General features: G+C 34.2%; 1 protein-coding gene and 1 pseudogene across 1 annotated transcript; one reads left to right on the top strand and one right to left on the bottom strand.

Annotated features, from left to right (window-relative positions):
• Positions 1 to 58,754: 58,754 nt before the first annotated feature.
• LOC149576666 (dynein beta chain, ciliary protein) lies at positions 58,755 to 120,998 on the bottom strand. The gene is made up of 3 exons (XM_089818866.1): positions 120,507 to 120,998; positions 64,982 to 65,103; positions 58,755 to 59,297 (listed from the first exon to the last, which is right to left on the bottom strand). The coding sequence occupies exons 1-3, from the start codon at positions 120,667 to 120,669 to the stop codon at positions 59,013 to 59,015; spliced, it is 570 nt and encodes a 189-aa protein (XP_089674992.1). The 5' UTR covers positions 120,670 to 120,998; the 3' UTR covers positions 58,755 to 59,012.
• LOC149576667 (protein ELF4-LIKE 3 pseudogene) lies at positions 73,703 to 74,396 on the top strand (annotated as a pseudogene).
• Positions 120,999 to 144,179: the final 23,181 nt, after the last annotated feature.

The raw sequence follows: 144,179 nt of genomic DNA, 5'->3' as shown, positions 1-144,179 counted from the left end.
GATCTTTTCCTCTCAAGTTGTTATGCTTCTTGACAAGAGAACTAGCTTTGATACCAATTATTAGAATAAGTATATGGGAAATAAGATACTTAGAGGGGGGTGAATCAAGATCTTAAACTTTTATCATTAAAACAATTCCTTTAATTCATATCCAAATCATCTCATGGATTTATCAATAAAACTATAATGTTGAAACATAAATGCAATACATCACATCTATAAAAGTTCAACACATAACACAATGATTTGTTACCCAAAAATACTTCAAGATGAAGGTAAAACTAGGGTCGGGATGAAACCTATTGGAATTACAATAGGAAAGGTAAACTTCTCGGGGGGGTGTTGAATCAGTATTTTAAACTTTGACCCATAAAAAGTTTCACCACATCCATCTCATACATTCAATAAGTAAACTGAAATATCATGTAAAGCATATACATCTAAATCATGTAAACATATAAGCATTCACACATATGACACCAGATATGATTACACAAAAACCCTCCAATGAGAAGGTAAAACTAGGGTGGGGATGATACCCACAAATCTTCACTACTACAATAATAAAGTGTATCTAATGAAGGTTACAATGTTTGATCATGAGACATGATCCACCCTATGAAAGGTGTGCCATGTTAAAGGCTTACAAAGATTGTTAGGTCTCACCCTATTAAAGGATTTCAACACCTCATTAAAAGTGTGCATTGCTAAAGGATATCAACTCACAATTAAATAAGTGACTTGTTAGAGAATTTCAATACAGCTTGTTAGGACTACTTTGTTAAGAGATTTAGTTGATTCACTCTCTTGATTGCTTGATGATAGATCACCTCTAAACTAATGTATTCTTGATCCTTCTTGATCAGATGTCTCACTATCGTATTCTCTTCTCTTCCTCTGTTCTCCTTTAACTAATTTTCCAAAGTAATCTCAGGTCATAACTCCTTAGTCATCATGAATGCTCTATTTGCACATGAAAACTTCTCTTTTCACTCCTTCATACACCTTTTAAAATTTAGGGTTTGTCCTCTTTAAGAAGACATAGGTGACTTAGGGTTAGGTATGAATCAACAGCTATGATTCATCCATTTTTCCACTTAAACCTTCCCTTTACCTGATTGGTTGCATGTAATATCATTGTGAATCCACCTTAAGATTCGTCCTTATCTCCAAAATATCATAATTCGATCTTTGAGTCAGCTCAAAAATGGTTTACATAGTTGTTTGTGCCACTACAAAAACCCCTGACAAAACTATCTCACTTGACATCTGAAGTCTCTAATGCTTGGCATATACTAATTTCTTTACTATGACTCGGCACATGAGTGGCTCAGCACTTGCTGTGGACTGAGCATGCACTATTATATACATGTTGTTCTTGGCATGTACTACTTGTTCAACATGAACTAAGTAAATGACTTAGGTCTGTAGACATCACTTGTCAAAACCAATCTAAGATCAACAAAACCCACAAATCTTCATCATTGCAACAATAAAGTTAACTAGATAAGGTTACAATATTTGACCATAAGATATGATCTACCCTATGAGGGGTCTACCCTATTAAAATCTTAAGAGACTATTAGGTCTCACTTTATTAAAGGATTTTAGAGCACAATAAAGTAAGGACTCTATTAGGAGATTTACACATGCCTGATAAGATCACTTTGTTAAGAGATTTACCTTGTCTCAATTACAAAATAACTAATTTAGTACCCGACCCTCAATTTTCTCTACAAGATGATCTTGGGTCTCCTCTTTCCTTTATCTCTAATCTAATTCTCCTATTCTAGTAAATATGTTCAGTGCTTCATTTCTCTGATTGCTCTCCACTAGATTTGTCTCTAAAACTTTGTTTAAATCCTTCACATGTGCATATCCTTTACACATTCCATTGTTATTTATCCTTCTTCTCCTTATCAATTCTACGATTAGCATCCTCCTTAAATAGATGTCATGTGAAGTTTATTGATCTTAATCGATGACTTAAAATTCATCATCTTTTTTTGTTTACATCTCTTTTTCTAATTGGTTGAACCACTCACATAGGGATCACTACTTTATGTAATGATGCGTAATCAACATCTATTCTAGCTTTACAAATATTAGATCTCATAGAAATATCGGCCAAAATGGTTCATTTATGAGAATGTACCATTACAAACTCATATCAAAATAAAATTACTTGACATTTGAATGCTCTGACGCTTTATCATGATAAAATTTCATGTTGTTACTCAACTTCTATATGTCTATTTTATCAAATCTTGATAACATTTCAATATGTTTGATCTTCATTATATTGCTCAGCTCATACTATATTCCTCAGCTTGCATGTTTTCTTAGTCTCTACTGAATTTTTGGCAATCACTATCTCACTCAGTATTAGTGTTGTATGCTTGACCTTTACTAGATAACTAGGTCACAGTGATGACCTTGTAATATCTTCTATTAAATGACTTGAAAATGACCAAGTATTGGGATACTAGTCAGCAACATAGACTTAGAGATCGACACTTACTAATCCAAAGAATTGAGATTTCCCCCTAGGATGTCATCTCTCTATGACATGCTTCATCTTGATTGACATATATGTTCTAAAAACCACAATTTGAAGAGTTCAAAATAGAGAGTGACCTAATCCCTTCAACTTAAGATGACAAGATCTACACACTCACAATACTTACCTTGAGAGGGACTTTAAATAGTTGGTGTGTCATCACTAAAAGATGCCCTCCCTTTTGGTGCCCATGCCAAAAATTTGGTAAATCTAAAAACAAGATATTTGTAAGTGTGTGATGCCTCAAGTGTGTCCTTCTCCAAATGTGTTGTCTGCTACTTAGTGATTTGGAGAAAATAGGGTACAACTTACTAAATTAAATGTTATCAATTTGTACATGTGAGATTGATATACAAGTGAGTAGATTAGATGAGTCCTAAGTTTTAATGATTATAGTATATGTTAAAGTATTAATTTTATCCCTAACTCACCTTGAATTTAGGTTTAAGTAAATGGTTACATAGTTTAGTTAATCTATGAGCTTGCTAAAAGTGAAGCCAAAGATTTGACAATTTTAAAATTATTTTTTTCTAAGTAGTTAAGATATAAAACTCCCTAAGAATTTCATGGCTGGCCTAATAATGCAAAGATGAAGATTAATCAATATTATTAATAGTGAAATTTTGTCCATCAGCTCCAGAGCTTTCTAAAGAATATTCTATTTTATTGTCTTCCCTATATATGTGTTGAAACCTAATTTCTTCAAATTTTCCCACAAGACTTAGTGTTATTTTGAGTTTAGAATTTAATGTCCAATTTGGCTTACTTCTTTTTCAGAGTGCATTAAGAATGATTTTTGAATCTCCTTCTACTATAAGTTTTTTAATTCCCAAATCCAAGCTCTGTTGAAGCCTTTCTATGAGAGCTTCTAATTCTACCAAGTTATTAGTTATCATTCCTAACTATTTAGCCTGTTTAACGGTCCACTTTTCAGAGTCGAAGAAATAAAATCCTAACCAAGCTATTCTTGGGTTTCCCTTAGAAGCACAATCAAAATTTACCTATGTCCAACCTAAAGGTGGGGGGTTCCCATTTAAAGTTCTCCTTGGCTAGCTTATTAGTTTTGGAGTAAACCATAGGGGGGTTGATTAGTTTATTCTAATTCTTTTTCATTAGGGCCTCCCATTTTGAGAAAGCTCCTTCTTCTTTGGTGCGATTCCTCAGATAATTATTAATAACTTCAATGATACTAGTTTCTACTTTGTTTATGAAGGAGTTAGTTTGCATTTCCTCATTGTTAAAAACTATCCTATTTCTTTAATTCCAAATCTCCCATAGGAGGATGGATGGTGATATTTTCTAGAGGTTTTTATAGATTTTGGACTGACCATCTTTAGGCCATCTTTTAAAATATTCCCAAAGGTTAAAATGGAGAGCTGAAGACCCATTTAGTTTATTACATAGTCAAAACTAGCATGTTTTTGTAAAGCTACATTAGAAGAGGAGATGGTCTACTGTATCTAATTCATTTTTTCATAAGGGGTATCTCGAAGGTCCTTCAAAACCCATTTTGGTGAATCAATTTGTTGTGAGGATTCTATTTTGGACTGTTGCCCACCAAAAAATCCCCACTTTGGGAAGGCAAGATGGGTCCCAACAAAGACCAAGGGGGATTTCAATCTGCTCCTATCTTTGTGAACTTATGATAATATCATAGCCTATCTTAACTTTGAAGGTTCCCTCTTTCAAAGCCCCCCATATTAGTTTATCACATTGATTGATGTATTTGGTCGACCTTTGATTAATGAATTGCTTGTACCAGAGTTTTTCTTGTTCCTAGAGGTTAGTGTTTTTCACTATCTTCCATTTCCTTTTTTTTTTTTAAAAAATTGTATTTGTATTTGTAATATTTGACAAATATTTGATTATTTATTTCTAATTTTTTCTCATTTACTTTTTGTCGTGATGCTCTCATATAAGTGGAGATGATTTCTTTAAAGTTTCTAGCTTCATTTAAATTACTAATACCTACTATTATTGTATCATCTGTCAATTTTTGGTGTGTGATATTGTAGACCTCTTTTGTGACTGATACTCCTTTAATCTCATTTTCTACCTAGGCCTTTTTTATGGCTCTTCCAAAGGTTTTTTCCATAATGATAAAAATAAAGGGCAAGATTGGATTCCCTTGTCTAATTCCTCTAGATGAGTTGAAGAATCCCTCCAGTGTTCCATTGATAAGAATATAAAATTTAGATGTTGAGATACAATTATAGATTAGGTTAATCTATTGTCACAAAAAGCCAAGGACTTCTAATGTTTTGCAAAGGAATCTCCAGTCCACTTTATCATAGGCTTTCTGAATATCTAATTTCATAAGCATGCATGCTAATTTATGAGTTTGTATTGAGTGTATTAATTCTTGGATAATAATTATTCCATCCAAAATAGACCTATTGGGTACAAAACCAATTTTCTCCTCACTAGTTAATTTAGGGAGGACTAGCTTAATCCTATTAATTATCACCTTAGACAAAATTTTATATATGGTGTTTCATAATGTTATTGGGCGAAAGTCACCTAGATCCTTGTGTTCATTTTTCTTTGGAATTAGTGAAATGAAGGTGTTCTTTATTTCTGATAAAAGAGTACCTAATTTCTGGTAGCTTCTATGACTTCCCATAAATCCTCACCTAGTATCTAAAAGCATTTCAAAAAGAATAATGCTTGAAAGTCATCAGGCCCTAGTGATTTATCAACATTCATACTAAATAAGGCATCTTTAGTTTCTTCTTTCATAAATGCTTTATTTAACATCTTATTGTCTTGTTCTATGATTAGCCTTGGTATTGACTCTAGCATCATTTTTTGAGCTATGAGGTTTGAGTGTTCATGGTTGTTTAAAATGTCTATGTAGTAATTTACAAAAAAATCCTCTATTGTGTTAGACTTTGTTATAGTGCCTTCGCTACTGTTTATTTTTTTTATTATGTTGACATTTCTATTCTCGATCGTGTTGTTATAAGAAGAAATTAGTATTTCGATCTCCTTTGTGAAGCCACATTTCTCATAATTTTTGTCTCCAAAATATTTCTTCTTTGTTCATAATGTCTTCGTATTTGTATATAAGTTCTTTTTCTTTTTCAAATTTGTCATTGTTTGTTCCTTGTTGAATAATCATTATATTTAGATTATTTAGTCCTTCTTCTATCTCTAATTTTTCTTTAAAAATATTTTTAAAGTGTTGTTTATTCCATTTTAGGATGTTTTATTTTAGTAATTTAAATTTGGAAATGAAACAATAAATTTTAGACCCTTCCACTTCTCCTTCTATCCACCATTTGCTAATGTTTTCCATCAAGATTTCATCCATAAATCATATTTCTCACATTTGAATGGATTTCTAGATGGTGTATTTGGTTCAAAAATTTCTAGGCTAACTAGGAAGTGGTCAAAACCAACATAGGAAAGTATGGATGATTGAATTGTAAAGTCGAATGTCTGCATATTCTCTTTCAAGATAAACCTATCCAGTCTTACATCTATCTAGAAAAAGTCCCTTCACCTATTTAATCAGGAATATCTATTAGATTGTCTAGTTGGAAGCATTCTTTAAAATCCAACATAGTTTGTGTTATGGCTTGTCTACACCCCCCCCCCCCCCACCTTTTTATTTTAAATAAAGTATGACAATAAATTCTCCTCTTTCTCCTATGTTGTCATCTTGGACAGATTTTATGAAGTTACTAATTTCATTCCAAAGCATTTTCTTTTCTTCTATCTGAATTGGGCCATATGCATTTATGATTATGAACTGAATGTCTGCTTTATAGCTTTTAACTCTTCCCCCATCCAATTTTTATTTATTGTCACTCCGTAGAAATCTATTTTCTGCATAACCCAAATTAGACCGATTCCCCCTGAAGTTCCCTCTAATTCCTTCAATAAAGTTTTCCAAAAAACAAATTTTTTAGTTAATTTCTCACCTTCTTGTTTACTTAGTTTAGTTTCTTGGATCATTATTAGTTATGAATTAAATAAGGTTAAATTACGCTTAAGTAAGCACTTCTTGTTAGAAGTCCCCTAACATTCCAAGATGTTAGCTTCATTTCCTAATGGGAAGGGCCTTCCCCTTCCCGCCTTTCAAAATATCCTAGATTTTCCTCTGATTTTATGCTTTACCAGTTGCCCCTCAGTTATGCTAGATATTTTATGCCTCTCTACATTGTTCTGGTTCCCCACATCTTGGTGCAGAGATCCCTTCTAGATTGTCTGATATTCCTATTTTTTCCTTATTGGCTTGTGCTTGTTGGTTTATATATCCACCTATTTCTTTATTGTTTTCCATTTCTTCCAATTTGGCTTCTTCCAATAATCTTTCTTGAATCTCTGTCTCCTTGTCTTCCATTATTATTCCATCCTCAACCATTCCTCTACTTATTTTTTGTTTTCAATCTTTTGTCCTTCCTCCAGTAGATCCACTACTCTGAATTTTTCCCAAAATTCCTTTCAGAGCCTCTCTTCATTGTCTAATTTTTCTATATTCCCAAGGTTGTTTGTCCATATTTCAATAATAAGGGTTGCTATTTCCTTGGGTATTTCATTGTGTCTATTTGAGTATTCCCTTTTCTAATCAGTTGTGTCAAATGGATCCTTGCCATTAGCTGGGGTTTGCCAGAAATTATGCATCTTCTTCTTTCCTTTTTCCTAATGGTTATCAGCTCTATATTTCATATTATTGTAGGGATGAAAGATGTGTCTACCAAACCTAATGGAAAACTTCTAATAGTTTTTGATCCTTTGACACTCATACTAGGGGATGTTTCTCCAAATACTTCTTTGTGAATAGGTATTTGTAATGTGAGCTTATTAATTCCTTCATTTGCACTTTTTGGGCCTAATGCTCCCCTATCAATGGCTCTATATACCTTTTATATTTTCCTCTATTTGGTTCTTCCTTTCCCTCCTCTTGATTTGAGGCTACTAGTGTGATTACTTAACTTATAATACCATGTGTCATTGTTCTTGATCCATCCTTCCTTTCTATATTTTTTTCTTTGATTGATTGATTCATGTTATCTGAAGGTTTGCATTCATTTTTGTTTCAATTCAAAGCTATATCAAAACCTTGTTTTCCTATTAAATTTTTTGTTGTGCAAGTTCCATGCTCCCCATGTTCCACCTTCCATAAGGATATATGGTCTTCAATATCACTTTTTTTTAGTAAGATTTCATGGGCCAATCTATTCATATTTTTCATGTTACTTCTTATTTATTTTTTGAACAAATGTTTCTTTTTACATTAATCACATCTTTATAGTTGATTCATAGTTTCTTCAATTATTGATCTTTCTTGTGTGATTGTTTCAATTACTCCCATGGACTCGCTATTTCCTTTTGGTTTTGCCTCTTTTCCTATTCTCCCCTAACTTTGTTTGTGTATGTTTGAGGTTTCCCCATTTCTAATTATCTCTCATTTCTCCTCTTTTTTGTTTTTTATTACTTTCCTCTATTTCCTCTCCTTGTTTGCTCCTTTTTTTTTACTTGTTCTTATGAATTCCATCCCTTTATCATTATTTATATTTGATAATGGAAAAAAATTTCTATGAGAAGAATTCCAATTGATAAATGTATGCTTCTGATCTTTGAGAGATTCAATGTCTATTATCTCTTTAATTTTCCCTTAAAACCTTGAAATTCCAAGTTCATAATTTGATTTGTTAGTGATGAGCTTGATGTTTTTAATCTCCATTTTACCTATCTTCGTCTTGATAAGAAATTTGATATTGTGTGATTGATTATAATTGCATTCTATTCCTTTTAGTTCTCCTAAGTTTGAACCTGTCCTATGGAGAATATGCGGGTGTATAAGTTCAGAAGGAAGCAATTTAATGATTACCCATGTTGGTACTAAGAATTCTTGTAAGTATTCTACATTGAAGTTAGATTCCCACTTTAAAAAACTAATTGAGTAACCTTTAAAAACACAATGTGTTACTGCAAGAAATTCATTCCTAATATGATGATTTTGACAATGAATAAAAAAATATGCTCTAAGAAGTTAGAGATACTTACCTAGTTCTTAAAGTAATTCTTTAACAAGTTTATGAGCTTGGGGTTTTAATCTTTGGGGTCATTTTAGTAAGCATATAGTTCCAACGCTTGACATACTTTCCACCTAATTTTGCTATGTTGATTACTAATTATTAAGGTTTGATCTGTAGATACTCTATCTCAGGTGTTATTCTTTCTTATTTTTCCTAATGATTGGTCAAGAGTCATATGTTCATTGTAGTGCCTGCCCTCGTTCGCATCTTTCTAGACATATTGTTGCTATCATTATCAGACTATGATAGACTAGTTCTATGTTGATGGATTAGTGGTATTTTTTTGAGACTATCAGACATTATGTTATGGATTCAGTTGGTATATGATGAGATCATTTAGACTTTACATTTCATGTATGCATGATGATCATTACATTGCTTTCAGTTATTGTTGATGATTAGTTAGATGGTTTATTATCTCATGTGTTTTATTATGGATACTCACCCCATACTTGCATGTGTATGGTGTGCGTGTTTGCTCATATTGTATGGCATTTTTGATATGGTTAAGGAAGGGAGTCGTAGTCACCTTCTTAGTCGAGATCTACACGATGCACCACTTCCTGCCATTGCCTATTTAGCTTAGCATTATATATATATTGTATGTACATGCATGGTTTTTCTGCAAGTTGCAGGTACTGGGTATCGACTTCTCTGAATTGCCACGATGAGCGTACCCTATTACACTATCTCAATGATAAGAGAAAGGAGATAAATTCTCAAGTACAAATCCCAAACCCTTAAACCAACTATCCTAGTGAGGTAGGACAAGTATCTGGATATTTTACCCACCGAATGTGTCGGATGACATATTTTGTGATTTTAACCCTTCAGACTAATTTTGTGTGAATTGCTCTATGATGGGTTTTCATATTTTATCTTGGAGGTCTATGGTGAATTTTCTATTAATTATGTCTTAATAAATAGATTTAATTAATAAATCAATTATTTGAGAAAATTAATATAAAATATCATGATCTTTGATATTTTGATTATAATTAATTAAATAAGAATTAATTGAGGAAAAAGAATTAAATAAAAGAAAATTAGAAATTAAAATTAATAATAATTATAAAATAATAATAAAGTAATAAATAAATAATAATAATAAAAGTTATAAAAATTAAAATGAAAGTTATAAAAATTTAAATAGAAATTATATAAAAAGTAAATTAGAGTTATAAGCTTGCCTAGGAGTTAACTCACCTTTTCATTTCTCATGTGTCAACAACACGGGGGTTAGTGCATCAATTAAGCACATGGTGTCTACAACCTTATGACTCATCTAGAAGGTTGGAAAAGACACATGCTTAGTTGGTGACACCTTCTAGCTGTTTCTAGAGACATTCTAGGTGTTTCCTGAGAGCTCTTTATATTCAGGCATTCCTAGAAGCTTAGACATATCGTTTGGAGAGCATTTGGAGTGTTAGAGGACTCGAGAACTCTAAAGAAGGGAGGAGCTTGCTCTGCAAGTTTTCTGAGGAAGAGCGATTTAGCATCAGAATTCAGGTAGATTCTTGTGATTTTATTTATGCTATTTTCGCATCTTGCATTCCCTGTCTTCTTCGTGTCTTCCATACGTCTTCTGAGGTTTTTCCTATTTTAATTGTATGCATTCTCAATATGGGTAGTTAGAATCTATTTGATAATCTTATTTGCATAAATCTGAAGAGAACATGGGGCTAGGGTTTAAATTGTAGCCAAATCCATTAGAAAACTAATGGGTAAATTTAGAGATCAAATAGCTTATAGGAAAAATTTTGAAAATTAGAATTTTTAAATAAACTGTGTATATACATGTTTATATTTTTGAATCTACACACACACACACACACACACACACACACACACACACACACACACACATATATATACATGTTTATATGCTGTGATATTTGATAAACTTTGTGTGTATATATATACACACACACACACACACACATATATATACATACCTTTATATATATATATATACATACATATGTATATATACATATATAATTATTTAATCGAATGATATCATACCATTGATTGAATACGTTTTAAAAATGTTATTCAAGAAAAACTTTGTTAAAATTGAAATTGCATATATTAAACGGCGAATGAGATCACTTATGCGATTTAAAAAGAAGAAATATGTAATAGTGGGGGGGGACAAGACCCGCACCCCCATACCCACTGTGGTCGTAGTGTACCTACTATCGCAGGTACTGCAACGGCAGGGGTACACAGTACCCACTGACATCACAGGCCCTATGACTGCAATGTCTTGCGTACCACTGGTGGAACACATTTAAATATATGTGTTTGTATAACAGTAGATTCATGTTATAAATGAAATCAAATTTTTATTGTTAATAAATTTTCATATGTTATATTGTATCAATCAAAATTATTGTAATTCAATTTTATAAAATGCAATAATAATAATTATTTATATATTTATATATGTATGTATGTATATATATATATATATATATATATATATATATATATATATATATATATATATATATATGTATGTATATATATATATATGTATATATGTAGTATGTAAATATGTTATTAATAAATTGGAATTATTATACAATTGATGAATGAGTTATATCAAAGGTTCATTTTTATAATGGTGAACTTTTCTATAATATTCAACTATTAAGATTTAATTAATTGTTTTAAATAATTAAATAAAGTATATGTAATTTAATTAGTATTTTGGTGGGGGACGTTTTCGAACAAATATTATAATTGGAAGATGGATTTTAGACCTATTAGGAAAACTTTTATCCATCCAAAACAATACATGTGTTAGGAAGAACGTACAAAATGGTCTTCCATTCATTCTCTGAACTTGGAAATGTAAACTGAGAACTCTATATTTAAATTCAACTATGTAAATTTAGCAAAACCAAAACATGTGTTTGCATTGTGTATTCTTTATGCTATTGTTTTGAGTTTTGGGTTGACTAGTGTTGACCAGTTATAGGACATCTACCAGAGGCTTGGGGGTTATATGATTGTGATGTCTTGATGATGTTTTAATCTCGATCTTTATAAACCCAACCATGGTTATGTGATGGAATTCTCTATGTAATGTTTGTAATTACTGATTGTTATAGATGAGATTCTTATGTATGAGACACTTGACTTAACCATTTTTGGTTCATCAATCAGTTATCCTTGGTTTATTTTCTAGTCTCCATGATGGGACTGAAATGTGGATTTATTCTTGATGATGTCATGTTGGGACATGTTTGACTCAACCATTTTGGAGTCTTCGATTAGTATGATTGAGATATATTTTGGTTATTGAGAATCAATGGATACTTTTGATTATCAGTGATGCTTCAGTTGCCAATAGAGAGTTGTTGTGGTCATGATTTTCTATGGATGCTTGCTCATGGAGATTTGATGCTTTTATGCATATTTGATAATTTTATTATGGATTATCTTTTGTGATTTTGAGATTTATGATTCCATGAGCTTAGGGTAGGATATCTGCATGTAGTTTCAAGAAGTAGCTTGCAATGGGGGTCGGGGCCCAAAGAGGCTGCCAAGGTAACTCATTGTAAGTTGGTTAAAAAGTGAAAACATTCACACTTAATACTAACTGAATGAACCTAAAAATATAATTGTTTTGTTCTCGCCCATGCCTTGAGTGCTTGTATAGACTACGATGGGAGTAGAGAGAATGCATGGTTGCGACCTTGCATTCCATAATATGCCTTGTCAGTATGAGAGGATACTAGTGGTCGCATGAGGATCAGTATGGACCCGTGGAGTTTAGCTAACTGCCAGGGTAACTTGTACATGATATATGCGATGACACTTTCTCGCTTGCATAGTAGGTTCCTACATGTCTTTGTGTGCCTCTGGGATTAGATGTCAATTTTGTGTGTCTGGAACCTTTGAGTTAGTATAATTTTAGGATTCCTAGACTTATAGAGAGTTATGCTATGTGTTTTGGATAGCCTGTTTGGGACTTGAGATTATCTCCTCAACACGGTGGGAGTGGACCACTTAGGTACCACGCAGTCGGGTGGTAGTGTTTTTCCACTCTTATCATTTGAGATTCATTGAGACATCGTGGTTGATGTGTCCTTCATGATGGTGGATATGTATCCTTTCATTGATGATTAGCATATGTTAGATGATGTTATCTTATGCTTATATTTGCATGTTAGATTACTTTCTGCATATGATATAGTATATGTTAGGAGTGACATTTCTACTATGTTAATACCGATGATCTCTTTGGTGGTTTGGAATGTTATGCATGGAGGGATGGCTAGGGCCCACGATGGTCTAATGATGCTATTTACAGTTGGGAGGAACCGTGCACTTAGTTTATTATGTTTGATCTTTTATGATGGATGTATATATCTTTTATGATGATGTATCAAGTGTATCATGTGATTATCTTTACTTTGATGTATCATGGATTAGAATAGGATGATGTACCATATTTCACATATGTATATTCTTTTAAGCTTTTCATACCCTGTGACATGTACAGTGGATGATTGAGCATTTAGAAATGTAATGCATAAACATTGGACTTATCATTATTATTTCATGTGATTGTTATATTAGATGGATTCAATAATGTTAGTTGATTTAGATGTAATTCAACATTAAGGGATCCTTAAAGAATGTAATCTGTTATGTATTCTATGTTTACTTTTAGATGGACATTGCTATTGCTTTCGTTATTTTGTATAAGTTATATGTGGTATTTACTTTCATGTCTTTAAAAAAAATGCTACCAAACTTAGTGAAATTCAAGGTTAATTCTTTGGATCCCTTGGTGGGGCATTACATTCGTCATGAGTGCACATTTACCATAATTGCATCTTCTTGAGGGATGCATATTTTGAAGCTAAGGAGTTCACTTGTGGGGAGGAATATAGGTTGTTGTCTACCTAAGGTTACTCTTGGTTATGGGTTTACTTAGTGAAAAATCTATGGTTGAATAATTCTTTGGGGGGGGGGGGGGGGGCGCCGGCAGTGCGGGGAGGTTCTCATTGCTATTTTGGTCTAGTTTTCTAGCAAGAGAGGCTGGAAGCCTTCTTATCAAATAGGAAATCCTATGTCAAAGAGCTTATATGAGAAGAATAACCATGATAAAATAAGTAATGAGTTAGTAGGGATCTTATGGAGTGTTAGTTTGTGGTGATTGATTAGGAAAGTATTATACATACTTCATAAATTCTTTGGGGTTTAGGATTTTGGGCTGACATATAATTATTAATTATAACCCTAAAGTGGTAAAAATACTTGTATAAAAGGGCTTAGGGTTAGGGATTGTTTCAGTGTTTTGATGCAAAAATTGATTCTTGTGGTGGTATTGAGTTGCAAGGTATTACAGATTGTAATCAGGTTGTAATCATTAGATCATAATAATATTAGACTTGATGTTTGGTGGATGTAGCCCAGGGATTGGGTGAACCACATTAAATCTTGGTGTCTTGTGTTCTTTTTTGTGTGATCTATTATTTTCTAATATTGTTTATATTTTCATGTAATTGTTATTTAGAACTGTCTATTGTTTAATCCTAACAAGTGGTGTCAGAGCAAGGTTTTTTTCCAGTTATCCTCTGTACAAAAGTCCCACGGTTGAGTGGGAGCGATGGCAGATAAGGGTAAGCTAAGGGTTGATAGGTTTAATGGGCAGAAATTTTAGTTATGGAAGATGCAAATGGAAGTATATCTTTATCAGAAGGATTTATGGAAGTCATTGGAAGGAAAAACCAAGAATCAGGGATCTATGTCAAATGATGATTGGGATCTTTTGGATAGAAAGGCACTTGGAATCATTTGATTATGCCTAGCACCATCAGTGGAATTTAATATTACAAAAGTGAAGACGACAGAAGAGTTGATACAAACCCTAGCAAAACTGTATGAAAAGCACTCCGCTTCAAACAAGGTATTTCTCATGAAGTGTTTATTTAATATAAAAATGATAGAAGGTGGATCTATTGCAGATCATTTAAATGAGTTTAACACTATTACTAGTTAGTTATCTTATGTGGGTGTCAATTTTGGTGAAGAAATTACGGCTCTCTAGATTTTGTATTCTTTTCCTAAAAGCTAGAATGGTTTGGTAATTATTGTTAGTAATTTTATTCCTGGATCTAGTACCCTAAAATATTATGATGTGATCGGTGTTATTTTGAGTGAGGAAACTCATAAGAAATCCTCAAGTAGATCTACATCAACAAGTGCTTTGAATGCACAAAGCAGAGGTAGAATGATTGGGAGAGGCAGTAATTCTAGAAATCATGGGAAATCAAGAGGAAAGTCAAAGGAGAGGAGGTCTCAATTGAGAGGACTGAATGACTGCTAGTACTACGAGAAACCAGGGCATAAAAAGAAAGATTATTGAACTCAAAAGAAAAATGAAGAAGACAAACCAAATGGAGACAAGAAGGCAAATGTGGTAAGTAAAAAATCTAAAAAGTATGCTTTTCTTCTATCTTTATCAAGTGTTGATGATTCATGGGTTTTAGATTCTAGTGCTTCATTTCATGCTACACCTCATAGAGGTTATTTCATTGATTATGTCCAAGGGGATTTTGGACTTGTTTATTTGGGGGATAATGAACCCTGTCAGATTGTTAGAAAGGGAAAAGTTATGATTAAGTTGCAGAATGGGAATCATTGGCTACTACATGAGGTAAGACATGTTCCAAGGCTAAGTAGGAATTTAATTTCAGCAGGGCATCTTGGTGATGAGGGTTGTCTAGTTGCTTTTAATGATAAAAATTGGAAGGTTTTAAAAGATTCTCTTGTAGTAGCAAAAGGTATGAAATTAGGAACATTATATCTCTATACAGGTGATATTGTTCCTTCTACTTTAATTGTTTCAAAGAAAAATGAATATTCAAGAACAATTGCTACAATTGAGTAGGGAGAACAAATATTTGTTGTAAATTTTGATACAACATTGTGGCGCAACAAACTTGGGCACATGAGTGAGAAAGGTATGAAAGTACTTCATTCAAAGAAAGTTTTGTCAGGTGTAAAATGTATTAATATGAATTTTTGTGAAAGTTGTGTGTATGGAAAACAAAAGAGAGTGAGATTTGTGAAGCCTGAGAAGGAAAATAAAAAGGAGAAATTAGAGCTTGTGCATACCAATGTATGGGGACCGGCTCAAGTATCTTCCCTTGGTGGATCTCATTATTATGTTACCTTTATTGATGATGTAACTAGAAAAGTATGGATTTATTTCCTTAGACATAAATTTGATGTATTTCAAACTTTCAAGAAATGGAAATGCTTGGTTGAAAATGAGATTGGTAAGAAATTAAAATATCTCAGATTTGATAATGGTGCTGAGTATTGTAGTCATGAATTTGAATATTATTGCTCCTTTAATGGTATTCATAGACAAAAAATTGTTCCAAAGACTCCACAGGAAAATGGAGTGGTTGAATGCATCAACAGGACTATAATGGAGTGTGCAAGGAGCATGAGGTTGTATGTTGGGTTGCCTTTACACATGTGGGTGGAGGCTGTCAATGCTATTGTTTATTGGATTAATAGAGCTCCCTCTAGTCCTTTGGGCTATGGTATTCTATAGGAAGTGATGAAGGTACACTCTGATACCACTGACAAAGGGTCACATCCACCCAACCAACTCATAACCAAGAATGCAACAATATGGAGACAAAGAGAGATAAAATGCTTCCCAAGCAATTTTATTATACTTGAAAATCCTTACAATATTCTTCAAATGAAAGAACTCCAAATTCTTACAATATCAGAGAGCTTCCTCACTAATAGCTTACAACTAACTTGCACACCAAGAGCTTCTACAAGAAGAGCTTACACTTTTCAAACTTCTACTTGAAGAGCTACTCCCTTAGAGTTTTCACACCTTGAAGTCTTCACACCTTCTAGCTTCTACTTCTTGAGCTTCTCCTTCTCGAGCTTGATTAGAAATGCTCATATGCCTTGCTTAAATAGGCACTTACCACCCAATGCATGACTTATCCACAACCTTCTAAAATTTCACCTACACAATATCCACAACCTTCTACAATTTCCATAACCTTCTACAATATCCACAACTTTTTACAATATCCATAACTTTCTAGAATTCTACCCACACCTCAATAAATGGAATGACAACCATTTTTATTTATTTTTCTATTATGCCACCTATGCACCTCGAAAATAGAAATTTCTCTTTTCCTTTTCTTTTAATTTATTGATTTCCTCTAATTTTCATCACTTTCTCTATCCTCCACAATCCTTTATTTTTATTTTTTATTTTTATTTTTACATTCAACATGCCTCCCCTTTATTTTAGATGCAATATGCTCTTACATCAGGAAGCATGGATTGGTAAGAAGGTGAGTTATTATTTTCTCAAAACCTTCAGTTGAAGCATTTTCTCATATAGGTTTTGAAAATAGAACCAAGCTGGAAGCTAAGTCAAAGAAATGTGTATTTGTTGGATATGGCATTAATGAATTTGGTTATAGGCTTTGGGATTTTGAAAATCATAAAATTGTAAGAAGCAAGGATGTCATATTCAATGAGAAAGTGTTGTAAAAAGATATGTTGTAGCAACATGAGAAGAAAGAAGATGATTATGTAGTGTTGGATGATGCTCCAAAAGATTATGTTCTAGCCATTCCTCATGATGTGCAACAACCGCAACAACAAATACCACACACACCAGTGAATGTTAGATGATTAGCAAGGATGATTAGACCTCTAGAAAGATTTTCTGCCTCTTTGTATTCTATATTACTTACTAATGTTGGTGAACCTAAATGTTATGATGAAGTTGTGTAGGTGGATACTAAGATTCAGTGGAAGTCTGCAATGAAAGAAGAAATGGACTCTTTGTTGAAAAATAATACTTGGGATTTATGAAAATTGCCTGCAGGTAAAAGGCCTTTACAGAATAAGTGGGTTTATAGGTTAAAAGAAGAGGATGGAGGTAAGAAAAGATTTAAAGACAAGTTAGTTGTGAAAGGATTTGTACAAAAAAAAGGGATTGATTTTCATGAGATATTTTCTCCTGTTGTTAAGATGACTTCTATTTGTATTGTTTTAAGTATTTTGGCTACTAAAGATTTGCATTTGGAGCAGCTTGATGTTAAAACAACCTTCCTTCATGGTGATTTGGATGAAGAGATATATATGGCTCAGCCATAGGGATTTGAGGTCAAAGGTAAGGAGAACTTAGTGTGAAAATTAAAGAAAAGTTTATATGGCTTGAAGCAAGCACCTCAGCAATGGTATTTGTAATTTAATAGTTTTATGCATGAGCATGGATATAGTAGGTGTCATTCAGATCATTGTGTTTACTTTAAGAGGTTGGATGATGATAGCTACATTATTTTATGTTTATATGTTGATGATATGCTTGGAGTTGGGTCTAACATGCATCAAATTAATGGGTTGAAATGCCAATAAGCACGTGCATTTTCTATGAAGGATTTGGAGGCAGCAAAAAAAATCCTTGGTATGAAGATTTGCAAAGCTAGGAAGAATAGGAAATTGATGCTATCTCAGGTTGATTATGTTGAGAAGGTGTTGCAACATTTCTTTATGGAGAATGCTAAAAATAGCTTTACATGGTCATTTTAAGTTGGCTAAGGAGATGTGTCCCAAGACACAAGAAGAGGAGGATAAGATGTCCAAGGTACCCTATGCTTCAGTTGTAGGAAGCTTGATGTATGCTATGGTATGTACAAGTCTAGATATTGCACATGCAGTGGGAGTCATTAGCAGGTATATGAGTCATCTCAGAATTGAGCATTGGAATGCAGTCAAATAGATTCTTTGATATTTGAGAGGAACATCTAGTAAGTGTTTACACTTTGGGGGCTCTACTACTAACTTATAAGGCTATGTTGACTCTGATTTGGAAGGGGATATTGATACTAGGTGGAGTACTGTAGGTTATGTATTTACTACTAGTGGGGTAGCCATGAGCTAGGTTTCTAGGTTATAGAAGGTTAATGCTTTATCCACTACAGAGCTAGAATATGTTGTTGCTATAGAGGCAACCAAAGAGATGATATGGTTTTAGTTCTTCTTGGAAGAATTGGGACACCCTTAGAAGGATAATTATTTGTTTATAGATAGCTAGAGTGCCATTCATCTTGTGAAGAATTTTGCTCTGCATTCAAAGAAAAAACACATACATTTGCATTACCATTTCATTTAGTTAGTTTTGGATGATGGATAGTTAAAGATGGACAAGATACATATAGATGACAATCCAGTGGATATATTTACCAAGGTAGTGATATAGAAGAAGTTGAATTCCTCTTCAGCTTTGGTTGGTCTTCTAGACTAAATAGGCATAACAGAACAACAAAGACTAGGGTGGTTTGATCTAGTGGGAGCCCCATGTGGTAGTGGTATTGCTATAGGATTAATCTCCAAGTGGGAGATTATTGTCTAGTGTGGAGTCTAAACAGTCTCCAAATGGGAGATTGTTAGTTTGTGGTGACTGATTAGGAAAGTATTGTACATACTTCATAAATCCTTTAGGGCAAAAAAAAAATTCGGCCCTATTTTATCAAGATTTTGAGCCAATGTGTAATTATTAATTATAACCCTAAAGTGGCTAAAATACTTGTATAAAAGGTCTTAGGGTTAGGGATTGTTTTTGTGTTGTGATGCAAAAATTGGTTTTTGCAGCAGTATTAAGCTGTAAGGGATTACGAATTGTAACCAGGTTGTAATCACTGGACCGTAATAATATCAACTTGTTTGGTGGATGTAGCCTGGGGATTAGGTGAACCACCTTAAATCTTGGTGTCTTGTGTTCTTTTCTATGTGATCTATTATTTTCTGATATTATTTATATTTGCATGTAATTGTTATTTATGTCTGTGGTTTAATCCTAACATGGAGGAATCTGATAAAGGAAACTTTACTGATGTTTTTATTCCAACTTTGTGTTCAAAAGATTTGGATGGTAATTTCCTCTATGGAGAAAGTGTTTACTTTAATCCTTTCTTTTTAGAAGAAGGCATTTCAATTGATGCTTCTCAAATAGGTATTCAAAGAATAGGTTCAATGGCTATAGCTCCACAGGTTGCTTCACATCAAAGATTGTATGAAGGCAATCCAATATTAAGTTTGGTATCTTCTAGTCTTAACCATTAGAAGGTCCTTCAAATAGAGAATTTTGATATTAATGGGATGAAACTTGAAGTTATGTCCTACAATTTTGAAGATGGTAGCAATCTAAATTAGAAGTGCCTAAAGATTCGGGATGACCTTTTGGAAGATGAAGAAGAAGAAATGGATCATAGGAAGATTCAATCTAACACTGATGTATATCTAGGTTAGAATATTTTTATAGAAGATTCAACCATAATCATTCCCATGGAAAAGAAAGAGTTTTTGGTGTCAGAAATGAGTTTAGGACTTGATGATCACTAATCGCTAGAAATTCAAGTAGAGGTCTTGGCAAGTATAGGAGAAGATCAAAGATGCGTTCAAAAACTTGAGAATCTAATTCTGTAATTCTTTCAAGATGAAATCATTGATGACATGTAACTAGAAGAAGGTTAGATCCTAAATTCTAAAAATTTTAACGAGGCATGGTTATTTGGATATATTCCCTTGTCCAAAGAAATGGAGCATGTTAGACCCCCTAGCTATCTCTTACTCTTTAGGGTCTTGCCTAAAATACCCCCCACCTATATGTTACTCTTTATTCCAAGGTCAAGCTACCCTAGCATACCCCTACATACCTCTACATATAGGATTCAGTATATCTAATAACCAACCCTACATATTATGTTACTCTTTAGAGTCTTTCCTCAAGCTATTATGGAACTATAATTCTACATGCTATTGTCAGGCATGGATTCCTCAGGCTAAAGTAAGGCTCAAGGAAAGGTCCTACAAGTCATGGTGCTCTAGTGTTGGTTGTCATCTTTGGAAGTAATTGACTATACTTGTATGTGATCCACTCATGCAACCATTGTGCATAAGGAAAAGGGTGCAAAAAATAGTACATCGCACCTTTAAAAAGGGCTTCAACACCCCTATGACTTGACTTTAATTTGCTAGGGACCAAGCCAAAAGAAATGCCAGTAGCTTTTTCCATGAGCCAATAGCTTTTTTTATCAACCTGTAGGTACCTTGTTCCAAGAGCCCTATGGTACCTCATAAAATACCACAACCCTTAGTGTGACTCTTTAGAGTCATTCCTATATGCCCTTCTTAAAAACACCCCTATGACTTTGCCAGCCCTACAATGCTATGTGGGGGCATATTATTTAATGGGGTGGGCTAGGTAGCTTTTTGTAATGATGACGAGATGAGTCATTACGTGATAGGTGTCAAGTGGAAGTGCAATGATGCATGCAGATGAGGCATACTAAAAGATCAAAAGATTTGAACCTTGTTCAAAAAATTGGAATCCAAGTAGAAGACCTATATTCGAGTTCACAAATAATGGGGTGTTCTCACTTGTTAAGTCATGAAGGAATATGATTTTCCCAGCCAGTCAATGAGTTTGCATGAATCATTTGGAGCTAGAGATATCAGAGGTGGAGGTTCCCTATCTTGTACATATGTTAGTTAGGAGTTTTTGTTGAGAGTTTTCCTCCTTTTTTTTTGGCTTGTGTTCCCATTTGACGTGATTAGTTCTCTTTCATATTTTTATCTCATTTCTGGGTGACTCTATAGCCCAATGGATAAGTCATTGCTCTTTCTTAACTATGGGTTTGTTCTATGTCTTGCATGGTCCTTATCCCTAGTTAGAGCTAGTTTTTAGCTTGATAATTACCTAAGGGGTTAAACCAAAATTTAATTTCTAAATGAGAGAAAAGAGAGATGTGAAACTCTCTCTCTATGTACTTCTCTCTCACTAAGTACTCAAACCCCTCTCTCTCCATGTACTCAAACCACTCTCTCACTACGTACTTCTCTCTCTCCATGTACTCAAAATTCTCTCTCTCCATAGACTCAAACCCATCTCTCACTATGTACTTAAACTTCTAGAAAGAAGTTCAAGTTTGGATTGTGTCTTTGCTCAAAAGACATGTGTCAGAGACGGTTACTAATCTCTTGCCTAGTTAATAAAAAATTGTGTGTGTCAGTGGCTTACCTTTGATAAATTCTTCCATTAACCTACCTACACAAGAAACCCAAAGTACATATGTTGGGAAAGCTTTGAAAGTTGCAATCAAAGATCAAGACCAAATCATCATCTCAATATCCTCACATGCCACTAGTTCCCTCACGCAATGCATTTTGAATGGGCTCAAGACCATGAACCTCAACAACTTGTTAAGAGAATATAAGAAGAATAAAAAGTCATGTAATCTATTTGACCAATATTTTATTCCCTTCCATCCCACGACATTCAAAATGGTGGTGGACACAACGATAACAAGGTATGTTAATTGTTTGATAAAGTGTTTGTGGATTAGTCTAATCATATAAAAAACATATGGACTATCAAGAAAAACTCTTCCTCATCCTCCAATCCCTGGCATCCATTGGTATCACCATAATAGTGGTGGACATAGCAAAGACAAAGTGAGCTAGTTGTTTGGTAGAATGCTTTGTCTTCTATCTTAACTTCAACCCAAGGCAAAGATAACATGCACAAGTGGTTTGGGTAAAAGTCTCCATCGACCTTGATATAAAAAAAAAACTAGTGTTGACTATTATGTATGCAAAACCGAAAATGAATATATTTGGAAAGGTATTACACACATTCAAGTAATTGTACAGATCATCCTACATTATATTAGCCTAATTGGATAATGAGCAACATGTGTGCAGATTGGAAACTTGCAAATAGATGTGAAATAATCAAATGAACATGTGATATGCCAATTAGAATAGCATCAAATTCAATTTCTTTATAAGAAATCATCACAAGATAATGAAAGGAAGGTGGTGAAAGCTCCAATTAGATATCAAAATAAGTATGCAAAATAATTGTTAGATGTAATGCTTTAACAGGGCAGTATCGAGCATTGAAAAGTCTGAAGTCTTGAAAAACACATTCTCACACCCACCTCCAATTCATGGTTTGTGGGTGTTTGATTGGAGGAAGAATATAAAAAGTGAATATCCAGAAAAGTAAAGAAATCTTTGGATGTCATTGGTTTGGAGCTAATGTCAACTATGATTTGTATGAGAAAATGCATAAGCTTGATATTGGTTCTTGCTAAGAGGACTGAAAGTAAGAGAGGTCACCATGTTTTGATAATCATTTAAGGGAGTTCCGGGGAGTTTGAAGAGATTGAATGGCCACTTAAATCATTATTTTACAAATTAGCATGCCACAGAAATATCATGTTCTAGCTCAAGCACTCATGATGATGACCATGGTGATAGCAATTATATTTTTGTTCATGTGTGCAGGGATTCTTATATTAATTAATCTCTATATAGTTGAAAGGGCTTTCAGAAGAGCTTTTAGGTAAAATAAAGGTGGGATTCCTTCTGTTTCTCCTACTTCTTATTCCATTAGTTATGGTTAGATGTCAAAAGTTGAAGTTCTAAAAGTTAGAGTTTGTTATAAGCCTTCTTCAAAATAGTTCAAACTCTAACTTTTTGAGTAGTTATGAACCCATGAAGGTGGTTATGCTAGAATAGAATATAAATTTCTGAATCTCATTGTACTAGTGGCACTTTTTGGATTTCAAGACAAGGGACACTTATATTCTAATAGAAATGAAAATTTTGGAAAGTGTGTACAATTCTTGTTCTTGTAATCAGCATTTTTCTTATGTTCTTAGTGCTAAGAAATAAAAGGAAGTGCATTTTGTGTTCTCTTTTCTGCAAAGTCTGAATTGTTTGGTTGTTGATTCTTGATGTAATTAATGTTTTCACGGTATGGTTTAGATGTTAGTGAACCATCGAATCATCACTTAGATAATGCTAGCCTTAAAGTGTAGTTCTTGATGATTCTTATTAGGCATTAAAGTTGTTTTAGGGAAGCTTTGAAGTCATGTGGTGCATTCCTCATTAATAGCTTTCTTTTGATCTTCTAAGTTTGATTACATTTTCATTGAAAATTCACAAATATCCATATCTTACAAGGGAGTTGCCCCTCTCAAATGTAGCAGAAAATTGTAGTCTAATAGTGATTAGTTGTGATCTCTCCGACTGTTGGCACACTTGTCATCGTTCATGGGTCGAATAGGGTCATTTTCAGAAGTAACTTCATAGTGAAAAAATATATTTACCAACTTAGCTATAGCCCATACTTCAACTTATGTAGTTATAGGGCATGGTAGCTCTACTTGCCAGTAGTGAAGTATCCACTAGGGTTCCCTATAGTGTCCCTGTAAAGCTTGGTGGCAAAAACTCATGTTAATGTTGGTAACAATTGGAAATCATTTTGATTTTGGTTTGAGGTCTTCAATTTTTGGTCGCTATCCTCCTGAGTTTTCTATGACACATGGCATGTCTCCTTTTGGCATGGTTCTATCCTTTGTTGATGGTGCTAGGCCTTGTCAAGTTGAGCCTCCATCAAGCACTAGAGTGATGGGGTTTGATGTCTCTCTTATTGGCATGAGTGGTCAACAGGGACCTTTCACAATGCTTTCTCCTATTAGGGTGACATTGGGTGGTATGTCATGCCTAAAATTATAGGGAAAAAACACAACTAATTTTTATTTTTCTTTTTCCTTGAAGGATAATCTTAAGGAAATTACATATGTATGTTTCAGTAAGGATAACAATATTTAGGTGTTTCAAAAACATCTACTAAGAGGTTTTGAGTAACCGTTATGTTCAAAGGTTGATACATACTTCAACCTCTAAATTGAAGGACATCATTTGAATTAGTTGATTTGGCATGAAGTAATATAGTTATAGTTTTTTTGATTTCATTAATGTTTACAACCAAGTATTAGGTGAAGAATCATGTTTCGTGCACTTATGGGATGTGGGTTGATTGAATATCTAATTCTATTTTGGTGATGTTTTCAAATGATTCATTCTATATGATACCCTAGTATCACAACATAAATGATTATGATATGGGGTCCTTTTTCATTTAATTAGGGTTTAGGTGATTACACATGGTTGGATAGTGTTAGCTTCCGCAACCATAGGTTATCCCGTTGGGTCTTTTTGTGTAAGTGATGGTATGTGATATCACTTTTAATTCCATAACCTAAGTTGGAAGTAACATTGTACTCATAAATGTAGGGTACTAAGTCTTATTAGTTATAGGTTCACAAACTTAGTGATGGAGATGTATCTATGATAGTTATACATGTTCTCTCTAATACATATTTATGGTTTCAACATTATAAAAGAAACCTTGATTCATTATCTTCCTATTCCAAATTCTTTAATTTAAAATATATATTTTAATGAATTCTTGTTTTTCTAGGTAGGAAATTTATACATTATTGGCATGCATAGTGTTTGAATGAAAATTTAGTATTATGACATTGGTGGAAGGACTAATCATTTCATCGTGACAAAATAACCCTAAGATAGTATATGACTATTGCCCCTAATTATGTACTACTAACGTCTACTTTATCGCTACATCTACCTTATTGGTTGGTTGTTTTACCTATGCTAGTTGATATATATCATTTGATTGAAACTAATTACTTAGTTTCCTACTAATCCATATATGATTCCTCTCTTTGTACTAGATTGCATACCTATATGTCTATACTTAAATACATGTACACATATGTATATCAAACATTTGGGGTCCTTTAATCCTTGCATATTGTATTAATGTATATGGTAAATTGAATTTCATATATGTTTGTCATAATTATCATTATTCTAATAACTAATTACATGGTGTTCCTTTTCAACACTTGATTTCATACTAACAATTTGTTACTTATTCTACCTTTACATATTATCATTTAATTAAGTTCTAATAGTCTTTACATCATCTATTTAGTAACCAATATTAAATTATTTATTTATTTATTTTCTTACTAACATCCAATATTACCCTATTACTATTATTCACTAATTAAATACCTTATCTACTAGCTATATGATCCATATATATTTTCTTATAACAACATACCCTTGCTAACTATCTACCACTACTAGCTATACATCATTACTTGAAATACTAAATCCACTACCTAATTATTTTACCAACATAACCCACCACTAAACATCATAACCTTAAATCAAACAAAGACTATATACTAACATCCTAACATACTTAATCAACTCCCTTAATTTTCCAACACTCCCTATCCACATGCCCCCTTACCATGACCCCTTCCTACATTCTTATGTGCATGTCCCAAGCACTTTAAGCACTACTCCCAACATACCCTTTGCCCCTTAATAAGCCTCCTTTCCCTTTTATCTTCAATACCTATGCCACTCATGTGGCCCGTAAACCCTCACGTACTGCTCTGTCTCATGTGATCTTAATGGAGGATGGTATTGTTGATGGGGTGCATGTGTATGTGTCAAGATTGTGATGCATCAAAGAATGTAATGAAGGAGTTGGAGAGCATGGTCATTGGCCCATCCGTCACTCGATGCGAGTAAGGGGATGGATACATAGAAAGATTTTTAATGTCCGCGAGGCTAAGAATAGCCTATGAGATAGCCTTCTGACTCAACCAGCTTTAGTAATTCATATATTTTTTTTGTACAAGTTGATGATGAGCCCCCCTAACTTCTCATTGTACTCCATTTTGAATATATTGTTCTGATAGATTCTAGATATAATATCCAAAAATTTGAACCTGATTTCCTTGTACGCATCACATTATAACATAAAGTGTTGGTCCTTTTGTACCTTCCTAGCATTGCAAAACATGCAAATTCTCTCTTCCCAAGACTCTTTTGGCCTCTTCCATCAATTGGTCTCACATCAGAGTTGATGAGAGTTGGTTTTGAACTATGTAATGAGACTTTTAGCTCTTCAAGAAATGTTGGCCCCTATGTATACCTTTTGGAGTTGATCACATGAGGGGATGAACTCGCTCATATAATAAGCTTTTTTCATTCCAAGACCATTACCCCAAATCTTCTTATAGAATTTTTCCTTAACAAAGGGCTTTATTTATTTATTATTAGTGGGACACATATTAAAATGGAGATTCCATTTTCCCATCCACTTTATGTTTTGTTACATCCATATCTTTTTACATTTGCACAAAGTATTATTAAAGACTATTTTAGGTCATTTATCTTCTCACATTTTTTCAATTCTTTTTAGGTAGCAAATGAGGTGCACCATAGCAATTGCCTCAATAGGTGTAAGCCCTAGTTCACTTAGCATAATATCATATGAGATAATATTCTTGATTTTAAACTTGTTTGTGATCCAATGCTTTTGAATCCTCTCAAGTTGTTTCCACTGTAAGATTAAAGTGTTGTTAGCCTATATTTCACAACCATAAAGAAAAACCGGTAGCACAAGAAGACCAAATAGAGTTTGACTAGTTTTTCAATCCCAAACCTGTGCCTCCCAACACCTATTTTGAAGCGCATAAAATGCCTTCCACCCACCCAACAATATTTTCTTTCTACAACCTTCCCAACTTAGATTATAGTTGAAGTCTATCCCAAGGTATTTATACTATGTAACCTCCTCAAGTATGTTGATTTCAAAATAGAACTATATATATTATGGTGACATGTGCCTGACAAAGAAGGTTCTGTGGGAGTTTGAAATAATTTATGTTATTTTTAATGGAAAAACATTTCTTACTAACTATATGTATTTTTTGAATTTAGAAGTCATAGATACTAGGGAATATTTCCTAGGATTATTTTATTGCTTTGTAATGGGGAGTGGGATATTTCCCCACTTCCCATACAAATTTCAGAGAGTAAATGTGCATGTACAAGCATGTTTCACTATGGATTTTATGATGATATAATTTAACTTCTCTATTTCTTTTAATTGCAAGTTTGATATTGTTCTTTGCATCTATCTACCCTATAGGATCATTAATACTTACAAACTCAAGTTTAACACACAAAATACATTGCACAAGATCAAATATATGTTTCCAAATGATGAATCATCTTATATATGTAATTTATTATTACTTGAAACATAGTGAAATATTTCCCATGCATACATATGACTATTGCAACATAAGGAAATTTATTTTCATTGTATCAAAATATATAACTTGGAAGCTTACAATGGGATCACTTAAGTTTTAAATAGAATAGCTATTACAATGAAACTCTTGTATACACTAAAATTTGTCCTAAATGACTTTATTAATCTAATTAGTAATGGCCACATTCCTCTACTTATTTAATTAAATTATTTTAATTAAATAAGTTCATTTTTGTCTAAGTATTTAAATTTAATTTAAATACTTCTTAGCTCTAATGTGTTAATTTAATTTAACACATGATTCTCCACATATCTTCTTCTTCTTCTTCTTTTTTAAATAAATTTTATTTATTTAAAATCCTCCATGTTCCCATTAATTCTTCTAGACCTTGATTAAATTAAATTTTATTTCATTTAATCTTTATTCAAACCGCCTAGAAGTAGGTGCATTCATATTAGTTGTCATCACATCTTTTAAGCACATGTTGTCTACACCATAGGAATCTTCTACACACACATGTCATTTTATCAGTCTTATCTATCTATCTAGAATGTGAGATAAGGTGCTTAGTTGTCAATTCTTATCCTTATCTCTTGTGCTTAGTTGTCAATCCCTATCCTTATCTCTTAGTGGTTTCTAAGCACATTCTAGAGGCTTCCTCCATCCACTTTAAATAGACATCTTGTCTCAAGCATTTCAGACACTACGAGAAGCACGAGAAGAATGGCCTGATACTAGCTGGGTTAGGAGTCATTCGAAGTCCATCATTGCATCATCGTTCTGTCATTTTGAATTCTCATATCATCTAGTCTAGGTACATATTTCATTTGCATACACACATCCAAGAGATTCATCCATTATTGTGTTCCTGAGAGCATACCGAACATACTCTCCATTGTTATGTTCATAATTTGAGGTTTGCATAATCTTGGTTACAATTTTATGCAACACATTTTGGCACGCCCGGTGGGACCCACTTCGCAAGTTCAAATTTGTTCAAGCTACGGTGGAAGGCTTACGGCTGGAGAATAACTTGCGTAAGAGCGTCAAATCAAGCCACGAGGTTCGTCACCATCTTTGGAGCGCATGAGGTGAGTACCCTATATTTTGTTCTTCTTTGTTGAAAAAAAAAAATGTATAGGGGCTTGGTTTTCTTCAATTTGCTTTATGCTATTTAGGTTATTTTAAAATTTTTAAAAAAAAAAAAAAAAAGTGAGATAGGGGGGTTATTTTCATTTTTGCATATGGGGAAGGGAGAAAACAATTAAAAGAAAAAAAAAAAAGGGTGTGTTTATTATAATATAAATATTAAAAAAATAAAATTAAAAATTAAAAAATAATTAAAAAATAAAAAATTTTAAGCCAGAGCCGCCGCCGCTGCCGGCTCCCTCTCTTTTCCAGCCCGAGCCGCCTCTGCCGGCGGCTCCCCTCCTCCCAACGTTGCCGCCGCCCCAGCAGCTCTCCCTTCTTCCTGGCGCCGCCACCTCCGCTAGCGCCTCCGACCACATCCTACACTCTCCGCTGCTGGCCTCACCTCCGCGCCCTCGCTGCCGATCGCGTCGCTCCACCTCTGGGCTCTAACTTCTTTCCCCCGCAGTACTATTCTCCTGCTTTCTCCTGCGGTCGCGGCCTGTTGGTGCCGCCCCCCGCTTATATCTTTTGCACACGGTCGCCCGCCGCCACCGGCACCTGAACTACCCACAGTCGCCGCCGATTTCAAAACCTCGCTGCTTGCGAAGCCTAGAAATATGTCAAATCTTCTCGGATCTGCTCTCACGATCGTCACTGCCTCATCTTTTCTGGGCCTCAACACGCAGGGGTTGTCCTTTGCCCAGATCGATTACAAGAAAGGCGGGATTGTGCAGCCGCATTTTCATCCTAAGGCTTCGGAGGTTTTGTATGTGATGAAAGGCACCCTACGCACCGGATTTATTGATACGCAAAATCGGCTGTTTGAGGAGATCGTTAAGGAAAGTGAAAAAAAAAAATTCCGCAAGGAATGGTGCATTTTATCCGGAATTTGGGGGATGGATCAGCCGTGAGCTTGTCCAGCTTGAATAGCCAGAATCCCGGGGTTGTTTTGCTTGCTAAAACTCTGTTTGCATCAAAGCCTGTTGTTCCTGATACTGTTCTTGCCAAGGCCCTCTTTCGCCTTGCTACTTGTATACATTATATGTATAATAAAAGGAAATCTATACACACTTCTAATTAATACTCCGTTCAAAAATTTAAAATAAATAAATAAATTTAAAAAAATAATAATAATAATAAATAAATAAAATTTAAAAAAAAAAAAATTTGCTTTTATTTCCTTCAAATAGGCCTTTTAGAATCAATTTTTTTTTTTTTAATGCATTTAGATCATTATTTTTCATTTTTCTTTTAGCCAAAACATTCAAAAATTTAAAAAAAAATTGCTTTTCGTGTGCCTGATTTTTGCAACATTGAACGAACATTGTACATTTTAATCACATGTGTCTTCAATTAGATTAGAAAACTTAAAATTTCTTCGGTAACGAATGTGTGTCTTTTAAACCCCAGGTCCACTTACGTATTCTTTCCCCTCGCGCCTTTGGGTGATCTTGGGTGCACAAGAAATAAGTGGACTTATTTTTTTTATTTTTCTAGGAGGCCTGCTTGGGGATTTCATCACCCCTTGGGACGACCTCAACTCCAGCGTTCTGGCGGAGTATAAAAATTGGGAGGTGAATCGAAAGACACCTCTCTTGGAAGTGTAAATATTGTCACTCTTGGCTAAGCCCCAAAGAACTTTATACCTTTGGGAAGTGAAGGAGGAGATTGGGTTACCGTCTCCCCCCGGCTGTGTGGTAGTATTTCCTTTCATCTACAGATTCGGGCCTCACGTACCTTGCGTATATCGAGGATGCCCCCTAGTTGAGCCTTGTACAGCCTAGTTTAACCTTATAGGACTGTTGGTGTGTTTGGTGTGTTTGAAGCACATTGGTATTGTACATATTTCATTATTTTCTTTTGCATCTTAAACCTAAAAATCCAAAAAAATCAAAAAAACATTTCAAAAACACAAAAAACCTCTTCTTAATCATCATTCCAAATCATTTCATGTAACATATTCCTTCCATCCAAGACATCGTTCCCCCTTTCATATCTTACCTTCATCATTCAAAACGTTGCTTGACATCTTCATCCTCTTTATTTATCTAAATCATTTCCTCGTCATTTAATCACATTCCTAATCTTCATCCTAGTCATGATTCATCATTATTCATATTCAATTTCCCTAGTCAAGCTCATCATGCATTCTTAATTCGATTCTTCAAATCAGCATTCTTCTATCCAATTCCTTGTCAAATTCAGTCATCCAAGTCATAATCAATCTTTCAAAAACTTCATTCACGTCTTCTTCTATTTCAATTTGACATCACATATTCTACTTTGGACATAGGAGCATCGTCTTATCATTGGACTTTCATTCAAATCAAACATTCACTTTATTTACACTATCATAGGGTTCTTATCAAATCAAATCCAACCCTCATCCAATCCAAATCCAAACCAAATCAATTCAAATTCAATTAAATCGAATCATATCAAGTGCAATTAATTTCAAATCAAATCAAATCAAAGTCCAATCAGCACAAAGCTCCTAATTCCAAGTTCATATTCCCTCTTCAAATCTTTTCATCTTGCATCCATGGATTCAAATCCGCTTCTCTCAATGATTGACAATATTGCACGACAACATGGTCTCGTACCTTCTCCATATCAAATTCCTTCTCAACACTTCAATTCTAATCTATCTCATGTTCACCATTCTCCTACCTTTGACAAGGGAAATCTATCTCCTTATCCTTCATCTGTAGACAATTCCATCCATAGCCAATATAATTCCTCCGTCATAAATGACCTCGCCATAGAAATTGAGGAACTAAAGAACACACTCTTAGGCAAAATAAGTCCGCAGGAAAAGGTCATTTTCTTTGCTATGTGTCCTTCATTTTCTAGCTCTCATATCCCTCCATACAATGCCTCAGATGTACATACCCTTACCAAGAAAATGGAGGAAATGAAGAATTGTCTCTCATATCTCAAAGGCATTAGTTCTCATGCCCCATCCAATCCTAATCCTCCATGTAATCCTCCTTACTATGAACCTAATCCAAATCCTTTATCCATAATTCCACCTCCACAAAATTCTAATCCTATAACTACATCATCCCCTAATTCTCCAACAACAACATCTCCTAAGCCTCCAACAATGTCATCTCCACCTCGTCAGGGGTATTTCACATCACTTTTGGATAGATTGAAAATTCAGCATAATGTAAGCCAATCACCAAAAGCCACACCTCCAGTTCCATCTCAAGACCTTCCTTCAAATCATGATGCTTCTCCTCTAGATTTGAGCACATCTCCATCTTATCATTCCACTATCCCTCAAGATTCATCCATCCCTCCTAGTCCATCTTCTGATTCCCCTCCTAATCAAGATCAAGACATTACACCTATCATGCACATTACCAATTTCATTCCATCTCCAGCATTAGCATCCATAGATATTTCCCTTCATGAAAAAGTTTCTTCTACTCCATTCACTAATACTCCTCCATGTCAAGATCCAATTACTCCATCTCATGATTCCATTTCCCCCACATATGATGATCCACTTACTATGCTATATGATCTTCTTTCACCACATGATTCCATTCCTTCCACGTCCTCATATGATTCTAGTCCATTTCATGACCCACTCCTTGAGCTATATGATATTCTTTCATGTCAAGATCAAAGTTCTCCATCTCATAGTTCCACTCCTTCCATTCCATCTCATGAACCTATTACATCTCACAATCCACTCGTTCCACTCAATGATCCTCTTCCAAGTCAAGATCAATGCACCCCTTCATCCATATTTCATGATCCCTCTCCATCTCATGATCCTATTATTCCTCATGATCCCCCTCATAATCTCGCTCCTTCACATGATCCTATCACACCTATCCAATCTCCTCATGAACCCCATACACCTAGACTCACATCTTGCATTCAGAATACTAAGTATCCCCTTAAAGAAATAATTCCTCAATATGTTGGTACACCTTCCACTTTTTCCAATTCCAAAACTCTTCCTCCTTCATCTTCCAAGTCCATTTTAGGTCCTTATAGTCCATCCATTCTAGGTTCTTATAGTCCGTCCACTCTAGGTCCTTATGTTCCATCGTCAAACTCTTCTTCACTTCCTTCCATATTGGGTCCTTATATACATCCTTCTACCATATCCACGTTTTCCAATTTATCCCCTCATAGTCCTAGTAAAGATCAACAAAGGCGCACATCCTTGAATTCCTCCCAGCATTCACCTTCCATACGTCCTTCATGCACCCATACCATGGCCAATGGAAGTAAATTGGATGCCAAAGAAAAAGAAAACAAAGTTGAAAATCCACAAAAGTGTAAGGATCAACATGTCCCATTTAAGCGACATGTCCAAGAAAAGAAAAATCAGATCCAAAATGCAATCAAAAAGCCACAAAGGCTAAAAATCAAAAGTGAAAAAGTTATGTGGATACCAAAGTTACTTAATGTAGCAATTAATTTCAAAGAAAGATTCCAAATGACATCCAATTCTGCTAATCCAAAAGCCTCTCTCCTTCATAAATTCTCTCAACCTCCATTTTCCAAATCCATTTTGGGTCCTTATACACCCAAATCCACCATCCCAACTCTATCATCTCCTTCATCCATTTTGGGTCCCTATATCCCAAAATTCCAATTTTCTCCTACACATCCTTCACAATTTACTCCTTTCCACCACCCTTCAAGGTGTGTGCCAATGAAGATCTTTCCACTTCCTTCACAAGTATTCCAATCTAGTATCCGTCAACCATGTCTTCCTCCTACCTACTCAATTCCCTTAATCCAAAATTTTTCATAGGTCATTGTCTTATATTCCCCAATTCACTTTAGCATTCTTTTCCTTACCCTATCAACATCTACGAGAAAATACCAGCAATTCCTTGAAAATAAAAAATAATAATAATAAACAAATTAAAGAAGCATAAATATCAAGGGATACATCCATATACCTAGATGCTTGAGTCCTCCCTTCATTTTCCTACTATGTATTCATTGTCTTCCACTTTCACTTACCTATCCATTAACTTTCCTTGCACTAGGGGCAAGTTCCATCCATATTGTTCTTCCTTACCTATCATCTATATTCCATCTATCGTCCATTGTCATTCCCACTTTTGATCTTGACTTACACTTTACATATCCTTTCCTACATATTCCCATAATTCTTACATATATTTGATCTTGACATCCTTATCCTATAGTCCTTGTCACGTTCATGTTCATGCATCCATTTTCCATCTATATGCATACATATTCCCATCCTCTTTTCATGTTCATCTCTTTTCCATCCATAATCCTACGCACGCCTATCCTTCTTCCATATACCCTTGATCTTGGTTATCCCTTTCATTTCATCCACTTCTTATCACACATTTCCTTCATATCCTTCTTATCATTATCCCTTTTTCCATTCATATCCTTCATATAATTATCCCTCTTCCATATCCTTCGTATTATTATCCCTTTTTCATGCCTTCCTTCATTCCACTTTCATACCCATGTTCATAATCAATACTAGAGGCACAACAACAAAAATGCTCATACATGCTTAAGAAGAGCACATGCCTTTTATTCCTCCATATGCGAGCTTTCATACCATCTGTCCATTTTCATGCAATCCTTCCCCACCATTATTTCCTTCCATTTTCATATCCTTGGAATGGGGCATTGTTGGTTACTCCTTTGAAATATGGTTCTTGGTTCCCCATTATCTGACACTATATCTGTTGGTCATCCATATTATTCCTTCATTCATGTATCTACCCAACCTTCCTATCCATTTACAAATACCGTGGCTCTCCCTTGTCATTGGTCTCAATCCATTCTATTCCACATTTATTCATTCATTCATATCAAATTCAATCCAAATCTTTCACATTCAATCCATTTATTCCAAATTCGTTCAATCCATTCACTTCCCTCCATTCTATCCATTCCTTCGTATCAAATTCAATCCACATCTTCCACGTTCATTCATGTCTATTCTACAATCATTCAATCAATTCATTTATCCTCTAATTTCGTCATATTCTCTTCTTCCAATCACTTAATTCATATCATTTCCATAATCAATTCCTTCATTCTATTTGCATCTACCGTGATCAAATTTCTAGTCTTCCATTCAACACATTTTCCTCTAACAGAATATATTTATATTTTCATAATCGATTTCCTTCCATTCCATTCCAATACAATTCATCCATTATCTCATCTTATCTTATTCATATTCTCACCACACTGAGCTTCCATCCATAAAACCAACCTCATCAAATAGTGATTGCAAACGAGCTTACACAAATTCACATTTAGACTCAATGATTTGAGAACATCATTCTTTTTACTGTCATTGCTAGCAACCAATTACAAATATCTCATTTCAATTCAATCAATCAATCAATTTTTTCCTTACAGGATGAATCCTTCCTACACAGGCTTAACAAATTTTAACAAATTTATAAGGTTCATGGCAAGCATGGTGAATGGAATGACTACTTAGTCATAATGTCTTTTTGTTAATTTTATCTTTATGTGTCAGTGATAGCCTCCCTCAGTGTGTCTCGATCTTCCATATCCTAGTATCATTTGAACGGCTTATCCTGATTACACATGTTATTTTGCAATATGATCTATTTTCATGATTCTTTAGCACATCTATGTGAGTTTCAAGTTATGTTAATGCATTACTCACTGGGGGCAACGGGTTAGCACACTTTCCACCAAGCTCCTTAAAAAGACTTTGGGTGTGCCCAGACCTCTCCAGTGTGTATATGTCATTTTTTCCCTCATGACTTTGAAACCTGCATCCATTGTGTTAAGAGTCTAATACACGCAAAGGAATCTTGTCATCTATGCTTCTATAGCATTTGGTGCATAACTCCCCTTGCAATATTAAAATAAGGTCTTGCTCTCCATATGAACACAATTGAATCTCTTGCATTCATGTAGTTAAAGTTTGCATTTAGATTATCATTTTCCATCACCCTTCTTCTTTGGCATTGTCACCAGTTCTCCCCTATTTTCTCTAGGGCAGCCTGTATTTTCTTTGATATGATGTCGTGCCGACATCACATCAAAGAGGGGCAAAATGTATACACTAAAAATTGTCCTAAATGACTTTATTAATCTAATTAGTAATGGTCACATTCCTCTACTTATTTAATTAAATTATTTTAATTAAATAAGTTCATTTTTGTCTAAGTATTTAAATTTAATTTAAATACTTCTTAGCTCTAATGTGTTAATTTAATTTAACACATGATTCTCCACATATCTTTTTTCTTTTTTTTTCTTTTTTAAATAAATTTTATTTATTTAAAATCCTCCATGTTCCCATTAATTCTTCTAGACCTTGATTAAATTAAATTTTATTTTATTTAATCTTTATTCAAACTGCCTAGAAGTACGTGCATTCATATTAGTTGTCATTACATCTTTTAAGCACATGTTGTCTACACCATAGGAATCTTCTACACACACATGCCATTTTATCAGTCTTATCTATCTATCTAGAATGTGAGATAAGGTACTTAGTTGTCAATTCTTATCCTTATCTCCTATGCTTAGTTGTCAATCCCTATCCTTATCTCTTAGTGGTTTCTAATCACATTCTAGAGGCTTCCTCCATCCACTTTAAATAGACATCTTGTCTCAAGCATTTCAGACACTACGAGAAGCACGAGAAGAATGGCCTGATACTGGCTGGGTTAGGAGTCATTCAAAGTCCATCATTGCATCATCGTTCTGTCATTTTGAATTCTCATATCATCTAGTCTAGGCACATATTCCTTTTGCATACACACATCCAAGAGATTCATCCATTATTGTGTTCCTGAGAGCATACCGAACATACTCTCCATTGTTATGTTCATAATTTGAGGTTTGCATAATCTTGGTTACATTTATGCAACACAACTCTCACATAAACAATCTATAAAATGTAACTATTGATTGATGCATGAATATACATGAGGAGAAATAACTCATTTACATAACTTCAACATGGACTTCATAACAATGGATATTTCTTTACATGAGGTATTTCTTTCCTCACTAAACAATTATGAAGATGATACAATCTTTCTCTTACAATGCCAACTACATGCATAACATCAAATCTCAATTTCTACTTCATATTTTCATACAATAGGAGGTAAATTCTTCTCATAGTGCATAAAACAATAGGGAGATTTTTCCATCTCAACATATTTCAAAATGACAAGGGAAGGATTGATTCCTTGAACTACATCATACATTAACACAACTCTTGATTTTTCGACAATGCCAAGGAGAAACCCTAATTCTTCATGGATCCCATAGCACAAACTTGGAAAATAAAATCAAGAATCATGGAGGCTCAACTCCCATCCTAGGCTTCTAAGAAGCCACCCAAGTGGAAGCACAAACCTGTGTCACACTTTCTGATACCATGGTGTATTTTGATTGTAACAATTTTGAACAAAACAGTTTTGGTCAAACATACGTAGCGGTTTCCTGTATCGACGTGGCACATACCATTTCGACCAGAACCATTTCGGCTAGAACTGTTCCGGCCGAAACCCCGCTGACATAATAAAATTGTCATAAACCTCTTGCGGCTATCATTTTTATTTTTGTGGTTCCTAGGTTCCCAGAGAAGAGTTCAGGTGTTTTGGCGATAACGGGTTAGTGGTTTTTTTTTCCCTTTTTAAAAAAAAAATTAACGTGTTTTTTGATTAGTAAATGTTAATCGTACTTAAAGTAGTTGTTTTTTACATATTTTGTGAGTGAAATATTTAGAATTATTTATTTTTTAATCTATTTTAATTATTTTAATTAATTAAATTGTTTTAAATTATTTTAGATTGTTTTAGAATGGTATTTAAATTGATTTGTTAGCAAAAATGTAGTTAAACATGAGGTAAAAATGTAGAAAAATATTAATTAAAAGTGTAGAAAAACATTAGGTAAAAATATAGAAAAACATTAGGTAAAAATGTCAAAAAAAATAGTTTAAAAATGTAGAAAAACATGAGGTAAAAATGTAGAAAAAAATTAGTAAAAAATGTAGCCAAACTTTAGGGCACATTGTTCAGTTTCTAACATAACCTGATGGATCTAGGTGAAACAATAATCTCTTATGGTGAAATTAATTTTGACATTATTAAATACACCTTCTAACATAACCCTATATTAACTACAATCATAACCTATACCACATTCTAACCATAACATAGGCACTTTACTAACCGAATGAACCACACTTAGATATTCACAATGTTCATTTTAACAACTAGTTATTGTTAGGTAATAATGAGTCTTACATTACCAAACAACACATTAAGATCACTTATGATACATTTTTTGGTACATTATCCATACATGTGTGTCTTAAGGGGACATAGGAGTCGTAATACATTGACCATACTATTTTTTATAGGTTCTAATAAGTCCTAATATATATTATTAGGATATAATAGGTCTTATTAGGTAATGATGATTCTAACATTACCAAATGACACATAACGACCTCTTATGATACATTTCTAGGTATTTTTATCCATATATATGTTAAGGGGACCTAGGGACTCCTACTAGGTCATTATGTCTGTTATAGGTTCTAATAAGTATTCATATGTTTACTAGAACATAATAGGTATTGTTAGGTAATAATGAGTCTTACATTACCAAAAAACACATTAAGATCACTTATGATACATTTTTCGGTACGTTATCCATACATGTGTGTCTTAAGGGGACATAGGAATTGTAATAGGTCATACTATTTTTTATAGGTTCTAATAAGTCTTAATATATATTATTAGGATATAATAGGTCTTATTAGGTAATGATGATTCTTACATTACCAAATGACACATAATGACCTCTTATGATACAGTTCTAGGTATTTTTATCCATATATATGTTAAGGGGACCTAGGGACTCCTACTAGGTCATTATGTCTATTGTAGGTTCTAATAGGTATTCATATGTTTACTAGCACATAAAAGACTAACCTTACTATCAACCTTAATAAAACTATATCCCATTTACTTTATTAACATTCTTAACTCTAATTCAAACTACTAAATTAAGTCATGAGTTCTAAATTGTAAACTAACATTTGCTAACTAAACTCATTTACTTATCTAGTAACAAATTTTTCTATCCCTATGTCCTAACTCTCATCTACACTCCCCATAAGCATCAAAGCATTTACATCAAAATCTAGAATTTAGTCAAGAATTATATTTTTTTATTGCACATACATGTGTACACTTATTTATCATTTAATCAAGAAAAAAAAAATTATCGCATATACACATGTACATGTACGAATATTTATTTTTCACATTTGCATGAGCATGTTACAATGTACATTAGATATGGTCTCTAAGATAATTTGTTTAAAAATACATACATGTTACATGATTGAATAGCACCATACATATAATGTTGTGTATTTATATGTACGTGTGTTTCAAATTAAATTTAACTTTTAATTATTTTAATTTAAATACACTTGTATATTTATATTTGTATATGTATGCATGTGCAGATCTCTAGATATTTATCACTCTTGTAGCTTCACATTCACATCCTCGTATTTATATTCATATATACATTATGGCATCTGGTTCTGGGGATTGTGCTCCTGCATCCTCAGGGGATGCCAGTGTCCATGGTGGGGGTCAGAGTGCTGAATTTGGTACAACACATAGATTGACCTCCTCCACTCAGGATAGATAGCAGTTATTTAGAGATACAATTGCAAGATTATCTTGTGCTATGCAGGTTTTGGATACCTCACTTTCCTCTTCTACCACCCTCCCTAATAGGGAGAAGGTCACAGCGATGCGAGAGGAGTTATTTTGTATGATTCAGACCATTGAATCATACAATCCTTTTGATGATATGAGCATTGAGACATTTTATTCTTCTTTATCTCACAATGTCACTGGCACTATGAAGTACAGACAGATTGGCACTGAGGTTTTCACCGGCATGGTGAAATCCATGTTTCCATCTTATACAGATCATCGTAGAGTCAGAGGCTACTCTGCGATGAAGTGTACTGATTCACTCATTGCACCATTGATGTATCCTCGTTGGTTGGCCACTCATCATAGATGGCCACAGAAGGATGAGTTCCCTCTATATTTCTGCAAACAATTATTTGCAAAATTTCATTTACACTACGATGTTGACTATACAAATTATCCAGGGCATGTTGGGCAGGGTCAGGGGAGACTTTCTAACAGATTTAGACCCACAAACACTCCTGCACCTATTAACAAATGGGCAATGGTGGGTCCAAACCTTTAGGTTATGTCGAGAGGTCCACAGATGGTTGTTGCAGGCAAGAGTGTTCTTGATGACACAATTAGGACAATTTTTTTCGAGCATCGCCACCGTTGCCACATAGTTACATGAGATTTCTTCTAATTGGTGTGGTAGATATATGCTATAGTCTCAAGGTATTGCTCACATAGCTGCATCATCTAACGCACCTGTTGATGATGATTATGGAGTTGCAAACATACCTTCTCCAGTAGACATTTCTGCAGTCTTAGAGGTGGATGCATTGCATCGTTTGGCATCATATTTAGCATATGATATTTTAGATGCATATCGAGCATTATCTACACTCACAGGGATTCCACTTCATGACATGAGTTCTCAGATTAGTCATATTTTGTCACGTACAATAGTCCTAGAGGATTCACAGAGACAAGAGGACATTCTTGCACCTTCTACTGCTCTTGCTCCTATATAGGCCCAGGCTACAGCACCAGCCCTAGCTACTCAGGACCCTACAGTACCCGCCCCTCCCCCTTTACTGAGGATGTTAGTGCTAGACAGCCTAATCTATTTACCTCCATGCTTTTAGATCAGGGTCACACTATTGACTTGGACGTTGATACTATTTTTTCATTGCATGATTCAAATATTAGTCAGATTGACAGAGCATTACATAATGCTACGGTAAATATCTCTATATGTTTAAATTTATTTTTATTATGGTAAATAATATGTCTATATGTTTAAATTTATGTATATGAGTTTGTTTGTGTATGTGTTATAGGGTTTGAGTGATAGTACGTTACATTTTGTTGATCTGCAAACACCGACAAATCCTACACATCGTGAGTCCCAGGTATGTTACAATATATATATATATATATATATATATATATATATATATATATATATATATATATATATATATTGATTTATATACATGTAGATCTTGATATAATTTATCTGTACACATAATTAAATGGTCCATGTTATCATTTGACACAGGGTTCACATGCAACTGATAGACCCTTTTGGGGACAAGGCCCAGGATCAGGAGGGGGAATGTAGCTAATTATCATATGTGGCCTTTTATTTTATTACACACATGTTATGTCCAGATACATGTTTATATGGACACTTTGATGTTTTATATGTTATTTCCAAATACATACATTTTATATGGACACTTTGATGTTTTATATGTTATTTTCATATACATGTTCATATGGACACTTTGATGTTTTATATGTTATTTCCAGATACATGTTTATATCATGGACACTAAATGATGTTTTATATGTTATTTCCAGATACATGTTTATATGGAGATTTTGATGTTTTATATGTGTTATTTCCAGACATTTGATACATGATCTATTTTTATACATTTGATATGGGTTCATGTTATATTCTCCAGATATATGTACATGTATGTTATTGATATTTTAATGTACACATGTGTATCTTATTGATATTTTAATGTCTTAATCTTTTATGTAACTTATGTATGTGTTATGAACATGTTTATGTATATGTTATTCATCTTAATGCCTTAATCTAAGTGTAATTAACTATATAATTTTAATGGTCCATGTACATAAGAATATAACATATACATGTACATAAGAACATATAAAGACTATGATCACCTAGAAAGAATGCACATGAACTACAACATTTAATTAATAAAAGTTAATATACATATGTATATGTTTTCAATATTCATGTTTATATGTACATGTTACTATTTTTAATGCCTTAATTTAAGTTTAATTAACTATACTTAATAACATGTCTTAATATAAGTATAATGAAGTTAGATATATATTTAATCTAAGTATAATTAACTATATTTAATGACATGTCTTAATTAACTATATTTAATGTCTCATGTATTAACTATATTTAATGACATGTGTCAAGTAAAATTAACTATATATTTAATCTAACTACAATTATCTCTAGAAGTTTTTCATGTTCTTCAATAGGCAATTTCCACTTTTGATTTCCATGACATCCTCTTCTTTGTATTGCTTCAAATTGTAATTTGGTTGCTATAACATGGTTACTGTAATGTCAAACCTTTCCTCCAAGCTTGTATTCAATAAATTCAATACCACTATCAGTTACCCTTGTTTGTTGATAATATGTTCCTTCAATAACAACTAATCCAATTGAATATGACTATTGATCAGCATCTATAGTTCCTTCTAGCAACTTGTGTTTTTCTTTTGTGCATCTTAAAAGATAATAGTCCACATTTTCCGCATTATCTGGTAAGGCTTGAACTGCAAAAATATCTCCTGCATGTATATAAAAATATAGATAAATATAAATTAATTTTAAAATGAATATACATGTATATTAATTTATATATATGTATATATGCACACAAACTTGCCATAACTAAATCAAAAATGCGCTCATAATTAGTTGAATATACAAGATCATGCATGTCAATGTCAATGTCAGCATCTTCAAAAGGAGGCTTTCTAACTATCTCCTTCAAATCCCAATGTGAAACATATCCATTCACAATGTTTTCACATGCACTCACTAGATTTTCCTTAATGCAGTCATCACAAAAACATGTTTTCTCTCTTACTTAAATTACTGGAGGTTTATGGTTTCCTATAGTCATCACTTGATGTAAACTTCTAATACTAGGAATTGTTTGACAATTGTAAGGATTAGATCGATCTATATCTGTTACAAATACAAAAAATAATTGTCATATTTCAAAATAAATATTTAATTAAAAACTCAACTTGATTTGAAAAATACATTAAAAATAAATATAACTTAGTTCACCTTTCACCTCCCAAAAGTAACGCTTATTGTATTCAGTATCTCGAGTAGCAAAATGAACTTTGCACCATTCAACAATTTGATTTGTGCTTTCTATCCTATTCCCTGTATGTAAATACAATATGCATGTATATATAAAATTTAAAATATATGCTACTAGAGTATTAAACATGCACATTTAAAAAATGCATATATTTACCTGCAAGTTCATGTTGTTGAAGAGCACGTTTTATACATGCTCTTGCTCCATCATGCTCCCCTTTTCCATGTCCACTTTCAAAGAAATTCCATAAAAACCTAACATTGGTTCTAGCATGTTGCATTACTAACCAATTAAATGCTTTTGCAAATTTGAATTGTCCTGTGAACTGAAACATGATAAGTATCTACAATTATTCGTGTACATATATCAAATATAAATAGACATGTCCAAATAAATATAAGTTAAAATAAAGTTAAATAAATGTGTTACTATGTGTATACTAACCTGCACATCCATCAGACCAAATACAGTGCTCTGAAACATTTATTCCACGATTTTTGAGATCTTCAAAGAACATTGCAAAACAATGAGCCATATAACTCCTATCATGAACTCTATCATCACTAATATAAAAATGAACCTCTTTGGTGATGATGCGTTCATTTTCATCCAATCTTTCTATCTGATCCACCTCAAATTGTGCATGTCTATGGGTCACTTGCACAAATATTGCAACTTGTTAATAATGATAATATTGGCCTTGAAGCTCTGTATGAGGTGCAAATGTATAATTCTCAGAAAAATCTACAACTAAAAGTATACAACCAGGTGGAAAACATTTTTTGGAATCACGAAACTATTTAGCTTGCCATCGTGCACCATGACAATGTTGGATATGTGGATATATCAATGGACGGAACTTGGTCATGAACTCATCATAATGCAATTCACTCTCCTTCAATACAATTTTTTTGGATTCATCTCCTCTCTTATTTTGGTATGTCTCATATTCATATCTCATCCATGAAACTGGTGTGGATTCATTAATATTCTCAACTTGCATAATTTCAAAAAAATTGCGTAAATCTCCATAATCTTCACACTGATTTTTGATGCATTGCACTTTGAATTCATCTGAATCTTCTAATTTATCACATAATATGGACCTCATAAATTGTGTTGTACTACTAGGGATGACCAAAATAGGATCAAGTACTACCATAACTTTTTTAAACTCTCAAACATTCTCTAACATATTTTGACATTTGAAAATTCTTGTTTGAATGTTTGAAATAATTCACTTTGAGTTATATCTATGAAATGTTTTGGATGTTCAATTTTGGCCCCTATTTCTTGATCTTTAATTTTTATAGTATCACGCCTGTTGGAAGAAACACAAAAATGTGTGGTCCAAAATTCAATAACTTGTCTTTTTACATCTTCAGAAATCTTTTCTTTTCGAGGAACTCTACAAATATTCACCCAGTTATTCTCAATGTTATTATTTAGCATATTTCTCCTCTTGATGTATCTATAGACAGTTCTTCTAGATATATGTACTACATCAAAAATTGCACGTACATGTTTTCTATGTGCCAATTTTCTACTAGATATAGTAGTCATCAATGCTCTACATGCATTACTCAAATCACCTCCTCGAGTTGTGTTGTCAATTTTGTGATAAGCATTTTGCAAGTTTTCAACTATTGTTTTATTAATATTATGTGCATGGCTTTTCCTGTTATCAACACCCAACAACTCCAAAATAGGTCTCATATCTTTTCTCCTAAATAACTTGACAAATAATTGTGTCTATCCAAATATACTTTTATCCTTGAAATATTCATCCCACATGTTCTGACAATGTTTTTTGATAGTGTTATCATTTATCATATCTTTAGATGGAATTTGGTTTAAAAGTAGTTCTTCATCCAAATCCATCAAATTTTTTATACTTTCTAATTTGTCTCTATCAGTAGAACTATCAATTTCTTCCTCTTCATTACTTTCATTTTCTTCATGAATCTCATCCTGTTCAAGAATTTCAGTAGGTTGGTTTTGATTATGTTTTGTATGGCCTTTCATTTTGTCATCTCTTATTCTATCATATTTCCTTGATCTTTTCCTTTTACTACCCATTGAATACTTCAATCTATAGAAACAAAAATAAATAAATTTAGATTTCACTAAATATCAGCTAATGGTTCAATATAGAATACATAAAAATAAAAATAAGTAGACAAGGAAAAAAGCACCTTCAAAATATTCGATCCTTTGCAATATTGATTAAATCCGCAGAATAGTTGCTGAAAATTGCTTCAAAATTAATTGTCTTTCAAAAATCCTCTTCCAATTTTCGTTGTTCTGTATATTTAATTTTTTTAAAGAAAAAACAACTTTATTTTATATCAAATAGTGACATTAACCACTGGCAGTTTAATCGACCGACAGGGGTTTTGGTCGAAATGGTTTCGGCCGAAATAGTTACGGCCGAAATAGTTCTGGCCGAAATGGTCTGTGTGGCATCCTATGTGGCAACCAAACAAGCAAAAACCAGAACTTCTATAAACATCTCACTTTGACCTACTAAATTGAAGTTTTTTTTTAAAACTAAAAATATATTTTTGTAGGTCTCGGAGTCATGATTATGATCATATAATTTTTATTCTATTTTTATTATGAATAATATGTTATAATTTGAAAATATTACAAGTAGGTATCTTAAGATTCAGGAAGATGTCTATTAAAAAATAAGAAAAAAATAGTAAATCATGTTAAAAAAAAAAAAAAATTTAATGCTGCACTAGAGAAGAGAGTCTTCTTCAAGAATATGTAATTTGTTTTAAAATATATATAAATTTGATGGAAAAAGTTTGACGGGAGAAAAAAACTGTCAATTTTTTATAACTTTGACTTTGACCAGTTATAACTTCAAAAATATTAGCCGAATTTCAATTTTTCTTTTTTGGCGCACTAGGTATACACGTCAACTCTAACATATTCCAAAATCAAACCAAAATATGAACATTTGCATATATTTGTTTGACGGGGAAAAAACTCTATATTTTTAGTATTTTAAAAAAAATTAAAAATACAATTTAAAAATTTAAAAATAAATAAAATTTTCACTCAATTTTTTTTTTTAATTATAGACATAAACTTCATCCAATTTTACACATTTCATTAGTTTACATCATCTTCAAATTCTAAACACAAATGCCACTTTTATGTCGTTAAAGTTGAAGAGTTTAAATTTTGATATCACTTTTCCTTTATAAAAGGTGACACAGTTTAATGCTTTTACCCACCCACCAAGCTAGGGGAAACAAGGCTCAAATGGGTCACAATCGAGCACCTAACAATGCATGCAACATAACATCACATTACATAAACAATTCCCCCTAAGGTTTAGCACAAGTGATTCTCTAGCATTGGAATCATAACACAAGGGTGAAGGTGGGCTCTCCAAAGAGGAGAATGCCATATCCATATAAACATAAAAATTTACAATTGCATCATGTCTCTTCAAGGCTAGCAAATATATCCTCCTCATCATGCCAATACACTTATGCCTCCCATATCACAAAACAAGGCATATGGCTTCAATGGAGCCCATACTCCATGAACAACTAATCCCTCACCAAGAGGATAATTACTCAACTTCAATGTTGAGCCCAACTAACCCCTTCGTGCAAGGCTTCTCTTCCCTCCCAAGGGTGAGTGAAGCCTTCACACCCATTAATATTCATACACACAAAAAAAAGAAAAAAATTGCAAGAGAAAATCATCACAAACAATGGCACATGCCAACAATCTCAACACAAACACATTACATGAATTTTAACACAAAATGAAAAAGAACAAATATCATTGAGAAAGTGTAATAAGAGCCATGGCATGGGCACCAACCTTGGTCTAAGCTAAAGGCAAATGAAATTCGTTGAAGAGCTCCCTTCTTCTTAGTCCTTCCTCCTACGAACCCTAATTGTCTCTAAACTTAGAGAGTGGGTGAATACCCCACTAGTTTTTCCAAGTTCACTAAAAAGGCTCTTCCTTTAACTCATTTTGGCAAAAACATAAATCCCTATCTCTTAAAATTGTGTCCCTACCAAATTTGCTACTTGTTGACTACGTGGAAAGGTGGGGATAACTCATGGAACAACTCAATTTTCGAATTGGTGGAAGAATGCATTGGTTAAGGGGTCCCCTAGGCTAGCTAGGCACTAAAATGGTTAAATTTAGGCTCCTAACATGTTATGCTAACATATGGGTGGCTTATTTTCACAAAAATGGCACTCTGGGACCACATATTGACCCTCTAAATTCCTTCTCAAGTTTGAAATCGAAATCCCCTTGATGGTGACCCATCCTATCCTTTCTCCAAGTGGATTTTCTTAAATCTTTTGAAGGGCAATTAGTTTAAGGTTAAGTGCAACCATGACCAAAACCATAGGTGACATGTCATCAACACATAAACAATTACAAGTGTCAAGTGACACATTAAAACACATTACACATCACCATGATATGTTTGTAATGTATTTATCAAATTAAATTTACCACACACATGCAAACTCACATTTATGAAATAAGCACATCACAACGAGGCTTTGAATCTTCCAAAGATTCGCCTTGGCTATACCGTGTCCACATAAGTTTGGACCTTTTTTCCATGGTTCAATTTCCTGCACACTAAAATCGAGCATTAGCAGTCCAATTAAAATTATATAAAAATGCATGTATATATGTGCATGACAATTTAATATTGCATAATTCAAATTGACTTGCATATTCACTTTATTACAGTTATCTTTCCTTTCTAATCATTTTCATATGAAATATTCGAACATTGAAATATCAAAACTTGCATATCCATATTAATCCCTACTTAAAATAATGAAATTAACATTCAGAATACCATCATTATCCTTTTCCTATCATAGTAATGAAATAGCTATTCCATAGCTATTAAATCATCAAGTATGTAAATTAAGTCCTAGTATGTATCATAAGTGAACATCACCAAAAGTAAATGTCACAATTAGAGGAATAATATAAATCAATAGTACCTTTTTTAATTCAATTAAATATAGTGAAATTACTAACAGTATCTCATTATCATTATGAGATAACACATCATAAGGTGTCTATCCTAAAAATCAATTATGTTAGGTAATCAAGATGATTTCATACTCATGTCAATATAGGTCCAAAATCCATCATCAAATAAAATCATCACATTCTATAGGTCAATATAGTCTATCCTCATGAAACATCAACATATAATTGACTCATTAAGTTTGCATCATACTTAGTCCTACTATGAAGGTACTTATCCGATTCTAATAACAATTTCCTCTCACGAGGGTGAATTTTGAATCATCCTACTAAAGCATAAAATGCTATTAAGTCCTCTTACATAGTTTTTGGGCTAGTGCCATGACATCTCAAGCCTTAATTCAATAAGGTCTCAACATATTAACCTAATATAACTCAAACATATATATCATCTTATATCCCTATCTTTTCTTAGCTTTCTATCATATCCATGACATTTAGGGTTTATAATAAGGCACTAAAGAAGGGGCCTTACATGGCAATAATTCTAGGAAAGTGGAGGTCTTTGAATTAGTTCATGATATGGGTGTCCCCATCCTCTTAGATTCTTCTAATCATTTTGGGTTATCGTCTAATGGAGATGGGTGCTTGATTGTTAATAATGGGCCTTCTTATGCTCAAACTTTAAGTTTTGGATGGGGATTGAGGGTTGTTACAAGAAGGGAAAAAATAAAACCTTTTCCAATATATAGTATTCTTCACTTGAATCTAGAAGAAGAAACAATATCAAAGTTTGAATAGAGAATAGGAAGGTCACTCTCTACAATTACTTTTTACATGGAAAAATCATTTTCCTCTAATGGTCAAACCTCAGCATTAGGATTTTAACCCATCTTGTGAATCTTTTTGCAAGATGTCAATATGGGTTTTGATTTCCTAACCTTCCTCTTCATCTCTAGGTGGAGTATGTCCTTGAGGAAGTGGATGAGGCTTTAGGATATTTTTTAATGGTGGATTATGATTCTTATGATAACTTCCACTCCATCTATGCTCGACTTATTGTTGATATAGATACTCTTAAAGGTCTTTTTGTGAAAATTAAACTTTGTACTCCAAAGGGCTCTTGGATTTAGACATTATGAAGTCTTTCCTTTTAGATGTAGAGAATGTTTTAAAATAAGCCATGTGGTGGAAAAGTGTGATTTCAAAAGAGTTCAGTCTAATAATCCCTCTTTGTGGTGGAAGGGAGCATCTTCATATTACTATACGGTGATTAAAAATGCCTCTCAAGAGGATGATATTTCTACATAAGTAATACATAGGGTACCACTAGTTCAAATCAGGCATATGTTGTTTTGGATGGGGGTGAGGTTCCTACTATTGATTATGTTCTAGAAAAGGCAATGGTTGTTGATCCTATTGGTTTGGAACAAATGGTTAAGGTAGTGGAGAAGAATGTTGGTCAAATTGCAATGTCTACTACTTATGGTCAATGCAGGATTGTTGGTTCTATGATTGTTGCCTCTGACTAGTGAAATGCTAGTGTAATTGATGTTGTTTTCTCTATCTAGCATGGTGTTGTTGTGATTGTAGTTGTTGGAATTGTCTAGAAAAATATTGAGAAGTGGTTCCTCTAATGGAGATTACCATTGTTGGTCCTATCCAAAGTTGTATTTTTAGCTTGGTTGTTGTTTGCTCTTGTCCTATTACTATTCCAAGCTCTTTGGATTCTCAAGCTTAACAGGATAAGGTTGTTGTGGTGGAGGAGGGTTGGATCCTGATTATTGGAGATATTATAAGAAGTCGCCTCCTTATTTTGACATGACTCTACACTCCCAAAAGAAGGGAGGCAAAGGGAAATCCTAGTTTTTCCTTTTGTTTTGCAAGTTGTGGGGTCCCAGATTTAAAACCCAATGGGGCAGCTTGGGCTTAGTGTTTATTTTTCTAAATTGTTGTTCCCTTTTGGCATTGGGTAATGTTGTCTTCTAGACTATTTCTTTGGTTTGTCTTGGGTTACTATACATTTACTCCTATTATGTGGCAACATTTGGCATGGGGTTTTCTTCTCTAGTTTCTTATGTATAAGATTTTGGGTTCCTTCAAAAGCTGTTATATGTATACATACATATATATACATATATGCACATATGTGTGTGTGTGTGTGTGTGTGTGTGTGTGTGTGTGTGTGTGTACATAATGCATATGTATATGTATGTATATATATATATATATATATATATATATATATATATATATATATATATGTATGTATGTATATATATACACATATATACATATGTATATTATAGATATACATGTGTGTGTGTGTGCGCGCGCGCGCATTTACTTAATATCTTTCATAATTCATTGTCAATATCTATGTGATATTAAAAAAATGGTAAATGTAATGTCCCCATTACAAGACCATGTCGTATAAGCAATATATTATATATAATGCCCCCATTGCAAAACCAAGTCGTATAAGCAAAATAGTATGTGTAATGTCTCATTTGCAAGACCAAGTTGAACAAAGGCAACAAATCAAAGAGATGATTCCAAGCTATCAATAAATATGTGATTAATGATCGTTAAGTGATTATGATTAGTCAGTATCTACAAAGATGTGACATACTAAAAAATCTAAGCAATGTAATAACAAGTACTTGTGGAAAATAAATAAGTGTGCATTATATATAAATAAGAATGAACTTGTAAAAGAAATCATAGTTAACATTTTAGTGTTGTCATTTTTTACATAATTGAAACAATTGCATTAAATTGAATCATAAAATTTCTCAAAGAAATATCTTATCATGTATCATCTTTATCATCAAACTTGATATAAATTACGAAGAAAAAAATCTTACTATGCATGTCCTATCATCACAGAATTCATTCTTACTTCCTTTTTATGTACTTTAATGCATCAAAGGAGAGAGTATCTCTAGGGCATTTTACCACCCAACCATGGATCTATTACATATCCTCCTTGCTTACTTTCTACTTAAAGTGTGTTCGGCACTTTAGAAGGGATGTAACTACAACTTGCATATTTAGAGGACCAATAGTGATATATGTATGTGTTGAATTCATTTAATATGTTTTTAATATTTTATAGTTTAGTTAGTTGAAAGTATAAATATCTTTTGTTTAGTTAAACAATTTTACTAATAAAGGGTATTAATTTTCAAAAAGTAAATGATGTTTTTGTAAGTACAAATATTTTGATTGATTCTTGGACTAACTATGGAGCTTTGGAAAACAATAGACATTTCACTAGGAAAAATAAGAAGCACATGTACACTTATTAGAGACATTATAAAACTATATATTTAGCTTGAGAGACTATCATTTTCTAAATTTTGTCTTCACAATATTATCTTCAAGGTTATAAATATGTTCTTATTATTGTCTTGATTCTGATATGTCTTAACATATGTTCACATTTCCTTTTATTATTCTTATTTTCCTTGAATGTGTAATTCCATTAGTTGTATACATATGTACATAATTTACAGTTCAGATTTTTCTCTAGGAAAAATATTTTTATATTAAAATAATATTTTATTTTAAACAACACTTACTATATTTTTATTAATTTATTTTTTAATTAACACTCGCTTATCTTTGTTTTCTTGACTAATATTTCTATGAATGAGTAGTAAAATAAATTAAGCTATTATATTTTAAAAATATAGTACTCTTATTGTAATTTATATATTATCTATGTGTAATAATATATAAGTATAAAAGACATTTTAATTTATTTTAAATTTTATTCTTTATATACTTATATTAAATTAATATTTATTTAAAGATCACACTCATTTTTTCTTTAATAAATAATCTATTATCTTAGTCTTGACTAATCCTTGAGAAAAAATGAAATAATTCAAGTTACTATATTTTAAAAATATGGTGGCGCACTGTATGTTAAAGTTGTATAATTGATTTTTATTGTTGCTTAAAAATATATAATAGTTCAACCAATATTTCTAATGAAAAGTTATTAATATTTTGTATGAGCATATTGAGTTTATGTTGTGTTTGTGATTTTATTCTATCACTGTCTATGATCCATCCATCATCATACTTAATGAGTTTATATTTTGTGCAACTAATTTGAAAATAACATTTAAAATGTAAGTTATTGTACTCACCTTAGAAATGATCATTTAAAAAATTAAATTCAAGCCTATATTGAAAAGGAGAGATAGAAGTTTGAATACATTAATTTCTTACTAATCTTACTAACTTGTATGAAAATATCATTTCTTTCTATTACAAATGGCTAGGATACTTTGTGAAAAAAATATAGTTATTCCTACTAATTTTGATGTGCAATATCACAACATTACTCTTATGATAGACATATCATGAATGAAGACTTGCATTTACCAAATTGAACAACTTGAAAAGAAAACTAATTTACTAATTTGTAGAAGGACACTCAAGAAAGGTAATTTAGTATCTTTGATTTAATTTATATTTTAATAGATTTTTTGGATTGTATTTTTAAAACATTAAAAAGAAGTATTATAATGGTTTAAAATATTTTCAATCAAAGTTAGATTGTCTTATGAATTGAACTTTGTTGGAAAAAAGTTTATTGAAATGTGGAGTTTCTAAAACAAGGTAGCCTATAACTTAGTGTTTAAGTTAGTATTATATTTATATGTTATTTTTATATTTAGAAGATATAAAAATCTTATATCATATTTTTATATGAAAAAAATACATTTTTGCAAGAAAAAAGGTTTAATAAGTTTTAGTGGTGAGCAAAAATATCATCACATTTGACTTGTATTTGTTAAAAATTATGTAGATAATAAATCATGCCTATTTATTTCAAAGAAGCTAAATCTTCTCCACATTAGATGATATTTTTCAAACAAGATCTTACCAATAATTTAATGATTGCAACATTGACCATATACTAGTTTGAGCAAATCGTGTAGACCTGAGAGTTCATACAATTTTGGTTCATTAACCATGACTAAGATCACTAATAACTCTCTCGAAAAAATATGATCTATGCACATCTTCAGTTATTAGTTCTCTTAAATTATCTTTCCTCAATGCATTATGTCACGGAGTTTACCCACAAAAGTACGTGGGTGACTTCCTTTAGGGCCTATTTGGCAATGGGAATACAAGCGGAATAGGCATATGTAATTTGTTAAAATTTTGAATTCTTTGTTTGGATGCACCAAATCAGAATTGGAATACGAAATAAAATAGGAATATGTATTCCAATTTTGACCCGAAAATAAGGTTATGCAATTCCACCTAAATAGATGGAATTGGAATACATATTCCTATTCTAGTTTTATTTATTTTAGAAAATATAAATTTTTGGGTCCGCAAATTCCCATCAAATTTTGGCTGAACCAAATAGAGAATAGGAATATGTACCCCATTTTCTATTCTAGAATAGTTATTCCTTTTCTTGCAGCCAAACGGATCCTTAGGACATTTTATCAAACATTCTTTGTCCCTACTCACTCACAAGCATTCTTCTTTCAAAACCATCAATACAAAGAAAGATGTATGCCTTAATAAATCTCTTTTGACTCTATATTTGTATATTATATTTACTTCAATGGTCTTCCAATAGTTGTTGAAATCATATCCGTTGTGGTTAGTAACCATTGTCAAACAATACAATCTATTGATCAATGCTTTAGACCTATCTATCTTAATCTATTTTTGAAATATTTCAAATTAAAAGGAAAAATTTAAAATTAAGAATCTCTAAACTTAAGAAATTAATTTCTTATTTTTTTTAATGTGATATTTTTAACTATATTTTGAAAAAAATATTTCTAATGTATAAGAAATTTAAAGAAATAAATCTACGAATCTGTAAACTCTAGAAATTAATATTCATTTTAATTAACATTCATTTTACGTTTCAGGACAAACAAATTTGCAATTAAAATATGTGATTCAAATAAATAATTATTTCTAGCGAAGATGGGAACACAGTAATATTGGAATATATTTTAACATTAATTTACCTCGTCACTATGACATTGAGTATAGAATTAGTGCAGATATGTTAAAAATAAAATTACCTAGTAATGTAGAGGGACGTGAAACCAACGAGTGCCCATTCAGTGTGTGAATGTGGCCTTTAAATATTCCATGATGGTTCAAGAAAATCAAAATTTGTCAGAATTTTGGCAAGTATGAAACGTATTCTTATCTATTAATTTGTTTGATTTTTTCGATTTAAAAAAATGAAATTTATGCTTCCCTAAAACACATTTCGTTCTAACCACTATCAGTGTGCACTCGCAAATAGAGACTCACAGAGTAGCAGCTACCCTCATTAGCTTGGTGGTACTTTAATTTGTTTGCTTAATGCTTTTATGGACATGTGGTTGAAGAATCAAATCAAATCTGACAAAAATATTAACTACGAAGTGATGGTTTTTGCATTTTTTTATTTTTTTCAATTCGAAAAATAGAAATTAAGCCTGGGAAAATAGTCTTCTACCAATCAGAAAAAAATATTTTTGTTTAGATAAATGAATTAAAAAATTTACAATCTTAAACTTTTGAAAAATGATGCATGGTGGAAAAAATTAATTAGACAAGGGGGTCAAAAGAAAACAATAGTTCCCTGCAAGGACTAATAAATTGGGTTAGTCTTCTATTGGAAAATTGAGTACGAGTCATTCATTTGCTATTAATTTATGCAGCTTCTAAAAATCCATCTAGTTTATAGCCACAATTTGAACATACAGGGCTAAATCTTCCCTGTTGCAGGGGGTTGGTCACGGGTTCTAGTCTTCTCCCGTCCCCATGGTACCGGTGGGCGTGTCGCGCCAGCGCTACTGGTCACGTTAAAAATTTTACCCGGTGCACTGCAGTTTATAGGGGGGGCCGTGCTGCACCCGATTCCTGCAGTCTATAAAAAAAAAAAAATTTTAAAAAAAAAAAAAAAAATTGAACATACAAACTTAGGGCTTAGTAATTGCTACATACGCATGTTTACATACATACATACAAACCCTCACACACACATATATATACATATAAACACACCCTTAACACTAAGAATTTCTTTCATAAATGTACATAATCAAACATCCATATTTCAGAGCTTTGTGGCTTGTAATTTCTGGAATACTAACAAGTCTTTGACTATTTTGTTTTACAATTGAGACACTATGAGTCGGGCTCTTGTTTGAAAAGGAGTCACAATTCCATTAATAACAATAAAATAACACCTTTGTTCTCACTATAAAGTCTATTATTCAACAGGTAAGAACCTACAACACAATGATAACTTGTGAACCATGTAAAAAGGTCTTGAATTGAAGTCTACTTAAACTTAACACATAATAATAATTATTTTCAATAAATAATAATAATTAATCTAAACCTTGACCCGTTATCTATAAAAAAATAAAAACTCATTATACAACTCTTAACGTTTTCTTCTTCTAAACCAAAGAAGATAGGAAATTCAAGACTCATACAGGTCTTATTCATAAATAAGACATTCAATTTATGCACCAAATTCATATGTATTTTCAGTTCCTGCCCATGGCAGGAATACTTATGCATTCATGTCATGCTAATATCACATTAACACTAACCAATCAAACCAAAGAATTTAAAAGATTATATGAAATCTCAAATGTTTATATCTTTTTCTTATTTTTTATTATTTTATAAATCATATTTCTCATTCAATCTATTGGTTCATACTATTTTTGGTGGGGGAGAAAATTAATTTTCTTCTAACAAAAATACAAATATTTTCTAACAACTTCATGTATGCATTAATTACAACTTTATCTTTTCCACATTTATGACAAGGTGATAAGATTTATTTTTTTTTTAAATCATTTTATCTTCCACCTCACACAATATGTCTAATCAATATTAATTCTCAATAGCAATATAATTTTAATATGTTGTATCTTTGTATTTGAATTTCTAATTTTTTTAAAACTTTGATTTTTTAATAAAAATAGTTAAATTATGTCTATTATTTTACTTTTATAAAAATAAATTAAACAATATTATTTTCTAATTATATTTTATAATAGTGTTTGTAATATGTATAATTGATAAGTGTTACAATTTATAAATTATATCATTTATTATTATTAATATTTTTTATTTAAACAATTTATCATTTAGTTTAAATATGTTTAAAACTTAAATATATTTTTTAATATTGAATTATTAATTATATTTTACATCAAAAAAACATACTAAAGAGGCAAGAGCCTACAACACAATGGTAAATTGTGAGCCTCTTCTTGGAGAGGTCTTGGGTTCAAATCTATTCAAGCGCTTAATAAATAATAATAATTTAAACATAACACAATAATTAATCATAGCTTCGGCCTCTTACCAATAAAAAATAATTTTAAAAATACTATAAAAAAAAAACCACAAAAAAGAAACAATTCAATTCTATAAGATATTAAAATTATTATTAAGCTTTTATAAACTATGTATTAAAATTAAATAGTTATATTCTATTTCTTATTTATTACATCATATTTATTCATCAACATCAAATTTCTATGTATTACATCTATTTATTATTTACAAATGTACATATTAAATTATATAAATATTATTTTATAATTTAAAATTACTTAATTTTATGAAAAATTTAGAAATACAAAACATTAAACAATTAGTTTTACTTATAAAATATTTTTATATTTCAATACATTTCATTTTTTCTTATGCAAATGTGAGTTTTAATATAAAAATTAAATTCTTAGTTTCATTAATTAAAATATGATATATTTTAATTTCTTATTATAACCATGATTTTATTTTGATTGTGTTTTATTAATAAAAATAATTATAATTAATTCTCTCTCTCACTCACACACACACAACTTATGTTGGTATCACTCTATCTTACTATTTTATCTCTCATCCTCTTCCTCCTCTATATTATTTATCATTTTTATATTTGCATATATGTTTATATTGTTATTGTTCTATATTGTTGTTTATCTCTATCTAATGATTGAAAATAGTGTAACTTCCATTTGATAATCAAGATGAGAATAATACATAGTTGGGAGAATTTTTCCAACTACTTATGGTTCTCTAGTAGCATGCAGAACATGCTTCAACATATAATGTGATACTCCTAATGTTTCATCACTTCTTCAAGTCCTATATTTTAAATATTGGTATGAATATCTTTCCTCATTGTACATATTTTAAGTTGTCAATGTACAAAGTGCAAATTTGTCTAAAGCATATTTATTGATCGTAGTATGATATTAAGTACTTAGTGTCATATTAGGGACTTTGGCCTCTTATTCTTGGGCTTAAATGCCCAAAGATATAATAATATAACATGAGAACTTAACAACAAAATATGAACCATCCTATCAAATCAAAAGTGCATTTCTAGGACGAGAATTTAACAACAAAATATGAGCCATCCTATCAAATCACAAGTGCATTTCTAAGCAAAAATTAATGCATTCACAATGTTAATTTAGAACTATTTAACATTTTTCTCACTCATCTACACCTCTACAACCATTATGCATTAAATAGGAACTATGACACATTGCGTCTCTTGTTATTCGTGTATTTATTGATGAGTTCATCATTCCCATTTACTGAAAAAATGATAACCTGATGGAATTGCACATGCCTGTCAAATTAGTAATACTGCAGATAAAATAAGATGGACATTCACTGACTACTAACGCTTCCTGAGGACATTTACAAAACTTCCTATGATGCCACAAGACAGAATTTCTATCCACCAAGCCGGTCTCCCTTCTCCTATACACTGCGAGCCTTTTTCTCTTTGAATGAATAATAATGTCGTTCTAAAAAGAACAGTTTCCCATTTACTGAATTCTAAATTAAATCCCAAATCCATCAAATTCTATTTCAATTTGAATTTCATTTATCTTCCAAAGGTTGCGATAGTCACAATAATAAGGTGGCTGCCTAAATTCAACCAAATTTCATCTGGCTTTACATTTGAATTTTGTTTGAGTGTTCATGCTACTGCTTATCTTTACCCAAAGAACTTCATGAATATACGACCTTAGTTTATAATTCTAATGCCAATCAAGCAATGACGTGGCTGGTCAAGATATTTCCAATCTGAATTTCTATGAATTCATTTTCAAAAAACTAAGAATACTAATTTGCACATCATGTTATACATTGATTTCCATTTATATGCCACGCATAACATGAGTTTCCAAAAGGAAACAAATTTCAGTAAGAGAAAATATTACAAAAATGAATCCTTAAATTATAATTCTAGATGATCAAATAAAAAAAGATATAGTTATATATTTAGTGATCATATTCATAAATAATGTATAATTTCATGTGAATAAATTAAATTATAATTAATTTAAAATTAAGGTAAAATAAAATAAAATATATTAATATATATCTACATATATGAGTAATAGAAGACATTAATATTCTTTTAAATAAAAACATCGTAAATCATGAACGATAAGGAAAATAGGTCTAGCAATTTCTATGACCAAGATGGAAGATCCTAACCAATAAGAGTTACTATCAACTCGCCTTAATGACACAACAAGGTTAACTAGAACCTAGTTCAACCTATATTTCTATGCTTGTATCAATCTTGACCTAGCCAGTACCTACTAGTTCCAAAGCCAAGGACAAGCAATTCTTGCAACAACTTAGTTAAAGCAAGGTAGTCAATTTGTAATCATCATCTCAACATAATATATATGCAATAAATTAGTTCCAGCTCAAAATAATAATATTACATTATGACATTCCTCTTATAATATACGAATCACTGTTCCATGATAAGCAGGAAATGCAAGCTAGAAGATATACATTTAAGGCATCAATTGCAGTTAAGTTTTATTTTAGGTCTTTATTACGAAAAATAAATTAAATTAAATAAAAACTAGTGCTCTCCTCTCATCCTCTTCCCGAGACTAACATGTTATAATGAATCCATCCAGTTGAATGCTATACAGAATCTTGGGTAAAAATAAATCATTAATGACTTTGCAGAAAAAGCTTTTCAATGTGAATATTCATAATAAAGATATCAACGATATTAGTCTTAACAACTCTAGCTAAAGATGATATTCACAGATTTGTCAGTTTGACTTGTCCTCAGCTCCAAATGATTCAGGTGGAATTGAAACATGGTGTAAAATCTTTTGAACAATAAGAACATCAAGTTGAAATTTCTCTGCAATATCCTTGGCATCCATTGGTGTTTTGCGATTTTCTGCATCACCTTTATGAAGCAGCAAAATCTGACGCAGCTGAGAAACATTCAATTTTCCAGGGGCCAGAACTTTCCGCCCACCTGTATCGGTAATATCGCTACTCTTTCTAAGCTTTGGCAATGGTCTGTTAAGTTTTGGCACAATAGAAGCCTGCACTCAGAAATTAAATTAGTTTGCATTGTGACCACCAGAATTCGTAGAGATGTACATTAGTCTCTTAATTTTTGAAATGAACTGCTTATACATCTTATCCTAAGTCTTCATTCTGATAAATCCAGCTTAACAAAATATATCTGCAACAGGAACATGAAAAAGAAGGGACAAATATGGAGAACATTTGAACTAAAGCCTACGAAGGATTAGCCCTCTATATCTGGGCTACAAGTTCCCAAGTGCAATGGCAGGTATATTTGACATTTTACTTGAAAGGGCCTTAACACAAATGCTGAAATGTGCAGACTACAGATTGATAATGTGGAAGATGAGCATAAAGCACTGGGAAAAGAAATGCAAACTAGAATTTCTACCATGCATTGAAGCATCTTGATCTAATTATCTAAATATTCAAAACAATGTTATGCTTGAATAAATGATGTTTGTTCTAAAACTAAACTATAAAGGATTTTCAAACTTGACTGGCTTACTTTGGACAAAACCTCTGTTGAAAAAGCCCAAGAAATGCATTTAAATAAAGCCTTTCATTTGGTACAACGAAGAAATTAGAACCAAGGGCACATGTAGCCAAGTGGGTGTGAAGGCGAGTCGTGAGGTGCAGTGTCAAGCTAATGATCCCAGTGCTGCACATCAACTCCAGTTCAAATCTCACCTAGTCAACACAAACCTTTTTAGGGCACATGTGTAGCCGAGTTAGTGTGAAGGCAAGTTGTAAGGTTACTGTTAGGCTAATGATCCCAGCACTACACATCAACTCCGGTTTGAATCTCACCTCATCACAAATCCTTTAGCCCGTGAATGGGTTGGGTTGGGTTCATCCTTTTGTTGGTGCTTTTGTTGATATTGTCTAGGTAAAACCTATTAAAGGATGGTGGAAATGTAATTTTGATGGTGTTTAGAAAGGCAACTCTGGACCTTCAAGAGCAGGATTTAACATCCAAGATTCAAATGGTGATCTTATTGCTTGCAGAGGGAAACACTTATTGGATGGAACTAACAATGTGGCTGTAACAGAAGCGACTTTACTAGCAATCCGAGGAGCAAAGAAGCTAGGTGTCAAGAAACCACATGTAGAAGGGGACTCCAAATCATTGTTGATGCAATTATCAAAGGCGACATGGATGCTTGGCACCTGCAGAATTACATTAACCCAATTATAGCAGAACTAAATTCATTGAAGGACTTCAAATTGACACATGTAAGTAGACAGGGAAATAAAGAACCTGACACATTGTCAAATTGGGCGTCAACTCTCAACATACATGAAATTGTAATTGAGGATTTCTAAGACATTAGGGTGGATGTGGAAATCACCTGCAATGACTAAAATACCTTAATGATCACAAAACTACAACCAATTAATGCAGCATATAGGTGACTGAGGAGATGTGATGGGAGTACATGGTGATGTTTGTTGTGGGTGCCAAGTAATTGTCGACGAGCAGATTGATAATGATGGGCAAGGTTTGGTTTGTGTGCCTGCGAGTACAAATTTGGCAAGTGTTCTTTTTGGGCATTTCATCTCTCTGTGGAATATCTCTGCAAGTGTAAGAGATGGAGACCTCTTTCACTCTCACTTGCACCAAGCAGAAAAAACCATTTTATGGGCATAGCAGGAAACTGAGATTGGACAAAATGTTCAATTTTATATATATATGGTTCGCAGAGAGCATTTCAATTATTCTGGGGAAAATGTTTTAGCGAGTGGAGAATCACCACAGGACTAACACTAACATTTACTCCATGATCATGGCCTGGGCATTACAGCTTGGCGAAGACAAAGCCATCATCAAGCTGATTATGGAAACAATCGTTCCCCAGGAGGCACTAGAAGGCCTTGAAGAGATTCTGGCAAATTCTATTCCATGAATAGGAATAAACTTGGGAGAAAAACAGAGTGGCCTCCCAAAAATTGAGGGCAAGAGTACATGCCCTTTGTGTGGCATTTTGATGAAAGGCTCCAAAACGTTCAGAGAGGCCAGGAAATGTTGGTTTGCTTTGAAACTGGAGGTAATGATCCATTTCCTTGATGCTGAAATTGATAAAAGAATGAAATGTAATGCTAGATGGACAGAAGATGATGAAGCTAGACTCCAAGAAAAACTCAAATGAAGGAAGCTGGTAACAGTGACGAAGACCTCCAAGAGGCAAAAATTAATGCTTTGTTCCAGGAACAAATTGTTGGAGCTGCAGAACAGAGTCGACACCAATGATGGTCAATAATGCCCAATGGTACTGTATTTCTTTTCCTTCTTCTAATCTGGGGTTTTTGGTTGGTTTTTCGTATTTGGGTACATGTTTCTAAACTCTTAAGACTGGGAAGAGCTTGACTACAGATTCATAATGTGGAAGATAAGCATAAAGCACTGGGAAAAGAAATGCAAACTAGAATTTTTACCATAAGTTCAAGCATCTTGATCTAATATTCTAAATAATCAAAACAATGTTATGCTTGAACAAATGATGTTAGTTCTAAATCTATAAAGGATTTTCAAACTTTGACTGGCTTATCTTGGACAAAATCTCTGCCGAAAAAGCCCAATAAATGCATTTAAAACGGTCATTCACTAGGTATCAATGAAGAAATTAGAACCAAGGGCGTGTGTGTAGCCGAGTTGGTGTGAAGGCAAGTTGTGAGGTGTAGTGTTAGCTAATGATCCTGGTGTTATGCATTAACTCCGGTTCGAATCTCACCTAGTCAACACAAACCTTTTAAGGATGTGCGTGTAGCCAAGTTAGTGTGAAGGCAAGTCGTGAGGCGTACTAGTTAGGCTAATGATCCCAATGCTACACATCAACTCTGATTTGAGCCTCACATGGTCACATGCTCATCCTTTTGTTTGTACTTTTGTTGATGTTGTCTAGGAAAAACCTATTGAAGGATGGTGGAAATGTCATAATGATGTTGTTTAGAAAGGTAACCCTAGACCTTCAGGAGCAGGATTTAACATCTGAGATTCAAATGGTGATCTTATTGCTTGCGGCGGGAAACGCTTATTGGATGGAACTGACAATGTGGCTGAAACAGAGGCAACTTTACTAGTAATCTGAGCAGCCAAATAGCTAGGTGCCAGGAAACTACATGGATGCTTGGCACTTCCAAAATTACATTAACCAAATTATTGCAGAATTAAATTCATTGAAAGACTTCAAATTGACACATATAAGAAGGCAAGGAATAAAGAAGCCCACACATTGTCAATTTGGGCATTAACTCTCAACAAACATGAAATTGTACTTGAGGTTTTCCAAGACATTAGGGTGGATGTGGGAATCACCCATAATAACTAAAATACCTTTATGACCACAAAAACTACAACCAATTAATGCAGCATATAGGTAATGACAGAGATGTGATGGGAGTACATGGTGATGTTTGTTGTGGGTGCAAGTAATTGTCCATGAGCAGATTGATAACGATGGGCAAGGTTTCATTGTGTGCCTTCAAGTACAAATTTGGTAAGTATTCTTTTTGGGCATTTCATCCTCTCTGTGGAATTTCTCTGCAAGTGTAGGAGATGGAGACCTCTTTCACTCTCACTTGCACCGAGCAGAAGAACACATTTTATGGGCTTAGCAGGTAACTAAGATTGGACAAAATGTTCAATTTTATTGATAAAAGGCTCATGGAGAGCGTTTCAATTATTCTGGGGGAAATGTTTTATCAAGTGGAGAATCGCCACGGGACTAACACCCACATTTGCTCCATGATCATAGCCTGGGCATTACAGCTTGGCGAAGACAAAGCTGTCATCAAGCTGATTATAGAAACAATTGTTCCCAGGGAAGGACTAGGAGGTCTTGAGGTGATTCTTGCAAATTCAATTCCACAAATAGGAATAAACTTGGGAGAAAAACAGAGTAGCCTCCCGAAAATTAAGGGCACAAAGTACATGCCCTTTGTGTAGCATTTCAATGAAAGGCTCCAAAAGGGTCAAAGAGGCCAGGAAAGGTTGGTTTTCTTTGAAAGTGGCGGTAATGATCCATTTCCGTGATGCTGACATTGAAAGAATGAAACATAATGCTGGATGAACAGAAGAGGATGAAGCTAGACTCCAGGAAATCCTCAAAGGAAGGAGGCTAGTAACAGTGATGAAGATTTGCAAGAGGCAAAAATTAATGCTTTGTTGCAGGAATGAATTGTTGGAGCTGCAGCACAGGGTTGGCACCAATGATGGTCGATAATTCCCAACAGTACTCTATTTCTTTTCCTCCTCCTAATCTGGGGTTTTTGGTTGGTTTGCTGTATTTGGGTACATATTTCTAAACTCTTAAGACTAGGAAGAAGCTTGATCACCGTGTTTTTCTCGTTGGGCATGGAGAATGCCAAAAAAAATGTGATTTTAGAAACTACACTGTGGCTGTCACTGGTACATTGAACCGAGTGTGATTCCCGAATGGTGGTTTTTTGTTTTATTTCAAAGGTGGGGTGGTCACTAATGTGCTTTCTGATTTGGTTAAGCAATTGTTTAGGGAAGGCGTGGCTGGTGGTTTGGTTCTCTCAGGATGCGCTTGGTTGATTTTGTTGCAGATGTGGATCGGCATTCAAATTTTGAGTGGATAATTTTTATTAATAACTATGGTTACTATGTAATGCAATCGCAATGTGGGCTGTCTGTGGGGTTTGGGCTCTCTGTTTGTTGATTTGTCGTGAAGAACAAATTACAAGTTCTGCAAATTTTGTCAAATGTGTATGTAGGGTTAGGGATTTCTGAATTTGTGTTTGTAAAAGTTGAAGCTGTAATGGGTCGTTTGGTGAATGGTCCTGGGGTTTTTTAGAGGGGTTCCAGTACTTCAAACTTTTTTGTAAAATCTCTTTATCTTATTAATAATTAAAATATTATTACTGAGAAAAATAAAACGAAAAAATTAGAACCATCTGCATAAAATCGTACATAACAGTCATGTAGCAACTAAGGGACGAGTTTCTCAGGAACAATGAAGCTCTGACAGAGCTATATACATAATTAATTAAAACACAAGAACAAGACAAAATGTGGAAAATAATTGTTGATTTGATCCAATGTGGACATTTCTTGTGGGTGTCTGCAGATCATACCACAAAGGCCAAACGGGGCATATAACATAATTTGGTTGGTCAGAACTGCCCACAACTACAATCCATTTACCTAAATATTACTTAATATTGTATTTCATATCTATATAATATTCATGAGACTACGGACATTGAAAATAAAATAATCACTTCAAAGTTGTGATTAAAATTGTTAATCCAAAAGAGGGAAGATTACAGGTAGCTTCTGAAAATGAAGCATTTGGAATTGTCTTCGACAAAAGATTGCATATGTTTATGGATTGTTTTCTTTCCCTATTTGGTATTTATGAAAGTTACATCTAGGACCTAGGGAACTTAATTCTATGGACAAAAGCAAAAGAAGGTAGTAAATTGTACATATAACAATTTGATAACAAGAATATAATAGCAAACAAGAGCAAGTCATATATAAACTATAAGCCTCATAACCAAAAGAGTAATAATAAAAATGCAATTAGATATAAATATGTAGAGCAAAGTCTGGACAGGAAATTAATATGCCAAAAGATTAATAAAGTCCCTAGTTGCTTATAAGGACATTGCCAGCATTTCCAATCCATCTCTGCAAGAATATTTAATATGCACAAGTTCTGAAGTAGCCTACCTCACCCATTTCTGCCACCCCACCTGGTTTAGTCTTCACTCGATCTAGTAACTCATTCAGCATTACATCATATTTTGGATCTCTCTGCTCCAAAGTATCAGGCTCCAAATCAGGATCTCTCTCTGCAGCAAATGAAAAGTAGTCTGTTACTATAGAGATATGTTTGAATGTGCAAACAAAACTTCCAACTTGATAGGGACAGAAGCTTCTCAAAGGAAAAAAAAAAACCTGAATGATGCAACTAATGTTGGAACATAATACAACCTATGATTAGAATTCAAGATTGCAAATCATCCTTTTATCCAAACTTTGTATCTACTTGATCAAAACAGAAAAATTCACTTTCATTAATAGATATATGAAATGATTCCTCAATAAAGGGGTTGCTAAAAGTAAAGCAGAATCTAGGAGGCGGAAAGCCCAAGTCAATCCTGTCTAAAATCAACTGAAGGTGCCTTTACAGGCAATCTGGCAATTAACAGCAGTAGAGGTTTTTGTCATGATGAGAAGCAAAACAATGATTCATCTACAGGAAATAAATGTACTGTAGAGGCTAGAGGTTTTCGTTTGATGTAAGGGATGATCTCAATTTACATTTCTGCAGAAGTCTTGGTATAAAGCAGAACAATGTGACAGGCCATGGCTATTTAACAGTCTTGCTCTCGGTGAGCCCCACCATCACCCCAATGGAATGAATGGACTCCCAAATTCTGGCTTTTGCCCTTCTCTGAGCCAAGAACCTAAGAAATGAGAAAATAAGGCTAATGATAGTTGACATCCAAAAGATTCTTGACAACATTCAAGAGTCACTGTGGAGCTAATACAGTTGTAGACATTCTGGTCAACAATATTTCCTCTATCATGGAAGAATGGGAATTGGTTGGTAACTTGGTAAACAGCACTCATAATGGACCTACAGACTAGTGTATTTCAATTATTGAAGCTGAAAAAAGGAATTGTTTGTTTTGGGACTTTTTATTATGAATAGGGGTGTTATGATAGGTGGCAGATATTGTGAGCATTCGCACAGTTGTGGACTGCTTTCAAGCTTATATCTAAAATTAATGACATCGTTCTTTTGATTTCAGAAACCACCACCATCCAATCTTATCTGTAGATAGGATTTTGGCAATTCATGAACATAAGAAAAATGGCATGGAGGTTTTTTGCAGATAGCTGGACTTTTTGGTCTTTTTCTCTTTTGTGTATATCTTTTCCACACACTATAAACAAATACCCCTATGTCACCTGGATCTTAAACTGGTGACTCTAAGTTCACTGACCATGGGTGGGATGCAAATTTTATTGTCCTAGCAATAGAAAACAGATGATTTTAGTTGAGGATATTGAATATTAAGGCTCCCTTTGACTATGGCCTCAACTCAAGTTGGCCCTCAATGCATTCTCTATTTTCTTTTTTCTTCAAATTGCTTGGGTTTTGCAATCCCCTTTAGTCATTTCACTGCTTTTCCAGATCATAGTTTCCACTAATCTCTCATGGCAGCCTGTAATTCTTCATGAACCTCCAAATGCTCCAAACACAAAAAAGTTACGACTTCAAGAAACCCAACTAAACAATATTTAAGGAAAACTACCAATGCTAACAAAAAGTCTCTCTTTGCCTTTAAAAACAACTTGATAAGTGGATGAATATTCACCATGCCTTAGCCTCTATTAGGAAACTTATTAAGAATGTAATATTTGATCCTTGTTTAAGAATTGCAAGATGATTCTCATTCCATTTGTTGATGTGGTTTTTATGCACATCGCCAACATGGAATAACAGTTCACAGAGAAGGTATTCTATTCTCTCTTGAACAAGGATTCTTGAATGCTATTGGAACTGATCAAGCGAGAAATCCTCAGGTTCCTAATTGTCAGAGCCTTGATTATGCTTGGATAAACTTGATGGCTTTGATGTGATTTACTGGGTTTCACAAAGGCGATTTACGCATTTGTTCTCAAACAGATCATCATATTGACAAAGGACAATGGATCTGTAAGCTGTGTACTTTAGTTGAGGTCGAGACAGAGACTCACTTTATTTTTCAATGCCTTATCTTTTATGAGATCAGAGGCAGATTTTATTGTCTGTTCCAGGACTGCTTTTCTCTTTCTGCTTTCTTCAGTTACTATGACCAGCGGTGTCTTGCACTCTATCTTCAAGAAGCCACTCTGCTCCATGATAGTACTCTACAATCACTACTTCCTCACCGACATTGCTCTAATCAGCCTATTACTGCATTTTTTGCACCCTTAGGGGTGTGAAAAGGCCGGTTGCTTCTACCAGTTCTGCTGGTCATTCCAATTCTCTTAGATCTCGCAGCGGTTACTTAAGTCAACGACACTCCTCCACGAGTTCTCAAAGACAGTTCAGGACTCCTGTTTATTTACATTCTTGTCCTTCTATGACTGATTTATTTTTGCCAAGGAAAGACTCCTACTCTTCTCCTTGTCCTTTCTCTTCTTGTTTCTTGTTTTTTCTTCTTCTTGTTCACTTTTCTCGGACACCGTTTGGTGCTCCTATTGTTGTCAGTTGTCTGGTTGTAAACTCTCAGTCCCATAGACCTTTTGTGGTCTTTTGTTGGACATTAATAATCTTATCTTATCTCCCCAAGGTTTTCCTAGTCTAACTTCACTTTCGAAAAATAAATCGAAGGTTTAAAAGAGTCTACTATCTATTCGTAATGAAAACCATAATGTTTGACAATCATAGTTTCAAACTAGATGGGCGTCACCAATGTGATATCTTTCCTTTGAAATAGAGTTTTGGAATATAAATAACTAAGTTACCAGGTTCAGACCCTTGAGCTCGGGTCTGGGTCCGGATTCGAGCCCAGGTCTGTGGCGGGTCCAGGCAGGGTCCCTGTTTGGGATTGTGGATCCACCACACTCCCAAACAAGGACCGTGCCCGGACCTGCCACGGACTCGGGCGAATCCAAGAGGACCCACGACATGTGGGGCCATAAAGTGGTCCAAAAAACATTTAAAAATGAGCTTTTTAATTTTTTTTCCTTTAAACCCTAAAGGAAGGCGTATTAGATACTTTTTCATTCATCTAATCTCTTATTTGCTCTCTCATTTTGGTGTGGCCATTTTGCAAGTTTGAAGAGAAAGTTCTAGAGATTGTTTGTGGAGTCTCAAATCCTTCAAATAATCAATGCTAAGTGTTCCAGATATGCATTTGAGCCTTCCTTTTGCTTCTTTCATAGTTTGTTTTTAGTTTTTTATTGTTCTAATTTTTTATCATGTTTTGTATAAGTTCTGAAATTTTTTATTTTTATAGATTGCAAGAATCATAGAATAAGTAGTCAGAGTTCAGTGGGTGGGGAGGGATCCCAAAAATTTAAAATTGATAAAAGCTCTCCTTTATGGTAGCATACAATAAGAATTGAGCAATGTGTTGGAGTGGGAGGGTATAAATGGAAATGCAATTCTTGCCAAAGCCAATATAGAAGCTCATATTACTAGGTTAAACATCATTTGATAGGCTCAGCAAGTCAAGGGATTAGCATGTGTGAGGGGCCCCCAGAGGGAGGTAAAAAGAGGTTGTCGGCTTCTCAAATAGCAGGCATGTTAAAAGAACAACAAGAGGCTGATAGGTTAGTGTCAAAGGGGAAAAAAGATAGATCAAAGCAAAAACCACCAACACCACCCTCTCAAACAACCACTAGACCACATCCCTTCCTACCTACCCCATCTACGGAGGAAGATGAAATAGAAACACCCCCATCCCACAAGAGAAGCCCATTAGATAAGGCATTTCAAAATGAAAAGAGAGAAATTGCTGACATAAAGGTTGGGCGTTGCCTCATTACGAATGGTGTTTCATCCAATCTAGTGTGATCACCTTGTTGGAGAGAGATGGTGCAAGCAATAAATGAAGCACCTCGTGGTTACTGAAACCCCTAGATATGAAAAGTTGAGAACCATCATATTGCATAATGAGAGAAAGAATGTAGAAAACCTCCTCAAACCAATAAGAGATTCTTGGATCCAAACGGGGTTGAGCATTGTCTCTGATAGATGGAAAGATTGAAAAACCGTCCATCAATAAATGTGATTGATGGGCAATGTTTTTGAGGGCAGTTGATTGTGAAGGGCAGGTAAAGGATGCAAATTTTATTGCCGAACTTCTCATTGAATCCATAGAGTCCGTGGGAGTTGACAATGTTGTCCAAGTAATAACGGACAATGCTAAAGTTTGTAAGGCTGCAGGTGCTTTGGTAGAAGCACAATATGAGCATATATTTTGGACACCATGCACCGTCCACTCCTTGAACTTGGTGATGAAAGCAATTGGCACCCAAATTGAATGGGTGAAAATAATGTATGAGGGTGAGGAGATCCAATTATTTGTAACAAACCACCACATGTCACAAGCAATTTTAAGAACTTTCTCCCACTTGGAATTACTTAAGGTAAATTTTAAACTTTATTTAGCTTCATTTATCATTTTGTGTCATACTTTACATATTTGATATTTGAAATGTGTTATTATATTAACTTACAATTTGAATTAACATGGTAATAGGTTGCTAAAACAAGGTTTGCTTCACACACAATCATCCTTAGACGGCTTGTGAGGATGAAAGAAGCATTATGTCAAATCATTATTAGCAACAAATGGGGTGGATGGAAGCAAGCCGATACAAAAAGGGCTAAAACTGTAAAGGATATGATCTTGAGTGATGACAAATGTTTAATAGTTTATCGATGATCCAAAGTCCCAAACAGGGACCCAGCCCGAACCCATCGTGGACCCGAGCTAAAATTCAGACCCAGACCTAGGCTCCAGGGTTCGAACCCAGTAACATAGAGCAATCTTAGGGAGGGAGGACTACAATGTCCCCATTTTTAGCAAGTTTTTGCAATTGGCTAGGTCAGTTCACCATCGCGACCCTCATGAACTGACAGTGAGATCTAAGGGTCTCAGTTGTGGTTATAGGCTTTCCAGCAGCGTATGGTGTGTTTTGGCTCCATTTGAGGGACTTACTATTTGTAGTAAGTCAATCTGTTGGTTTTGATGAGCTCAGTTGAGTTAGAGGAGTTGGTTGATGCTCTTAGTTTTTATTTCGGGCTTTCGATTTGAGCTCCAAAAATTTTGGAGGTAGCGTCTATTTATAGTAAGTCACCCCGTCAAGTTTAATCATCATCTTTCATCATCAAGATCACTTTCGTACTATCAGATTCCAATTTTGATGCTTTTTCAGCTGTTTTCGCAATATAGGTGAATTATTATTATTATTCATCTAAATACACTCAGGTCACTATTTTTGTTGGTGTTGTTTGTTGGTCACCTCAGTATCATAGCTCATTGGAACCAGGATGAAAAGTTTTAAATTTTGGAAACAAGAAACAATGGCCTTACGTGTCAAAATATTAAGTTATGGTGGGAAAGGTCATTTTTGGAGCTAAAAGCAATTAATAAATTAGATTATAATGGCACTTTATTACATTTTAATGTTGTGTGTGGGAAGCTTCTTAAGTGAAGTCCATTTGGGAAACTTTGTGCCATTTGGAGATTATAAATATGAGACCATTTGATGAGTAAAGCATCAAATTGATTATTTTCTTTTGTTGCCTGCGAAGAGTTTCTGAGTTTGCCAATTTCTTTGCCCTTGCTGAAGTATAAGGGTTTGGAATTAAAAAGTGCATGGTAATTCCAGCTGAGGTGTCATCCCTGTATTTGGCAGCGATTTCAAACTTTTTGGAAGGCTGCAATCAATTATTAGAGGGCGGCGATCAGGTTTTAGAGCACCTGCAATTAAAAGCAAGGAGCATGTATTTCTGAACCTGTGAGTAAATTGGATTATTTCTTGAGAGCTGCGATCCATATTTCATCTGTTAGAAGTTAATTTCCAGGTTCATTATTGCTTGTTTGTAGATTTTCAAAAGTCAATTTTTAAATTGGATATTAGTAGCATTGCCATCAGGTATAGAATTACTTCTTAATTGTTTAGTGGTGTTCATTTTTCCAAACTAACAAAGACTTAATCAATTAAAATTGTGAGCAGCTGGCTGTGAATTTAAAGCATTATTTATTGAGTGATAATAATTTGTGTTAGAAATGGAAAAAGAAATCTGTAAATAAGCAATACCAGGAAAGAATCTAAGTGAGTAAATGCATGAAAAGATATTAACATAAAATAGGAGAGATATAGCTTCAAGCTCCAACACCATGAGACAAGATATTTGGAAAAAGGAAAGCAAAGAAAACCCCTTGTGACATTATGAATGAGGCATGAAAAGCCTAAGAAGAAAAAGACAGAGAGCAAGAGAGCAATCGCTCATACAATATTTGAGAAGAGGAAGAAACCTCATTGTTAAATGAGAGAAGAGGGTATCTCTTAAATAGAGATGAGAGAGAGGAGTTAGAATGTAACTCCCATGTCTATGAATGCCACCATTCATAAGTGTGTGCGGCCAAGTGTGAGATTCCTCTTAAGGAGGAATAATCTAAATTAGGAATTACAATAAATATTTGTCCTCACATATTCCACTAGATGACAAAATAAGATGTAGTGGAAAAAGGACAAAAAAGAAATATATTAGGATACCTTGGCTTATATCCTAATATATTACAACAATAAACAAAGGAGGTCTAACCTTGGTTTATAAATACACCAAGGAAAGATTACAACTTCTAACACCCCCCTTTAATCTTTACTTGGGGAAATTACATCAAAGGGTATTAAACCCATAATTTACAAAAATCTGCAACTTAATCTTCAATATGAAGTAATTTGATTGTCTTCAAGCCATATGGAACATTTGTAGATCCAAGAGAAGTACATGAGTCCTTTAAATGTGAAAGCATAGACACATCTTCATATGTGAAAAATCGAGAAGGTTCCTTGATGGATCACCTGAAAAAAAGAGAACAACAAGACAACTATCCACAAGTAGAAGTACATTGAATTGTCCAGTTAGTAAAAAAAATGAAGTTATAATAATTTAATCAAGGAGGAACTAAGAGAGATGAGAATAAATGAATGTGTTCACCAACATGCAATGGAGTTAACATGATATCTAAAATAAGTCATAAGCTCAAAAATGAGCATAATATGGGTCAAAATGATCAATCTTTATGCAATAAATCTCTCATGAAAGGAACATACTAATGCACAAATGACCACAGACAAGGCCAACTAATGAAACCTGCATCAACATTGCGTCAATCACATGGATATAGACAATCCACTAATGAGTCATCCCACTACAGGTGAATGGGTCGCGACTCCATCACCTACATGACCCACGATCTAGGCAATAAAGAATGCAGAACATTATCACATTGTATATTTATCAAAGAAATATAAGAGAGACAAAAAATATATAAGTAGAACATGTGCCTCAAGCACCAAATAATTCAAGTTACAGTTTTGCCAAGAATTGTAGCTAAAGTGAACCAAAGGAAGGGTTTATGAGGAGTAACAACATATTGCCTTCAAATTGGATCAAATTATCTGAATTTGGAGGGGAAACTCCAATAATAACATCCTCTTCATTGAGGAGCAAAAATGGAACAATATGGAGGGAAACTCCATAAATATATTATCCTATCAAAGTGGAATGGATAGGATCCAATGGAGGGAAACTCCATATAAAATGAGTGCACACCAATATAGGATGGAGGGATACTCCATGGGCCAGATAAGGAAACTATGTATCAGTTATACTGACGGGACCTACATAGTTATCCTTGAAAAAATTGGCTCCCTATGCAACTCAAAAAAAATATCATATAAATCATGTATATCAATTGTATAAAACCATAAAGTGCCAACATGTGCATGGAACGATGCTATAAAAGCATAAAACTGCAACCATGTGCAGATAGATTAATTAAATCAAATCATTAAATAATGAAGGCAATAGTGTAAGATAACTCATAAACCTGAATAACTGAGATAAATAAGAAGTATAATAAGTATAAATTATTAGATATCAGTAAAAATCTCCATGCAAGGTGAACACAAGTGAGAAGAGAAAAAAGATGGGCCCACCAATAAAGACAAGAATCCCCCTGAATTATTATAAATGAGGATATTTACTTCTCAAAAAAAATTATCTTTAAACTTCTCAAAAAAAAAACTTAACTTCTCCTTTTTTACTTAAAATCACGTAAAGGAGTAAGAGAGATTTAAAATAAAATATTGCACTTGTCTGACAATGAATGAATACATGCCAAAAATAGGTTGACAAGAGGCAATAATAAAAGTAAATGATGATTACATGCCAAAAATAGGTTGACAAAAGGCAATGATAAAAGCAAAAGATGCCTCTGTCAAGAACTAAAAAAAGAAGAAAGAATCTTGCAAGAAAAGACAAGCAAACGTTACAACTGAATCTAAATATAGAGAGATTATACACAACCTCCTCTTTTTGCCCTGACAATACGCTGCCGCAGCTGTCCTAGGGCTAGAATAGTCCGGCGCGAATTTCTCTTATTGCAAAATAGGGAGTTGTGATTCTAAAAAAAAAGAAAAGCAGAGCCCACACTACCCCGCAATTGTAAGTAGAAAGCATTGCGAGTCACAGCAATGCCATATATGAAAAGGAAGAAACTATCCATATATATGTCATCCAATATTCAATCGCTGAGAACCAGCCCCTTAACAAACAGACAAAACATTAGATGCATTTTTTATGTTTCTTCTTGGAACAATAGAATGGAATGCCGAACAAACAAAAAGAACAAACATGAATTATCTGTTCACTTTGTTTCTCTGATCTACTAGTTTTGACCCGGGGGATACGGAGAATTTGGGATCACATATAGTTTATGTTTAGTTTCTGCAGAATGCTCTTTTGCTTCCTGTCCACTCCGAGGATGCAGTTTGACCTCTGGAAGATCACAAGAGTTCGGGCGTAATCTGGAAGAGTGTATCAAATCCGGAACAAAAGGATTCATTCCAGGAGCATCTTGATATGGAGATGAACGTGTCTTTTGGAGCTGCAAATGGGAATCAAACAGACGGGAAGGTCTGGCAAGATTTTCAGAAAAGTTTATCTCAGGTACAGAATATTTTAGATCAGAATCGTTTACTTAATGAGATCAATCAGAACCAAGAGTCCAAGGTCCCAGATAATCTAACTCGGAATGTGGGCATGATACGAGAACTTAACAACAATATTGGAAGAGTAGTTGACCTGTATGTTGGTCTCTCGAGCACATTTGTAAAGGACATTGAAACATCATCAGAAGGAGATTCAGCCGGGACTTCAAGTTCTGATAGGAATCTCGGAGTTGCTTCCGGACAGAAGAGAAACCGTCCTGTTTTAGGATTATAGAGTTCTCATTAGCCAGTTCCTCTGATTTGCTTCAACTCAGTTGTCTAGACCAATCTCTTTGAAATTTCTCAACATGAAAACCGTTTTATAGTGAAGGAAGTTTGTGAGTGCGTACAAAAGTATCTGATACAAGGCGTTGAAGGAGATAATCTCCTGTCATGTATGGGCACTCATTTCTTGAAAGAAAGGGCTTAACAAAGGAGGAAATCGATGGTACAGCATCAACACCACCTATGGTTCAACCGTCAAGTTTTCATTGGACACACCTCCTTTTGGCTTTGGGATTGCTTTCTGCAACTGGTGTTGGAACGGGTGTGATTTTCAAGAAAGCAGTTATTCCCAGATTCAAATCTTGGAATAACAGCAACAGCAAACACAACATGCATGCTCAGAATGTTCAAACAGTGAACACCTCTGCAGTAAGAGATGGAGAAAAGACAGTCATCAATGGCTTTGGTAATATACAACCACAGCCAACTAATCCAGTATTTGTAACAACATCTGATGCCCGCAAATCTTGTAAGGAGGAAGAATATGGGTATGAAGATGAAGGGAAATATGAGTACCCAGATCCTTGTGAGGGAAATGGGTACCCATTTCCATATGAAGACAAAGGCATAGTGGAGGGCCTGGTCGAATTTGAGAACCCAGTTTACCAATTTCCACAAGAAGAGGAAGGTGAGGAAAAGTACCAATACATTCCCACGGTTTTCTATGAAGATGATTTTGAGTACTGCCATTCCCCTTACCAAGGAGATAAAGAGAAAAAAAAATGGTTCGATTATAAAGAAAGTTACTCTTTGGTGGCAAGCCTTCCAAAGAGGGTTAGATGAAAACTAATAGAAAATAAGAAGTAACCTACACAAATTAGAGCAAACAGAAGTTAATCGGGTTTGGCGGTAAACCAGCCAAATCCAAAAAAAATTCAATTTCTTCCATCTTAAAAAGATTAAAGAAGAAATTAGTGAAATCTCTCTCAAGAGTCTCCAAGAATCGTACCTTCATGCAAACACTCAAAACAAAGAGTAAACTGCTCTGATACCATGTTAGAAATGGAAAAAGAAATCTGTAAATAAGCAATACCAGGAAAGAATCTAAGTGAGTAAATGCATGAAAAGATATTACCATAAAATAGGAGAGATATAGCTTCAAGCTCCAACACCATGAGACAAGATATTTGGAAAGGGGAAAGCAAAGAAAACCCCTTGTGACATTATGAATGAGGCATGAAAAGCCTAAGAAGAAAAAGAGAGAGAGCAAGAGAGCAATCGCTCATACAATATTTGAGAAGAGGAAGAAACCTCATTGTTAAATGAGAGAAGAGGGTCATCTCTTAAATAGAGATGAGAGAGAGGAGTTAGAATGTAACTCCCATGTCTATGAATGCCACCATTCATAAGTGTGTGAGGCCAAGTGTGAGATTCCTCTTAAGAAGGAATAATCTAAATTAGGAATTACAATAAATATTTGTCCTCACATATTCCACTAGATGACAAAATAAGATGTAGTGGAAAAAGGACAAAAAAGAAATATATTAGGATACCTTGGCTTATATCCTAATATATTACAACAATAAACAAAGGAGGTCTAACCTTGGTTTATAAATACACCAAGGAAAGATTACAACTTCTAACAATTTGCCTGTCAAATATTTGACAAAATATCAAACTGTTGATTAGCAAAAGAAAATTAATGTTTGTTAAGGATATAGCCGGATAGGGGTTATTACAGTCGTATCAAAGCTTGCTTGCAAAGTGTTTGACGAAATGTCAAAAAACTGAATTATAAAAGAATTTGGTCTTTGTTGAAATTATGACCGGTTGGGGTTATTACACTTTCCCATCAAATGACCTCATATTTATAATCTCTAAATGGCACAAGTTTCCCAAATGAATTTCACTTAAGAAGCTTCCTCCACACATAATTAAAATATAATAGTGTCATTATAATATAATTTATTAATTTGACTCCAAAAATGACCACCTCCACCATAACATAATACTCTAATACATAAGACAATTGTTTCTTGTGCCCACGATTTATTTCCAATGAGCTATGATACTGAGGTGACCAACATGCAACCTCAACATATTTAGATGAACAATAATAAAAATTCACCCGTCTTGAGAAAACAATTGAAGAAGCATCGGAATCGAAATCTAACAACACTTGAGTGATGTTGATGACAAAAGACGATGAATGAACCTGACAGGGTGACTTACTATAAATAGACACTCCCTCCAAGATTATTGGAGCCCAAACTGAAGCTCGAAATAAGAGTTGAGAGCATCACTCAACTCCTCTAACACAAATAAGCTCATCGAAACCAACAATTCGACTTACTATAAATAGTAAATCCTTCAAACGGAGCCAAAATACACCATAGGCTACTAGAAAGCCTATAACCCCACAACTAAGACCCTCAAATCCCACTATCAGTTCACAAGGGTCGCGAGGGTAAACTAACCAAGCCAACTGTAGGAACCTACTAAAAATGGGAACATTACATGTTGGATTTGTGGAGGGTTTGGATTTGACCCCGTGGATACATCCGAATTCGCAGACCATGGATCTAGACAAATTCATGAGGTCAAATCTGAAACCTGCACGAATCCACGTTGACTCGCACAAAACCGTCACAAATCCCCAATGACCCATAGCTCAAACTTGGAATATATATATATATACTCGCGAATCCTCATTAATCATAATAGGTAAAATAAAAAATCACGAAACCACAAATCAGATTCTCGAACCCGAATCTGATAGCAAACACAAATCGACAACTAAGATAGGTTATCCAAAGAGGCAAATGCATTGATTAAAGTATGGATATTGGTACATACAACTTCCTACTTTTACTTACATCAGGATCTTGGGATTTTCTTCAGAACCTTTCAAACTTCCTAAGTATCCTACATATAGGATGGTCTTCCTCTATCACATTGAAAAAGATGCTTGAGACATCTCCATTACAAGTGGTAGAGGTAGTCAATGCAGAGTTACGATTCTATCTGTTAGAATTAACCATGGACAGAAATAACAATTACATGCAAATATAACCAATAATCAAAAAATAATGCATGTAGAAGAGAACACAAGACACAAAGATTTAACGCAGTTTACCCAATCCTTGGGCTACGTCCACCAAACAGCAAGTCCAATATTATATTATCCAGTGATTACAACCTAATTACAATCTATAATCCCTTACAACTCAATACTGCCACAAGAAGTTACTATTGCATCAGACGCTATGAAATCCCTAACCCTAAGCCACTTTTATACAAGATTTTTGCCACTTTAGGGTTATAATTAGTTACAACATATTGGCCCAAAAATTGTCGATAAAATAGTCCCAAACTCTACCAAGGAATTGTGGAGAGTGTACAGTACTTCCCTGATCAGTCACCACAAACTAACAAACTCCCATTTGGGGACTAATCAGGCTCCACCCTAGAAAACAATCTCCCACTTGCAGACTAATCTTGTAGCAATTCCGCTACTCCATGAGGCTCCCACTAGATTGAACCACTCCAAACTCAATTGTTCCTTTATTCTATTCAATCTAGAAGACCAACCAAAGCTGAAGAGGAGTTCAACTTCTCCCTCTTTAATACCTTTGTAAACATATCTATTGGATTATCATTTGTATGTATCTTGTCCAACTTTAACTTTCCATCATCCAAAACAGACAAAAAGAAATGGTACTGCAACTGTATGTGTTGTCTTTGAATGCATAGCAAAATTCTTGGCAAGATAAATGGCACTCTGATGCAGTGCAAAGCAGAAGAATCCCCAAAGGAGATGTCCTAGCCCCTAGCAAATAACCACATAGCGGAAACACAACAATGCAAAGTCTGATACCAAATCACAACTCTTTATTCATAAAATAACTGATTACATGCAATGTGTCGGACTGTAAGGCCTTCTTAGTTATGGCCAAATACAACAACAATTACAATAATAGTTCTGCAAGATCCAATCCAAACACTAATCCTAGCTAGTCCAGATCCACACCCTGGAAGAAAACCCCAAGGAAATCTTAACTTGTGCCAGCAAGCCCACCAAGCAATCTCCTAGTTTTCCAAGCCACAACTACTAGCCCTTCAAAGTTTTGTCTTCAACTTCATCCTCTTCTCCAAGTTGGATGACCATGACTAAAAGACTCCACGAGACCCCCTACTTATACCCAACTAAGCCACAAGTTGGCCTAGTTCATTACAAATTAAATTAAATCCCTTACATTAAATATATGTTAAGCCACAAGTCGGCTACAATACAAATTAAATACCCATACATAAATTAAATGCCAAAAGTCAACTCACAGACAACTCGGCACCTATAGGAACCAAGACCAGATCGAGTGTTAGGGAAACCAAGCCAAGCATCAGCAAAACCACAAGCATTGCCGAGCTCCCAATGCATGCCGAGCAACCAACATATGCCGAGCACTACAATGAATGCCAAGCAACAATATCTGTCGAGCTCCTTTAGCAACCAAGCCCCTTCAATGACCAAGCTCCTCAACCAAAACTATACCCTTCAACGATCGAGCACCATTGTTTGGTAATCGAGTCCACAACTCCAAAGCCAAAATCCCTCCAACAAGTAGGATTGCAAGCAAGCCCAGGATGCTCCTACATCACACTCTGACTATCTGTATATAGATAATTATCCCTCTGTGGGTGTCTCAATTCTTCCAATAAGAATTGAAGCCAAATCATCTCCTTAGCGGCCTCTATAGCAGCAACATACTCTGCCTCTGTAGTGAATAAAGCATTCACCTTCTGTAACCGAGAAACCCAGCTCACTACTGCCCCACCAACAGTAAATACATAACCTATAGTATTTTTCCTGGTATCAAGATCCCCTGCCAAATCTGAGTCAACATAACCTTATAAATCAGTATAGAGCCCCCCAAAATGTAAACACTTACTGGATGTTCCTCTCAAATATCTGAGAATCCATTTGACTGCATTCCAATGCTCAATCCCAAGATGACTCGTATACCTGCTAACAACTCCCGTTACATGTGCAATATTTGGCCTAATACATACCATGGCATACATTAAGCTCTCTACAGCTAAAGCATAAGGTACCTTGGACATCTTATTCTCCTCTTCTTATGTCTTTGGACACATCTCCTTAGTCAATTTCAAATGACTAGGCAAAGGTGTGCTAGCAACTTTGGCTTTCTCCATAGAGAAACGTTGCAACACCTTCTCACTATAATCAGCCTGAGATAATGTCAATTTTATGTTCTTCCTATCTCTGCAAATTTTCATACCAAGGATTTGTTTTGCTACCCCCAAATCCTTCGTTGCAAATGAATGTGCTAACAATTGTTTTAACCCCTTAATGTGATCCATGTTAGACCCAACTACAAACATATCGACACATAAACATAAAATTATGTAACTGTTGTCATCCAACCTCTTAAAATAAACACAATGGTCTGAATGACGAGTATAACCATGCTCATTCATAAAACAATGCAAATAGAAGTCATTTTAACAACAAGAGAAAATATCTCATCAAAATCAATGTTTTTTTTCTATGCAAATCTTTTTACAACTAACTTGGCTTTAATTTTTTTTTTTACCTCCATCCTATTCTTTCAAGTTGTAAAACCCATTTACTCTATAAAGCCCTTTTACCTGTAGGTAACTTACATAAATCCCAAGTCTTATTTTTAAGCAAGGAGTCCATTTCTTCTGTCATTCATGACTCCCACTGAATCTTTATATTCACCTACACAACTTCATCATAACATTCAGGTTCACCAGCATCTGTTAATAAAATAGAATACAAAGAGGGAGAAAAAAAAATTGGAGGTCTACTTAGCCTTGTTGATTGTCTAACATTCACTAGGGTGTGTGGTATTTGTTGTTGCGGAGAATGAGAGACTGTTGGAACATCATCCTTTTGAGTATCATCCAGCACTACATAATTATTTTCCTTCTTCTCATGTTGCTACAACAGATCTTTGTACAACACTTTCTCATTGAATATGACATCCCTGCTTCTTATAATTTTATGATTTTTAAAATCCCAAAGCCTATAACCAAATTCATCAATGTCATATCCAACAAATATACATTTCTTTGATTTAGCTTCCAACTTGGTTTTGTTCTCAGAATCTATATGTCCAAATGCTTCACAATCAAAGGTTTTGAAAAAAGAATAACTCGTCTTCTTACCAATCCATGCTTCCCCTTGAATACTACAACCCAAAGGAGTAGAGGGACATCTATTAATCAAATATACAGCAGTATTGACAGCCTCCTCCCGCATATTTAAGGGTAGCCTAGCATACAACCTCATACCCCTTGCATGCTCCATTATTGTCATGTTCATGCATTCAGCCACTCCATTTTCTTGTGGAGTCCTTGGAACAATTTCCTATCTATGAATACCATTAGTGGAGCAATAATATTCAAATTCATTGCTGCAATACTCAACACTATTATCAGATCTGAGACATTTTAATCTCTTACCAGTCTCATTTTCAACCAAGCATTTCCATTTCTTAAAAGTTACAAATACATTAGAGTTTTGTCTAAGGAAATAAACCCAAACTTTTCTAGTGGCATCATCAATAAATGTAACATAATAATGAGAGCCACCAAGGGAAGATACCTGAGTTGGTTCCCATAGATCTGTATGCACAAGCTCTAATTTCTCAATTTTTTTTTTCCTTCCAACTCTTCACAAAACTCACTCTCTTTTATTTTCTATACACACAACTTTCACAGAAATCCATATTTACACATTTTAGACCTAGTAAAATTTTCTTTGAATGAAGTAATTTCATACCTTTCTCACTCATGTGCCCAAGTTTGTTGTGCTATAGTGTTGTATCAAAATCTAGAGCATTTGTTTGTTCTTCCTGCTCAACTGCAACAACTGTTCCTGAACATTCATTTTTCTTCGAAATAATTATAGTAGAAGTTATAGTATGACCTGCACAAAGAGATAAGGTGCCTACTTTCACACCTTTTGCTACTACAAGGGAACCTTTTGAAACCTTCCAATTTTTATCATTAAAAGTAACTACACAACCCTCATCACCCAGTTGCCCTGCTGAAATTAAATTCCTACTCAACCTTGGAACATGACTTACCTCTTGTAGTAGCCAATGATTCTCATTCTGCAACTTAATCTTAATTTTCTCTTTCCAACAATCTAACAGGATTCATTATCCCCCAAATATACAAGCCCAAAATCCCCTTGGACATAATCAAGAAAATAACCTTTATGGGGAGTAGCATGAAATGAAGCCCCAGAATCTAAAACCCATGAATCATCAACATTTTCTAAGGAAAGAAGCAAAACATCCTCTTTGGATTTATTACTTACCACATTTGCCTCCTTTTTTCCATCTTGTTTGTCTCCTTCATTGTTCTTTCAAATTTAGCAATCTTTCTTCTTGTGCCCTAGTTTTCCATAGTACCAGCAATCTCTTGGTCCTCTTGATAGAGACCTCTTCCCCTTTGATTTTCCTCTTGATTTCCCACAATTTCTAAAATTGTTTCCTCTCGGTCGTTCTGCCTCTACTTTATGCCTTCAAAACACTTCCTGATGTAGATCCACCTGAGCTTTTCCTATGAGTTTTTTCACTCAAAATAACACAAATCACATCATAAAATTTTATAGTATTAGATCCAAAAACAGAATTACTCTCAGCCATGACCAAGCCATTCCAACTTTCAAGCAAATAACACAAAATCGAGAGAGCCTTAATTTCTTCATCAAAATTAACATTTACAGAAGATAATTGACTAGTAACTGTATTAAACTTATTTAAATGATCAGCAACAGATTCACCTTCTGCCATCTTCATATTAAATAAACGCTTCATGAGAAATACCTTATTTAAAGCAGAGGGCTTTTTCATACAACCTTGCTAGGGTTTGCATCAACTCTTTCGTCATCTTTGTTTTTGTAATATTAAATGTCACTGGTTGCGTTAGGCATAAATGAATACTTCCAAGTGCCTTTATATCCAATCTCCTAGTCCTCATTTGTCATAGCGGTCGGTTTTTTGGATTTTCCTTCCAATGGCTGCCATAAATCCTTCTAATAAAGATAGTCCATTTGCATTTTCCATAACTGAAAGTTTTGCCCATTGAACTTCTCAACCTTCAACTTACCCTCGCCTACCATTTCTCCCACTCAACTGTGAGACTTTCTTGCAAAAGATAACTAAAACAACTAGGCTCTGATACCACTTGTTAGGATTAACCAAGCACAGAAAAAACAATTACATGCAAATATAACCAATAATCAAAAAATAATGCACACAGAAGAGAACACAAGACACAAAAATTTAATGTGAATCACCCAATCCCTAGGCTAGGTCCACCAAACAACGAGTCCAATATTTCATTATCTAGTGATCACAACCTGATTACAATCCGTAATCCCTTATAGCTCAATACCGCTGCAAGAAGCTACTATCGCATTACACTATGAAATCCCTGACCCTGAGCCATTTTTATAGAAGATTTTTGCTGCATTAGGGTTATAATTAGTTACAACATGTCAGCCCTAATCAGTCACCACAAACTAACACTATCAGCTTGGGGCATCCAAGGCAAGCAAGAAGTTTAATCTATTCAAAAAATCCACACTTAAAAGGGAAGGAGATATAGATATAAGATAGACATTACGGACTATAGGACAAATCTAATGGATGAATATGCTATAAGGAGAAAGATGTGGCCCAAGATGTCATTAGACTTCATGTGAAAGTGTAATGCTTTCCCTATTCCTCATCAGGTTAGAGAAGATGGGAATCACATTGATCTGCACTATGATCGTGAGAAAGACAAACCAATCCATCCCCCTAATTGGTCATATATTAAAGAGCTTACAGATTTGGGTATCTCGATGAGGGAGGTGGTACACATATCAAGAAGATCAATTGACAAACAAATATACAAGTTAAGGAAGCATGGTGTTACCCTTACATGTGGAAAGATATAGAAAGAAGAGTCTTCTTCAAAAGAAGATAAAAGGACCATTAGTACTTCAGAATTACACAATCAGGAAAGACAGATCTCAAAGAAAAGGGATAATGTGGTAGAGGCATCTCAAGCAGCAAGTGAAAGAATATTAGAGAGGAATCTGAAAGTAAAAGGCACAAGCTCACCACATCTACTCCCGCTAAAAGTTCTTCATTGATAAGGGAAGTGGAAATGCAAAATAAGGAACATAATTTAGAACACGATGGAGACAGAGAGATTTTGCCTAAAGGGTATCAAGGGGCAACCTCATCTACATAGTTAGTACAACAGGAAATAGAGATATTGTCACCATCTCCTATTGTACAGTTGGGTAGGTGATTTGGAAGATGATATGGGACAACCTATTCCAAAAACACGGGAAATCAATGATGAGATTATTTCAGCATTGAAGGAACTTAATGAACATGAGCAAGTTTACGGTAGTGTAGATTGGTCTACAGTGCTTGACTAGTTGAGGGAGAGTATTGAAGAAGAAAAGAAGAATAGAGGAAGTACTCCTCATGGATGACATTAATACATTTTTTAACAAGATTGGTAGGGGGAAAGGACCTAGGCAAGCAAAGAAAAATAAAAATAATACTAGGAAGATATCTAGATCATACACTTTGCATGTGATTGTCTTAGTTAGTGACAAGATTTTGGATGATATCACTCCAAATTACTACCACATTACCTCTTTTGACATTGGATAAACTACAAAAAAGCAAGAATTTTAGGAATTGAGGGGTACTACAAGTGCCATTGAAGAAAGGATGCATAAGTTAGGTAGAAGAAAGATGAGCTGAAATTGGAAAATATGATGTTAAGGGAATACATAGGGATATGAATTCATTAGGACATAAGAGTGCACCAATTGTTCCATATGTCCCTACTTCTCAAGATTTGCATGGTACTTATGATACATGAGAGACACTTATCAGGAAGTGAAGGAATGGGCAAGTGATGTCTGGAAATACTCAAAATATTTTCTTGCTAGGATGTTTCAAGCGTAAGATCACAATTTTGATGAATAAGGTCCAAGGTTTGGAAGAGACGTCGAAAGAATTCTAGCCAATTGAAGACAAGATGATTCCTTGTCTTAAAGCACTAAAGAGTGTCCATGCAACAGTTCTAGTTCAAAAGGGAATAATTGATAAAGGGAGTGCTTATGACTTTGGATGTTGGTATCTTTCTCTGGTCATGAGTAAGTCTACATTCGAGTATGCACAAGCTGATTGTCTTGCTATTGAGGGTACTTTCCTACAAATACATTTGAAAATCCTAGTCCCAACGAGGAATTGCTTGACCTTGACATTGATGCTCCTCAGTTGGATTTGGCGAAGTTGAAAGAAAAGTTGGAATTAGTCTACTTCAGAGACATGGACTCTTTTGAGAAGAGTCAATTGATGGATTCGTTCCCTTATGATTTCCACAAGTGATCTACAAAAAATGTTATGTGACTTATTCTCCAAGGAAAAATAAAATTAGAAAATATTCTTTTTAGAACAAAAATGGAGATAAAATAAAGGATATTATGATCCTTTGATTTAAAAGAAATAGTAATTACGAATATACATCAAAACTAATTTTAAAATAGTAGAATGATTATATTTATTAAAATATTAAGGTGACTTACAAAAGGGTGTGATGGTTTGGAAACCACCCCTTAAAAGATTATATAAGTCATTATGGAATACTTGAAAACGGGGACAAGAGGAAGAGAGAAAACTTAGGAAGAGTACTCGAAGGAAAGTAAAGAATTACAAAAAGACAAGTGAGAGGGTATAGTTAAATTCTCTGCCTGGGCATTAATTGTTGGAGAAGGGGCATACATTGTGTCCAACTCAGGGTACAATGTACATCCATGAGTGTCCTGGCTAGGGTTGTGTTATTTTCATGCAAGAGGCATGTTTTCGTACCGTGGTGTATGGGGTTCTAAGTAAGAACCTTATCTTCCTATGAATGTTTCTTGTCAATGCAAAAGCCAAGACCTGTGACTTATCCTAAACATGTCACTCTTCATCAATGGACATCAACTTCTCTCTAATTTACAGATACATATTAAACCATGTTTATATCGTATTTACCAATTTATTTAAGATCTAGATTAATATTACAAAGGTTCATTCATTTTATTATTGAAACATTACTAGTTGTAATTAATCATTTATTAATATCTTTGTAGCATGTGTTATTTGGAAGGAATACGCACTTTAAACTATATAAAATAATTTACTTAAAATAATACTTTAATTTGCATAAGATTTTATAATAAATTATCTTTATTTTAATTTGGGGTAAAATAGTGAATTACAAAAACAAACTTCAAGTTGGGATAGCATATTGGATACCTACATGGAGAAATTAGAGGTCATCGAGTTAAAGCATAACAGCCTTTCCCTTATTGCCATGGATGAACATAGTGCAATTTGGTTAAATTCATTGATTTTGTTAGAAGGAAGAAGAAAAAGGAGTTATGTCTCTTGGATGATGAGTTGTACGATGACTAGGCGGCTTCCCTTTCTCTTATTGGTCCTCGGACCATTGTATTTACTCATTTTGAGGAGCTTCATTTTCATTGGCTATTCGTGATTACCCTTTAAGGTTAGTAATGAATTAATCTATGCCATTAAGTTTGTTTTAATCTTGGTCGTTCATTATAATTGGGGCTCCTATATAAACCCCTCCTCTCATATACTACCAAATTTGCTCTAAAATTCATTGCTGCATTTTGCATGGTGAATAATTGTGATCTATTTGGAGTACTGCATGGTGATCTACATTCCTCATTCAAAATACATTAAATTTCAAGTTGTTTAGTAGAATTTTCTTTGAGTAATTTAGTTGGATAGAATAATTGTGAATGCATCCTTTCTTGACTCTACCATTGACCAAACTACTAGCTACTTATTGATTGTGAGTCGTGTTGAGTGGTCGAATGGCATTTTAGTGCACTTCACTTCAATCCATACTTGATCTTTGATTTGCATCCATAGATGGGATTAAGTAGATGGTATTGCTTTGAAAATCATTTGAGCACACCCTAGAATCTTTTACTAGGTTAGTGGAGTCAATGCCAAGATTGCATCTAGTAGCGTACCCCTCTTTCCTGCATCCTTCGGTAGAAGTAGAAGCAGCATAGATCCGTAAGTTTATGTTTTATCATATTTCATAGGTTAAAGATTGGAATATATTTTCATTGCACATTGTAAAGCCATATCATTCAAATTAAAGTTGACAGACTCCTAGTGAACCACAAGTGGTGTCTTCAATCAAGAGAGGATTCAATATTCAGTGTTTCATCTTGAGATATTGGGTGGTCTATCTTGTAAGTTGTAGGGGAATAAAACTCACATCAACAAACCTGAGGCATCAAGCACTAGAGTTGGTGACAACACCTTTAGATTCTCAAAACTTTGCTTTGTTTCCTTCATCCATATGCACAGTTTTTCTTCAATAACTACGTTAGAGGCACTGCTATAAGGGCATAATAATAATCATTGATGAAAAGTCAATGGCAACCAACTAACATGGGAAGCCTCTAAACTCCAAAATAGTTTTCAATATTAATTGTACTAATATTATTTTGATCTCACCATGGTCAACCTTCAGACCTACTGCTCAAATAATATACCCCAAATATTTGACTTCTTTCTTTCTAAAAATATAATTGAATTTCTTCATGTGATACTTATTTATAATCAATATTGACAACCATTGGCCACATAAAGAAGATGGCTCTTCCAAGCCTTCTTGTAGAAATAGATCTCACTATATTACATAAGAGAACGTCTCCACACCCTTGACGCAAATCCCTATGATAGCGAGATGGTAGGGAACGACCCTTGTGTGTTCCTTGTTTTTAAGGAAAATGGGAATGTGTTCCTAGAACGAAGGTAAATGGCGTATGATGTCTCGTGACAAACAGGGTTCTCTAAGTTATCCCATAACCATCCTAGAGACAACAGGTTGTCTTCAACAGCTCCCAAGAAAATGTACACACCATTAAATCAATAGAGAATAAAAAAGGGTATGGGCCCCCCACAAGCCCTCTCATTGTTGCACATATGAATGTTATGTCTTCATTGATGTCAAACTTGTTGTAGGTGGTATCTAAAAGATGGATACAGAAGTCCAAGAGTTGTCTTCTACAATGTCCCAAAGTATTCTGGAGTGATATAGTATTAGTAGTGTACATATATGTTCTCATTGAGTGGAAATTGGTGGAGAAGATTGTAGAAGATATATGCATATGTCTTAGGACTTATCTTAAGCTTTGGAGATAGTTTCAATTGTCTATGCAAATATATTGACAAGATGACTATTCCAGTCAACAATTGAGTTTCATTTTTTGGTCCACATTATGTTATCTTGCAGTTGGAATGTGGTGTTGGTAGATGTCAAAGGATGCTACAACTCTTGTTTCATGGTCTGATTCAGTCTACAGCAAGAGTTATTATGTTCTATGCATTGGATTGACAAAACCAAACTACCAATTTGACAAGATTGCCATGCATTCCTCTGCGTGCAGTTGTTTTGGTGATGTAATTTGATGATAACAATACATTGCAGTCAGGTGATGCTATGTTAAGCATCCACAGCAGTTATGGAGGCCACACTTTGATTTGATTTTGTTTGGCTGACAAGCACTAATAGCATTGTCTTTTGGAGCTAGCTGGAGATGTTTGTATCCTTATGGTTGCGTGCGGTGATAATGGTGATGATTTTTGGATGTAGAGGAAGGTATGCCAACACTGTGTGATGCTTTGCAGGCTTTATTTCCTTCTGCATACTTTGAAGATTGAGCATAAAACTGACAGTTCATGAGTTACATGCTACATTTCAGTATGCCGACCTAAAGGATATTATTTTGTGTTGCAGTGGATATATATTGGCAGATATCCTTTGAAGATGGTTATATGAATTGTTTATAGTAATGTATGAGAAATTGTTGAGTGTAAAACTAAAAATGTGCAAATATGCAAATATGAGATTAGTCACAGATGTATAAACAACAAATTGTAATTAGCATTGCAGAGAATTCACTTGTACTCAGTTCGTTCAATATTATTCATTGCAATTTGTTCTAATGCATCTTGCTCTAAAGAATGTGATCTTCAGTGATTTGCAAATCTTGTGTGTTGTGCTCTAAGGCAATGAACCTTAGTTTGCAAGTCTATATCTTGGCCTCTGGCATAAAATATTGCAATCAGTTCTTCATAAAGTGAGTGTGATTCTCACCGTGGTTTTTCCCACATTGGGTTATCCACGTAAAAGCCCATGTTATGTTTGTTGTTCTTTCTTATTCAGTTATTTACTTCTACACTTCAGTTAGAGTGAATGGTTGATAATTGGTTATGTTTTGGTGCATGCTGATTCAACCCCTTATTAACATCTGAAAGTGCTCAACAATTGGTCTCAAAGCCAGGTTCTTGAAGAAACAGTCTAACAACTGAGGTAGATCTATGATTTGAACACTACGTTAGAATCTGAAAGGGATTTGGATGTAATGGAGACACAAGAATGGGATATTAATGCAGTGGTGGATCTTGAGGGAGAATTGAGACGTACAATTGTTAAAATGGATGAATTTGAAGAAAAATGGAACAAGTTGTAGAAAACATTATTCATCTAAAGAAGCAGATTCAAGAAGAAAAGAAGACCACCAATAATCTTGAAACAAAGCTACAAATCAAACCCAAATTATCCATAAAGCTTGAAGGAGAAGCTCCATTCTGAAGAATGAATTGAAGGAAGCCAAAGAATGATATAAGCCTGTTGACTGCTAAGCTTGAGGATGACATTGAAATGTTGAGAAAAAGAATTAAAAGATGCAAAGGAGCAAATTGAAAAGAGCCTGAAACTTAAAAGGCAACACTGATCTACTTGCTGAAACACTAGAATTTTAGAAACCCTCCAAGGACAAAAGTGGACTTGGTTTTGAGAAAGGAGAAAGCTCTAAGACTCCAAACAGGGATGACAAGGAAAAGGAAAACGACCTCAAGGATGAATTCAAGAAGGACAATGAAGATCAAAAAAGTTCCACTCCAATTTAAAGTGAGAATTTCAGAAGGCTTGCCTCTGCTCAAACAAGGCACCCTATATCTTTCAATTGTAAATGTGTTTCATTCAAAAAAGTTTGGACATAAAGCCAGTGAGTGTAGAAGTCGGATCAGATCAACCTTTTAATGGCCAAAGTTATGCTTGAAATAAGTTTGGACACAAAGCAGATCAATGTAGATAAATAATGGGAAATGAATTTGTGCATGTGAACAATGGTAGAAATTATCACTCTTTCAATGGATATTGTTATGCATGAAACAAATATGGGTGTAAATGTAAATTAAATTTATATCAGATTTAGAGTATTAGGTGTCTTTTATTTCAGAATTGAATGATTACTAATCTCTGATTTGATGTTTGCAGATTCCGATCTGAATATGATAGTCTTGATCTATCTCAATTGCGTGTGAAGTAGATTCAATATTTAAAAATACTGAATGTCAAAGTATAATTGCAGAACTCAGAGTAAGGTTGAGCATTTATGAACTTCGATACCCTTTGGCCCGATTGGGTATAGGTATACATATGATATGAAAGGCCATGAATTGTGTGGACATCTCAATATGTGCCTTTACATTGGCAATGATTTGTAATGCAAATTAGACCATCAATCGGTGTTTAATAATTAGTTTGTTTAAACAAACCTCTACAACAGTCACCAATCTGCAAAGCCAATAATCAGACTTAAATCTGAGATATATGTTTGCACATAACCAGATCATGTGATCATGACTCCATCACTATATAAGGTGAACACAAAAAGAACAAGAAAGAATTTGCAGAGGCAGATTGATGATATATTGGATATAAGGATCAGATTTATTGGATGATAATAATTTGTATTGTAATATGTTTGTGTATATATTAATATAAGCAAGGTATATTGGAATGTATGCATGTTATATTCAGATTATTATCATCCAATTTTTATCTGAACAAAGCTATATTATCAACAATAAGCATAAAGTTGTTGAGTGCAGATCTAATGGAAAAAGGAATAGGAGTAGTCCACAACAATGCCCTACTTGTTTCAATTGCAATAAGTCAGGGCACATAGCTAGGTTTTGCAGAGAAAAGAATGTGAAAGGCCTCTATTCTGAGAAAGAGAAGTTGATGTGAATGAAGAAAGAGAAAAACCGAAGAAGATGTGGGTACAGAAATCTAATGAGAATCTGGAAGAGAAACTAGTGGATGTGTATACCTCTTGGTGGTGCAGATACTCCCTCCAGAAACTAAACAGAGCCTAGTTTGAAGGGTAGATTTGATTGCAGATCTTTTGAAGCCCTAATTGTTTGGAGGCTGAAATTTTCAGCCAGGCAGCTGTTCTGAAGGCATTTCCAGAGAATTTCAAGCTTTTATGGATTCTTGTAGAGGTTTCTATGTTCACTGTAAAACAAAGTAGCAACTTTAAGTGGAACGTTAACAGTCACAAATAACTAATGCACCCTCTACGTGGTCTTTGGAAAGTGATATATTGAAGATTTTGAAATCATTTTGATGACTTGTAATCTTGCATTCTTGTGTGCAGTCTTTTCTTGTGCATTGCCTTCTGCCATCTCCTGCGTTTGTTGCTTTCAAAAGTGATCCTTGTCTGTGTGCTTGCAAACTTGAGTATTGTGGAATGCAAACAGAAATCTAAAGAGAAGAGGTATCTGCGTTGTAACTACTTGTGTGAACCCTAGTTGTGAGCTTCCCTATTTGATGTTGGTTTTTCCTCACAATTTGCAAACTCCAATTTCTTGAGGATGAATCATGGCAATACCCAGGGTCATTGATGTGATGGATGAGCATCTGCCCTTGTTCAAGAAGAGACAACACAAATCTAGTTCAGTCAATACTGTTGGGGCATTTTGATAGGTACCTCCTTGTGTAATTCATTCTGGGGATTTACACAACTATATTGTTTATCAAATGGGAGAATATTGTCACTTGAAGATGGTTGATTTTAGGGAAAGACATATGTTGAACAATCAGTTGGAATTGAAACATGAGCATAACATTCTGCAGGAGAGGACATTAAATGTATGGAGTGACTTTCCTTGGTTCGGAAAGATATGAGGTCCCCATTTCCACAATAGGATTTAACAATAAATAATAATAAATACTTTCATAAAATGAAAAAAAATTATAATATAATTTATTATTATAATGAGAGGATATATTTATTGATAAGGTGTAATATAATACATTAATGAACAAATATAGTTAAGTCAATTATTATCATTTATATAATATAATCCATATAATCATAATTCAACTCTGATATATTTATATTATATATCATTATATATCATTAAAAGTATATACTCTAATATACAGAAAATATTAATACCATCCAATACTAGATATTAAATATAATAATATACTGAATATTATTTATTAAATACACTATACAACATAACATATAAAATGCTCAAGGCATTCAGGAATCAACTATCTTCCAGTCGACAAGAGTACGATTATTGACAAGCAACCATACTACATAAAGGTGTGATTAACTAACAAATTCCAAGGCCTGTAAACTGATAATATCAATCAAGATATATTGATACAATGTAAGTGCATATATTTTCAAAGGCAACTTTGCCTTATAGGTACTTGAGGAAAGGTAATGTTTCGGATACAATTAGTATAGAGGGTAATCTGTGTATCATGAAGACAGGAATGCTTAAAAATGGGAATTAAGGTGGCACTCATAATTGAAAAGTCAAACATCGGACAAATAAATAAATAGTTCTTAATATCATAAGACAAGTTCTTAGAATTGTAAGTGATAGCCGGTTAGGAATGAAAGAAGAAATTTTCCATTATTGGAGCATCGATTACATTATGAAGGCAATAATAAAACAATAACTTGCTTAAGAAAGGGGTTAAAGAACAGTGACCTATATAAACCAATCACTGCTTAACAAACATTAAGGTGGACTATTTAATATACCATGAGGTGTGAATTATCACAATAAGGCAGACCTAAAATCACTTAAAGGCATCATTGGTCATTTCCCCTTTTTCTTATTTCATCCACATTAGCAGTTGCCTTCTTAGGCTATCAGTTGCATATATTTTTTGGAGATACCAGAAACAACAATTTATCAATTATATGTATGTATTACTTGCAAATACAAGAGTAGTTCATATCGTACTTAACCTACCTAACTTTTAGATGTGTCAGAATATTCAGATATTTCTTATGTATAAGTATATATAAAAATGCATCCACCATACATATCAGATCAGTTATTGAGGTAAGATAAAAAACGCATTTTCATACAAGCCCCATTGAACAATATAATTGTCAAGATAGCTGATATTCCTTTCGCCACTCTCCAAATTTGTTCTGAATATAGGTTTAATAGGAGAAAATATCTTGCAATTGAATTTGAAGAAATCAGTCCCAAATGACATAGGACCAGGCAGGGGAAATTACAAAAGAAAGAGATGATTTGAATTGTTTTGAAGAGCGTTCACAAGGGATTTCTGTGGTTGGATAAACTGTATCTTATCATGAAGAAGGCAATTAGAGATGCCATGTGTCTGTGTGATAGTAGAGATGTTCCCATTCTAAAGTCTACAAGAAACAATGAGATCATGAGGTTGACTGGAGAAAAATTCAATATTAGGTTGCTTACTCTTGGTGGCAATAGAAATATTGATGTAGCATATATGCTACAAGGAAAATTGCATATGAGGTATACTTCACTAACAATGAAGGTGCTACAAAGGCAACCGCTATCCAAAATGCTTACCAGATGGTGAAGGAGAGAAAGGACTATGATTTGTGTGAAGTGCTGAGAATACAACTCTTTCAGCATCTGAGAAGACAAGAGTCAAATTGTCCCTTCCATTATGGATCACTTATTATTTCTCTAATGTTTTATTTCTTGAATAAAATTAAATAGTAGACAAAATGTTGCTCAGAATAGAAGACATCTGATACCTATGCTTCTGAGGAGAAATGTCATTCTGCCTAGGGGATTTCATCATAAATCTTCAAAAGGAAATGAGCTGTAGATACAGAATGCCTAGATACATTGTAGACACAAGGAGATTATAATATTCATGGCTGATATAGACAATTGCTACATGAAAGCTGTTAAGACCAGAACTGGTTGTGTTCGTAAGTTACCATATGAACTTTTCCAGACCTGTGTGGACTGCATATGCAAAACTATTATTGCATATACCGATTGGTCCCAGTGAAAATAAGTTTGGAACTTACAATGAAATCACTGCTACAAAGTCTTAAAAGAGAGGATGAACAATTGTATAAAACAGAAATAACCTTGGAAGAGACATTAGATGAGTCCTCTGTGTAAGAGATCTAGGAGAGTAGCTACTATTGAACTTCTTACTGTCTCCAAGCACAGTAGAAAAAGAGGTGGAGCAGACTTACCAAGATCATCAAAAAAGAAAACAAAAATTGTGAAAGATTGATGATGACAGTGAAAAGAATGTAGAAGAAAGGGTCCTAAGAAGACAGTTGAAGGGGAAAGAGAAGTTCAAAAAAAAAAAGGAATATTCCCTCAAAATCTAAAGAAGAAAATCCTTATGATGTGTTTAAGAACTTCAATATAAAAAGACATCGTGGTAATTTGAAAAATTAGTTGCACCATATCCAATTTTGCCATCATATGACCAAAAAGCCATTGAACAAGCCTTCATTATGTCTATCAAGACATGACTATGGATTGGCAGATATCATAAGCAATCTTTTAGAAAATAATTTTAGATTTGTTAACTTAAAGAAGAGTTGAAGTAGTAGAGCTTGAGGAAAAATTGGAAAAACGGGCCTATAGAAGCATGTTATCCAAAGAAGAAGCAAATGCAGTGATATTGAGACTATCTCAGGGACTGAGGATAAATCAAAGGGTTCATAAGCCTATGCAGATGACCAAAGGAGGAGAACAAATAATAAAAGAAACTAAAGAATTCATTGCTCAGATCATAAAGAAAATAAAGAAGGGTCATGTTGACGTTGTTGGTGTTTCTCTGACAGAGACTTCACCTCTGAGGAAGTCTAGCAAGGATAGTATGATGGATATTCCAGAGATAATACATATGGAGAAAAGTGGCACTATGTAAGACATCAAAACAGGAGGAGATTTCTCCCAACAGTTTAGAATCTCTTAAGACTCACTGAGTTCTCAAGTACAATTTAAGCCTATTGTGACTCCATCTTTACTTGAAAAGGAACAGTTGAGACAACCAGTATGGTTGATGATGCTGTAAAGATGTTTCATGATGTTTTATAGGAGGTTTGCATTAATGTATCCCTTCTTCTCAAACGACAGTTGAAATTATTCAGAGACTCATTTAAAGATCACTCAGAACACTTGGAGAGTAAAGTCGAAGAAGAGGCAATAAGGAAGATGGATGATAAGACTCAAGAGTAAGGCTGAGATAATAAACATGCATATAGATGCTCATATGAAACTGCAGAGACTTTGAAGAAAGTTAGAATGTGTCTAAAGATGTAAGAACCCCTGCAGGTTCTAGCTTTACCAATCCACTGAATTGCTATGCAACGATATATTTCACAGATTGTTTTGGGATAAATACGCATTTTTTTAAATTTTAAAATGGAATGCTAGGCAAGAATATAAACTTTGCAAGAAAAAACATACTGAGATAAACTTCAACTATATGAGTGCTGCAATGAATTTATTGTTTGTATCTTCATATACAATGATCAAAAACACACTCTTCATACCCGGAATTTGCACCAACTCCTTTCTAGTGAAATCTGGAATTAATAGCAGCAGCTATAAGGTCTGATAATAAAATCGATCTGCAATAGAGATTGATTTTTCCACCCTCAAATGTCTTTAATATACTTTAATGAAGACAGTCACTTACTATGGTGCAAGAATATGCCAAAGAAGATGGGCATTTCAGCCTGTGATGAGGGCCCCCAGCATAAAGACCGACAGGAGGTTGTTGTAGCAGCAATATAATAGCCTGTTTAATAGCAATAAATGTTATTTATTGCAGCTACTGGCAATACTTCAATAGCTCTTCAAAACTGAAGCAAACCATTGTGTAAATTGCACCAAATTGCCAAATTACTGTAGCAGTTCATGCCACTGTAGCAGCCAACATAAATTTTGGTTTGCAAATGATTAACTCTTAATCTTCAAATCTACAAACATATAATCTTGAAACCCTTGAATAATCTTTGTATTTTTTCACCAATATGCACAATAAGGGCTCCTGTATGAAGCCATCTCTAAAGAAAACCTTCGAGGGAATATTTCATCGCCTCAAGAAGCAATTACAATGATGATTGCACAATCTCCAATCCCTTTGTACATCTGAGAACCCTTGTTCTCAAGCTCCAATCCCAAACACCAAATAGCAATGACATAACCATTCATTAATGAGTTTGAATTGCCAAGGATGCTGTTATAAACTTCTCAGCAAGAGGTCAATCCATTAAGGCATTTAAATCATTGAATTATATCCTTTTGTTGCTTTTGATGTTGACTTAGTCAATACCTTTAATTTTCCTCAATGTCAGCCCCTAAGACAATCTCATTAAATGCCTTTTTATTATCATTTAAATGATGTAACATGTCCTCACATTGACTTTATAAATTACTCTAATAGTTGGCCTCATATATTACAATCAATTAATGCACTTTAGAGTTGCTTAAACTGAGGGTCATGGCCCTATTGTGCATAAAGTGACTTTACAACTTTACAATCCAACTTTAATATTAATTATTAATGAAGTCACATGTATTAATAAGTAAATAATATAACTCACACAAATATCCATTTTCACTAAGTCAACTGAAAAAGAAGACAACCACTACATAAACCATGTATCCAAGTGCCTTGCCAAAGATAGTAACACTGGGAACATGACTTACTATAAATAGTTAGTCCCTGAGGATCTGATCATCCCAATGGTGCCACGGGTCAACACTATAAACATTGCCAATCCAAGTGCCACGCTATAACTAGTAATCCTAACTTTTCCTAAAATACTCACTAAATTAAGTAAAATTAGTAAGTGTACCAAACTAAACCAAATGAAGAGCAATTGTGAGCACTTCTGACCTTCAGAATGGGAGTAAGCCCCTTGCACTGCCAACAGGGACCCTCTAACCATCAATCTTAGCCTACGAGGACCAATAATAGGCTAATTCAAACATAAACCATATCATCCCAAAAAGGGGTCATTATAGTCTACCCTCCCTAAAACTGCTTGTCCTCAAGCAATCCTAGAAGCAAAATAACACACTAGTCCACCTAGATCCTAAAGACAGAACTATGTAATGTCCTTGTTGATACCACCTAGCTCCTGTAACACCAACACCATCGTACCTAATAATACCAATCAAACCATATCAATACCAACAACTGGTGTCACCGGAGGAGACAACTCAATGGGAAGCAACTCAAAAGGTTGGCAAAGTTTACCTCCCAAATCTACACAAGGTGAATTGTAGTACACGCCATTTAACACATGTGCAACTAAAATATGCATCCAAATGAGGATCAAAAGTAAAATTGTAGTCACTCCTCACTATGTGAACACCTAAAAACTCCTTCGCAAGGTCTATATGAAATCCTAATGCACTGGAAGGATCCAAAGCTCTAAATAGAAACCTGCCAAGAACGTCCTCAGACGTTTGCTGCTCAACTTTGATCTCAATTTCATCATGCCAAAAAAGGTGAAAGATTGATGCCAATCCACACTAAAGCATCATCAAATCTTCTGTGTGTGGGCCAAAAAAGAAGCGATGTGTATTCCTCCCTATGCAATCACAATAAAAAGCTCCCACCTTAGTTAATGGTTGACCATCCTAGTCATGGGATGAAATGATTGATTTGTTTCTGGGGAAGGGAAACAAATTAACATGAGAGCCAACCTCCCAACTAGATGCTACTCTGTGTATGTCATCTGAAGATGGAAAAGTGTCATGAACGATCGCACAACTCACTAGCAAATCCACCTCTACATCACAACAGTTACCAAAAATCAACCCTGCATCAACCAAAATACTCATCTCATTTGAGACTATTATACTTGTATCAGCGATGGATGTAGTCACATCCTCGCTACAACCTGTGGATGTATGATCATCAGCAATTGCCACTATAGAAGATTGTATCGTATCTATAGCTGGTGAAGACTGTGTCAAACTCAACTCCATGGTAATCTCCTCAAATCACTGAAGGGTCCACTAGGCACTCTTCAATGAATCCATAATCACCTCCAGTTCATGAGGGGCTCATCTACCTCCTTTCCTTTCAAGGCATCATAGCAAGTACAAACCCACTCGAGAAGATAGTCTCTATCAGCAACTAATTGTATATATTTACGTTTCAATATTTCAATGGCTTCATGAAGTGCATTAAATCTATCAAGGAAAAGCTGCTATCACTATGCTCATCCATCATAGGAGCACTCCAACCAAAAATAGCCAACATCTGACAAGCAACATCAAAATGCTCTATTGCTATGGTAATCATGTTGTCACTAACCTTGAGTTGCCCAAGCAAATGATAAGGACTTTGAAACCAATGATTCCTATCCATGTGTGCAGACCCAAGATCTACATTGTGCTATGAGGTTGTATCTACATCACTCACCTCATGATAAGATGCATCATGTGTGTTATCATCAGCGCACACATCAACAACTAAGGTGCTGCTGCTGTGTACCTTAATAGATAGTCAACTAGCGAACTAAAAGCTGCTGATATAACAGCATCTTCACTCTCTTCTGCTCCCAATGTAACTGCATGTACACCCAAGTCACAATCCTAGGATTCAGTGCCACTAAATGAACTTTCTACCTTGTTTTCTACAATCTGATTTGAAAAATCAGAGTCACTATGACATGAATCCTCAACATACAATACATCATTAGTACCCAATTCTTGATTGCTTTCATGTGACAACTCAATGGTAGCCATTTGCAGTCATCGTTGTATATGCAAGGTATCATTACTGCTGCCCTGAAAAAAGGAATTGCTATGGGTTAACTTTTCCATAAAATTTTCATTCTTGACACTGGTATCATGAGTGTTAATACCCAAGTTCACCCCCATAACACCTTTTGGGTTTTCCATGACTTCCAATTCTTCTTCACACTCAAGTGGACAACTGCTGTCATACAAATCAGACTTATCAGTATAACTGCTAACAACCACTTGAGCACTAATAATGTCCACTTCCTCCTCAAATTTCACCTTCTTATCACAGGATGCAATTTGCTTGTCATTAGAATGAACCATCTCTTCCTGCAAATAGATCTCGATCGATCTTATGACAGTGTTTCTTTAACAAATCAGTCTTATAGCATGGCTTTGGATGAAAGTCCATGAAAGCATTGAAAGATAAATCTTTTTTAACATATTGAGGAAGAGTATCATACTCCCCAAACATGTTAAGTACCTCATCCCTTTTGTTTTCCATGACTGAACAACTGCAAGAGTGCTGATCACTCAAATGACATTCATAGGATCAATATAAATTTTAATTTCAAACCCAACAGGGTTGCAAGAACTGCTCTAATACTACTCTAAGAACCCCTGTAGATTCTAACTTCACCAACCCACTGAATTGCTATGTAATTATATATTTGACTGATTCTTTTGGAATAAATATGGAATTTCTTGAATTTTAATATAGATTGCAGGGCAAGAATATTAATTTTGCAAGAAATAACAAATTGAAATAAACTTTTCTATATGAGTGCTACAGTTGAATTTTATTATTTGCATCTTCGTATACAATGATCTTAAACACTATTTGTACCCGGAATTTGCCCTTTACAGTGAAATCTGGAATTAATAGCAACCACTATAAGGTCTGACAATACTATCGATCTGCAATAGAGATTGATTTCTCCACCTTGAAATGTCTTCAATAAACTTTAATGAAGATAGGCGCTCACTATGGCACAGGAATATGCCAAAGAAGATAGGTGTTTCAGCCCATGATGAGGACGCCCAGCATAAAGACCATGTAGCTGTTGTAACAGTAATATAAGAGCCTGTAGATGATAGCTATGAAGATAATTTATTGCACCTACTAGCAATACTTTAATAAACCTTCAAAACTGAAGCAAACCCTTGTGTAAAATTTTGCAAATTGTCAAAATACTGTACTGTTTTACAGTTGCATTTACTGTTAACGCCACTATAGCAACCAAAAATACTTTTGATTTGCAAATGATTAACTCTTAATCTTCAACAAGGGGACATAGGCTAATCCGACCATAAACCATATCATCCCAAAAAGGGGACATTACATTTAGTGTGTTGAAGTTGCAGGCAAGAGGATTCTTTCTCGCATCACAAGTCTGAGTCCTATTTTGGGCCGCCAATTCCTATGCTAAGTCCAAGTGTTTAAACTTTGATTCCATCTTATTGAGATAGTGAAGTATTCTATTGTATTGGACTTATTACCCAAATAAATTTCCCAAGGTCAAAATACCACTTAGTCTAATGTTTTCAGTTCTCCACTTCTAATTAATTCTTCCACTAAAAATAATTGAAGTACTAAAGTTTTAAAATGTTTTATTTTTCAAATATTTTTACAATCAATATTTCTTTTTTTCTATTGGCTACTCTCAATTTAGCCAAGGGTTTTATTATTTTTTCAACTCAAAAAAATTGCATTTTTTTCCAATTCTTCTACAGAATCTTCCCATGGTCTGGAAGGTGCTTAAGTTTTAAGACTTCTGCAAGCTTCACAAAGCTCTGACAATGGAGGCCTTTTGGAAAGGATAAGTGAAGGAAAGTGTTCAGCCTCTCTAGTTGCTAGGCAATACAAGGTTAAAGTAAGCATTTTTGTTTCTATGTTCTACTCTGCTATGAAGAACTTTTTGTGTTTTCCTCTGCTCTGAAAAATTATCTGTGTTTTCCTAACATGTGCTGTGGGAATCTTTTGCAGAGCAAGGAGTTTTGTACGCTTGCTTCTGACAGCTATGGGTGATATTCCAGGAATCATATGTTCCGTATATATTACTAGCCAGACACAGAATTCTAGCACCAGGCGGAATTCTAGTGCTGGGAAGAGGTGTTGTTAACACTATGCCGTGGAGGTGGTCAAGCATCTGCTTACTCATTGATTTGAATGATCCATTTTCTTTTGATAATTGGTAATACTTAGATCTGATTTAGAGTTTTGTATTTTATAATGGATTCAACTGAGTAACAGAGGTTTTAGTTGATCTGTACTTGATGACAAGTACAACACGCCAAAAAATTGTAGGAGTAATTTCATCAGATTTGCAATATAGAATGGCTCATTGAATGCCAACAGTTCTTAAATTTCGGAGTGTCAAACATTTTTACTTCTCTAAAATTGCAAGATGTTGTGATTTTAGATGCGTGTCAATGGTGAATGTTATATCAATTAATGATTCTAGCTTAAAGTCCCTGATTGAATTTTGAAGGGAATGTAGTCTGAAAGAAGAAAATAACCAGAATACATCCCTTGTGATCAAGGAAATTGTCATTAGTTATGCACATTACATATCTTCATCTTAACTAATATTTACCATTGAAAATCATTACTGTCAATCATTAGGTCCTGCATATGGAATTGCTGCCCTGAGAATGGATAATTGATTTCTACAGTTTCAACCAATCATTATTTGGTTTAGCTTGAATGAAATTTGAGGGGAACGTTTTAGCTGTTAATTTGCACAATTTTTATTTAAATCTTACTCAGTTTGTTTATTTTGCTTTAGCATTGGACTGGGACTCTGGAGTCCGGAAACAAGAGAAGCATGATAAACATTTATTTCAGGTTTTAGACATGTAATCTGCAGAGTATATTTTAATATGTAGATAGATGTTGCTGCGCTCTGTAGGGTTTCAAAATGGCACATCTTGTACACAGGTTTTGCTGTGTTAAATGCTACAGCATCACTAGTAGTCATGAGCCATATAATCCTTATTTTGGTGTTTTCCTTTCAATGGCATCGGGTGTTTTTCTTTCAGTCGCCTTTGGCATTTCCTTTATCCTACTTAAGTTTGTGTTTCCTTCACATGGCGAATATTTTGATGCTGTCATTGTTTTAGGTTTCTGTACATGGAATTTCCATCTTTGTTTGGAAATTATACATCTGCAAGTCTCCATACATAAAACTCTCTTCAACTGCTTTAAGGTAAATTTTGTAATATTGTAGTTGTGGTGTTTTTGGATAAGTGATCAGGTTCAGCTGTAGGATACTATGATTCAAAGGCTTCTGTGGTAAGATCTAAGGTCCAGTGGTAGCAGTTTGTTATTTGCAGGGATCGTTGGGGTTTCTTTGCTTCCAGCCAGTTCTCCCATCAGTTTGATCTAAATTTGAGGTTTTATTGGACGAGTAAATAAATATCTGCAAGGATGAGTCCAAATGTCTGCTCTGTTTCAGCTTTAGCATCGTAACTTTTTAAAATTATTGTTGAAGATCATTAAAAAAATTAGATATTGAAGTTGAGTTATGATTCAAGTGTATAAAGACAGAAGCATGACAACATTGAAAACTTCAAAGTTCAAACAATACAATAAAATATTGATAATTTTTGGAAGCCACAATAGCAGAGGATCAAACAAATCCAGACGCTAAAAGGACAGAATCCCAACCTAACAGCAATTTATTTGATTGGATCTATTTTATAATGGAATAAATAATCCTCAACAATTAGACAGTACTAATAATGCCTTGATCTGTTTTAAAATAGCTTCTAGTGTTTTCAGCAAATCCCACTGGGTTTGGGGTTTATTTGTCAAGTGAGTTGATTAAAAATTGATTTAACCTAGATGTTAATTTTCTTAAGTTTTACCACTATTTAACTATCTATTAATGTGACGAATGACATTAATGTTAATCTTAGTTTGTTCTCAAAATAGTGGGATTCTACCCATCAAAAGATTTGGATAGCACTTCAGCTCTACTCTGTGGGTGCTCAACATTTTATGATCAACAAAAGTGTGATGAAGAGTCTTTCTCTGTATAGCATGATTTCTATGGAATGCTAATCAGTTGTGATCAAAGTTGCAAACAACTTCATTTCTGCAAAATCTATTCAGCAATATAAACTAAGCGCAAGAACATTTCTATGATATAATTTCTAACCACTCAAGAACCACAACATAACTAAAAGCTACATCCTTGCATTAGGCAGGGACTCCAGCTGCAACAGTGCAGCTCTTGCTTTGTAGTGCCTCTCATGTTTGCAGTCTGTACCTTGTTTATTTTGATTCAAGAGATACTTGATACTCTTTTATATGTACTTTGAGATGACCTGAGGGTCAAATGTTATACTTTGGTTCAGTACCATAGATGCTTTACTACTATGTTGTTCAATTTATCATATTTGCATGTTGATGCCATATTGAAATGACAGTAGGTCTACGATGATATCTGATTATCTGGTATTTGGACATACTTTTGTTTATGATTACGAGATGGATTTTATGCTATGGTTATTTACTTCATTCTTGTATCTTTATGCTTTATGCGAACGTGAGTGATGTAAATGGATTATTTAGGTATAACTGAATAAATGGTTAAATTAGTTATTTAATGCATTTATTGCTTCGGCTAGTTATTATATGTAATTGCACTTGATCGTGTGTTTTAGTGTGCAAGAATTATATCCCTGGCAGTGGCACATGGAGTTAGTGATTCAGCTATTCATATCTTACCAATGTCGTCCATGTATGGTCAACGTATCCTTATTTTAATTGTTTAATTAAACCTTTCGGTGATTATTAAATCCGAAGTCATCTGCATTATGTGATTAGACCAACGAGTGTGTCTGTGCATTTAGAGATTCGCATTGTCGCAAAAGTTGTTAAGAGATTTTTCTATGATTTTGGATTTTCGGGCTTTAAATCTTCTCGAATTTAATTTCTGGCAACTTTGCCTTAGGTGAATTCCCGTTACAAGGGATAACTTGTTTTCATTGGGTCAATTTGGAGTCTAGCTAGTCTAACTGGCTATTTGCCCTAATTGACTATTCACTCGAAAAGTGAATAAGTATTGAAAAAGAGATTTATTTCTTCACTTCACACTTTTTGAAAATACAAATTTGAGAGCTATTCTGAGAATCCTCTTCTGGAGGATCACGTTTTTGTTCGTTCTGAGAGCTGTGAGCGTGGGATCTTTGCAAGGTCGGTCTCGTTGGCTCCGGCTCAGGTAGACCTTGCTTTACTGTGATTTCCAACAGTTTCGGCAAGCATTTTATTTTATTGTGCAGGTTTCAGTTTCTGCCCCTTTTGCTGTCAAGTAAGGCTTTCCCGTTTTATTGTTTCAGGTTCTGTTTTTGGTAGCAGTTTGTTAGGAGGCTGAGAATTAATGTTCCCCTTCGTTTTTGTTTGCTAGTTCTGCCTGGTTGGTCGGGTATGAACATTTTTCCAGTTTTTGGGGATGGGAGTTTGGGGTTTCGCATCGTTATGCTGGCCATTTTTACATACGGTGTCCAAACCCAAATATTATTAGATTTTTGAGGGTTTTGTGCCCAAAGACCAAATGGGTTTTAATTTCAAAGGTTTCCAATTTTGGGGGTTTTTACCTCATTTTGTGTGCCACCCTGTTTTCTGAGGTTTTCTTGGCATGAGTTTGGTCATAGACCTGGATCATCCGTTTGGATGTCAGTCAGACCTTAGTTGCACTTTTGTGTGGTATTGGGATGCATGCTACATCCATCCTCCTAAGTTGTTATTCAGTTGAGTGTTATTTTTGCTTGTGTTCTCATCCAGCCCTTATGTTTGATCTCCGTGATGGTGGTGTGCCACACACGAGCACATGCACGTGCATTTGTCAGGTGACTTATGAGGCCCAACCTCCCATTGTATTTCGGTGGAGTTATGTTCATGTGGGGTTGGGTTGGGAATATGCATGCCTATGGGCACTCATTGTGTGATGAGCATGGGTATGTAGGGTAAGGCCGTGGAGGGGCTTCTCTCATAACCTGTGCAATGTCCCCGACATGGTGTACGTGTAGAAGTTTCTAATAAGTGATAACTTAATTAATTGATAAATAATTGAATAAGATAAGAAATTATGGTCAGCCTCTCGAGGGTGGTGCTGAGGGGAATGGTTATTTATTTCAGCACGTTAGCCTTTTGAGGGTGTACCGAGGGGAACGGTTGTCTATGTGCTACAGCTTAGGTAATTCCAAGTTACCAACTCTCCACCAGAGTCCCTACATAGTTACCCATAGATTGTTAGACTAGGACCTATTGTACTTGCATTGTTGCATAGTCTTGAATTTTGTCATCATTACTGTCTAACATGAGTGATAGCCATGGTTGTTTACTTTGGTGTGTTTGTGGTTGGATCATTATCTCCATCAGCACAGTGGGAGTGGACCTACGAGTTCCATGTGGTTGGGAGGCATAGCTACCTATACCACTACTGGGGACCAATGTACAGAGACGGTCTACTATCCCAAGACGACCGTTGCTGGATGTTTTCACTTGGTGCTTCGGGTTCCGGAGTATGTTTTCTTGTGATTTATCCTTTCATTGGCATGCTTGTATATCATATTTAGATGGTGTTATTTATTGACGCATTTCTTTATTACGAGGATTAGCATATGATAGATGGTGTTATTTGTATTCGTAGGATTATCTTATGCTTTACTTTTAGCATGTTAGATTTCCTTATGCTTATGTTGTAGCATGTTTTAGTAGTGACATCCTTATATGATAGTACCGACGATCTGATCAGTAGCTTGGGATGTTACGCACAGGGGATGGCTAGGGCCCAGGATGGTCTTATGATGCTATTATGGTTGGGAGGAACTGCGTACTTAGTTTGGTTGTTCTGCTCATTGCAATGTTATTTTTGTTTGCTGCGATGTTCCTTCTACACTTTCCCTTCACTGTTGGTTAGATGGTTAGATGTTGCTTCCGTCTGTCAGTAGTGTGCTTGAGTGGTTATGCCTCGAATCGTGGTTCTAGTACCCCTTAGTGTAGAGAAAATTCTTTCCTTAGCTTTTTACCTTTTTGTTCTCTAGCTTGTTGTTTTGGGATCTCACACGAAATTGTAGATTCTCATGCGAGAATGCAAGTCCTCGTGTGGTGTGTTGAGTTTCTTCGCGTGGCATTGGGCACTTTCTCACGCAAAACCCAACACCAGTTTTGGGTGTCTTGGTTGTTTGGCCAAGTATCTTCTCATGTCGGTCAGTGCACATCCTCGCACGGAAAGGTATTTCTTTGCGGGGCATGTTACACATCTTCGCGCGAAATTATGTTTGCTATTGGTCCTCATGCGAAAACCAAGGGGCATCTCTGCTAGTTTTCGAGGATCGATTTTTGGTGATTCTAGTACCCTTTGGGTTTACTTAATTTTTCATGTTTTGACAGATCTTAGATTCTTAGTATTGTTGTCGTTTTGGTTTTCTGTTTCCTGTTGTGAGTGTGTCAGTTCAGGTAGTGGTGTTTGGAGATTCGTTGGTTGCCGAGATGGTGGATAAGTCTTCCATTGCGATCTATGTGATCCGCGTATGATAGTCATCTTATGCTTTCATACTTGTACAAAAAAATTTATCTTGGCTTGTATTTCATTTTTGTTCCAAGGAGCTCCAAGCGGGGCATTACATGTTCTATATTGTTTCAATAGGTGTAATTAAATATTCACTAATTACACTTACGTAAGCTTACTTAGGATAATGCATTACATGGTAGTTTGTCATTGAGAAACCTAGGAGTTTGGACCTCAATTAAGCATGTGGTGTAGGAGAATTCCACTCTAGGTGGGGTTAGTTGTTATCCCATTCCACCTTTAGTGCACATATCACATTATCAACCTTATCATTGCACATAATTCACTGCATAATGGAGGATGATCCACCTTTTGAGGACATGTGATTCCACCTTGTGTAGGTGATAGGCTATCTTCTCCTTATCATTCTCTCTTTTCACCTTTCCTATATAAGGAGGCCTATTATGTACATTTCAATCATGTCCAAGAATGTATTGAAGTACATTATCAATAATATCATTCTTGCATCTTAATCCAATTGTCTTGTCAATCTCGTGTAAGTTAACTTAGTCTGTCATTTGATCCTAAGAGTGTTATAGAGTCACCTAAAACTCTAAAATGGTATCAGAGCTCTCAAGGTGTGAAGACATCTTCTCAAGATAGCAATCTTGGCTTGATATAATTGTGGATGTAGTATTTGGCAATTTGGAAATCATCATTGCATAATTTATTTTGGAGGAAATTTGGGCTCTTGTATTTTGTACTTTCTATTGCAGGTGAGAATTGGAGCTTGCCAATGCAAATCAAAGGTTGGCATCATATAGAGGAGGTCCAAAAACACCTAAACCAAATTTTGTTTCTTCCAAATCGAGCATATGAGGCCAAAACTAGAGCCATTTGAATTTTGGAGGTGCAACGGCGACAATTCAAAGAAAACAATTTCATAGGCGATTTTCCAACATGATATCTCACTCATTCAGACTCCTTTTTTTGAGCAATTTTTTTTCGGTTTTGGAGTAGAATTTCATGATCTACAAAGTGGTACAAGTGATTGTGGGTCTCTGTTTCTGAGAGTTTTTGAAAATCGCAAATCTTGATTTTTGCAACTTCCAAGTCCTCATTTGGACTCATATGAACTCCTTTTTAGGTGCATTGCTTTTTTTGTATTTTCCAAATCTGATATTAGTTTCCAGTGACTACGAACAGAAATTGTACTTTCAGAATTTGGCTTAATTTTGCAATTGTAATGCATAGGCCTTAGTTTGGTCCTTTGTGGAGTGATCTAAGTCTACTATAGCCTGATTGTGGGGTATAATCAATTGTGATCTCAATTTGTAATATGAGAAGTGTATCATTGATGTAATCGTGGGCTATGAAACACATCCTAGAATAATACTTTTTGTTAACGTTTGGCAGCTTCAGTTGGATAAACCCATGAGACTAAACTGAAGATATATATATATACACACACACACATATATATTTGAATAATTAATCATTTATTAATTAAATAATAATGAATAGACATGTCTATCATGTGTTTTCCACAATATAAGAGAGAGATTGCTGCTCTTGGAAAATATACACCGAAGAGGCAATGTTAATACATTTTGCAATGATCCTGATAAACCAACATGGTATCAAAGCTAGACTACTGATATACAAAAGCCAAAAGGGAAGAATGAGATTATTCATAGAGGGATACTATGATGAAAATCAGAGGTAGAAGAGCATTTTTTATATACAGAACTAGAGTAGAGATGAAGACCGTACATTGAGGATCCTAAGACAACATCAGCCTCAACTATAAAATACTATCAGAGGTAGCTTGTTGCAGGTCATATACAGTAGAATGGAGAGACGACATAAATGTTAGTCAAATGACATTATGCATACCACCTTGAATTAATCAATAGACAATGGTTTCCACACGGCCCGCGAAATGGAAATGCACCAACGTAAACCATCATGGCAAAGCTAGACCTATGTATCCATATCATACACATCATCTATTGGTTAGAAGTCGATCAAATACCACACATGACAGCTACCACTATTGATGGATAGATCGGGCAAAGAATAGATAACCCCCAAAGGCACAGAAAATGAGGAATATGACCTTGCCAAATAGACTAATCGGCCAATGAAAATTATATGAAATGGACAAATGAAAAAAATTCTAAAAGATTCCATAACGGAGCAAAACAAGGATAAGAAAAATAGTATAAAAGGTGACCAATATAATGGTGAACGAAATAAATAAGAATCTAACTTGCTTGGCATCTCCACGTGAATAGCTCCAAGCAGGTGTTAAAAGATCAATCATATCATCTTTAATAAAAGTGGTATGACCAAAAATAAAGCAGTCTTCAAACCAATAGAAGGGGATTCGTTGACTTTGCAGTGGAATGGTACATCTTAACTGCCACCAAACTCCAAGGCATTACACATCGGTTTTAAAAGGTAGAAAGAGGAAAGCTACAAATAAGCAAAAAGGAAAGGTCTATATTGATTTGTGAGCATTTCCCACATGAAGAAGGCGTATTTGACTTGGCACGTAAAGGTGTATCAAGTCTTTTCCCATTGGGAGGATATATAAGATAATAATATGAAATAAAGAGAGGACATACAGTTTGCATAAACTAATTTCAACATGGGAATAAGTGTAAGGCCATGATAAAATGGGAGTATTATAAGTATATTCCTTGGGACAGGTGTTATGGAGAGAAGTCATCAATCTTGGACAGCTATCGAGGGGATAATGCAAAAACACAATAATAAGGAAGTTAAAAGCGACCAAGCCATTTCATGATGAAGTGAAATTCAAGATAAGGAGAGAAGTATTTTCTAATTATTATATCTTGAGAACTACTTTTATTTATTTGTATCCATAAATGATCTATAAGAGCTATTTTCCTTAATCTTTTTCGAGGATGATCTTGCAAGAAAAAGAGGATTGATGTCAACTTTAGAGGGAGTTTGACACTTCATCAAAAGCATCATTAGCTGAGGAGCTCGTATGATTGATATTCAGAGAAAATTTGAAAGTCCATATGTGTGACTGTATGATTTTAATGGGCCTACCCCATGTGTACATCATGAGAAAGTGACGACTTCCAAATGATTATCACTTGTATTTGCAGAAGTTATTAGAAGGTGATGATCTTAAAATAACTTAACTCATGATATACTTTTTATGTAAATGTTGAAACAAATCATGATAGATTATATCTTGTAAATCAACAACTATGTGTTAGATGTCATTCACTTGACAGTCTATGAGTCATTTGTATAGATATATGATAGGTATTTGGTGAATATCATATGTTGATATTCTGTAGGTCATTACCTTATTGAGTACTTGGTGAATATCATGTGTTGATATTTTGCAGGCCATTACTCAAAGTATTTGATGAATATCATATGTTGATATTCTAGAGGCCAATACTCATGATACCAAATGTGATATCAAAATGGTGGATATCTTCTAATCAAAGATATCCTTAAATTTTGCCGTTCCATATATTACCAATCATGTAACATTTGTGTTTATCCTCCCTAGCTAAGAGGGAGTGTTAATGTTTGGTAGCTTCACTTGGATAAACCCATGAGACTTAAACTAAAGATATATACATACATATATGTGTGTGTGTGAGATATAATATATACATATATACAATAAAATAATTAATTGTTATATTAATTAAATAATAACGAATAGACATTGCCCATGAAGGGATATGTCTCTCCATGTGTTTTCCACAATATAAGAGAGAGATCGCTGCTCTTGAAAAACATATACCTAAGAGGCAATGTTAATACATTTTGCAATGATCCTGATAAACCAACACTTTTAACTAAGGATAATTATGAGTCATGGGCAAAACAATTAATCACACATTGTAGATGGCTTAATCTCTTGCCTCGTCTTTATGGACTCATTCTTGAGCCAAAGTCACAAGGAAGCAATATGTTTGGGGAGAAAAGAATGCTCATATTATAAATTTGATAAGTAGTAGCATCAATTGGTGTCTCTTTACTGATGTCTACTCCAAATTGAGAGTCATTCGATGCCCACACATAATATGTACAATAATTTGGGAGATATTTGGAGATCCACATGTTCTTCCTTTCCCTGATGATCCGATTTAAAATTGCCTCATTCCACTTGATGATGGAGATCATATTCCCTATGATGATTATACATTAGATGAGATTGAAGAATTTTCATTTTTTGAGAGAAAGGATGATATAGTAACTCCTCCTGCACCTTCTACTTCTCCAGTTGAGATCGCACTTTCATCTCTTGTTGGTGATTCCAAGAGTCATTACAAGAGATATCTATTTGTCTTCTTAATTGGGATTCCTGCTTGCCAGATATTGATTCATTATTTGTGGAGTCTCACATTTCAAATTTGGGAGACATATTTGAGAGGGTTTCTCTACTCTTTGATGATGGCATCATAGCTAGAGATACCTCTTCACCTTCTTTGGAGATTGGATTTCTTAACTCTTTATATTCACTTGGTTTGTCACATCTCATCATAGTAACAAGAATCGCCCAAAAATTGCCTGAATCGGCGATTCCGCAACTAGATTCATGTTGTGCGATTTTTTTTGCATCATGTATCAGTATCACCGATTTCTGGGCCATGAATCGCTTGAATTGCCAATTCATGGAAAAATTGCCAAAATTGCCTTTAAAAATCGGGTATGAATTGCCCATGGCATGTAAAAAGGGAAGTTGAAATTTTTTAAAAAATCAGTTGTTTTTTTTACTTTGTTTTTGACCTATTCTCTTTGTTATAACCCTGAAGGGCCTTCTATTTGTTAAGCATGAGTAGAAGAGAGGAAAAGTGAGAAAGAAGAAGAGAAAAGAAAAGCCATAGGTTTCCAACTGGCAAGAAGGAAGAGCACCAAAGAGATCAGCAGGCCATTTGGAGAGCCCATCAATTGCTTTGGGAGCATTAAGGAGCCAATATCAACACTCCTCAACTCATTTGCAAGAGGTAAGTGCTTATTTTTTTCTTGCATGTTAGTGTATTATGCATTTTTTGTTAAATCTTTAGTGTATTATGCGTTTTTTGTTAAATTTCTATAGTTTTCAAGAATTTTAGTGTAAATCTTGAATGTTCTTTATTTTTACTAAGTTGCAAGCTAGGGTTTGTTGTTTTCTAACTTCTATTAGCTTCAAACTTTGATATTTTACATAAAAAAATTTATTGCAGCAGCCTTTGCTCTCATTTTTCGCAAATTCTAATGGGTAAAAAAAATGAATGTTGGAAATATAATGAAGAGTTTCCTGGAAGAACCAAATATCAAACAAAATGCATGTTTTGTAAAAAAAAAATAGCTTGCGAGGGTATTTATAGATTGAAATTCCACATTGCTGCTATACCTGGACACGATGTTACAATTTGCACTCACCAAACTCCTGAGGCAAAACACACTTGCTTAATGGCATTAGAAAAAATTGAAAAAGACAAAGCAAATAGGAAAATGCAAGTTGAAGGGTTAAGGGGTATTGGCTCCCATGTTCCTGCATCCGCAGCCGCATCCACATCTGCATCTGCATCTGCATCAGCCTCCGCATCCGTAGGTTGGAGAGGGTTCTTCTAGGCCTCCTTTTTATCCTAGTTTTTCTGCTCGTGCTAGTGCTAGTGCTAGTGCTAGTGCTAGTCGGTCACATACTGAGACTAGAGTCCCACACCAACCTATTGCAACCTAGAGTGCGGAAAAATAGAATGGATAGTTACTTTGTGCCCCGCACTACTCCTGGTTCCCAACCCACGCTTGAGGGCATGGGTTTGAACAAGGAGATTCACGATGCTGCCAGAAAGGAGATATGCAAATTTTGGTACTTTTGCAACATTCCATTTATTGCAGCCAAGTAATTGATTCTTTTTTCTTTGTTTTCTTTAAGTTAAAATTAAAAGTAGAAGTAAAATGTCATGTCCCCTTTTCAAATAATAAAAAAATAATAATCTTTGCTAAGACAGGCAGGCCCAAGAAAGTGAAGTTTCGGAAAAAGGGAGTTAATCTTTGGAAACCGTTGGACTAATAAATGATAATTAATTATTAAAATATGTTTCATTAACCTCTCTTGGACGTGAGTTACAGTTATTCCCTTTTTAAAGAGGTTTGGAGGCATTTTGGGGGGGATTCCAGACTTGATTTTCACTCATTCTTTGTTATTCTTCAGAGGCTGCCAAACCTGTGGAGAAGGAGACCCAAGAACGGGAGTTTGCAGGTTTCCAGGGAGACCCAAGAACGGGAGTTTGCAGGTTTCCAGGAAGGCTAAGGACGGGAGTTTGAAGCCATTCCATGTGCATGCTCATACAGAGTTTGCCTTTGTGCTGAACAGTGCAGATTTGTGAGTTTCCGGGTGTATTTTTGTAAGAGTTTGGTGTTTCCGGTTGAGTATTTCATATCAGTTTTGATTGCTGCTGTATTTTATACTTTAAGCTGTTAAAATAGAGCTGAATATATAAATTGGGACGTGATTAAACTTCTGAGATAGATTATTAGTGTTCTTGTGGTGTTTCCGAGCATATTTTGTGCTATTTCGGGAGCCCGATGAGCATAGTTTTGGTCCTACATTTTCGAGCTGTTGTGTAAAGGCTATACGGATCTGGAAATATCAATTTGTAGGCTGTTATGCTGCTGAAAGTTCTGTAAAAATTTCCATTTTCAGATTCATTAATAATTTGTGAAGTTGTGAAGCTTTTAGCACTATTTTCAACATACCCGATTTGGGGTTTCTTAAGGAATTTGGTGGATCTTTGTGATAGCAGTTGTTTGATTTTAAAGATCTGATTAGAGGTTGGAAATATCATGAAAAATCAGAAAAGGGACATTTCATAAAACTTTAATTATATCTACTTGTTTTATAATTTGAGTCTTTGACATCTAGATTCTAAACTTTTATTTGTGACAGGGCTCCTTATTGGCAGAATATGATAGACGCGGTTGCTATTTGTGGTCCGGGGTTTAAAGCCCCAACTGAGGCTGAGTTGAGCGGATACCTCCTAGATGAGATGGTAGAGGACATGAGGATTGACCTCGAGGAGAACCGAAAGGAATGGATTGCAAAGGGTTGCACCATCATGACTGATGGTTGGACCGATAGGAGGAATAGAACACTCCTCGATTTTCTTGTATCCTGTGGAGGTGATTGATCATTCTACTTTCCTACATACATTTTTGTAAATTTTGATTTGTTGAATGCTAATTCGTTAATGATCCATTTAATATTATAATTCGTTGTTTTGTTACTTGTAGGATATACCATGTTCATAAAATCCATTGATGCTTCTGCACATGTGAAAAATGCCACATATTTATGTGAGGCTATTGAGGAAGTTATAGCAAAGTTGGGGGAACAAAATGTGATCCAGGTGGTGACGGATAATGCAGCAAATTATGTTGCAGCAGGTAAACTTTTAACTTTTCAAGTTTTGAAAATAAATTTATTTGAATTTTGAAATTTGAGTTTCTAATTGACTTAAAATTGTTGTAGGTAAACTTTTGATGGAGAGGCACCCCACCATATTTTGGTCCCCTTGTGCAGCACACTGCATTGACCTCATGTTGGAGGAAATTGGCAAACTTGAGTTTGTCAAGTCATGTGGAAAGGGCAAAAAACATATGCAAATTCATTTATAATCATGCATTTGTTCTTAGCACAATGAGGAAGTACACAAAAGGCAAGGAGTTAGCTCGCCCAGGTATCACGAGGTTTGCCTCGAATTTCATCACCTTGCAATCCTTGTTGACATCAAGGGATGGATTGAGGAGCATGTTTGTTGAGCAGGAGTGGATTTGCTCTTCCTATGCTACAACCACTATAGGGTTAGATGTGGCGGATTGCATATTTGATTATGATGGTTTTTGGAAACCCGCTAGAGAAATCCTTAAGGTAAATTTATTGCAATTTAACATTTAGTATTTTGCTTTTACTTTAAGTTATATTATTTTATATTTAAGTTTTGACTCAAATTTTTCATTTTACTTTATATGTAGGTCACTGAGCCCCTTGTAGCTTTGCTACGAACTGCTGATGGGGAGAAGCCCTCTATGGGCTGCATTTATGAGGGCATGGATAGGGCCAAGGAGGCCATCAGAGCCCAATATGCAGGAGTGCAGGAGAGGTATGGCCCTATTTGGGACATCATCGATAGGAGATGGCAGAATCAGCTCCATCGACCCATCCACGCAGCAGCTTACTATCTGAATCCGGCATTTCGTTTCCATCCTGAGTTCAAGGCGGATGCGGAGGTTCTCACTGGCTTATACACAGTGATTCAAAGATTGAGTAGCGATGAAAATAGCGCTACTGCGATTGTTGAGCTAGACCAGTTCAACAATAAGGAGGGGCCACTTTTCTCTGGCAAGATGGCCATAAATGCTCAGACAACACTACAGCCAGGTAAAAATTAAATAATATATTCAATGTTCATGAATCTAGATTCTAAACTTAAAGTTGATTATATAATGCATTAATTTTAGAGTTGTAATTTGTAAATGAGACTAATTGTTTTTGTTTTTTCCTTATTTCAAATAGATGGTGGCAAATGTTTGGGGCCACAATCCCAAACCTTCAAAAAATTGCCATCCGCATTCTGAGTCAGCCGAGCAGCGCTTCTGGATGTGAGCGCAGTTGGTCCATGTTCGAGCACATCCACTCGAAGAGGAGAAACAGGTTGACAGTGCAGAGATTGAATGATCTTGTCTTTGTTCATTACAACTTTCGTCTTAGGATCAGACAGATTTTGGGCACTGACTCCTCTCCGATCATTCTGGAGGAGATTGATCCAGAATCAGAGTGGATCACAGAGACCGTGGACCCAGTCTTCACTGAGGAAGACCGCACGTGGGTTGACCAAGTGGATGTAGAAGCTGAGGCTGTGGCCAGGGCAGAGGAGGCAGCTAGAGCACGTTCAAGCATTGGTAGGCGCACACACGCACGCACAGACACAGGCCCTAGCGACGTTATTTGTGAGCCCATTGCCCATGCAGGGGACATGGCTTGGTGGTCCTCTAGGACCTACCTTACACGCCTTTCTCATAGGCAAACTGGATACTCAGAGGCTGAGGTTGAGGCTGCAGCAGAGCTAGAGGATGATGATGAGGATGATGAGGCTTGAGTTGGAGCCTTGTTTTTATATTTTGTTTACACTGTATAGATATTGATAGTGATACTGAATCACTGATAGACATATGTTTCAAACTTTCATGGATCTTCATCTTAGATTTATACATACATTTATGATTTGATGTCTTATAGATCTTCATGATTTCATCTTACTGATTCTATGATTTGAATCATTATGATCATTTGATTTTTATTTACTTCAGCTAGCATACAATTTACATTTTAGTACATAATGATAACATAGTTATGTATGTGATGGATTTTATGTTTCATGTTTATGTATGTTAGATTCTATTTGATGATGTTATAGTGTTTTTAAGTTATATTCAATAAAGGGTGCATGAAATAAGTCTTAAATTGTTAAAATCTTTACATTTAAAGGGTTTTTTCAAATTTGCCGATTCATCACCGATTCACCCCCAATCCACGATTCGATTCGGCCATGCTGATTCCGATACGATTCCGATTCACGTTACTATGCATCTCATAGATCAGCCTGATGGTGTGATGGAATCTTTAAGCTTGGAGACACATATTCAATCTTCAAAGATGTGTACATGGAGATCTTCTTCCTCATTCTTCCATTTTCACATGGATTGGCTTCTTGATCATTTGATGTATTTATTTCTTCCTAAGGCCCCATGCACTACCCTCTCATTCCCCCCCGTTGCAAAGGTTTATAGTAGTTATTTAGGGGATTGATATGTTACATATAGAATCGAGAAGAATCTAACGCCATAGACCTGACATTGGGCATGCGTGTTACGTATAGAATCGAGGGACACATGTTACTTGTAGGCATTGGATTCTCTTTCATTTGCAAGTAAAACTTCATCAACATTGGAGCTTCTTCATTATGGAGGGGATATCATTTCTCCTATCATCCTTCCTATGCGGGGATCATTTTTTGTATATACATGATGTATGTAGTTCTTGAGGCATCTTGAGTACTCCGTCCAACCATGCATTGTGTATTTTCATCTCTCTTTTTGGGGGAGGGTTTTTCCCATGAGGTTTTCTCTCTGTCTCTGCTTTATGAGAGATTGCATTGTATTGTTTTGCATATTATACATGGGCACCTAAAATGGCTTAGTAACTGGAACCCATCTTGCATTGTGAGTTTAAGTGCATTCCCCTAAGTTGCACTTAAGGGGGGGCATTAGTGTAATTAAATATTCCTAATTACACTTACTTAAGCTAACTTAGGATAATGCATTACATAGTAGTTTGTCATTGAGACACCTAAGAATTTGCACCTCAATTAAGCACAAGGTGTAGGAGAATTCCACTCTAGGTGAGGATAGTTGTTATCTCATTCCACCTTTAGTGCACATATCACATTATCATCCTCATCATTGCACATACTTCATTGCATAATGGAGGATCATCCACCTTTTGTGGACATTTAGTTCCACCTTGTGTCGATGATAGGTTATTTTCTCCTTATCATTGTCTTTTATCGTGTTTCCTATATAAGGAGTCCTATTATGTACATTTTAATCATGTCCAAGAATGTCCATGTAATCTATTGAAGTCCATTATCAATAATCTTGTTCTTGCATCTTAATTTAATTGTCTTGTCAATCTATTGTAGAAGTTATCTTTGTCTTTCATTTGATCCTAGGGGTGTTGTAGAGTCACCCAAAACTCTAACAGTTTCAGATGGTATATAAAATTATAAACTACTTCTATTGTACAGTTTACGCCTTCCTTTTTCTCTAGAGTTCCCTATCCCCAAACGCAAAATTAACAAGGATGGGTCCCAGGAATTGCCCTCTAAATTATGGCATTGTGTCTATGACTACAGAAGATGGGGATGGATAAGGGATGTTTTGTGCCTTTCTCACTCTAACAGTTTCAGATGGTATATAAAGTTATAAACTACTTCTATTGTACAGTTTACGCCTTCCTTTTTCTCTATAGTTCCCTTTCCCCAAACACAAATTTAACAAGGATGTGTCCCAGGAATTGCCCTCTAAATTATGGCAGTGTGTCTATGACTACAGAAGATGGGGATGGATAAGGGATGTTTTGTGCCTTTCTCCAAATGGGCTATGTCATAAGTGTTATTCATAACAAATTGAAAGTTGCTGATGAATAAGTAAGACTCAAGGAGATAAACTTGAACTCAGAGTGCCCTTCATGTGTCCAACGTGCTGTTTTGGGAATACATCCTAATATGTTATCTAATTGTACCTCAATCACAGCTCCAACTTGATAAAACAAATCTGTGAAGTGCAACTCATCTGACATCTCCAATTATTTGTCTTCGGTAGTTATCATATTCAAGATTCAGAAGTAGATACAGAGACGGTATGGTCCATCTTTCTTTCTCACCAATCTCACAGGTGCAGGATATAAACTCTTTCTTTGTACCATCTAGCAAATCATGCACCAAACAATCAGTTTTTGTTTAGTGATAACGAGTACATTGATAAAACATGAAGTTGATACTGACAGGAGCAGGACTCGCTTATATATCAATCAAACACACAATCTTTCATTCAGGAGGTAGTCCCAACAGAAAGTCCTCAAACAAAAAATTGTGTTTATTATTGGTTACATTTACAGTTTCTCTATTCACCTCTTTTATTATCACTCAAATAAACAAGGCAGTCAAATAGGTGATTAATATTATAAGTAAGCCTGTATAAGTTTAAAACCACTCCATCTTTAAATATGACAATTTTAGGCATAACCCAGGGAAATTTCTCCTATGTCAACTGTAATCAATGACCATGGGACACTTTGGATTTTCTCATGCCATTATTGGAGGGTTTCTGTTCTCCCTAACTGCCATAGATGCTGACAGATGTCTTCTCACATTTTTTCAGATACTTTATCACATACATTGTATTTTTTATCTAAAACTATTTTTCAAGTACAACAGTTCCACTGTTCCACACACCAGGACCACAAAATGCTAATCATTTTATATCTCAAGTGATTATTTACTACATCTCATACATTTTTTTTAAATAATAAAAAGGCAATCACGATAAATCCCAAGTTATACTTCCAGAGAAACAACGAGCAGGGCCTGAGACATTTAAATAGTTTGATCGTATACAAGGGAGACTTCTCATTGATTACTATTGTTCAGGGTTCTGATGATGATGGAGTGAGGACATCAAAGATTAAAGTTTTGACACCTTTATTGCCCAATAACCTCAATTATCTCAAACTATACTGGCAATCATAACATGGTAAGAATGTAGACCATTCAAGGTTCAGAAACTCTAAACGTACTATTTCAATGTATCTTCTTTTCAAACAAGCCCAAGCCAAGGGAGTCTGTGAATTCCACATAAGAATATCCATTCTCCAAAAAGTTGACCTGTGCTTACCTTTCACTGTTAAGGCATTAGTTTGCATAATCTTAAAATACAAAGAAGAGTGCAGCCAATAAAAAATGCAAGCTTGTTAAAAATACTATGATGCAGTGGTGGTGGGACTCTCTTGGAAGAACATCATGCAGGTTCAAATCTCTGTCACTTAATTAAGCAGCCCATGAGCCCAGAGGACATGTTGAGATGTTGTAATATAGCGAATATGTGCATTTACTGAGAGTGACCCGGGTATACAAATCTGCAGACCTAGATTTATTATATTGAGAGTCTAATACAACTTACCCCAGATCTCAATGAAGGCTGGCAAATTACCTCATCCAAAATTTAACCAAGCAAAACAAAAAATCCAAAACTTGATTTTATTTCCATAATCAAAAGAACTCAAAACTTCAAGCTACTTAGCCTCTGAACCAAGTCTAGTCTATGACTCTATAACAGATGCAACATTTGAAAATCAAGAGTGCAATTCAGGACTCTTGAAACAGTCAAAGAAATGACAATATCCTTCAATCATATTCACAGATTAGGAAAGAGAACACTAGTAGGTTCAGCAGCAAAATGGCAAATTGACAGAGAACAAAATGAGATTGATTTTTTTTAAATACTTACTCCAAAGAGGCTCTTCCTTAAATGCTTAAAGATTGTCAAATGGCTCCCAACCAGCAGAACATAAAAAATCAACTTTTTCAGGTTCAGGAAGATTCCAGCAAAAGGAGCAAACAGTATAAATAAAAGTTGAGGTGAACATAAGAGTTCTGTTAATCTTTCATTTTAGAAAAGCCTGATTTGAAATGGCATGTTAAATCATATTGTTCAGTTCCTATTCTTACTAGCACGCACTCAGATTTTTAAGATCTTCGATTAATGAAAATTGAGATGAACAGAAGAGTTCTGTTGATCTTACATTTTACAAATGTCTGATTTGAAATAGCATGTTAAATTAAATTGTTCAGTTCCTATTCTAAATAGCACCCACTTGGATTTATAAGATCATCGATTAGAATGATAACTAACTGTCAAATAAAAAGACAAAAACTTTGCAACACTTCCTGCTCTGTTTTTTGTGTGCTCCTCTTCTGTTTCGCCAAAAAGCTGTAATCGGTCAATTTCTGTGTTTCCAAAAAAGGAAATTAGTGTTGTGATCGAAGGCACTTTGAGAGTAAAATGTGGAAGGTGAGAAAGAGACATTTTATATCTGAAAGGAATTCAAGGTCAGATAAAGAATTTTAAACAAGGAGGGATGCGTCATCAGTCAGATTTCAGCTACCCTTGTGTGAAGAGCAATTTGGAAACTTTGAATGATTTTTCTTAATTTCCATATTTTCTCATTTTGTTTATTACAGCAACTGAATATTAGAATCCAGCAACTTTGTTGGCTCTGGGATTCATTAAGAATATGTTATCTTTAGGAAGAAGAACATAAAAATTAGAAAGGGTCCCAAAACAGGTGCCATTGAGGACAAGATTGTAATTTTTCCTCGATGAAACAGCAAGTAAAAGCATAGAAAAACAAGGAATCGTAATCAAAAAGAGCTCAAATAATGCTGGGGCTTCCTTTAAATAGAGCTGTGGCTGCTGAGATTTTTCAAGAATATTTAAATGTCAGTCGTCCCATGAACTTTATATTAGATTTTAACTTGAACTTTCGGCTCCTAAATGTAAGGACTGTCTAACTAATCAATTTTATTTTTTTTAAGTAAGGAATTATTTTCTTTCAAATTTGTGCTGTTGGTGGAATAAAATCTAAAGATCTTTGACTTGTGGCAAAAATTTCTACTAAGCTGGTGGGGCAAAGCCCACCCAATTTTCACCTGCTCAAATTTAGAAGCCTGAAAAGAAGGAGCTGCAAAAAGATTTCAAATAATTTTGCAACTCCCCAACTCCTGTACCTTAAAAATAGAGCTATAGCCCCACAATAGAACCCCTGCCTAAACCAACCAAACCCTCCATATATTGACCAAATGCAGAGAATCCAATACAAGCACAGGGCAATTTGTTAAAACAACAATCATTCAAAAAGAAAATATCCGAGATAACAGCATTTTTCAATCTTCCCCAAACTTGCATAATAATTAAAATTAGTAAATGACAACTATCTTTTTGGCGTTCCAACTAAACAAGAACAGATTATAAAAGTGTATCAAGGTTTCCAATATGAGGTTAAAACGCTTTAAAAACTAATCATAATAATAAGGCAGTACTTACTGGGATCCCAATTATCAGACTTTGCTTCTATAATTTCTGAGGGAGTAGTTTTAACCACTGATTGAGGAATGTTCTGATCTTGTATACGTGCTGATGATTTCGTGGATGTCTTTGGACTCGAACTCGCGACCTTCCCTGACACCCTGCGTAAAGCCTGCCCCATTTTTTATCTTGATTTTTGCTGAACCCCGACTCATCATTCATTATTCAATAACGAAAGCATCCCGCCTGTATAATATCTGCACATGTCTTCTTCAAGTAGCTACAGACTAGTAAATAATACGAAAATTATATAGTTTAATTGTGTTGGTATAGAAATGATCGAAATGTAGATGGGCCTTCGAAAGATTTTTGCTCTTTCTTCTGACAGATGGAACCTCTGTTAAACGTGTTTCCCTGTCGTCTAAAATACAATCACTTCGGTCGTTTTCATTTTTCGCATAATAATAAAACTCAAAATCTTTTGATGCTTACGTGCTCGGTAATTAAGTTACAACACGGATTCTTACCAGTCCTGAATTTATTCACCTAAATTACTTTATGAAAGTAAAAATACTGGTTTTTTTTTTTTTTGGCATGAATAGTCCTTTTATATTAATTGGACATTATAGAAAACATTTTAAACATAAATTATAGACATTATAGGAAAAGGATGGCCCTAGAATATTAAATAAGAAGATAATGTTAAGAGAAGTTTAGTTGTGAAAATAAAAATATTTGGTTTTGGATCTTAAATAAATTATTTTAGAATATCAATTTAGACTTGACTAGGTTGGTTTTTTAATTAAGATTTTGCAATTCATATGTAGAGTTTATAAGGAGGTCTTCCTCACATGTAGAAGGTCATCTTCTAAGTTAAAGCATTCAATTTTGTATTATCTACATTCATTTAGTGGATTCGCGGAAATTAAATTGCCCAAGCGAAGGAACTCTTTGCATTCCAACTCACATGACCCTATTTTAAAGCAATTTTGGGTTCGAACATTTAAAGAGGTAGTCAAAAATAAACAAAAGATCCCATAAGGCACCAAGTTCATCCATCGAACTAGTAACATAATCTCCAATCCACAAAATTAAGGAACTAGAGGTAAGAGCTTCCCAAACAACAATTTTATTGCTAAACCTAACTTCCAAATGTTTGTTGTTATTGAGTCAAAAAAATGTAGAATAAAATAAATGGTTGTCGTTCTTGTGGCTCAAGAGTTCTAGGTTACCTTCTAGGGATTTTTTGCATGATTGATTATATGATATTTGGGGTAATAAGCTAGGATTTCATTTTACCTACTTTTGAATGATTCAAAAAGGTTTATTTCTGATATTTCTTATTAATGCTAGTAGTCAAAAAGATATCATTAAGCGTCAATTTTGGAGAATTGGGTAGTGTATCTTTTTGAGTTATTTCTTATTAACCCTAGTAGCCAATAAGAGATTATTAAATGTAAGTTTTGGAGATTTGGGTAATGTAACTTCCAAGTCATGTCTTGGTCCCCTGATGCTACCCATGGTGAGATTCTATACCTCTCATCTCCCTGATGGCTCACTGTCGATAGTCTTCCCCCTTTATGGAATCTCATCCTCCAAGTACTAGAGCCAATTAGGAAAGTTATCAAAGTCAATAAGACTATAGTCTTCTCTCCCACATAGATGATAGAGTTTTGATTACTATCAATCTTGGTCTTGACTTGGCAAAAAAAAATTGATTTGGAAGACCAAGGTGTTGCTTGCCTTGTTATATTTTTAGGTGGTATTAACATGTGTTTCCTCTATAGAAGTGAAGGTCATATGAGGCAAGCTTGCCCCCTCTTGAAGAAGAAATCTGCCCCCCCCCCCCCCCCCCACACACACACACACACAAAAAATTGAGTGTTATCTTTAAAGAGAGCCAAGCTCTAGTTCCTTCCAAACATATGGAAACTAATAATATGTTTAATCTAGAGAACAAGTTTCAAACACCCAAGGCTTCTATTCAAATTATGGCCACCCTAGAGACCCTCAAATTTGCCTTCGACAATAGTAGTAAGCAAACACTTGCACTTATTATTATGCCTTGGATTAGTTGTAAGACCTCCCCCATGCTTCCACACTTGATTTTGGTCTTAATCCTGAGAACCCTAGACTCAAGAACCGAACCTGAAATACCTACCAATTGGCTCTTGACAAGATTAAAAAGACAGTTGAGCTCAATACCAAAGGCTCATCCTGGCCCAGTGAGGTTTCACTATCAGTTATTCCTCCTCCCTGAAAATATCACATGGATCATATCCCTCAATCCCTTCCTCTAAGTGAAGGTGAGGCCAAGAGATGTAATGACCCTTCTATTGGTGAGATCATGGTTGACCCAAGGGTGTCGAGTGAGAAGGATTGTAAGGTGGTTGATGTTGAGGCATCCCTTGACAACCTCGATGTCCTTAAGCAGGTTTGTGATTATGAAGCGAAGTTGTCTAATTACTCCTTGGTTATGATCTCTTACTCCCCGCCCCCAAGATCCTTCATCCTCTATCTAATAAAAGTGGCATTATTGCACTTGACACCATCTCTTCATAGAGGAGTGGACCAAGTGCTAGGCCTTCTATGATTCCTAGTAATAAAGGACTTGAATAAGGAGAGATATGTAAATTTTCTACAGTACCCTCTCACGTTGAGGGAGATTATTCCAATTTATTTTTTATAAGACTCGGAAGAATAAGAGGAAGTCAAAAACTAGTAAGGAGAATAAGGAGAATGAGCCCAACTTGTTAAAGAAGGTGCTAATAATAATCCTAAAAGGAAGAGAGGAAGGCCTCCAAGCCCTTCCTCTAATATGAAATTTTCCAAGCACCCTAGGTAGTAGCTCCCAAACCTATTTAAGGGTTTTAGAGCTCCCATGGACACAGATACACGAGGTTGTACATTGATATAAAATACTCCTCATGGAATGTTAGGAGATTAGAGTCTTGGGACAAAAATATGTTGTTAAAAGGTTTATGATGATGTAAAAAGATCTTGATTATCTTCCTACTTTAAGAAGTTAAGGTTGTAGACTTCACTCTAGACATTGGTCTAAAATGCATCTAGAAAGATGCTAAGTGCTTTTATACAAAACATCTAAAAGATATGGGTGGTCTTGTTATTTTGTTAGGTTCTAAATGGAAGAAATTTATTTATGGTTGGAATCACTCTCCATGTAATAGAATAGTTTGGATCACCCTTCAATGCAATGACGCAAAAATTGGTGTTTCTAATTTATATGCACCTAATAAGCATAGAAGTAGGATAGAACTATGTAAGTGGATGTGTAACCTGAAGAAAATTTCCTATATTGTAGAGGGGAGATTTCAACATGATAAAGGGCCCTCAAGAAAAATATGGGGTTACTAGATTTAAATGGAAAAGAATGAGAAGTTTTATTGGTGCAAGTGTTAGATAATTGAGAGGGAGGGAGGGTGAATTAGTTATGTTCATTTATCTCACAGTCCATTCAACATTTCATCATCATCAAAGCAACATAAACATCAACAATAACAACTTCAACACATCCAATTACTCAGTAGACATATCCAACACATAACTTAACTCAAACATCAACTTCTTCTCAAATTGTTAACAAATTGTTCCTTGCATTATCAACTATCAGTAAATTTCCTATTATCACCTAGTGATAATTAAGTTATTACCGAGCTGTAGTAAACTGTACAACATGTAAATCAACTTGCAACACGAATAACATTCACACAATTTTGACACCAATACTTAACCTAGAAACCCTCTTAAGGGAAAAACCACCTGGGACTGGCAACATATTTCACTCTTCTGAAGTGATCTTTGTTTAAAGGTTACATGCACTTTGTTAAAGTGACCTTGTTAGAGGATTTCACCAAAAGATCATATAGACCTTATTATTCCATATCTAGGACCAAAAAGAGTGGTATGATTTAAAGGACTTACAAACACCACTAATTGATGTTACCATATAGGATTTCACAAACTTGTCAGGTCCACTCGGTAAGTTTGAGATTTTTCTACTACAATGGTTAAATTGTAAATAGTATAAAGTGATCTATAAGAGTAGCAACTACCTTTGCTTGATCAGATCTCAGTTCTTTCTCTTTGTCTGTCTTTTACTCACTTGGTTAATTATGACTTCCTCAAACTTCTTACTCTTCTCTTCTCTACTTTGCTTGGCTTGACTCACTTGGCTCTTTCTACTTCAAGCAACTTCGAATTCCACAACAACCTTCAATTAATTATCCAACTCTGGCATCAACTCCGCATTCCACAGCTCAACAACTCAACATAACAAAATCAACAGTCTAAGCTGCCATTTTCTCCTCTTTAAATAGATTTCTCAATGCTTACATATCCTTCCATCTTTTGTCACTTGATCAAAATCATTGATCTTAGGTTTACAATTGAATTCCTTCATATAATGAATTTAGACACATAGAAAATATAACTTTACATAGAAATTTGTGTTCATCCTTTTCCTTCTTCAAATTCCTTTGTCAAATCCTTCTTGATTTTTCTCCATTGTTAATTTTGCAATAAAATTTGACTCTCATATTAGACCTTCTTGAACTTTCCAAATTTCCATTAAAAGTCCGCCTCAAATTCCAATTTCTCAAACTTGTTCATCTAATTGTCACCCAGTAAACATCACATTTACTCGGGCAATATATAACTCACTTAATACTGACTTTCTTAGGCATTCCTCTTTGCAATCACTCAGGCAATAATGTAGTCACTTTGTGGATACAGTCTCCCTTCATTAACCTTGTGACTTGGTTAAGCTTGTGATCTTCATCACTTCTCAACAGCACATGATTGTATAACAATCAAACCAATATTACATGATCATTGTCCAGCTCCTTCAATTACCCATTGAATACCTTACATATCAAATTTATCTTCATCGTACTTTCACTCTTCTGAAGTGATCTTTATTTAAAGGTTACATACACTTTGTTAAAGTGGCCTTGTTAGAGGATTTCACTAAAAGATCATCTAGACCTTATTATTTCATGTCTAGGACCAAAAAGAGTGGTATAATTTAAAGGACTTACAAACACCACTAATTGATGTTACCATATAGGATTTCATAGACTTGTTAGGTCCACTCAATAATTTTGAGATTTTTTTTGCTACAATGGTTAAATTGTAAATAGTATAAATTGATCTGTAAGAGTAGCAACTACCTTTGCTTGATCAGATCTCAGTTCTTTCTCTTTGTTTTCCTTTTACTCATTTGGTTGATTATGACTTCTTCAAACTTCTTATTCTTCTCTTCTCTGCTTTGCTCGACTCGAATCACTTGGCTCTTTCTACTTCAAGCAACTTCGAATTCCACAACAACCTTCAATTAATTCTCCAACTCTAGCATCAACTTCGCATCCACAGATCAACAACTTAGCATAATGAAATCAATAGTCCAAATTTTCATTTTCTCCTTCTTAGATAGATTTCTCAATGCTTACAAATCCTTCCATATTTTGTGACTTAATCAAAATCCTCAATCTTAGGTTTACAACTGAATTCCTTCATATAATGAATTTAGACACATAGAAAATATAACTTTACATAGAACTTTATGTCCATCATTTTCCTTCTTCAAATTCCTTCATCAAATCCTTCTTGATTTTTCTACATTGTTGATCTTGCAACAAAATTTGACTCTCGTGTTAGAGCTTCTTGAACTTTCCAAATTTCTATCAAAAGTCAGCTTCAGATTCCAATTTCTCAAACTTGTTTGTTTGGTTGTCATCCGGTAAACATTACATTTACTTGGGCAAGATATAACTCATTTAATACTGACTTTCTCAAGCAATATCATGTTCTTCATTCCTCTTTGCAATTGCTCAGGCAATAATGTAGTCACTTTGTGAATACAGTCTCCCTTCATTAACCTTGTGACTTGGTTAAGCTTGTGATCTTCAACACTTCTCAATAGTACATGATTGTATAACAATCAAACCAATATTGAATGATCATTGTCCAGCTCCTTCAAGTACCCATTGAATACCTTACATATCAAATTTTCCTTCATCATACTTTCTTCAAATCCTCTTCATCAATAAAATGATATAGTACTTTTATTATATAGTATAGTGTCTAGCCAATTAAGACTTTGACATCAATGACAACATAACAACTGATAGGACTCAATTACAGACATACATAACATCGTCTATTACAATATAAGTTAGGGATAGCAACAAGATGATCATAAAACTTAAACTATTAGACCCCTTGTTGGGAATAAAGAAAAATTTAAGGGTACTTGGTATACTTGGTCTAATTTCCAACAAGAAGAAAGGTGAATATACTCTAGGTTTGATAGATTTCAAGTGAGTAAGGATACTTTCAATTCTAAGAAGGGCTCTAATGGTGTGGGTGTCTATGTCATGTCATCACACTTTTAGATCACAACTCTATTGTGAGCATTATTTTTTGATTGATGGGCCATATAAAGAGGTGAAAAGAAGTAATAGATTTCCCCTAAACACCCACCTCTTAAAAGAAGATGACACTAAATCTAAAGTGAGAAGCATAAGATGGTATAAAAATTATATTGTGAGCCATTCTAGTGCTTTAGATAAATGGTCTTAGAATATCATCACTTTGAGGAATTTATTCAAATTTATTGGGAGAAAGACAACTAAAGACAATAGGAGGTTGGAAGCGGAGTTCCCCGACCAATTTTGTCAGGAAGAGGACAATATCCAAGATGATCCCTCCAATCACGATGCTCTAGAATCCCTAACCCGATCTAGAGATGCACTTAGAAGGTTGCACAACCTTAGAACCTAAGGTATCAAAACCAAAGCTAGAATTAATTGGTTCACTCATGCTATTAGGGGATCTCAATATGACTTGTTTATTTTAGGATTTGTGACTATTGCATATGAATGTTAATAATGAAAAAAGTTTTAATGAATGTCTTATAAATATTTTGAAATACATAAATGAAAGTATAGCCAACATATTAAAATAAAAAAATAATGTAATTAGGAAAGAGAAGGGGAAGAACAAAGAAAACACGAGAATTGGTCACAAAGCTCATTGATTTAGCTATGTCTTTGAGTCCTCCAGGTAGAGTCTCTAATCTTTTGTTCAATTCCCAAGACAATTAGAATAGCTTGGCATCAATATGTCAGCATCTGGTTGCACTTAGGTTCAAGCTCTCTCCTAATAAAGATTACAATCTTCTAAAGTCTAGAAGAACACTCAAACAAATTTCTCTCAAAATCCAATACTAACTCTTTACAAGCCCATATCCCTTTTTTATACACTAAATTTACTTAGTTTGGTGTTTAACCAAATGATTTATGATCTCCCTTATTTAACAAAAAATCTGCCAAAAATAATATTGCTCCTCGAAAATCCCACATAAATTATGTGAGGCCTTGCCCTGACCCATCATAGCATAGTGATACCTTATTATTTTGATACTTATGACTCAATATGTCGAGACACTATCGGATACACTGAACATATTATGTTATGTTATTTCATGTTGTGTGATGTTTTACTTCCAGATATTTGATTTTGTCATTTAATGATTTATGAACATATATATTGATGAAATAAGTGAATGTAGAATTAACACTTTGATAATGCAATGTTAATGATTGAGAATATAAGTAGAATGAGACAAACGACTGATTATTTAAAAGATGAATTTTTTAATTTATGAGATTCTCTTGATATGTTATATACATATATGCATGTGATTTCCTTGAGCTATTGATGTGTGCAATGAGTGTGCAAGATATTTTAGTCGAGAAACCAGACGGAGGAATGGAACTGATCCCTATGTGCCATTCATGGAAACCTTGTTGTTTGTATCTTAATTGTATTGTGAGATGTATGAATGTATCATTCTGTAATTTAGTAAATGTTAACGTTTTGTAATAGTATTTTTATGGTGTCGCTTGACACTCTTGAATTGTTTAGGCATTCTAGCATGCTAGTTAGGGTTAACCAAGTAGCCCTTGAATCTAAGTCAGACCAAGTTAGTGACCTTTTTGCTAATCTATTTTTAATCAAGTTTAGCTATCCCTAATCTGGATTAGTGTTTAATCTTCTTTCAGAAGGTTGTTAGTAAGTCCTAAATTTCTCCTAGCATTTGCTTGCTCCCAAATCAATTCCTAAGGCCCTAAATCATGAAATCTTAATACCCAAGGGATATGGGTATGGGTTGGGGGCATTTTCCACCCCCCTAGCCCCTTTTGTTGACTTTTATGGTCACTCAAAAAGTTTATTTTTCCCTTAGTGCGAAAATTGAAAGTTGTTACCATGGGTTGAATGACCCTAACCCCACCTTGAGGTTAGCCTTAGGTTTAGTTGAATTAGAAACCTCTAAATTTTTAGGCAAGTGGGGGAAGTTATTGCCTTTTTTAGGTGGTTAAGTTTGGATCTTATTTAGAGGCATTTTTTAGAAGTTTTGGTTGTTACCCAATCTCTACTTTTAGAGAGAAGTCTTGGAAGATTGAAGGCAAGGAAAGAAAAGCTCTTCTCAATTTGTTCATTTTACCATAACCTCTTTGTGAAGGTAGGAGTTCTTCATCTCCTTTGTTCATGTTGTTCATGTTGCTCATGATGTTTCATGCTTATGTTATTGTGTTGTTCATTTGTATGCTTGTATGTATGTTGGGTATGCTTGGGGAGGATTGAAAAACATGTTTTTTGTGAATGCTTTTCCTTTATGTTTTACTTGAATTTTCAAAGTTTTCTTGTTTGGGTGTTTTGGCATTACTCACCCTTGGATAGGGCAGAAGTGGCCAATTTTGGAAAAGGTATTCAATTGGACTCCAATAGTGTAGAGTCTCTTCTCAGGACGAGAAGAGGGAGAGAGGGTAGGGTGTTATGGGCCCCTACCTGTCAGCACAAACCACGTATGAGTTTTGGCATATAAGAATGGAAGAACGGAAGTTCTTGACTTATAGCCCCGATTGGACACCTATTTTGGTGTTGTGCCTGACATCTCCTGTTGGAAAAATCCACCTTTCCCCTAGTTTTGATTCAATGTTGAATCCTGTTGTGAAAACCTAGTATGGATATGAATGTCTGATTTTGTTCCTTGTTATGTTTGTTTGTCCCTGGTCAATTTTCGTTCCCTCCACAATCTCAGCGATGCATTGCAGATAATGATATGGATCCCTTGATTAGGGCCATGAAGGAAATTTAAATTGATTGTTGAAATGCAATTATGCTCGGGATTAAAATCCTGTGTAGAAATGTAATTTAAACCTTTGTTGTAGTGGCAACGATGTCGGGTTTTCTTACTGGTTCTTTCCTGGTAGAGCCTTTGAATCAGGTGGTCAATAAAATGATGATTGAGTATGATCCTTGTTTATGAGATTTTTTTTGTATTTTCAAGTTATATGTATGTGTATTGAAAAATAGATAAAATGTTGATATTCAATTATGTAAATTTCAAGTTCAAATATGTTAAGGCAGAAATCATGTTATGTATGGAACTTTGATTCATTTGCATGCTTAATAGGAGATAAACTTACTCTTACAATATTGTGAAAAAAAACTATTGAACCCTATGTTTTAAACCCATTCAAAAGAAAAAAAATATACTCCTTGTTATAAAAACACATTGCTTGGAAAAAAATCTATACTTAGGAAAATAGATTTAGAAAAAAAAAAAAGTATGCATCCTAGAGCAAAAAGTCTCTGGATTTTGTATGGTAAAAATGATTTATTCTCTCAATTGATAACAGAGAATATTCTCTGTTGATTCCTTACTTTAAATTTATTTATTTTTTTAAAATAGAAAAAGAAAAATACTTTTTAATATCTAAATATCTTATCTTATTTTAAGACAAAGAAAACAACTACAAAACTTTAAATCATTAATCCTTACCCCTTTTGGCATAGGCTTATTTGACCCAAAAAAAAAGCATTAAATGGATTGGGACTGCTTCCCTACGTACCCCGATGTACTTGACTGACATGTAAATGGGATTAGTGGGTGGCAGAAAGTTGGGGTTAAAAAGGTTTAAAAGTCAACAAAACAAACTTAAACAAAATCTTTTTAAAAACATCCCACCACTTACCTTGATCGCCTAATATGGGAGAGCTATTCACATGGGTACCAAGGGGAGGGTCAGTGTTGGTCGCTTTGGGCAGTGCGCCTCAACTTTGGAAAGCGCATGGGTGTTAGGTGGGAGTTACTTGGTGGATGGGATAGGTGTGTAGGGTTAGGGTGAGTAGAGTTTAGTGGCTAGATTAGTAATGTTAAGGGGTTATTAAAGTGTAATTAGTGTGTTAGTGGTTAGATGATAGTTTTTGTTTAAAGTTATTTGTTTTTAAGTAAAGTTTAGTTGCATAGGGTTAAGTTAGTGATAGTAATAAAGTTGTTAGTATTAAAAATGAAGTGTTAGTATTGGTTAGATATTAGAATTTTTTTGTAGTATCATTTAGATATGTAGTGAGTTTCTAATTTAGTTGGTTATTTTTTTGTGTTGTTGTTTTAATATTTATTTTTAGTTAAATTGTAGTTAGTAATAATTTTTTAAAAATATATTCATAAATGTTAGTTGTAATAAATATTAGATTCTTAAGTAATGTTAGTAAAAGTTTGGTTAATATAAATTTAGTTTTATTTGATAAGAAAGTTAATTATTATGTTTTAAATATAAATTATCTTAGTATGATTTAGTTTAGATTTCAGTTTATTTAATTTTAGTTATATTATTATTGTTATTATTATTTTAGAATAAATCATAAATTTTAAATGTATTTAGTTTTAGAATAAAGTTTAATTATAGTTTGGATAATTATATTACATGTTATAGTAGAAATTAGTTCTTGATTCCTATGCTATGAAACAATTGGACTTATACTCTTTTAGTTCGTTATTCAAATAATTCCAATATATTGTTCATTAATATTTTGATTATTAATGTTTAATGGCTGATTTTAATATGTTTTAAATTAGTTGTAAATTATGTTTTTGAGTTAGTTCGTTAATTAGCATACGAGTCAATTTGAAGACATATTAATGTTCAGACCTTTAACTTAATTGTTTTAAATTTTAATAATCGATTTAATAACGAACGTTCAGATTTAACAATCTATTCATACTCATTGATTATAAACTTAAATGGTATTGTCAGGACACTGTTAGGGGAAACAGGTTGTTATCTTGCAGTGTACCTATGTCGTAACTGAATTAAACATATCAAACTTAGTAGCGTGTTTAACCTAACTTTATAAATAAATAAAAAAGTTTTACGAGCAGTTTTGCCCTCTGTATTTTGGGCATGACAAATTAACTCTTCAAAATATTTTTGGTTAATTTTTAGACTTTGTTTTTATCATATTTGAATTGGCTGAGAATAAATTTATCCTATCTTATCCCAAAAATTTGGCGACATTTTTGCATTCAGGAAACTTATGGGGATGATAGTTTGATGGTTCTAATTACTAGCCTACCATTTATGCTTATTATAGTCGCCAATATTTTAAATTATTAAACTAGATTTTCTTTTGTAAAAGGGAAATGTCAACAAGGTGGTTAAGGGAGTAGTTATATAAGGCAGATGGTTGGAGAATGCAAGCTCAAAACCTCCAACCTTCCTACCCTTTTGAAATTATCTCAATGACAATCTTACTCAAACATGATTGGCACCAAATAAGGTTTTGCTCAGTGGTAAGGGGATAAAGTAGTTGATGAAAGGTCAAGGGTTCAAATCCCTCAACCATCATTTTGACCAAAAATAGAAAAGGTCAACAATATCCTATTAAGCTTTGACCAATCAACTGTTTTGGTCAATCCATCTTTATTTTAAAAATTCAAATGTTCATAGCTTGAGAAAACTAACTCAAATTGACTCCATTCAAGTTGTATTGGGTTCATTTTGGCAAGCACTCCAATTTAATGCCAATTTTGGAAGCACTAGGAAAAAAAAAAATTTAGTGAAAAAATCCACATAGATCAAAATACTTCTTCTAATTGCTCAAATGAAAAGAGGCTAAGCAAAAAAATTGATTGCCAATGTAAAAATGGTAACACCATTATACCATCTTAAAAAGTGTATACATTTTCTGTAAGACCTTTTAGCCTTCCTTAGTATGTTTCAATATGTTAGGACCTCTTATGACATTTAATAACTTGTATTTAGGCAACTTCTTCTTCTAATATTGTACAAAAATCTATATTGGCATTAATTTATATGGACAGCTCCCCATGTATTCCCTCAACCACATAAATCATGCTTTAAATGCATTTTCTACCATTTTTTCACATATATCATCATTTTTCCCATTGGTACATTAGGCCTTAATTTTTGACCATACTTAAGTTATTTGTTAAAATTTTGATGACACTTAAGTTTATTTGTCAAGATATAAACAAAAATAAGAAAAGTGATACACTTCATTTTGTTTTCGCCAAATTGTGGGTGGGAGGGTTTAGCTATGTGCACTTTTCACTCACTTCTCAGGCAAGGGAAACACTGACCACGGGCTGACTCAAATAAGGGTTTTTTTGACGCGTGCTCTAATGGAAGCTTTTGTTGAGTTAGGAGAATGGAAGGGAAACTAAAATTCATTAATTTTTGATTGATTGTGTTATAACTTCTTCCCCTACCTAAATTTTCCATTCATTCATTCATTTAGGATAAATTAGTGAATATATATTTTGTTTGTATACACAATGTAGTGCAAGTGGCTTACATACAACTACATTAAGGGCAAGTGGGAATAGCAAGAGGCTAGGTCAGTTAGTAGTACTTGTAGACATAGATCACAAGGGAACAATAGAGACATAGATCACAAGGGCACAATGGAGACATAAATCACAATGACACATCAAGATCAATATGTAGATTTTTTTCCAAGCCATTGAGAAAATAAAGTTTTGGATATTTATGAGATTGTTCAAGTATCTAAAATTATGATAGTTGTGATTATCAAGGGTTGGAAAACATAATCCCAACAACTATACTTACCACAATCTTTGCTCATCCTCTAGCAAGTAGATGATGCAATTATTTTATTCAATACACGATTCTTTATGTTTGTTTTGTATTTTTATCTCTTTTTTCCCTTCGTTTTCAAATATCATATTTTGAATCATGAATGTGTTGTCATTCATTCACTATAATGGAGGCTTTATTTATGTATATATGAATAGAAACTCTAATTTTAAGAAAAATGTATTTTTTTTATATGAAGTCTTATCTATTATTTATTCATTTCTTTGCATTGTATATCTTTGAGTGCATAGTTTTCCTTGAGAATTTAATGGAATGAGTTCAAGATTTATGTTGATTACCTATCCCCTATTCTTCTTCATTTATACCTCTCTTCATCATGGTAAAGAGCCTAGGTGGTGTTGTATACCTATCCTCTTGTGACATCCTTTGATTCAAACACCCTACATTTATGATTTAGTGTGCTATATCAATTTTCAATAAATTAAATGTTATTACAAATAGAGCTTCAATAATATTGCAATTATTTTTTATGAAATTTAAATTTAAATGTTGCTATCAACATTCAATAGTGTAGTTTTCAATTCAAACTCAAAGGTCAATATGTTTGACTCAAAAACTACATAGTTGATTCTTAAGGAATATCACAATTTGACTTGTCATGTAAATAGTTTGCTACTTATCGACATTTAAATCCTTATCACTTGTAATCCCCTATTTTGGATTCATTTTCTCTCTTTCATTCAAACTCTCCAACTATATAGTCATTAAAAACCTTTCAAATACGAGAGTTGGAGAGGGATTTGTCCTCTCCATATCACATATAGAATTGTGTATCTAAATTATCCCCTTCAACCCCCACTCTTTTTCTTTCCAAGGTTAGAGCTCAATGTACGTACAAAGTTCATAGTTAGAAACTTAAAAGGAAGGAAATAGTTTTTCTATTGTTTTTTTCATAGCTCCTTCTATTGCCTTATCTAGCTCTTCTACCTCCCCAAAACATAAAAAATTATTCTATTTAATATCACCATGTAATTGAATTCCTCCCTAGATTATTTCCTTGTCAATAGTTTATTTTCTACTTGTGTTCAAGCCATGTTGCATTGGTGTTTATTATTGATATGTAGGGCCCATATCCATTCTAAAGAGTTTGTAGTGCATTGTATACACTAAGTTTTTAATTTTTGTTTGACCAAATATTAGAGCCACTTAGAGGAATTCTATAACATAATCTCAAATATTTTTCTATGCCCTCACTAATTTCTATTTAATTGAACTACAGTGGTGCATGTGCCTAATGTTTTGGAGATTTTTTCTTAGTAAAAAAATATACACTTGTCATAAATAATGACATGAACATGTGGCTTCAAACTTCTAAATCAAATTTAATTATGATTAAATAATATAGGATGTATTTATAACTATAAAGGACAATCCTATGATATTTATTTAGAAATCAATTAGATGTGTTATGTAACTAGTTAATATTGGGTGGATTTAAGTCATGTGACAAATCCCACTAGATGGTGTAAGAGCATGTAGACAGATTGGAATCAACACTTACCAAAAATATTTTGTTTGTTTTCTATATGATGAACAATTATTACAACAGTTGCCTTTAGGCACGTTATCAAGGACACATTGTTTGAGAAATTGAAGAACACTTAACGAAATATTGTACTTTCTTCAGAGAATGATTTCATTACAATTGATAACAAGGATCAAGCTTTGGGTCAATTCTTAAGATAAACTTATTATTCAATTCGGCCAAAAATATAATGTAAACAACATACTATCAGTTAACCAACATACAAATATTATCAAGTCATAACATTAAAACACCTTATGGTTACATATTCTTATTTATTTGTACTCTATTTTCTTGACAACCACAAAGCATTATAATTTTATATATAGTGGAAAACCAACTACCAAATCTAATATACAAGTTCTTCTGCCAACTATCTTCATCATTTTTCAATAGCAATCCAAAATTTGCTAATAGACCAAGATATGGAGTAAAACACCAAAACATGGTTTGTTAAATTATTCATTGGAATAATCATGCTTATACCATTCACAAAATTTTCCAATAATCGCCAAATGCCTTTGAATATATAAATGTGTATTCCTGATATTACAATGCTTCCAAGAACCTGTAGAACAAAACTTCCATACATTGTACATCTTTGAAAAGTAGTATGACAAAAAAAAATGCATACCCCATTGTTACAATACATAACAAAAAACCTTAAAGTGGATCATGATATCCTTATACATCTTTGGACCTCCTTCTCAATGCATTAAGCAACTTTCAAAATTGGACATTCTTCTTAATTCTTTTCTTACACATGTATGCATCGGGTTGAGGGAATCCATTTTAGATAGGCAATAGGATTCATCTTCGTCTTTGATATGTGTCTCTCCACATATCCCATCCCATCCCATCCCATTTTCCCACCTCTCGTAACACCCATACAAGAATTCAACACAACATCTCCCCATAATACATATCAAATTTTGCAAAAGGCTAAGTGAGCATCTGACAAATTGAAGAGAATTCAATAATGGAGGCTCTTAACTTTGGTCACAATCATGATAAGGGTGATGCACAACTACCTCCTGGATTCAAGTTCCATCCCACTGATGAAGATCTCATAATACATTATCTCATGAGCAAGGTTTTACAGAACATTTTTATAGGAAGGGCCATTGTTGAAGTGTCATTCAAATTTGATGTGTTGTTCAGACCATAGGCTCTTCACTCTCTCCTCTCTACATACACATAAATAAATGATAAAGACAAACTAGGGGGTATAGACGCTCCAAAATGGTTCACATCTACGGTTTCATCACATTTTCATACTAACTCATTCCATTTTCTCATTCCACTAACTCCAATCTTTTGGCCAACTTGATCATATCTCAACAGTGTCTGTACATCATTCGTATCCTCTTTTACATCAATTTCATGTCATTTTGAAACCATTTCAAATCAACTTGAAATCACCTCAAATCAACTCGAAATCACCCATAATCAGTCTTAATCAACTCGAAATGTGTCAAACATCCCAAATCAATCATCATTTGTCCAATCTTAGGCATTATTGTAGCGTTCAGTGCCTTGAAAACCTATCAATCTATCAAATCTTATCAATCTGACCTTAGTACCGTCATGGCTCTCAGTGCTAGGTCAAACTATCATTCACATCATCTGATCTTTGACATTGTTGAGTCTCTCAATTTCAGATCATAGCATTTTTAACCATTTAATAACATTGACAGTGTTCATCAATGTTACTATGATCAACCTTATCAACCAATTTTGATCCTATAACATTTACAATGTCAATTAAATGTTACGTATCTTTAATTCATGTCATGTGTCCTTGGCATGTTATCAATTTCACTCAATAGATCAATTTGACCATGGCTTTGATCTATCCATCAACATCCTAGTCAATCTCCATTATCATCATATTCTCCATTATCATCATATTCCATCAAAGGATACCGTTGCACTTATTCAATCAAATTGGCCAATCATCTACTAATTTTCTCTATAGGATTAAATAACCCATAATTTAATCCTATGTCATTTTACTAATTATTCTTCCTAACTAACCTTCTCAATTAATTAATTTTATTAATTAATTGATCCATCATTCATAAACTAGGGAAATTCTCAATTTCCCAAGTCATGTTTTCCACCATTAATTCCATTTTTACTAATTTCTATTTGTGTGGAATAAGGGATTTTTAATTCAGATATTCCACATAATATTGACATCACCATGACACATGGGCATGACACATCGTGGATTCTCCATTTACACTTGGCTAAGATATGTCATAATCCATATATTCTTATTCCTTACGCACATCCATATTTGGCTTCCATTGTCATAGATTCTTAGCTTTAAGTGGGTTTGAGGTGTCATATGACGTGGCATAGATCCTCTTCCATTTATAGCCACGTTTGACTTCCAAAGCATCATACAATCCTACATTTGGCATCTTGTGTCATATGTGTCATGGATTCTCAAAGGAATCTCTTGCCAAGTTGCATATCCAAGGTGACAAATCCAATGCTCTCATCTTTCATGTTGATTATAAAATGAGCATTCTTCCTCTCATTTCCGATCCTAACTCTTAAGTCTTTGCAAGTCCCCTAGTTTCTTAGTCTTTGCTCCATCTCTCATGCTAAAATCACATCTTCTATTATTCTCATAGCATTATCATTACTATAGGCTTTTGCTTCTAAATTGTGTGCACTATAGGCAATTTGGAGCTACATCATTTGGAGAAGAAAGAAGGACATGGGAGCTACAAATGAAAGAGGGGGTTTTTAACCTTGTGTTGCTTCCTTTTGTTTATTAGGCTTTCATGGTAGACTAGAGGGTGTTGATGTACGTTTATTGAGTTTGTGATTTGCTCATAGTATGTTAGACATTAGCCCATTTTCTAGTCCTACAAGAGGCTACACAATGGAATATTTTGTTGAGTTAGGGGAATGGAAAGGAAACTAAAAGTAATATATATTTAAATTGTATACTTAATTTAATTTGTTTAGATGCCACCCTTATTGAAGAGATAGTAATATTTTATTATTTTATTATTTTTGATTATATACAAGATACTACCAATGCTTGTATGTTTATATTTGATATAATTTTATAGCCCAAATTTTTGCTTGTGAAGAAAGTCCATGCCTAACAATATGAACCCAAAACAAAATAAAGAGACAACTACTAGATTGTGGTCTCAGTTCAAAAGAAAAGGTGATGGAAAATGTTATTGTTCTTACAAAAAATACAAGGGCTTAAAGAATCAAAAAATTCTAATCACAATAGCTTAGATAAATTGTAGGCAACATGATCACATTGAAGGGGAAAGGATTTCCATCCTTTGGTGAATGTAGATTTCTAACTGGTGGAACATGGAGGTGTGAATATTAAAGTAGGAGGTAATGCTCCCATGGAAGAAGATGATCTTGAGGTAAATAACACAATTTAAGATGTTGGTATTGGTGCAACTGATCATGTGTCAGAGAACATGATTGTAGAAGATGTTACTAGCGCAATTAATCAAGATGATGGAGACGATGATAGTAGCACATCTAATGATGATGGAGAAGATAACCTTGATATACCTATGATTAAAAAAGCATACAAGCCCCTGTACCAAGGCTCCTAAACAACGCTTCTCTCTATTGTATTGTTGGTGAACTTCAAGGTTATGAATGGTATATCCAATGTAGCAATCTCACTTATGCTAAGGTATAATGTCATTTTTGTCATCTTCTATGTTAGCATACCATTAATGTTCTTTATATTAACAAAAAAAAATTCCATAGGTTGATAGGTGAGTGTTTTTTATGACCATAAAATATTCTACCTCACTCTTAAAGAGAATACTGACCATTGTGAAAGATATTGGAATGGATTATCAAACAATACATGCATATCCCAATGATCATATTATATATCATAAACAACATGAATTTGCAATAGAATGCCTTGATTGTCACATTAGTAGATATCGATAAGATCAAATAACAAAAAAAGGTGTCTCACAAGGTTCTTTGGTACATTCTCATTATTCCACGTCTGCAATGATTATTCAAGTGCACTAGCTTGGCACAATATATGGATTACCATGCATGCAATAAAAGTCAATATGACATTATGGGAATGCATGTAGATGGTTCTGCATTTAAGGACATAGAAGATAGGTGGCCACTATTTAAAGAAGAACCTTGTAGTCTGAAGCTTTCTTTGGCAGTAGACAGTATCAATCCATTTGGAGAGATGAGATTTGTTTACTCGATCTGGCCTATTTTTGTCATTGACAATAACATTCCTCCTTAGATGTCTATAAAGAGGGAGCACATAATGTTGGAAATGATTGTACCAGGTATATTCCCATTTAATAGTCATCTAAATTAATTTATAAACACAATATCAAAATGACCATAATTAAGTCGATAGGCTTCTCCAATGGAGGGAACGTTCCAAAATAGATATATTTTGTGTCTCACATATAGTCAGCTATCTCATGCAATAAATAAGATGTAGTTAGAAATAATTGTTTGTTCTTGTTTCTTTTCATCACTTAGCATGTTACAAAACTTTAAATTGAGCCACCAAAGTAGAAGCACTATAATACACATGTAGTTTTAAATGGGACAAAACGGACATCGAAGATGGGTTTGAAGGGAGAGGAATGAACAAAGAAGAAATTACTGGTCCATGTCAAATCTTAGCAGTTAATAGTTGTTGCAAATATTATTTTGTTCTTTATAGCATGCATCCAAAAGCCTAGAGTTTTCCTCCTCTTTGCATTCGAGATAGATGGGTCATAATTTCTTATTTAGGAACCAATTATGGCATACACTTGATGGACGTAGTATTTATAAAAGAGATAAACCATAAAATCCAATGGTGTTACATACATTAGTATTTCTACCTTGAGTTGAGTTCAAGTCGAGAATTTGCACCATCATAAAGACAAAGATATTATAGATGCAGAATAGCTAAAGAACAGGACTCCTCCTAGAGATAACCCTTGAAGATCGACCATCATAACACTACACTTTGCAAACTGCATATATTTGAAGGTTTAGATGTTGTTCATTCCATACAATTCAGAGAAGATTAAGACTTAGTTATCATCTTTCATTTATCCAATGTTCAAGCATCATTAGACCGTCTACAGTGAGGAACACAAGACTTATGAAGGCAAATTCAACTTGATTGAAGGCATCAAAACTTATCTCACCACATTTTCAAACAATTGAAATCTCCAAAAGGTAGAATGCAAATAAAGTACAACATCAAAACTAATCTCACCACTTTTTCAAACAATTGAAATCTCCAAAAGGAAGATTGCAAATAAAGTACAACATCAAATCTGATCTCACCACATTTTCAAACAATTGAAATCTCCTGAAGGCAGAATGCAAATAAAGTATAGCTCTTTGCGTGTGAATAAAGTACAAAGTCTTGTTCCATATACAACCTTTTATTTACAAATTGAATTTACTTGCATCCATCTTGCTCTACCATGGGGCTCACTTTCATTAGGTAGGATGAGAAATGTTACATGACCCATAGAAAAATCTCAATCTGTGGGCTTGGGTCAAACATATTCCCTCCAAGTTGTAATCTTTTCATTGCATTGATTAGATAAAAAATAAACATGTTCTTTGTCCAATTAATAGCAAGGAAACAAATAGGACTTGGTACTTATTCTTATAATTTTGTTTTGAACAAGTCCAATCATATCAGACTACAAGATCAAATAGGTGAGGATTGTATGTGTTAGATCGAACTCTACAAAAATCTGATAGGTGGAGATTGTGGAGGTTGAATTCAATTTTCCAAAATTAGATAGGTAAGGAAGCTGTGTATGGTAGGGAATTGGTTGGCTTCCCATTAAGGTTCTATGATTTTTAATTTACCAACAATTTGACCAATAATTATTATTCAACTATAATGATATTTCTTTCCAAATTATTTATCTCTTTAAACTAATTCATACTCCTTGTGACTCGGCTTCTACCATTTATCAAACTAATTAAAACCCATAATTAAATACATAATATCATTATGAAACATTACTAAAATATTTTTTCCTAATTAAATAATATATATTTCCAAAAAAAATACTCTACCATAAACTAAAACTAAAACTCTAACCACTTATCAAATCTCTAAACTCAATAACAATAACCAACTTAAGCTAGCTAACCTAACCACTAAAGTTTCCTTTAATTAGAATAATTTATAATGAAACTCCTATTTTCCAACCATGCATTACTAAACATATATATAAAAAAAGCACTAACAATAAAAAATCTACTAATTTCTATCTTGCATCTACTAACTACTCCTTAAACTACAATTACATGCTAAATTGTTATCATAACCCTTATGTAACACAAATGGGCCACTTGGCCACTAGGCAGCCCCCTATTACATTTTACCAATAATAAAAAATTCTAAAAAACATCATGCACTTTTACTAATTCCAAACACTAAAATACTAATCAACATTAAAAATGCAAAATCCTACTTAACTACCCTAAACACTCATTAACTTTTCTTAACATCTCCCTAAACCCTAGTCTAACCTTCCCACTTGGTAAGTGGGGACTCAAGGACCAAGGTGGGTGTTGCCCAAGGACTAGGCACGTGATCCAAGGGTTAAATGTTTGATGTCCAAGGTCTGACCTTGGAAGTGCCAACAGTTTTAATTTACCAATAGTTTGACCAACAATTATTATTCAGCTATAATGATTTTTTTTTTTCCAAATTATTTATCTCTTTAAACTAATTCATACTCCATATGACTCAGATTCTACCATTTATCAAACTAATTAAAACTCATAATTAAATACATAATATCATTATGAAACATTAATAATAATTTCTCCTAATTAAATAATATATAATTCCAAAAAAAACACTCTATCATAAACTAAAACTAAAACTCTAACCACTAATCAAATCTCTAAACTCAATAACAATAACCAATTTAAGCTAGCTAACCTAACCACTAAAGTTTCCTTTAATTAGAATAATTTATAATGGAACTCCTATTTTCCAACCATGTGTTATTAAACACACACACACACACACACACACATATAAGCACTAATAATAATAATCTAATGATTTCTATCTTGCATCTACTAACTACTCCTTAAACTACAATTACATGCTAAACTACTATCCTAACCCTTACTTAACACAAGCGAGCCACTTGGCCACTAGGCAACCCCCTATTACATTTTACCAATAATAAAAAATTATACAAAGCATCATGCACTTTTACTAATTCCAAACACTAAAATACTAATCAACATTAAAATTGCAAAATCCTACTTAAATACCCTAAATGCCTGTTAACTTTTCTTAACACCTTCCTAAACCCTAGTCTAACCTTCCCACTTGGCAAGTGGGGACTCAAGGACCAAGGGGTGTTGCCCAAGGACCAAGCACGTGATCCAAGGGTTGAATGTTCACTGCCCAAGGTCTGACCTTAGAAGTACGCATGTCTCTCCAATGAGTATCTCCCTCCATGGTGGAATATTTGCAAAAAGGTGGGCAATAAAGGTACATTTGAAATAAGTATTGCTTGCATTTAAAAATGGCTCAACTTTCTTCTTGTCTAATAGGAGACTTGCGTCCCAATTTGGGGAGAACGAAAGATGAGGTGAAGGTGGGGCCCATGAGTGTCCCATCCTCCCCTCCATCATTTTGAATGGCTAACTCCAAATTGAATGAAACAAGGGATGTGGAGGGTAAAAAGATGAGTTTCAATTATTTTAAAGATTATCATTTAATGTTTTGAATGTGCATTGCTCTTTTTTCTTCTTCTTTTCTTCTTTTAATTACTTTATTTCAAATTTCCTAGTCTTCCAAGAGGTCTAATGGGTAGTAAATGCAAAAAGTGTTATAGGAGGATTTGTCGGGAGGAGATAAGTGTAGAATATGCTAAGTTTAATTTAACTGTTTAATAATGTATATATGGATGACTTGATGGCTCATTTAAAGGTGAAACTATATAATTCTTTTATGACTGTCGAAGAATTTTGAAAATTAATAAATTTTCCCATACAAAAGACAACATTGTGCAGGTGCTTCTTTTTCACTTTTTTTTTTTGGTTTTTGAAAATATATTATTTTGAGATAACTTTTAAGGGTGATTTTGTTTCCTCTAAGTTGGGTCATGTATTGGAATACAAATTAAGATAATATTATTACGTAGGAACTATGTTCCTAATGTTTTATATAGTCTTACAAAACTAATAGTATATTCATTAAATCTATTAAATCAGTAAGGTAGAACACTATGCAATTTTATCATATCCAATGTAGGTTAATCCAAGGACTATGTTCCTGATTTAATTTGCACTTGAACTCATATTGAAAATTCACACAAAACATACTTAATATCAAATCCTTCTATTCATTCATCATTTATACAAGTTATAAGGGAATAAAATTTTCACTATAATGTAAATCAACATTTAAACAACTATGTCTTTTATTTTCATTTATAGACTAGAATTACAATAGAATAACTATTGAAACATTTTAATAATGCAATGGAACTTCTCTTATATAAGGAACTATCATTTTATTAAAAACTTGATTCAAAGACTCAACTGGGAAAGAATCAGGGAAGAAAACCTAATATCATTATTGTTACAATATAAAGTTAGCAATGAATTATACATCAGGATCATTTTCCCAAGGAGAAGTCTCCATAACACTGGACTTAAGAACACCAAAACTCTGAATCCAGTTTTGCTCCATATCAAAGTATCAACTAAACAATCTGCAAATTTGCAAAAAGACAACCATGGAAAATTGAAACTGATCGGGTGACAATCAGATTCAAACACAAAGACACATTAAACAAACTAATCCCATCTCAGGTTTGCACAACAGGTTCCATATTGAACCAAGACTAGGGAGAAGGTGGATTTTTTCAAAGTAGGAGATGTCAATCACAACAGCAAAACATATGCCTCTTCCGAGGCTAATAATCACACAAAGAACTTCTGATCTTTCACTTCTTATCCCCCAAAACACAAAATGATTTGTATTGACAAGTAGGGGCCCATAACACCCTACTTTCTCCCTCTCCTCATCATGAGGAGAGACTTTGCACTGACCTGAAGTCCAACTAAGGCTCTCATCCCATACATAGCCACTTCTACCCTATTTGAGGGTGA

This window comes from Cupressus sempervirens, chromosome 1 (genome assembly GCF_028749045.1).
Source record: "Cupressus sempervirens isolate cs-2001-9-10 chromosome 1, ASM2874904v1, whole genome shotgun sequence".
NCBI lineage: Eukaryota > Viridiplantae > Streptophyta > Pinopsida > Cupressales > Cupressaceae > Cupressus > Cupressus sempervirens.
Note: the sequence above shows the minus strand (reverse complement) of the source record. Positions and strands in the feature narration are given on the sequence as shown.

Bases quoted from the DNA above. Each gene is read 5' to 3' on its own strand.
- LOC149576666 (XM_089818866.1), bottom strand. From the start codon at position 120,669: ATGGGGCAGGCTTTACGCAGGGTGTCAGGGAAGGTCGCGAGTTCGAGT. The intron at 65,104-120,506 runs GTAAGTACTGCC...CATTTGCTGCAG, and splicing joins GTCTGATAATTGGGATCCCA to AGAGAGATCCTGATTTGGAG. The intron at 59,298-64,981 runs GTAGGCTACTTC...TTCTGAGTGCAG, and splicing joins GGGTGGCAGAAATGGGTGAG to GCTTCTATTGTGCCAAAACT.